This window comes from Alligator mississippiensis, chromosome 10, assembly GCF_030867095.1.
Source record: "Alligator mississippiensis isolate rAllMis1 chromosome 10, rAllMis1, whole genome shotgun sequence".
In the NCBI taxonomy this organism is placed as follows: domain Eukaryota; kingdom Metazoa; phylum Chordata; order Crocodylia; family Alligatoridae; genus Alligator; species Alligator mississippiensis.
In genome coordinates, this window is record NC_081833.1 from 16537054 (window position 1) to 16676065 (window position 139012).

The window sequence follows — 139012 nt, forward strand, 5'->3', positions numbered from 1 at the left end:
CCCCACTGCCCACACCCTTCCAGGTCGAGACCGACCCATCTACCACGACTCTTTGGGTGCGACCCTCTAGCCAATTCGCCACCCACCGGATTGTGCAGTCATCCACATCACAGCCTCTTAATTTGTTCACCAGTATGGGGTGGGATACCGTATCGAAGGCCTTCCTGAAGTCCAAGTATACGACATCCACCCCTCCTCCTGTGTCCAGGCGTTTCGTAACCTGGTCATAGAAAGAGACTAGGTTGGTCAGGCACGATCTGCCCGCCACAAACCCATGCTGGTTTCCCCTCAGCATAATTTGTCCTGCTGGGCTCTCACAAATGTGAGCCTTGATAATTTTTTCAAATACTTTACCAAGGATGGAGGTGAGACTGACCGGCCTATAGTTGCCCGGGTCCTCCTTCCTCCCCTTTTTGAAAATGGGGACCACGTTAGCCCTTTTCCAGTCCTCCGGGACTTGGCCCGTGTGCCACGAGCATTCGAATATTCCCGCCAGTGGCTCTGCAATGACGTCGGCCAGTGCCTTCAGCACCCTCGGATGGAGCTCATCCGGGCCTGCCGACTTAAAGGCATCCAGTTCTTCCAAGTGACTCTGCACCACCTCAGGATTTACGTATGGAAGTCTGGCGCCTTGCTGCTGCCTCTCTACAACCCCAGTGAGAGACTTGTCATGCCCCTCACTTAGGAACACTGAGGCAAAGAACTGGTTGAGGAGTTCAGCCTTGTCCCCCCTATCTGTCACTAATTGCTTCTGCCCATTTAGCAGAGGTCCTATTCCTCCCTGGGCTTTCCTTTTACTCCCTATATATCTAAAAAACAATTTCTTGTTGTCCTTTACTTGGGTTGCCATCCTCAGCTCCATGGTAGCTTTGGCCCGCCTAACTGCCTCCCTACAAGCACGAGCAGAGGAGGTATATTCATCTTTAGTGATCTCTCCCTGTTTCCACTTTTTATGTGCTCCCCTTTTGGCCCTTAGGCTGCCCTGGATTTCTCTGGTCAGCCATGGAAGCCTCCTGGCCCCTTTCCCTCTTTTGCCTCCCTCAGGGATCGTCTTGCTTTGTGCCCAAAGGATCGTTTCCTTTAGGCACAGCCACCCTTCTTGGGCACCCATCCCTTCAAAACTCCTACTCTGCAGTGCGTCCTTGACTAATCGCCTGAGTGCAATGAGATCAGCTTTCCTAAAGTCTAGCACTTTCACCCTACTAGTTACCTTACCCACTCGCCGTCTTATGTTGAATTCTATCATAAGGTGATCACTGTCTCCCAGATAGCTACCGATTTGGAGGTCCCCTATCATGTCATCTCCCGTTGCCAATACCAGATCCAGTATGGCATTCCCCCTAGTGGGACCACGCACCTCCTGTGTCAGGTGGAGGTCCTGTACACAAGTTAGAAACCTGCGTGAGCGATGGGACCTTGCTGTCTGCGTCTCCCAGCAGATGTCCGGGTAGTTTAGGTCCCCCATGACTACCGCCTCTTTAGCTTTTATGGTCTCCGAGAGTTGCCTCAGGAGCCCCGCATCTATTTCTTCCCCTTGGTGTGGGGGTCTGTAACAGACCCCTACCACCAAATCCCTTTCTCCTTGCCCCCCATGTAGCCTAACCCACAATCCTTCTACTTCCTCAGCCTCGGATTCTGTCTTGATGAGGGTTGATGTATATTGCTCACTGACATAAAGTGCAACCCCCCCCCTTTCTTCCCCGACCTGTCCTTTCTATACAATCTATAGCCCTCAATATGTACCGCCCAGTCATGGGATGAATCCCACCAGGTCTCTGTTAGCCCCACTAAGTCATAGGTGTTTAGTGCAAGCAGGAGCGCTAGTTCATCCTGCTTGTTCCCCATGCTCCTAGCATTAGTATATAGGCACTTGAGCCCTGCGACTGGCGCCTTTGCTGCCCCCCCGCTCCCAGTCCCATGGGGCTCATTGTTTCTTACCTTCTTGTTCCTTACCTGTTCTGTTGTGCTGGCCTCCCCATGGCTTTCAGGTTCCCAATGTTCTCCTTCTTCAGGCTGGGCTGTCCTTGTGGGTGCCACATGGTTTGGTGGTCCACAGCTTCCCCTGCCCTCGTACTCCCCTCCCCCCGACAAGCCTAGTTTAAAGCCCGCCGGAGGAGATCCGCCAACCTAGAAGAAAACACACGCTTACCTTTGGGGGACAGGTGAAGCCCATCCCAGCTGAGCATGTCCCTCGTCGTGATGTGCGGGTCATGGTCCAGGAAGCCGAAGCCTGCCTCGAGACACCACTGCCGAAGCCGCCAGTTGGTCTCTCTGATGCAGTTCTCCTGCCGTCTTCCTCGTCCGGTCACTGGTAGGATGGAAGAGAAAACCACCTGGGCACCGAACTCCTTCAGCATGTTGCCCAGAGCACTGTAGTCTGCCATCAGGTGATCGGAGGTTCTCTTGGCCGCATCATTAGTACCCACATGGACTAGGACCATGGGGTAGTAATCGGTGGGCTTGATCCTGGCCTGGATTACCTCCGTCACATCCCGAATCTTTGATCCTGTTTCACTGCAGATGGTTACCTTCCAGTCACCGTCTCCTGTGCCATGGATGCACTGTAAATCCACTCTGTGAACAGGAGGGATGATGCCTTACGTACCTGAGCTGCCTGGTGTTCACTGACACCTGCACAGACACCAGCTCAAGTGATCCTTGAATGATCTCCACATCCATCTGGCTCCTCTGTGAGCCCCACAGTCGCCCCCACCTCTCCAGGCTTCCCTTTGCGGCCAGCTTCCAGCAAGTGCTGATGACCTGCTTCTGCTCAGTGCTGCTCTGAGTCCCTGAGCCAGTGGGAAGGCCCTCGGGTGTCAGTCACTGCGCTGAGTTGTATGCAGTGAGGCACTGCAGGGCTGTGTAGCCTTCAGGGACAGGTGGACTAGGAAAGTGTGTAGCGGTGGCTGTGAACGCGAGGTCTGTCTTTGCTCTCCATGCTCAGAACATGCAGAGCAACGTGGTGAGGAGAGAAACCTGCTATCAGCAGCGCCCAGTATGTACCAGGGGAAGGCATGAAAGAGAGGGCAAGAGAGAGGGCACCAGTGCTCCAGGCACAGGACTGGGGGCTGCGAGCGCTGCCATTTCTGGTCCGATCCCCTCCTGGCTTCTCCTGCAAGCAGTTGGAGGAGTGCCCTTCCTTTCCTGCCTCCCAGGAGTAACTGGAGCACTAATCAACTCAGGCCTGTGCAGTGCTGTGAGGTGACAGGCTCCTGGGTAATGGTTGAGTGGCACGTGCAGGCAGGAAAGCTGCAGGTATGAAGTGATATGGGCACGGGGGGTTGTGGGTGACATCGTACCTGACTCCCTGCAGCTGACACGTGGCCCATCCTTCTCCGTGCCCAGAGGGGCTCAAGGCATGCCAAGGTAAAATGGCATCCTGGAAGGGTCAACTGACTTTATGGCTGCTTGTCATCTCCCTGCTTCCAATTAATCTCTTCAAGTTCCACTATTTAAACTGTCCTTTCTGCTGCAACTTTGCTTTCTCTTAGCCATTCCTAGTAATGTCTCTCTTCTATGTCATAGCTCTGCAGACCTTTTAGTAGCTCTAGCTAAAAACCTTAACTCAGGTGTGGTAGTATTAATTTAACTGCAGAAATGAGTTTTTCCAGGGAAACAGACACTGCAGGCAGCTATGTCAGTATGTACGTGGAAAGGGAACCAGTAAGAAGAAGGGAAAATATTGGGGTAAACTCCCTGCTGAAGAAACCTCCCTGGGGAAACAGTGGGGAATGACGTGAGAATAAACCCCAAGCCCTCTTCGTTTGAAGGGCCAAGATCAATCATTCCCAGGGAGCACCCGAGCAGTAGGTGAGCTCCAGGAGGAGCGGGTCCTAGGCCATGGATGGAATCTAGACCAGTTGGGCCTCCTTAGGCAAACAGGTCTTGGCTGGGACCCTCTGACTCTCTCTTAACCCCGCAGAGCTGAGATCGGCCCCTTCATACAAATCTGTCCCTTGTCACTGGCTGTTGCTCTCACCTCAGCCCCCATCACAGACACTCCTTTGCACATATAAAAGAAAGTGCAAGGGAAAAGTCAAACCTATCTCACAGAGGAAATGCCTCCAGGGGCTCAGACTTTCAGTGCACAGAGCTGGTTCCCCAGGGCAGAGGCATATTGTATGGTTTCCATTTGGGGCTCCTGAGCTTGGGATGAAAACGGGACATCTGTTGGGGAAGCAAAGCTCCCAGCCTGCAGACTGCTCTACCCAGCAGCTTGTGCTATGATAGCCCAGTCCCTCAGCTATGGTCTGTATTGTGGAAGGGCTTCCCTCGCCGGAATGAGTTGGTGCTACAATGAGAATTTGAACCTGATTCTCCAATCTGCTCAGGCATTTGGAAATGCAGCCCCATACAGACAGGGGCTGGGGTATGTTCAGACCTGGCCCCTTCTGACTGTCCCAAACAGCCACTACAGTCAGCAGGGTGCAGCTGCTGCCAGCATGGCTGGCATTGCAGGGTGCTGTTCTCCTTTGCATTAGCTGGGGTCTCCAGCAACTATTTCCAGCACTGCTGGAGGCAACATGTGCTCTTACACTTGCCTTGATGAAGATTAACACAGCCTGAGATTGGTAAACTTTCTCTCCATACAAACTCTCCTTGTGGTACCAACACCAACCCCCCGCATGCCCCTTTCTCCAAGTGCGGAAACCACTCTGTATGTCTGGGAGCTGCTCTTGCTCTTTTATTCTGCACAAGAACAAAAATATAACACAACCTCTTTACAATTTCCTGTTGCAAGAGATCGAGCATCTCCTGCTCTTTCTCACCTTGCCCAGGCCTTGGCCCTTGTTTGTCTGGGCCCAGACATGCTCGTTCTCAGGGGTGAGGGCAGGGGAGCTTTGCTGGGTTAGGAGGCAGATGCTGCCCCATCCTGCAGGCCATGGGGGAGAGCCTTAGGGGAAGAGCGAGCTGTGGCTGCTGCCTTCCAGCGGCAGAGCCCAGGTGTCCTCCAGAGCAGAGGGCCGTGCCACTGGGGGAGCTGGAAGTGCTGAGGGGAAGGAGGGAGATCTAAAGGTGAAGCTGGGAGGAGGATGGTGCTTGTCCTGTGTGGAAGGCTGGCTGAGAGATGAGTGTCTGGCCATGGCTGGTACCCTGGGGGTGGGATGTCCTCATTTGGTGGCTTCCTGTGGTGCGGTGACAGGTTAGGGAGAAGTTGCATGTAACATTCAGACCACATTAAATCTGTGGAAAGCTGGTGAAAGGTAGGACTTGCTGTGAGCAGTCTCATGTTAAGGATTAATATTGGTTGGTGCCTGGATGCCTTCGCTTAACACTTACGGGCTGTGAACAGGGGCATAGGTAGGAGCCAGTACACCTCCTGGGCTCTCTCCTTGCTCTTTGGGAGACAGACAGGGGCTGGGAGCAGTGCATCCTGGGATGCTGGAGAAGTGCAAATTGCTTGTTTTTCTCCTTGGAGCAGAAATTACCCTATCATGAGCCAGGGAATACAGACCAGAGTTAACTGTTGCCTGAAGTGTTTTAACTTTGAGATTCTCCAGGGGCACTTAGTGGGACTGGGTGAGCTTTAACATGCAGATGCTCGTGTTTTAAGTTCCATTAATGTTTTTTAAGTGTAACTTCACCCTCAGAGTGGTGACACGGAGGCAAGTGGGGGCTGTGAGCCCAGTTTCTTCTAGTAAGAGGAGCGAAGGGAGATCCCAGGGCTCTAAAGCATCCTGCCCTGTACAGTGCTCTGGGTATGCAGGTGAGATTGTTTCTGTGGGGAGGATACAGGCCATGGTACCAGTTTGCCAAGAAGGATGCCTGGGAAGTGACATGGGAAACCTTTTGTCCCACAGCTGAGCTGATAACACAGCTTTACAGAGGAAGGGATGAGAAAAGCTCCCTATGTAACCTGGTGCTTCATACATTTGCACAAAGAGTGATTGCCTTTTTTATCCCAGGCGGTCCTGGCAGTGCTGATCCTGACTCTGCCCCAGGGTTGGAGGGTGCGGGGGGAGGGAGTGGAGGGGTGGGGTCCACTATGCGTGTGTAGTGCCCTGCCTGGAAGCTGCCCCTCACACAGCCTCAGGGATCAGTAATATCAAAGGTTCGCCCCGAGGACAAGAAATTTGTGAAATACCATGACCATGATGTTGGCAGGGGAAATACACTGACCGAGGTAATACACTTAAAATGGCATTGTGTAGTGGAGGATTTCACCCTTATCTGCTTGCGGACAGGACTCCCTACGAAAGCCTCATAGTTAGTGTCCCACTGGCCAGCTGCCAGTGGGAGGATATCAGCTACATGGTGACTTTATGGAAATGGGAGACTCCTCCCTACCTTGCTCTTTTGGCCATACGGCTGAGGGTGAGCAAAACTTGGTGGCATCCGAACCCCGCACTCATGGGTTTGGGCCTGCACGTAGGATACCTGCCAAAGGATTTGGAAGCATATGAAGCCCCAGGTGGGGGTGAAGGATGTTTGCCAGTAGTAGGCCCACATTTGGTTCTTGAATGACTCACAGATTTGGAATTTATTTGGCTGATCTGACTTGGAACTTGAATATTTTTCCTTAAAAAAAAAAAAAATTGTGTCTCACTTCCCCATTGCCCTGTGTCACTGTGATGAGTGCTGCTGTCACTATCCCCTACCTGGCAGTGATAATCAGCCTTGCCCTGGGCTTGGACTCCTGTGATGGTCAACATAGCCATGTCTCCAGAGCTGGCCCCAGAGAACTGTTAAGGACATTGGAGCATCTCTCTTTAACCTTGTACGTCCCAAACTTGGGGGCGCTGCCAGGTTTCAGCTGGTACCAGTACACATAGTATTTGTCACAATTTTTTCCTCTGCACGTGAGTTGAGCAATTTGTCCTGGAGACACTGACTATCTATTGGTTGTTATTATCTGTTGTTATTATTTACTATTAACTCTTTAATACTGCATTAGCTGCTTTATCGCATTTATCTTTCTTTTAACTGTTGTGTGTGTGTAAGCCAAACAGTCCAGTGGCTGATACCCTCACAGTGTCCAGCTGGCCTGTGACACCCACATCTGGCAGTAATGAAATGCCTCATCCTAGGCTTCAACTCCAGCAATGGGCAACATAGCTGTGTTACTGGAGTTGAAACCCAAGAATAGGTCAGGGATGTTGGAGGGTCTGCATATAGCATCAGGTATAATGAGCATGAGGGCCCTGTAAGGCTGCTACTGGTACACTGACTCTGCACTCTTTTGATATCTGTGCTGTTCTCAGAGGTCAGCTTAGCTTTGTCCCAGAGACATAGGCATTGATGGTGGCTGAGTCACCATGTTCTGGGCAAGGGACCCTGGGACAGGAGGGAAAACATTGGAAATAATCAAATGTGAGTAAATGTACGGAGAGACAATACACATTGCAGCCACAGCAGGCTGGAGAAAGGCAAACCTCTGTCAAGGAAGTTACTTAGAAAAGGCCCTTTCTCCCCATGCTTGTGTGGTGACCAGAATGGGGAGGAGAGGGGCGCAGGCCATGGTGGGAATCCAGATCAGCTTGACTTCCTGAACCAAATGGTCTTTGAGTCCTTCTTAACCCCCCGCAGGCATTTCCTCTAAGACTAAAAGTTTGTTCACATGCTGAGAGGACAGGGCTGAGTCTGTGTAATGGTGGGTGACACTGGGAAGGTGGTAAGGGGTCAGCTAGGAGAGGGGCAACTCCGCAGGTCTACAATGTCCTAACTCTGGACACTTGAGGAGGGATGTCACTGAGGCTGTGGCTGGAGCTGCCGCCATCCTTCCTCTCTCTGTCCCTGGAGGCTGCAATTCCTGCCAGTCTGTGCAGGGTCTGTGTCCAACAGGAGGGAGGTGAGGGCTGGGATGGGGGGACACGGGTTCTCAGAAGGTGAGATGGGAGCCAGGAAGTCATTGGTCCCTTCTCTCCATGAAAGGTCAGAGAATGAGGAGGGAGAAGGGTAGAGAGTACAGGGGCTCCATGGGGGAAAGCAAGGGAAGAGCTCTCTACATCCCACTCAGACAGGGTGATTGGAGGACCCCGGCAATGGTCAGGTAGCCAGTGTTACTGGACGTGTCTTTGGAGCCAGAGAAATGAGCGGGCACCCTGGAGCCCTGGTGCTTGCTGGAATCAGTGTAGTATCTCAGCAGGTACCGAGGGGGGGTCCCAGCTGGTCCCACTGCTCATGGCGCAGAAGAGTTTCACAGTGTTTCCTGGGGACACTGACTCTGCGGGTGGCTGGGTGAGCGCAGGCTGTGAGCTGGCACCTGGAAAACAACATACAGACACCTGTCACATCCGCCCAGTGCTCCCCTCCTGCTGGTCCTGTGCTTGGGGCCCTGGCTTCAGCAGCCACTTCTCTGTGTAATTATCCCTCTCCCCACTCTCACCTGTGCACCACGTCCCCAGCAGGACAAGGAGGGGAGCCCACAGCATGGCGAGGAGATCACCAGCCCTTGCAGGAGAGAAGGGACAAACCCACTGAAAATGCCCTCCCATGCCTGTGTCTTATATAGGCAGTGGGGGGAAGTGGAGGGGAGGGAGCAGTGAAGTGGGGCCTTGTTGCTAATGTGCTCCTGTCTGATTGGCCTCTGTGGGTACAAGGGAAGAGCCACGAGCAAGCAGGGATCAGTCCACAAGAAAGGATCTCACTTCGTAAAGACCCACTGTATAAGGAAAGGACGCTGTTCTTCACTCTGTCCTGGGTGCTGCCCACTCCTCAGCCAGGCCATGCAGAGGGCCCCATCCAGAAGGAGGGAGGTGGGTGGTGGGGACACAGGTCTTCTCTGAAGGTGAGAAGGGAGGCAGGGCAGTTATGCTCCATTGTCCCCATGGATGGAGTGGAGGAAGAGGATGGCAGGGACAACCCCCACCACCCACATACTCATCTCAAAGTCAAGCTCATCCCTCAGAATTAGTGCCTCGAAGGACTCAGACACTCAGTGAATGGAGTTTGTTCCCCTGGGCAGAGGCTGGTCATATGGTTTTCACTTGGGGCATCAGTGCAAGGTGCTGTCCTGGCATCCTCTGGCCCCTAGCCTCTGACTGGACACAGGGGAGGGGCCACCTACAAGTAGGGATCAGTCTGCAAGAAAAGGTCTCACTGTACAAGGACCCCTGCTCCGTGACACTTGACAGGGACCAGCAGCACCCAGTCGGGTCCTACAGTTACTGCAGCTTGGATTGACTGTGGCAGTCTGATCTCACAGGGCCTCACTTTGCTCTTGGCAGGTGGAAACTCAGCCGGCCTTTCCTGCTGTAAGGGACATGGGGATTTCTGCAGCCAGTCCCTCTCCTGGGTCCTCTGTTCCTGGGGATGTGACAGCAGCTGCAGCCAGGAAGCAGGGGCAGTGTCACTGGAGGCTACAACTGGAACTGACACCCTTGTCTTTGGCTTTGTCCTGGGCCTGTCCCTCCTACTCTTAGAGAGTTGCCTCAGCAGCCCACGTCCAGGCTGCTGACATGGTGACACCTGACACCTAACAGAGAACCTCAGACTGAAGATTGCGTCCTGGCCAGATGTACTTTTCCTCTGATGACAGTCCTAGGATTTGGTAGATCTATAGAACTGCTTGACTGTTCTTATTGCTTTTTTCTGTTATTATTGTGTATCAATAAATTGCCTATTACCTAAGGGGAGGTCATGAAAGGCAGGTAGTAAGTGTCCCTGCAGCTAGATGTGTCCTGGTTTGGTTTTACTGCTGTTCCCTGGAGGGAAGCCGGGGTGGGTGGGGGAGCAGGGAACTGCTAACCGCTTTGACCTCTGGGGCTTTCATGGCACAACAGGGCCATGCACAGCATTGCTGAGGCCTGGTGCCATTGGCACAAGCAGCAGGGCTGGGCCAGGTCACCTTGAGGAGGAAACTTGGGGATCGGGTGCCAGCCTGGCTGCCTCTCCCTTCTCACATGCTGCCAGGTTTTGGGGGGGGTGGGGGGCTTCTCACTCATCCTATCCCTGTCACACAGCTTGGTCCTATATGCCTGCTCTGGAGATGGAGGGGGAGGAAGGGCAGCGTGTCTGACTGCAGCACTGGGAACCACGGCAGACAAGGAACAGGAGCCATGTCAGGAGTGTTGCTCCTCTAACTCAGCCAGTCCCAGCCCCTCACCAAGACAGCACAGACAGCAGGACTGGATTTGGGCCTGTGATCTGCCAGCTGACATGCGGCTGCCTCCAGAACAGGTGGGACAGGTGTGGGACAGGGCTGTCCTGGAGGGGCTGTGTTATGACCAGGAGCCCCTCCGTGGGGTCAATGATCAAACCATCATGCCGAGGGGGCTGGCCCTGTCTACGTGCCTTGTGCTAATCCTGAGCTTTCCCCCAGGGTTTGTCACCAGTGGGTGCTTCAGGTATGGAACAAGCCAGATGTGGGGGTTGCAGGGATGTTATAGCTGAATCCCTGCAGCCCACACATGGCACAATGTCCTCTCTGCTCTGTCCAGGTGTCAGGACAGCCCCAGCTGCACAACACAGGAAAGGGCTCTGCCCGTAGGAGCTAACCTCAGCACCAGCCTGGCTGGTCTGTCCGAGACACTGAACAGCGCCCACCTTCCCTTTCCCCTACACCGCAGCCTGACACCGCCCTGTACAGCCTGCGGTGTGGCCTGCTCCCACCCGTGTCACATCGGGGCCCAGCTCTTCCTGCTGCTCTCACCAACTGAGGGCTGCTGCCCTTCTTCTGTGCCAAGTTCTGGCTTCTCACATGTGACAGCTGAAATCATGTCTGTGTGATAAAGATGCTTGCTGAAGGCTCTATGAAGATTAGACCAAGCGTTTTTCTGTATTTATTTAGATATTAAACTATATGTTGTTGCTAAAAGCCTAATTAAAGTTTAAGATGTAGTGAGGCCTTTTATAAAGTAAGGTCTAGGAAATTTAGCAAAGCCTTGAAGTAGTAAGTCCCTGTAGTGTAGTTAAAATTACCTTATCAAAGGAATGCAAGGCTTGTACTGCTATTGGTCAGTCTAAGAACAGTTCAAGTAAAAAGAATCTGAGTGGTTGTACATTATCAGTACCACTCAGAAGCCATAAATTAGGTACAATATCTAGAAACCATTCAGAAGGAAGATACAGCTCTGTAAAAAGGATTAGTTAGCTGTTGCCTAGATCAGTGAACCCATAGACCTCGAGGAACCCAAGAACTGAATTCCAGGGTCCTTCCCAGTACCCCTTGGACAGCGCTGATCAGGGATGCCTGACTTGGTTGAACTTTGTAGAAAGAAAAACAAGCTGTACAGCAAGCATCAGAGAGGACTGCTGATAAGTTGCCGACAAAAGCTGTTTTAGTCTGTCATTGTTTGTCTTGTTACTACGCATAGTTGTGATTTTGTTACGTCAGTAAACCTTTCTTACCTTTCTACCCCTGACCATACTTTCAATCCTGAAACCTCTGCAGGTGGCTGGGACACTCACAGTCCTGTCCCCGCTGCTGTGAGGCTGCTGTGCTGGGTCCTGCACAGATGCCTGCGAGGCCCACAGGCCATGGGTATGGAGGGCTGGGAAAAAGGAAGCACGTCTCCTGGCTTTTGTGAGCCTGACCTCCAGGAGACTTCGCCAGTACTGGAGGTCTCACTTCTGGTCCATGTGGAGGCCAGGTCCACTGAGAGGCAGGGAGTGGGCTCGTGGGTGAAGTGATAATAGGCAGAGAGTTGGTCTTCCTGTGGAAACCGGGAGAGCCCTGGAGAGCAGTGTTCAGCCATGTCTGGCTCTCAGGTGAGGAGCATCTGCGTGCACAGGGGTCCACAGAAGAGGGGTGAGCACCACACGCTTAGACATGGCCAAGTGGGAGTGGGAGTGTATCAGGTTTGCTCCTATAGTAGGAATAGGGAGGTGGTCCCGTGTCTTCCAGGGTCGCTCACGTGAGAGCTCTCAGGGCCGTGAGGGGAGGTTGTTCCCAGGGGTGACTGTGGAGAAGTCCTGCATCCTGCTTGGCCTCGCAGCAGCTATAGGACGGGCCTGAACAGCTATTTCACTCTCTCCATGGAGAACACCCTCACTCACATGAGAAGGAATGGTTTAACACCTCTGCAGGGGCAGGAAGAAGTTTGTGTCTCACTTCCCCATTGCCCTATGTCATCGTAAAACTCAGAGAGTAATAATGAGTCTCGTCCTGGGCTTGGACTCCAGTGATGGTCAGCGTTGCTGTCCTACCAGAGCTGGCCCCAGAGAATCAGTCAGGGACATCAGAGGCTCTCTCTTGATCCTTGTATATAACAAGTTGGGGGACGCTGCCAGGTTTCTGCTGGTACCAGTGCGCATACTTCTTGTTAAGCTTCTCTCCATTGCACGTGATGTGAGCAGTTTGTCCTGGAGACACAGACAGTGCAGGGGATGTACTCGGCAAGGGAATCTGAAAGGAGGAGGGAAAACACTGGGAGCAACTCCTAGCTGGAGAAAGCTCCATGGGGAAGGGAGGTGAAATTACTCCAAATCCCTTTGGCTTGAAAGGCTTAGATCAGGCCTTTCTGAGGAGCACCTGAGCAGTACGTAAGCACCACGACGGGAGGCATTCAGAGTTTGGTTTTTGGGTAAGCGCAGTGAGGCAGGTGGCTCAGCATAGGAGCATCCCCTACTTTCCCGCCACACTGCTCTGAGTGCATGCACACCCCATGCATCCCTGCATACCCTGCAGATGGGGGTGGGAGCAAGACTAGGCCTAGAAACCATTCTGTATCAGTTGTTTTCATGCAGGTCTCCCAGCAGTATTGCAACTGGGGGTTAAGTTCTGTGCTCCTCCTGCAGGACTGCAGCTCTCTGCTGGATCTGCTCCTCTGATTTGCCCTGGTGTCAGCCCATGTATTTGAAATGTAGCTGGGCTGGGGGCCAGTTCGCTTCCTGCTTCCTGCACACTGTTGGGAAACAAGTTATTGATGATGAGCACTGAGCAGATTGCATTGGACTCCTTGTCTTGATCTCCAAAGCACAGAGCCTTTAAGTTGCTCAGGCTGAGGGGAAATAATGTATCACAATTAAATACATTGATGACACTGAGTAAAGAGCAGAGGAGAAGCTAAGCAGAGAGTACAAAGCTTGTAGGTTACTGGGTCATTAAGGACAACGCCACAGCTGAGCTGCACTATGGAGTAGGGGGCTTGCAATCATTGATCCCTTTGATGTAGACACTGCTAAGACTGGAAGGGAAAAGATGGGAGGACTCTGAACTCTGGGCTAAGGATATTTCTGTTTTCTCTGGAGACCATATGAGAAGCATGAGCAAGTGAAATGCACTGCTGGTTTCTTGGTGAAACCCTAGTAGGATGGGAGGTGCTCAGTTTTTGGAAGAGAAATATTGAGATCTCTGCATGATGTAGTTTCACCGACTTCAGGACAGCTCTGCCAGTATCTGCTGAGCCTGGACCTGGCCCTCAGTTTAGTGAAGTAGCTGAAGGCCTGGCTCTCAGACCAGAGTAAATATAAATAGTAAGTGTGGCCTTTGGCAGCAGGAGGGTTGTATTTCCCTTCCCCGTTGCACTGTAGCACTGTGGAAAGTGCTGCTGTCCCACACTTGGCAGTAATGAACAGCTTCATCCTGGGCTTGGACTCCAGTGATGGGCAGCATAGCCATGTTACCAGAGTTGAAACCCAAAGATGTCAGAGGGTCTGCCTATAGCATCTAATATAATGTGGAAAAGAAATAGAAAAGCCCCATTTTTCACCATGGGGGTGGGGGGTAGGTGAGATGGGAGCCAGGATGGGTCGTATTTTCCATCTGTTCATGAAAGGGCAGAGGATGAGCTAGGGGGAAGAGCAGGGAGCAGAGGGACTCAGTGGGGGCTTGGAGGGGTGGGGGGTGGAAGGGGAGAGCTGGCTACCTCTTCCCGGAGAGAGCAGTTGGTAGGCCACCAGTTTTCCCCCACAGAGGGAGATGTTACATTTCACCACGTTTGCACAAGTGATTGCTGCCCTTGGTACGGCTCCTTGCTGGCTCCCACAGAGCCCCGGCTGAGGGAGGGCAGAGGAGGTTTTTGTCTCACTTCCCCTGTGGCTGTGTCACTGTGACAAGCATCACTGTGCCACACAGTACAGTAATAGTCAGCCTCGTCCTCTGCGAGGACCCCAGTGATAGTCAGGTAGCCGGTGTTACTGGACGTGTCTTTGGAGCCAGAGAAGCGAGCGGGGACCCCGGAGCCCTGGTGCTTGTCAGAATTGGACTTGTATCTCAGCAGGTACCGAGTGGGGGTCCCAGGTTTCTGCTGGTACCAGTACACACTGTAGCCACTGATGCTGGTCCCACTGCTCATGGTGCAGGAGAGTTTCACAGTGTTTCCTGGGGACACTGACTCTGCGGGCGGCTGGGTGAGCGCAGGCTGTGAGCTGGCACCTGGAAAACAACATGCAGACCCCTGTCACATCCGCCCAGGGCTCCCCTCCCGCTGGTCCTGTGCTTGGGGCCCTGACTTCAGCAGCCACATCTCTGTGTAATTATCCCAATCCCCACTCTCACCTGTGCACCACGTCCCCAGCAGGACAAGGAGGGGAGCCCACAGCATGGCGAGGAGTTTGCCGTCCCTTGCAGGAGAGAGAAGGAGAAACCCACTGAAAATGCCCTCCCATGCCTGCCTCTTATATAGGCAGTGGAGGGAAGTGGAGGGGATGGGAGCAATGAAGCGGGGCCTTGTTGCTAATGTGCTCCTGTCTGATTGGCCCCTGTGGGCACAGGGGCGGAGCCACATGCAAGGGGGATCAGTCTGCAAGAAAACATCTCATTGTACAAAGCCCCATGTTCGGTCCCACTCAACGGGGACCAGCAGCACCCAGTCGGGTCCTCCAGTCACTGCAGCTTGGATTGACTGTGGCAGTCTGAGCTCACAGGGCCTGACTTCCAGCACATGCTGCTTTTTCTCCTGGCAGGTGGACACTCAACCGGCCTTTCCTGCTCCAAGGGACATGGGGATTTCTGCAGCCAGCCCCTCTCCTGGGCCCTCTGCTCCTGGGGATGTGAAAGAGAGCTGCAGCCAGGGAGCAGGGGCAGTGTCACCAGGGGCTGCAACTGGAGCTGTCACCCTTCTCTCTCCTCTGTCCTGGGGGGTTATGTTCCCCTCCTCCCCATGAAAGGAGTTGAGGATGAGGAGGGCAAAGAACCCCCCACCCCCAAACCTTTCAGGTTCCAGGAAAAGGAGGGAAAAGCTGCCTCGGCTCTACCCAGAGAGGGTGGTGGCAGGTAACAGGCCATTCCCCTGCAGAGGGAGAAGTCACGTGCACAGAGTTGCCGCATGTGACGTGCTCCCGCGCAGGCCCATCGCTGCTGTCTGCGCAGCTCCCTCCAGGCTCTGAGGGCAGAGGAGGGTTTGGATTTCCTTCCCTGTGGCTGCCACTGACAAGTGCTCTTGTGCCATATAGCACAGCAATAATCAGCCTCGTCCTCTGCAAGGCTCTCAGTGATGGTCAGGTAGCTGGCATTATTGGATGTGTCTTTGGAAGAAGAGATGGGAGTGGAGATGCCAGAGCCCTGGTCTTTGCTGGACTCTGAGAAGTAATTTAGGTGCCATTGTTGCACCGTTAATTTGCTCCACGTACAGGAGGAATGATGCCGTATGGACCTGAGTTGCTTGGTGTTCACTGACACCTGCGCAGACACCAGCTCAAGTGATCTTTGAATGTTCTCCACATCCATCTGGCTCTTTTGTGAGTCCCATAGTCACCCCCACCTCCCCAGGCTTCCCTTTTTGGCCAGTTTCCAGTCAGTGCAGATGATCTACTTCTGCTCAGCGCTGCTCTGAGTACCCGAGCAGGTGGGAAGGTCCGTGGTTGTCAGCCACTGCCCTGGGTTGTGCAGTGAGGCACCGCAGGGCTGCGTAGCCTTCAGGGACAGGTGGACTCCTCTCTCCTCCTCTGTCTGTCACACAGCTCAGCCCAGTCCAGCTGCTCTGGAGATGGAGGGGGAGGGAGGGCAGCGTGTCTGACTGCAGCACTGGGAACCACGGCAGGACAAGGAGCAAGAGCCATGACAGGAGTGTCGCTCCCCTAACTCTGCCAGTCCCAGCCCCTCCCCCAGACAGCCCAGACAGCAGGACTGGACTCAGGCCGGGGATCTGCAGGCTGACATGCGACTGCCCCCAGGGGACCTGTGCACAGGGGGACAGTGCCTGGCATTAGGCCACAGGAGTCCCCTGTTCACACCCTGCGTGGGACAGGGCTGTTGTGGGGTCTGTGTTGTGACCAGGGAGCTCCTCTGTGGGGTGAAGGCTCATACCGTAATGCCATGGGTGACGGCCCTGGCTACGTGCCTTGTGCTAATCCTGAGCTTTCCCCCTGGGGTCTGTCACTAGTGGGTACTGGCACCAGCACCTTGTTGGCAGTTGAGCCTCATGCTCTCAGGGGAATATTTGGTATCAAGTGTTTCCTTTTCAGAGCAAGAAGTTGCTGTCCCATTTCCCCATTGTCTGTGTCACTGCGATGAGTGCTGCTGTCTTCAAATAACACTGGGCACTGACAGTCTTGGACTCCCGTGATGGTCAGTGTGGCCGTGGTAGCAGAGCTAGCCCCAAACTGGTCAGAGGGTCTCTCCTTATCCTTGCACATCAGAAACTTGGGGATGCTGCCAGGTTTCTGCTGGGCCAGGGCACATAGTATTTCTCAAACTTTTCTCCTCTTCACGTGAGCTGAGCAGTTTGCTCAGACAGGCTATGGACAGAGCAGTGAGCTCTGGCTGGAGGATTTTCACACCACATCCTACTGGAGCTCAGACCCCAGCTGTTTTTTTCCCTGGCAGAGCTTAACCCCAAACCTTGTTGCCCACAAGGAAACTCCATCGCTGGTAGCCGACTACCCGGGGCTGTGTTGGGAGCTGGAGCTGGCTGGAGGGTAGGTAGCAAGCCTCTCAGCATCTAAGTGCAGTCAAAAGGCCCCTCCAGTGGGCAAAAAGGGGCATTACAATCAAAACCTGCTTTTCAAACCTGCTCAGCCATTTGGAAAATGGACCATGTCTACACCACGGCTGAGATTTGGTTGCTCCTGGCTGTCCCAAACAGCTGTTGGGATCAGCAGTGAACAGCTGCTGCCATTATCCCTGTCACTGTGGTGCTGTGCATTGCTGGGCTCCCTAAGTCACATCCCACGTCCTGCACAGTACTGGTTGGGGTGACACAGGCTCTTGCACTGGCCTGGACAAGGATTAGCAGAATCTGAGATGAGCAAACCACCCCTCCCAGGAGGCAGCTGCACTGCAACATCTCCTTTTGATACCAGCAACGCCGCCTTCCTCCCCCGCTCCCTAACACCAGAATTAAGTGCTTGCTGAGCATGTCTACATGGGCTATGAATGCAAAAAGGCTTCCTACGCAGTATGTTACTGTGTGTCGCAGAGCACTGAGGTGCCCTGCTCCTAGAGAAGGGAAACTGCCAGGGAAAGGGCCGTCGAAGGGAATAAGGATCCCAGCTGTGGGTTGCTGGGGCAACCAGGGAAGGTCAGCTGACTGGAAGGGGCAGGGCCTGGCCCTTATAAAGCCCAGGGACTGAGGCCAGGCTAGCAGTTCAGTGCCAGCAGCCAGAGAGACTGGAGCTCCCAAGGCAAAGGTGTGAGAAGGAGCCTGACTGTAGGTCCAGCTTAAGCTGAGTAAGGAGCTCTGGGACGTTGGAGCAATGTTGTTATAGCCAGGTGGCTTATGGTTAAGTTGTAGCCAAGAGGCTTGTGTTTTGCTTTGTTGTTATTTATTACACCGGTGGTTTGGGTGAAGCTATTAGGGGTTGGAGGAGGTCTCATAGGGGACCCACAGCAGCATGGGGGCCCTAGCGCCAGTAAGGAGCTCCCAAGGCACAGGTGCGAGAGGGAGCCTGACTGCTTAAGCTGAGTAAGGATGGAAGCTCTGGGACGTTGGAGCAATGTTGTTATTGTCGGAGATCAGAGCAGCGCCGGCAGCTGCTTGCTGAACCCCCACCACTGAAGCAATAAAACTTTCACCTGACAAGTGGGTAGTGATGGATGGGGTGAAATTAACCAGGCACAGACGCGTGTTGGTTACAGGAGATAGTGACATGCGACGCAGGCTGAGTCTTTGTTCCGTTGCATTTTTTCCGGTTATAGCGATTATAATCAAGCGTATGGTTTCAGGTTACAGCTAACGATACAGTGATTACGATCAAGCGTACAGATGTGGCGCCGGGAACGAGCTATGGTGCCTGCAGGGCTTTGATACGTCAATATTTATGCTGACAGGAAGCTATTGACAGCTGATCAGACTGTCAGTTTACTCTGATTATGATCTTAGGTTTCTCCTTAGAGATTCCCGCAGAGGTCTCCGACTTAGGCGGAATTTATTAAACTATTTATAGACAGAGGTAACTAACGGAGGTGTCCAATGATGGACTGCTACATGGAATCTTTAATTATCTGGCAAGCAGCAGTTCTTTGTCCTCTCAGGTTGCTATCAGGTTACAAGGTAGTGGGTCAGGTTTCCTGTCCGTTACGTGTGAGGGGTCTGAGCTTGCTTCTTGACCAATTGCAGGGATTTATGACAGGGCTATCCTCTTTTACTCTGAACAATCATAAATTTATGCCCACGTCACTAGCAAGAAACGAAACTTAGGCATGATTTAAGTTTCTTGCTTGGATTTTTTTCAGGAACTTCTAGACAGAGATTTCTTTAACCCTTAATTGACTGCTGTGTGCATCTCTTGCTAGTGGCATGGGCACTGATTAATTTGGTTGTGACAGTTTTATAGCCAGGTGGCTTATGGTTAAGTTGTAGCCAAGAGGCTTGTGTTTTGCTTTGTTGTTATTTATTACACCGGTGGTTTGGGTGAAGCTATTAGGGGTTGCAGGAGGCCTCATAGGGGACCCACAGCAGCATGGTGGCCCTAGCACCAGTAAGGGCATGGCGTATGGGGTGCATAGATCCCAGCTCCAGAGAGGGGGCACTATTGAGAAGCCCCAGTGTGGGCATGGCGAGCCCCTGAGGAAGGGTGTAGCGCTGCAGAAGGCCCCTGTGAGGAAGGGGACAGCAGTGTGGTGAGCCCCGGAGGAAGGGGACAGCAGTGTGGTGAGCCCTGGAGGAAGGGCGGCTTTATCAAGAAGGCCTGTGAGACGGGCGGCATTCCTGAGAAGGCCCTGCAGGACCACAGAGAGCCCCAGAGAAGGGGGCGGCAGTGCTGAGAAGGCCCCAGAGAAGAGGGCGATTGTATTTGACAGACCAACGTCCATTCCAACTGCGAGGCTTGGGGCGTGGTATAAGGGGCGGTGGGAGCTACGCATAGCCCATAAGGCTAGGGTGTCCCAAAGCAGCCGTTTGCAGGACAAGACCCACGAGGGGTCCGGGAGTCTACAGGACCAGAAGTTACAACGGACCGTGTCCAAGAGGACGTGAGGCAGCCTCCCTAATAATATATATATTAGAACATCAAAGACATGGAGAGTGAGAATCGGAGGGTGCCCTTGGGCCGACTTGGCACGGAGGAAGGGGCCTTAAGGAGATCACGGCCCTCCTGGAAGACCCTGCCCGTGACACTGTGCAGTAAGCACCCCCTGCTCTTGTCCCCTGCAGCAGCCAGGTGTAGCCCCAGATTCCCTTGGGATATTACTGTGGGGGCTAGCAGGGAGCACAGGGCTGGGTCTCAGGTGCGTGGAGCCAGGAGACATCTGCCAGCTGCAGCAAGAATGGTCTCCTTGCCCCATACACATCACACCCTGGGTGAGGAGACAGCACTCCCAGGCCCCTGCACATGGAGACAATAACCATACCCAGCGGGGCTTCCCTGCCAAGATGGGGGCTGGCCCAGAGCTGTCCTGCCTCTGGGACAGCTCCCAGGTAGTCCAGGGCTGGGTGGGGACTTCTGTGAAGAGCCTGGGGCTGGCCAGGAGCTGTCTCACTTCTGGGGCAGCTCCCAGGCAGCTTTGAGCTGAGGGAGGGCAGAGGAGGTTTTTGCCTTACTTCCTCCTGTGGCTGTGTCACTGTGACAAGCATCACTGTGCCACACAGCACAGTAATAGTCAGCCTCGTCCTCTGCGAGGACCCTGGTGATGGTCAGGTAGCCGGTGTTACTGGATGTGTCTTTGGAGCCAGAGAAGCGAGCGGGGACCCCGGAGCCCTGGTGCTTCTCAGAATCTGACTTGTAATACAGCAGGTACCGGGGCGGGGTCCCAGGTTTCTGCTGGTACCAGTACACACTGTAGCCACTGATGCTGGTCCGACTGCTCACGGCGCAGTTGAGTTTCACAGTGTTTTCAAGGGACACTGACTCTGCGGGCGGCTGAGTGAGAACAGACTGTGATCTGGCACCTGGAAAACAACATGCAGACACCCATCATATCCGCCCAGGGCTCCCCTCCTGCTGGTCCTGTGCTTGGGCCCTGGCTTCAGTTTACTTTCACTTCTCTGTGTAATAATCCATCTTCCCACTCTCACCTGTGCACCAGGTCCCCAGCAGGACAAGGAGGGGAGCCCACAGCATGGTGAGGAGATCACCAGCACTTGCAGGAGAGAAGGGACACACACACTGAAAATGCCCTCCCATGCCTGCGTCTTATATAGGCAGTGGGGGGAAGTGGAAGGGAGGAGAGCAGTGAAGTGGGGCCTTGTTGCTAATGTGCTCCTTTCTGATTGGTCCTTGTGGACACAGGGGAGGAACCACGTTCATGCAGGGATCAGTCCACAAGAAAGCATCTCACTGCATAAAGACTCACTGTATAAGGAAAGGACGCCCTTCTTCACTCTGTCCTGGGCGCTGCGCACTCCTCAGCCAGGCCGTGCAGAGGCCCATCCAGAAGGAAGGAGGTGGGTGGGGGGGACACAGGTCTTCTCTGAAGGTGAGAAGAGAGCCAGGAGAGTCATGCTCACTTGTCCCCATGAAAGGAGTGGAGGATGAGGATGGCAGGGACAACGCCCCACCCCCCACAAACAAAACAACACAAAAACTCGTCTCAAAATCAAGCTCATCCCACAGAGTTCGTGTCTCGAAGGACTCAGACACTCAGTGTCTGGAGTTTGTTTCCCATGGGCAGAGGCTGGTGATATGGTTTTCACTTGGGGCTGCAGTGCAAGGTGCTGTCGTGGCAGGCCCTGGCCCCAGCCTTTAGGGCCAGGAGGAGACAACAACACTGGCTGCAGACTGCCCAGAGCTGGAGCTGGATCTGGAGCTGACTGAAAGGCAGGTAGTAAGTGTCCCAGCAGCTAGATGTATCCTGGTCCACTTTTACTGCTCTTCCCTGCAGGCGGGAGCCAGGCAGGCAGGGGGAGGGGCCGGGGCTGCAGGAAGAGGGACAGATCTTCTCTTTCTGCCCCATGTACCTCTTCCTGCCCAGCTACAGCATGTGGTGGGAGAAACTTCCCTAAGGTTCATTGTCTAGCTGTAATCTGATTGACAGACAACGCGGGTAAAGAAAGACAGCTGTTTATTTGCTCGAGCAAAGACCATAAAGCCAGCAAAAGGCAAAATGGCCCCCCCTCAAGGGTGAGGCGATCTTTTATACTTATTACAACAAGGCAAGACTACATGGTTAACAAAAAGCAATACTTGGGCGGTGCTTTACAAATCTTTGTAACAGCATATTTCTATTAAGCTGAACTAGCACTTTTTAAAAGCTAAAAGTTAAGTAACAGTAACATTATAATATGTTAGCAAAACCTTACACAGTAGTAGATACTTCTCAAGGACACAACCACTGCACCCAGAGCAATGGTTTCCCTGTCTTATCTTACTTCTTGCTGTAGCTGATTTTTCAGCACACAGACACAGATCCACTTTTTAACTCAGAAAATGCTTAATACAGTTAAAATGATTACATGACACAAGCAAAGGCTTAGCTATCATTCTGCCTTGTGGTCAGCTGCATTGCTAGGCCACAGGTCATGCCTTGTATTCAGCTGTAAAGCTAATACTTCTTAATAATCCAAATTATTGTAAACCTAACAGTATGCTATCAGAAACCTATTCTATTTCAGGGTGATAACAAACCTGCGCACTACAGCAGCTGCAGGGCTGTGTCTTCCTGGAGTCCATGCTTGGGATGGAAACAGGATGGCTACTGGGGGAGCAAAGATCTCCAGCTGCCAGGCTGCCCTGTGCCACCAGTCTGTACCCTGACACCACAGGCTCAACTCCTGTCTTACAGGGCCAGGCCTGCCCCATGCTCAGGGATAGCCTTGGCATTGCTATAATTATTGCAGCCTGGTTCTCAATATTGCTGATCCATTTGCCAAAGCAGCCCCTCCTCAACAGGGGCTGAGCATGGTGCAGCTCTGGCCCCTTCTGACTGTCCCAAATGCTCAGTGTCTGATGCAAGGCTTGTGGTGGGCAGGGGCAGCTGGTGGCGGAGGAGGCTGCTGGCAGAGCAGTAGCAGGGGGGCTTCAGTTGTCCCCTGAGCCCTGCACGAGGGAGACCACCTTGGCTGCTAAGTGCTATGACCTCTGGGGCTTTCCTGGCACAACAGGGCCACGTGCAGCACTGCTGAGGTGTGGTGCCCGGTGCACAAGCAGCAGGGCTGGGCCGGGTCACCTAGAGGAGGAAACTTGGGGATCGCGTGCCAGCCTGACTGCTTCTCCCTTCTCACCGTGTGCAGGTTCTGGGCAGGGGAGCCTCACTCTTCCTCTGCCTGTCACGTAGCTGGGTCCAATATGCCTGCTCTGGAGATGGAAGGAAAGGGAGGGCAGCGTGTCCAACTGCAGCACTGGAAACCACGGCAGGACAAGGAAGAGGAGCCCTATCAGGAGTGTCGCTCCCCTAACTCAGCCAGGCCCAGCCCCTCACCCAGACAGCACAGACAGCAGGACTGGACTTGGGCCTGGGATCTGCCAGCTGACATGTGGTTGCCTCCAGGGAAGCTGGGCACAGGGGGAGGGCACCTGGCACTAGGTTGCAGAAGGGCCCCTGTTCACACCCTGCGAGGGACAGGGCTGTTGTGGGGGGCTGTGCTGTGACCAGGGAGCCCCTCTGTGTGGTGAAGGCTCACACCATCATGCCATAGGTGATGGCCCTTGCTACGTGCCCTGCGCTAATCCTGAGTTTTCCCTATGGTCTGTCATCAGAGGGTGCTTACACAGCTGCCTTGTTGACAGCTGCAACTTGTACTCTCAGGGGAATATTTGGTATCAAGTGTTTCCTCTTCAGAACGAGAAGCTTCTGTCCCATTTCCCCATTGTCTGTGTCACTGTGACGAGTGCTGCTGCCTTCGAACAACACCTGGCAGTAACAGTCCACCTCGTCCTGGGCTTGAACTTTTGTGAGATTTTCACATAGTATTTCTCAACCTTTTCTACTGTGCACATTAGCTGAGCAGTTTGCTCAGACGTGCTGTGCGCAGGGCAGTGTGCTCTGTTTTCCATGGCAGAGCTTAATCCCAAACTTTAGGGCCCACAAGGAGACCCTAGTGCTGATTGCAGACTACCTGGGGCTGGGTTGGAAGCTGGAGCTGGAGATGGCTGGAGGGTAGATAACAAGTGTCCCAGCAGGTGGGTGGAATGAAAGTCCCCCCTCCCAGTAGAAAAAGTGTCACTGTAACCACAGCCTGCTTCTCAAACCTTCTCAGCCATTTGGCAATTTGGCCATGTTTAAACTGGGACTGTGATTTGTGCCACTCTGGCCCCTCCTGATTGTCCCAAATAACTGCTGGGATCAGCTCTGAACAACTGCTGCCAGTATCCCTCTCACTGTGCTGTTGAGTAATGCTCGGCTTCCCCAGTCATTTTCTCATTCACACTGCTAGTGAGGGCAATACGGGCACTTGCACTGGCCTGGACAGGGATTAGTGCAATCTATGGTGAGCAAACCACTGTCCCAGTAGGCAGCTGCACTGCTGCCTCTCTTTGTGATGCCCTGTGGCTCCCTGACACTAGTATTGACTTCTTGCTGGGTATGTCTACCCATGCTATTAATGCAATAGTGGCTTACTGTACAGTAAGCCTTCCCTGGGAGCATATCTACATGCGCTCCCTGCTCTGTTCCCCTCCAGCAGGTGGGGGAAGCTCAGCAGGGAGTGCTAGCCCAGGGCCTGGCAAGGAGGATGGGGCCAGATCCTAGGTGCATGGAGCCAGGAGAGCTCTGTGGGCTGTAGTAACATCTGTGTCCTTGCCCAGAACGCAACTGAAGGGGACCTGATGTGCAGGAAGCCAGGTGACAGCTGCTGCCCATTTGGGCTTCGCCACCTATCTGGGGCCTGGCCTGGAGCAGTCCTGCCTCTGGGACAGCTCCCAATCAATCCCCAGCTGGGCACAAATTTCTCTGAGCAGCTGGGGCGTGGCCATGAGCTGGAAAAGCTACCTTCCTGGCCCCCAGCTCTAGTGCCATAAGGTCCCATCTTAGGTTCTCACGTGAGCATGGAAGAGCTGTTTTTCTTCCTTCCCTGCCCCAAGGAGCGTTGGGAGCACTCATTAGTTTGGTGTGTTGAGGTGGCACACTCCTGTGTAATGGGTCTGTGTGACATGTGGGTGAGACAGCTTCAGGTACAGAACAAGCCAGATGTGCGGGGTTGCAGGGAATGTTATAGCAGAGTCCCTGCAGCCCACACATGGGGCAACTCCACCCGGAAAAGGAGCATATGGTACAGGCTGTTCAAACCCGCCCTGGGAAGGGAAGTGTACAGGGAGAACAGCGAGGAGGACACCAAGAGGATGAGCAGCAGTGGAAGTGACAGTGACATCGACAGCAACAAGGATAGGGAATGAACTGAGAAGGGAAATCGCAAACCGGAGCCTGGACTAAGAGACTGAGTTTGGGTTAGGGAAGGGTAGAGGGTGGAAGCGTGTGGGTACATTTATTGTAATGGATATGCGGGTTTCTTAAGGTGTTTTTTAAAGAAAAGGTGCGAAGAAAGTGTATGATAGTGGATGTATATATATCACAATATCCCTCTCTGTCTCTCTATATGTATTGATAGATATACTTTAATTAAAAAAAACTCACATGGGACAACACCGGATGTGAGCAGTGAGTTGCTGGTCAACGGGTTCTTGAGCATGCAGATTGGGATAGACTCAGGGGTCCGCCAGGGCTGCCCACTCTCCCTGATCCTGTTCATCTGTGCCATTGAACGCCTGGCCCAGTACATCAGGCATGACCTCAGGATGCACAGAGTCCAAATCCCTGGAGGAAACAAGGAAGAGACCAAGGTCCTGGCCTACATGGATGACCTGAACATCCTGTGCCGGAATAACTGTGCAGTAGAAAGAGCCCTGCGGCACACACGGGTTTACAAAGCAGCAGCAGGAGGCCAAGGTCAACATGAGCAAAAGCCGCTGCCAAGAGCACCTGTGGGCGAGCTTGGGGACCTGGAGTCCCTGGGGGTCAAGGTCCTTGAGGGGAGTTTGACCCCGAGGTGAGTGGAAGGACAGCCTGGGAGAAGAAAGGAGGCCAAGGTGAAGCAAAGATTGGGTCTGTGGCACATGTGCCACCTCTCCACGCGGGGGGTGGTGAGGCAGAGTGGTGGGGCAGGGTGGCCCCACCAGGCCATAATCACTACCAGCTGTGAGATTTTTCAAGTAACAGGGCTTCAGCTGGGAACCCGCAGAACCCAGAGAGCCACGTGCATTTTCTTCTGGGGATCCTGAATGGAGAGGGGCAAGGGAAGACCCTGTGCAAAAAGAAATGGGCTGGGGGCAGGGGGATGCCAGACATCTACCTGTTCCTGCGGGCGTGGTACACGAGCCAGATCTGCAAACTGTGTTAATATGTTTCTGGGTGAGCTCCAGTCCTACTACCAGGAATCGGTGGGAGAAGATGGAGAAGAGACAACCAACTCCACCTGGAAGGGAGACACTTGGCACAGGTTGTTCCAAGACCCCCCGCAAGAGGAGTGGCCAGGGATGACGAATAAGACAGGGACACAACCAGCGCTGGAGACAGCGGCGAGACAGCAACAGCATTAGCAGCAGCAGAAGCGACAACAACAGCAACAGTGACAAGGGCAGTGAATGAGCTGAGAATGAAACCCCAAAATGGGGACTAGGACTAAGAGACTGTAAATGAGTTAGGGAAAGGTCTGTGAATGGGTGCAGGGGAGCGCAACTGTGTTTATTGTAACGGGTGCATCGGGATTTAAATTTGGTTTAAGGTGTGTGAAGGAAAACTTATGCTAGATGCTGTAAATATATTTAACAATATTTATATAGAAATATATTATTCCAGTCTGCTGCCTGCCCCTCGCAAAACAAACCAAAGCAAAACAACTAAAAGCCAGGGGACAACACACCTGCAACACAAAATATTTTAATAAAAACAACTGCCCAAAATAACACTGCCTCTGCTGTGCCCAGGGGTCAGGACAGTCCCCAAACATAACACAGGAAAGGGCTCTGCCCGTAGGAGCTAACCTCAGCGCCAGCCTGGCTGGTCTGTCTGAGACACTGAGCAGTGCCCACCTTCCCTTTCCCTACACCACAGCCTGTCACAGCCCCGTACAGCTGCGGTGTGGCCCGCTCCCACCCGTGTCACGTCGGGGCCCAGCTCTTCCTGCTGCTCTCACTGACTGAGGGCAGCTGCCCTTCTTCTGTGCCAGGACCTGGCCCCTCACAGCCCTGTCCCCACTGCTGTGAGGCTGCTGTCCTGGCTCCTGCAGATGCCCGTGAGGCCCACAAGCCATGGGCATGGAGGGCTTGGAAAAAGGGAGCACTTCTCCTGGCTTTTGTGAGCCTGACCTCCAGGAGACTTCACCAGCACAGGAGGTCTCACTCCTGGTCCACGTGGAGGTTGGGTCCACTGAGAGGCAGGGAGCGGGCTCATGGGTGAAGTGATTATAGGCAGAGAGTTGGTCTTGCTGTGGAAACAGAAGAGCCCTGGAGAGCAGTGTTCAGCCACGTCTGGCTCTCAGGTGAGGAGCATCCGCGTGCACAGGGGTCCACAGAAGAGGGGTGAGCGCCAGACGCTTAGACACGGCCAAGCGGGGAGTGTGTGTGTATGAGGTTTGTTCCTATAGCAGGAATAGGGAAGTGGTCCTGCGTCTTCCTTGGTCAGTCATGTGACAGCTCTCAAGGCTGTGAGGGAAGGTCTCTCCCAGGGGTGACTGTGGAGAAGTCCTGCATCCTGCCTGGCCTCGCAACAGCTATAGGATGGGCCTGAACAGAAATCCTTCTGTCTCCATAGAGCCCCCACTCCCTGCCATGAGAAGGAATGGTCTGACACCTCTGCAGGGACCGCAAGAAGTTTGTGTCCCACGTCTCACATTGCCCGGTGTCACTGTGAGGAGTGTCATTGTCATCACTACTCTGACAGTAATAATCAGCCTCGTCCTGGGCTTGGACTCCAGTGATGGTCAGTGTGGCTACCAGAGCTGGCATGGGTACCAGAGCTGGCCCCAGAGAATCGGTCAGGGACATCAGAGGGTCTCTCTCTATCCTTGTATATAAGAAGTCGGGGTACGCTGCCAGGTTTCTGCTGGTACCAGTGTGCATACTCCTTGTTAAACTTCTCTCCACTGCACGTTTTGTGAGCAGTTTGTCCTGGAGACACAGACACTGCGGGCAGCTGCGTTAGCACGTACCCGGCAAGGGAACCTGAAAGAAGAAGGGAAAACACCGGGATAAGCCTCCAGCTGGATTAGGCTCCTTGGGGAAGCATTGGGGAGGTAAGGTGAGAATAAACCCCAAGACCCCTTGGCTTGAAGGCCTGAGATCAATCCTTCCTGAGGAGCACCTGAGCAGTATGTGAGCGCCACAAGGAGTGGGGCCCAGGCCATGGTGGGAATCCAGACCAGGTTGGCTTCGTTAGCTAATTGGGTGTCTCGCTGGGATCCTCTGAGCCTTTCTTATGCCCCCAGAGCAATGATCAGCCCCTTCATGCAAAACTGCCTCCTGTTACTGGCTGCTGCTTTCACCTCAACTCGCCCCACCCCCAACACTTCCCTACATATTATAGATTTATTGAGGGAAAAATCAAGGTCAGCTCGTAGAGAACAAGCCTCAAAACACACCAACTGCTCAGACCCCATGCACAGAGCAGTCCCCTCTGGCAGAGGAATTTCCTATGGTTTCCAGTGCGGGGTTGAAAGGCGAATGTTGTCCTTTGCAGGCCCTGACCCCATGGACACAAGGAGACACCAGTGCTGGCTGCAGACTGCACTGGGCTGTGATGGGTCGGAGCTGCAGCTGTCTGGGCAACAGGTAGCAGGTTTCACTGCAGCCAGGTCTGGCCCAGCTACCTCGTCATGCCCCTTCCCTGCAGGCATGTGCTGGGCACACGTTTGGAGTGGAGGAACAGCGGCAGGAGGGGCAGATCTTCTGTTTCTTCCCCTTGGGTTTACTCCTCCCCAATTACAGCTGCTGACAGGCTTGTTTTCCTTCAGCTCTGGTACTTGGGTGATGGAAACAGGACGGCTGTTGTGGGAGCAAAAAGGTCCCAGCCCAGACTGCTCTAGCCCAGGATCTCAGAGCATCAGCTCCAGGCTTTATTGAGAAACGGCTCTGCCTAGTGAAAGAAGTCGGCATTGCCAGGACAGTTGCAACCTGATTTCCTAAATGCTTGTCTCACAGAACAGTTAGCACACGCTAAACATGCCCTTGAAAATTGAGTATCCATGTGTTTGAGCAGGATAACCCCTGCCAAGTGCACATGTGTTGTATCATAGCAAAGTTAGGGGAGGGCAGAGGGTGGGAGGGTGTGGGCGCAGGGAAGTGGGTGCATTTCTTGTCACGGGGATGCAGGGTTCTTAAGGTGTTTTTTTAAAGGAAAGGTGCGATAAAAGTATATGATAGCAGATGTATATACATAACAATATCCCGATCTCTCTGTCTATATATATATATATATATATATATATATTGATAGATATATTTTTATTAAAAAAACTCCAAAAAACCCACATGGGTCAACACCGGATGAGATCAGCGAGGTGCTGGTCAACGGGTTCTTGAGCATGCAGATTTGCAATAAACTCAGGGGTCTGCCAGGGCTGCCCACTCTCCCTGATCCTGTTCATCTGCACCATTGAACACCTGGCCCAGCACATCAGGCATGAGCCTGGGATGCGCAGAATCCAAATCCCTGGAGGAAACAATGAAGAGACCAAGGTCCTGGCCTACATGGACGACCTGAACATCCTGTGCCAGAATAACTGTGCAGTAGAAAGAGCCCTGCGGTACACACGGGTTTACAAAGCAGCAGCAGGAGGCCAAGCTCAACATGAGCAAAAGCACTTGCCAAGAGCACCTGTGGACGAGCTTGGGGACCTGGAGTCCCTGGGGGTCAAGATCCTCCGGGTGGAGTTTGACCCCGAGGTGAGTGGAAGGAGAGTCTGGGAGAAGAAAGGAGGCCAAGGTGAAGCAAAGATTGGGTCTGTGGCACACATGCCACCTCTCCACACGGGGGAGTGGGGGCAGGGTGGCACGTGGCGCTCATGAACATGGTGCTACCAGCACTTCTGTACACTGCACTGATCTTCTCCGTTGCAAAGGGTATCACTCAGAGACTCCAGAGAGCCTTTTGTGTTTTCTTCTGGGGATCCCAAATGGAGAAGGTGGCAAGGAAGACCCTGTACATAAAGAAATGGACTGGGGACAGGGGGATACCAGACATCTACCTGTTCCTGCAGTCATGGTATACAAGCCAGATCTGCAAACTGGTGACTGGGTCAGAGACTAAAACAGCCTGTCTCATCAAGTATTTTGAAGGTTACCACCGGACATGGTGTGGGGTGTACGCAGCAACCAACAGGAGATGGTATACCGTGGAGCACTCCTTGTTCTACAGGGTCCTGAACGAGTTCTGGAGTGAGTCCAGGCTACAGAAGGAAAGCCCAGCGACCATGTTCAACCACAGGGAGATACAGAAGGCACTCAGACACAGAGACCGGCTATTGACTGTAGAGACACTTTGAGGGACAAGGGGCTAGCCCCAGCTGCCCCAGGGGCCCAGGCCGTGGTGGGAATCCAGAGCAGCTCAGCTTCCTCATGCAAACAGGTCTCTGGCTGGACCCCCTGAGCCTCTCTTAACCCCCCAGAGCTGAGATCAGCCCCTTCATGCAAATCTGCCCCTGTCACTGGCTGCTGCTCTCACCTCACCCCCACCCACCCTCAGCTTGTGCCTGACACCAGGGGCTCAGCTCCAGCCTGGATAGAGGAAAGATCCACCCAGGGCTGGATTGACCCCTTAGTGGGGGGTCCTAGGGAAACAAACTGGTGGGCCCTTGACTGTCCGAGACCTCCCTCCCCTAATTGGCACTGCTGCCCCCTGGAAGCCGGGCTTGGAGCGGATGCTAGGAACCAGCTGACAAAGGGAGGTGGACAGGACCATCCCTACCGCAGCCAGCACAGAGGGAAGGACAGGATAGGCCCCGCCCCTGCCCCCAGCTGAGGGCCCTAGACATATGCCTAGGTAGTCTATGCATTTCTTGTGCCCTGCCTCCACCCGGCAGAAGGACGTGGTATTGCCATTATAACTGAAGCTTGATTTCCCAAGGGCCAGGATCCCTGCACATTGAGCACATGTTAAACGCCTTTAGACTGCAAATCTCCACACATTCAAGCAGGAGAACCCATGCTAAGAGCACTCACATCACATCATAGAACAGATCCACCTTTTCCAACCAGGAGCATCTCCACATTATACTAATTAAGGTGAAATGAACTGAGGTGTGATGGCTCCACAGAGATAAAGAAGAGGAAGGGCAGGCACAGGGCTAAGTAGAGTGCTAACTGCCCATTTCAGCAAGTCCAGCTTCCTCTACATGTGCAAGGGCTGCCGAGCACTAGCAGCCTGGGCTCTAAGGCAGTGCGGCTCAGCTTGGGTACTTTGCAGAAAGAGGTCAGGAAAGAGAAGCTGCTGAGACACCTACTGCTCTGAGTGTATGCTGTCCCCTGCGTCCCTGTGTTCCCTGTTGATGGCAGCGGGAGCAAGAGCAGGCATAGAAACCATTCTCTATCCAGGTGTTTTCATGCAAGCCTCCTGGGAGGATTGCAATGGGGGTGCTGTTCTGTGCCTGTCATGCAGGACCCCAGATCTCTGCTGGATCTGCTGCTCTAATGTGGCTCTGTGTGTGACCCTGGCATGAAACCATGTATTTCGGAGCTAGCCGGGCTGGCAGGCAGTTCGTTTCCTGCCTTAATGCATGCTGTGCTTGGAAGGCAAGTGTCTGATGATGAGCAGATTGTACTGGACTCCTTGTCTTGAGCTCCAACCCACAAGGAACAAGAGCCATGTCAGGAGTGTTGCTCCCAGCCCCGTCCCCAGACAGCCCAGACAGCAGGACTGGAGTCGGGCTGGGGATCTGCAGGCTGACATGCGACTGCCCCCAGGGGAGCTGGGCAAAGGGGGACAGTGCCTGGCATTAGGCCACAGGAGTCCCCTGTTCACACCCTGCGCGGGGCAGGGCTGTTGTGGAGGGCTGTGCTGTGACCAGGGAGCCCCTCTGTGGGGTGAAGGCTCACACCGTAATGCCATGGGTGACAGCCCTGGCTACGTGCCTTGTGCTAATCCTGAGCTTTCCCCCTGGGGTCTGTCACTAGTGGGTACTGGCACCGGCACCTTGTTGGCAGTTGAGCCTTGTACTCTCAGGGGAATATTTGGTATCAAGTGTTTCTTTTTCAGAACAAGAAGTTGCTGTCCCATTTCCCCATTGTCTGTGTCACTGCGATGAGTGCTGCTGTCTTCAAATAACACTGGGCACTGACAGTCTTGGACTCCCGTGATGGTCAGTGTGGCCGTGGTAGCAGAGCTAGCCCCAAACTGGTCAGAGGGTCTCTCCTTATCCTTGCACATCAGAAACTTGGGGATGCTGCCAGGTTTCTGCTGGGCCAGGGCACATAGTATTTCTCAAACTTTTCTGCTCTGCACGTGAGCTGACCAGTTTGCTCGGACATGCTGCAGACAGAGCAGTGAGCTCTGGCTGGAGGAGTTTCACACCACATCCTATTGGAGCTCAGACCCCAGCTGTTTTCCTTGGCAGAGCTTGACCCCAACTCTTGCTGCCCACAAGGAAACTCCATCACTGGTAGGCAACTACCTGGGGCTGTGGTGGGAGCTGGAGCTGGCTGGAAGCGTCTCAGCAGCTAAGTGCAGTCAAAAGGCCCCTCCAGTGGGAAAAAGGGGCATTACAATCAAAACCTGCTTTTCAAACCTGTTCAGCCATTTGGAAATTTGACCATGTCTACACCAGGGCTGAGATTTGTGCAGCTCTGGCTGCTCCTGACTGTCCCAAACAGCTGTTGGGATCAGCAGTGAACAGCTGCTGCCAGTATCCCTGTCACTGTGGTGCTGTGCATTGCTGGGCTCCCTAAGTCACATCCCACGTCCTGCACAGTACTGGTTGGGGTGACACAGGCTCTTGCACTGGCCTGGACAAGGATTAGCAGAATCTGAGATGAGCAAACCACCCCTCCTAGAAGGCAGCTGCACTGCAACATCTCCGTGTGATACCAGCAATGCCCCCCTCCTCCCCCACTCCCTAACTCCAGATTGAGCTTCTTGCTGGGCATGTCTACATGGGCTATGAATGCAAAAAGGCTGCCTGGACAGTAGTTTACTATGCAGTAAGCATTCCCTAGGAGCATGCCTACATGCACTCCCTGCTCTTGTCCCCTGCAGCAGCCAGGGGTAGCCCCAGACTCCCTCGGGATATTAGTGTGGGGGCTGGCAGGGAGCACAGGGCTGGCCAGGCACTGTCTCACTTCTGGCGCAGCTCCCAGCCAGCTCTGGGCTGGGTGGGGATTTCTCTAAGGAACTGGGGACTGGCCTTGAGCTGGGAACATTTACCGCAGACCTAGCGCTGGTTGGTCCCCTCTTAGGTTCCCATGTGAGCAGCGAGGAGCAGTGTCTCTTCCTTCTCCACCTCCCAGGAGTGCAGGGAGCACTCATCCGCTTGGTGCTTTGAGGTGACATGCTCCTGTGCAATGGTTCAGTGTATTGTGCAGGTGAGATTATTCCGGTACAGAACAAGTCAGATGTGGGGGTTGCAGGAATGTTATACCTGAGTCCCTGCAGCCCACACATGGCACAATATCCTCTTTGCTCTGCCCAGGCATCAGGGCAGCCCTGGCTGCGCAAGACAGGAAATGGCTCTGTCAGTAGGAGCTAACGTCATGCCAGCCTGGTTGGTCTGTCCAAGACAGTCAACAATGCGCACCTTCCCTTTCCCCAACACCACAGCCTGTCACAGCCCCGTACAGTCTGCGGTGTGGCCCGCTTCCACCCAGGGCCAGTTTGACACTTTAGTGGGTCCCAGGCAAATAACTTGTGGGCCCCCAGCTGGACGAGACCCCTCCCCAAAGTGGTGCTGCCACCCATAGAGTGCAGGTTTGGAGCTGATGCTAGGAAGCAGCTGGCAGAGGGGAGGGGAAGGGAAGGGAAAGGAGGTGGACAGGGCCATTTGCGACACAGCCTGCACAGAGGGAAGGACCAGAGCCCTGGGAGCTCAGGGCCCTAGACATATGCCTAGTTTGTCTACCCCTTATTCAGGCCCTGCCTCCACCTGGTGAAAGGACTTGGCATTGTTATTATAACTGAAGCCTGATTTCCAAAGGGCCACGATGCCTGAACACTCAGCATGCGTTAAACACCTTTAGACTGTGAACATCCACACGGTCAAGCAGGATAATCCATGCTAGGAGTGCTCACATCACATTGTAGAACAGATCTGCCTTTTCCAGCAAGGAGCATCTCTACATTGTACTGCGTAACATGCGATGAACTGAGGAGTGACATGGAGGTAAACTGAGGTTTATCTCCACAGAGATAAAAAGAGCAAGGGCACTCACAGGGTTAAGCAGAGTGCTAACTGCCCATTTCAGTGAATCCTGCTGCCTCTGCATGTGCAAGGGCTGTTGAGCACTAAGGGTCTGGGATCTAGGGCAGCACGGCCCAGCCTGGGTGCTTGGCACAAAGTGGTCCAGGAAGGGAAGCCGCTGTGACACGTGCAGTTTTGAGTGCATGCATGCCCTGTGCACCATGCTCTGAGTGCACACACCCCTTGTGTTCCCTGCAGATGGCAGCGGGAGCAAGAGCAAGCTGAGAAACCGTTCTGTACCCAGGTGTTTTCATGCAGGTCTCCCTGGAGGGTTGCGACTGGGGCTGTTGTTCTGTGCCTGTTCTGCAGGACGCCAGATCTCTGCTGGATCTGCTGCTCTAATCTGGCTCTGTGTGTGGCCCTGGCATGAAACCATGTATTTCAGAGCTATCCGGGCTGGAGGCAGTTTGCATCCTGCCTTAATGCATGCTGTGCTGGGGAAGCAAGGGTCTGGTGCTGAGCAGATTATATTGGACTCCTCATCTTGAGCTCCAACCCACAGAGCGTTCAAGGTGATTCAGACTGAGGGGAAATAATACATAACTATTAAATATATTGATGACATGAGTATAGTGCAGAGGAGAAGCTAAACAGAGTGAACAAGTTTTGTAGGTTATTGAAACATAAAGGACAATCCCACAGCTGAGCTGTACTATGGAGTATGGCGTTTGCACTCATTGAGCTTTGCAACCTAGACACTGCTAAGACTGGAAGGGAAAAGGTGGGAGGACTCTGAACTCTGGGCTGGGGACATTTCTGCTGCCTCTGGTGACCATATGGGAAGCATTTGCCAGTGAAAGGCACAGTTGTTTTTGTGGAAGATCAATAGTGAAATCTCTGGGTAATATATTTTGACTGACTTGAGGGGAGCTCTCCAGTTTCTACTAACCAAGGACTTGTCCCTTAGTTTAGTGAAGTGGCTGGAGGCCTGGCTCTCAGACCACTGTAAACAGAAATTGTAAGGGTGGGGTATGACAGCAGAAGGGTTGGGTCTCACGTCCCCATTGCACAGTGCCTGTGTGGAAAGTGCTGCTGCCGCACATCTGGTGGTATTGAAATGCCTCATCCTGGGCTTGGACTCCAGCAATGGGCAGCGTAGCTGTGTTACTGGAGTTGAAACCCAAGACTTGGTCAGGGATGCTGGAGGGTCTGCGCATAGCATCAGATATAATGAGCATGAGGGCCCTGTAAGGCTCCTACTGGTACACTGACTCTGCACTCGTTCGATATCTCTGTTGTCCGCAGAGGAGGCCAGTTTAGCTTTGTCCTAGAGACGTAGACACTGATGGTGGCTAAATCACCATGTTCTGGAAAGGGACTCTGGCAGGCCAGTAGGGGGTGCTTCTGCATTGAGCCACCCACCTCACTGCGCCCGACTACCTTCCAGGCTCCGAGTGCCTCCCTGGGGTGCCTCACATCTGGCCGACCCCTTCCTGGAGCACACCCGCTAGCCTGGGGTTCCACTGCTACCACCCAGGGCTCTGGGCTAATTCTGGCTCTGCGCACCCTGGGAAACACAGGCCTAGTAGCCCTCAAGGGGATTTGATTCACTTCAAGAACTTGGGATGTTTCCCTCAGTCAAAAGCACAAGTAGTGGTCTCCCTTAGTCAGCCGAACCAAAGGGATCCCAAGGCATAATTTAGACCCACTCCCAATAAGTCTCCGACAAATAGGTACAAAGGAGAAATGTATTGGTTACAGAGGGTAGGGTTAGAATAGGGTACAGGGTAGAGCAATATCAGAGAAATCCCATAGAGGAAACTCCCCTGGCTGGTGAGTGCTCTAATCAGAGCTGAGGGCAGAGAGGAAAGTCTCTGCTGCCCCCACATCTCTCTCTGTCCTGGCTCCACATATTAAAAGTAAAGCCAGGGTCTTGCAGGCATTTCCTCCAAGACTAACAGTTTGTTCACATGCTGAGAAGACAGGGCTGCGGCTGTGTAATGGTGGGTGACACTGGTAAGGTGGTAAGGAGTCAGGTAGGAGAGGGGTAGCTCTGCAGCTCTACAATGTCCTGACTCTGGACACTTAAGGAGGGATGTCACCAAGGCTGCGTCTGGAGCTGCCGCCCTCCTTCCTCCCGCTGTCCCTGGAGTCTGCAACTCCTGCCAGTCTGTGCAGGGTATGCGTGCAGTGGGGCAGAGGCAAGAGCTGGCATGGGGGGACAGGGGTTCTCACTAGGGTAGATGGGAACCAGGAAGTCGTTGGTCCCTTCTCTCCACAGAAGAGCAGAGAATGAGGAGGGAGAAGGACAGAGAGCAGAGGGGCTCCATGAGGGAAAACACGGGAAGAGCTCCCTACATCCCACTCAGACAGGGTGGTTGGCAGAGAACCATTCTCTCCCCTGCAGAGGCAGACGTTACACTTCATGGTGTGTTTGCACAGGTGATTGCTGCCCTTGGTACGGCTCCTTGCTGGCTCCAACAGAGACCTGGCTGAGGAAGGGCAGAGGAGGTTTTTGTCTCACTTCCCCTGTGGCTGTGTCACTGTGACAAGCATCACTGTGCCACACAGCACAGTAATAGTCAGCCTCGTCCTCTGCGAGGACCCCGGCGATGGTCAGGTAGCCGGTGTTACTGGACGTGTCTTTGGAGCCAGAGAAGCGAGCGGGGACCTCGGAGCCCTGGTGCTTGTCAGAATCGGACTTGTATCTCAGCAGGTACCGAGGGGGGGTCCCAGGTTTCTGCTGGTACCAGTTCACATAGTAGCCACTGATGCTGGTCCCACTGCTCATGGTGCAGGAGAGTTTCACAGTGTTTCCAAGGGACACTGACTCGGCGGGCGGCTGAGTGAGTGCAGGCTGTGAGTTGGTACCTGGAAAACAACATGCAGACCCCTGTCACATCCGCCCAGGGCTCCCCTCCTGCTGGTCCTGTGCTTGGGGAACTGGCTTCACCACCCACTTCTCTGTAATTATCCCTCTCCCCACTGTCACCTGTGCACCACATCCCCAGCAGGACAAGGAGGGGACCCCACAGCATGGTGAGGAGATTGCCGGCCCTTGCAGGAGAGAGAGGGACAAACCTACTGAAAATGCCCTCCCATGCCTGCATCTTATATAGGCAATGTGGGGGGAAGTGGAGGGGAGGGGAGCAGTGAAGTGGGGCCTTGTTGCTAATGTGCTCCTGTCTGATTGGTCCCTTTGGGCACAGGGGAGGAGCCACGTGCATGCAGGGATCAGCCCACAAGAAAGGATCTCACTGCATAAAGTCTCACTGTATAAGGAGAGGACGCCCATCTTCACTCTGTCCTGGGCGCTGCCCACTCCTCAGCTAGGCCATGCAGGGGGCCCATCCAGAAGGAGGGAGGTGGGTGGGGGGGACACGGGTCTTCTCTGAAGGTGAGAAGGGAGCCAGGGAAGTTATGCTCCATTGTCCCCATGAAAGGAGTGCAGGATGAGGATGGCAGGGACAATCCCCACCACCCACATACTCCTCTCAAAGTCAAGCTCATCCCACAGAGTTAGTGCCTCAAAGGACTCAGACACTCGGTGCATGGAGTTTTTTTCCCATGGGCAGAGGCTGGTCATATGGTTTTCACTTGGGCTTCAATGCAAGGTGCTGTCCTGGCAGCCTCTGGCCCCCAGTCTCTGACTGGATGCAGGGGAGGAGCCACATGCAAGTAGGGATAAGTCTGCAAGAAAAGGTCTCGCTGTACAAGGACCCCTGTTCGGTGACACTTGACAGGGACCAGCAGCGCCCAGTCGGGTCCTACAGTTACTGCAGCTTGGATTGACTGTGGGAGTCTGAGCTCGCAGGGCCTCATTTCTAGCCCATGTTGCCTTTTCTCCTGGCAGGTGGAAACTCGACTGGCCTTTCCTGTTGCAAGGGACATGGGGATTTGTGCAGCCAGCCCCTCTCCTGGTGATGTGAAATGCAGCTGCAGCCAGGGAGCAGGGGCAGCGTAACCAGAGGTTGCAACTGGAGCTGATACGCCTTCTCCTTGGCTGTATCCTGGGTGCTGCCCACTTTTTTTCAGGCTTTGCAAAGTGCCCCATCCAGAAGGAGGGAGGTGCGTGTGTGGGACACAGGTCTTTTCAGAAGGTGTGAAGGGAGCTTAGGGGAGTTATGTTATCTTCTTCCCATGAAAGCAGTAGAGGATGAGGAGGGCAAAGAACCACTCACATCCCCAAACCTAACAGAGAGAGCATTGAGGGAGAGTGGAGGAAAAGGAGGGAAGAGCTGCTTCCACTCTACTGGGAGAGGGTGACAGGTAACAGGTCATTCCCTTGCAGAGGGAGAAGTCACGCACACAGACATGTTCCTGCATGTGATGTGTTCCTGCACAGGCCCATCGCCGCTGTTGGCGCAGCTCCCTCCAGGCTCTGGGGGCAGAGGAGGGGTTGGTCTCGCTTCCCTGTGGCTGCCACTGACAAGTGCTCTTGTGCCATGTGTGGCAGAAATGCCACCGTCTGTGTCTGTCTCCAGAAATCTGTCTCTGGCAGCCTGAGAGGCGGGTGTTGAATTTCTCAGGGCGGGGGATCTTCCCCCCTGTCTACATGACAAAAGCTTGGTGGCTTGGATGTGGATTCTCTGGTCACCTGGGGAGGGGGAGGGGGAGGGAAAAGCCCCGCTCACAGGCCCAGGTAGACAGTGATGCTTTTTAAATTGGTTGGCTAGTGGCCAGCACTGGCAGCTTCAATTGGACTGGGCTGCTGAGGTCAGAAAGGTTATTTAAAGGCCCAGTCCAGGAAGAAGGCAGCCATTAGCCATGCGGTCATCCAGGTGAATCTGAAACTGGGAGAGGAGCTTCACCATCTGAAACAGGCTCTCTCCTCATAACCACATGCTCAAAGAGTGACCTGCCTCTGGAGGAAAACTTCAACCACCTCTGGATGATGTGTGTGAGTAAGCTACTTGAGATCAGACTAGATATTTAGCTTACAGTAACTCAGATGCGTGATGAAAAGGCTACCTCAGCCATACTGGTTTGCTCTATGTGATTCCTCTGATATTCCTATGATACTGCTCTACCTTTTACCCTGTTTTCACCCTACCCCCTGTAATCAATAAAGTTCTCCTTGTGACCGGTGTGGGAGACTTATTGAGGGGTGGGTCTAAATTATGCCTAGGAATTCCCTTAGATCTGTGGACTAAGGGAGACTTTCCTGTTAAGCCCCTGCCTTGGGGAAGTGCCCCAAATGCCTGTATTGGGTCTAGTACCAAGTGGATGATCAGGCCTGTGTTTTCCAAGGTGTGCAGAGCCAGAATTGAGTCTAGAGCCTTGGATGGTGGCAGCAGGAACCCCAGGCTAGCGGGTGTGCTCCAGGGAAGGGGTCGGCCAGACGTGAAGCACCTCAGAGAGGGCACTCGGAGCCTGGAAGGTGGTCGGGTGCAGTGAGGTGGGCGGCTCAACGTAGGAGCGCCCCCGACTGGCCCGCCACACGTGGTGGGAGTCGTGGGATCCGAATACCCTGCTGTATTGGAGGCATAATTTGGGGTAAGGAATAGAGTTACTGAAATCCCTTGAGCAAACAATTTATAATTTGGTATCTGGTCGACTGGATAGTGTAGATAGTCTGGATGGCAGACGAGTATGTCCGGATGACCGTGCCTGAACTGAAAGAACTGGCAAAAGAGAGAGCCCTTCAGGTGAAGAAAGGGTAAAGAAGGAAGAGCTGGTTAAACTCTTGTGCACTAGCGAGTCAGAACAAGCATCGGCTTCACACTTGACAACTCCTGAGACCGACCCAGGAGCACACTCCCGCTCGTCAAGCCCAGAGGCCACCGGGAGATCACCCTCTGAGGGGGAGTGGCAGAGACTCCATGAGCTGGAGTTAAAAAGGCTGCAGCTGGAGGAGAAAAAGCTGGAAGCCCAGCACGAGAAGGAACAACGACAGCTAGAAGTGAAAAGGATGGAGCTGGAAGCCCAGCGTGAGAGGGAACAATGACAACTGGAGGCCCAGCATGAGGGGGAACAGTGACAGCTGGAGGAGAAGCGGATGGAGATGGAGGCAAAAAAGCTGGAGCTGGAGGAGAAAAAGCTGGAGGCTCAGCTCCGTCTGCAGCCCAACGGAGGAAACGCGAACACTCCGCAAGTGTCCGGGGAACACCCCAAACTGGACGTCTCGGCCTTCGCTCGCTACCGAGATGATCCTGCAGTGTTCCTAAGCAACTTTGAAAGACAAGCCCAGCGGTGCAAGGTGCCGGAGGAAAAGATCATGATGCACTTGTCTGCTCTGGTAGAAGGTGACATGGTGGTGGTCCTGAACAGCCTACCCTCAGACGCAGCTGATGACTATAATGCCTTTAAAGCTGCAGTGTCTAAAAGGTTAAAGTTAGGACCGGACTATTTTCAGAAGAAATTCCGGAATATGCACCCACAACCTGGGACGTCATTGACTGATTATGTGGCCCTGTTGGAGGACACATACATTAAATGGTTAGCCGAAGCCAAGGCTGACACTTTAGAAAAGGCATGCCATCTCCTGGTGCTGGAACAATTCTATTTTTGGTGTCCGAGAGAGGTGAAGACCTTGGTCAGGGACAGGGACCCCAAAAATGCTCACGAGGCCACTGAAATTGCAGACTGACTGTTGCTAAATCATGAGAAGCCTCCCTACTCCGGGAAGGAACAAAAAGGGTTCCAAAGAGGGGGGAAGGGAGGTCCAGGTCAAAAAGGGGAAAGAGGGCCACCTCCTGCAGAGCGCAAGGCAGCCCCAGATTCGGAGAAACCACCCAATTCGGTAAAGAGGGGGTGCTATAACTGCGGGGAGCAGGGCCACATCAAGCCCAACTACCCAAAGCTAAGCAATAGACCCAGGCCTGTCAGGCGTGCAACAGCCGTGAGCAGTGAGGGGGAAGGCTGGAGCCACTCTGAGAGGAGTGTCTGTTGCTACAGGATCACAAACTCAGAGGAGGTGATGGTCCCCCACCAGACCATGATAACGGTAAAGGAGAGGACCCTTGTGGGGGAACTAGACTTGGGGTCCAGTGTGACATTAATCAATGCCAACCTTGTCTTGCCTGCAGACATAATCCTGGGGAAGACCCTTACTATTCACGAGGTGGGGCCCCTACCTCTTACGGTACTGGTAATCCATGCACCCATCGTGTGGAACGACTGTGCAACGTACCTGGAAATGGGGGTACTGGAAGGGGCTCTGGTCCCCATCCTGGTGGGATGGGATCTTATGGGGCAGGAATCCCAGCTCCAGAGGTGGGAACAGACCCAAAAGCCAAAGCCCTGCCCTGTTCATGCGGTGACTTGTCTGCAGAGCAGAAATGCTAAAGTGAGGGGGTTAGAAAATCCCCAGGAGACAGCCACACCATTGGCCACAGTGGAAGGGACCCCTGCAGACGGTGATTGCACGCTGGTCCCGGAAGCAACTAGCAACCCCGAGGGTGGGTTAAGTGACAGTCCCAGGGAGGGGTGTATTCCGTCAGTGGCAGAGGAAGGTGAGGCTATCAGGGAGGAGACCCAGAAAGTCCCTGAGGGTGAGAGTGCACTTCCTGCAGGAGAACCTGAACTCCCTGCTGATTGCCTAGCTGGGCAAGAGGAGTTAAAGCGGGAAGTTCTGGAGGACCCCAGCTTGGAGGGACTCCGGCAGATGGCTCAGGAGCAAGAGACTGAGTTCACTCCAGACAAAAGGGAACAGGTGGTCTGGGATGAGGGGCTTCTCTATCGGTTGTGGGTACCGAAGAACCATGCCGGGACCTGGGAGCCCCAGCGCCAGCTCATAATACCCCGGAAATACAGACAGCAATTGCTCTCCATGGCTCACGATTTACCGTGTGCTGGTCCCATGGACCAGGAACGGACACGCCAGCGGTTGCAGGTGAACTTTTTTTGGCCCAGAATTGCCCAGAATGTGACGGACTACTGCAAATCTTGCGAGACATGCCAGCGAACAGGTAAAAGTGGGGACAGGAGAAGGGCTCCCCTGCAGCCCCTCCCTATCATCGACCAACCCTTCCACAGGGTGGCAGTAGACATTGTGGGACCGCTGAAGGATAAGACTTGTAGAGGAAAGAAATACATACTGACTCTAGTGGATTATACAACGCGGTACCCGGAGGCAGTTGCCTTGACCTCCCTTCAGGCACCCGTGGTTGCTGACACCCTAATCAAGGTCTTCTGTCAGCTGAGTTTCCCCTCCGAGATCCTGACTGACCGGGGTGGGAACTTCATGGCGGAGGTGATGAAGTGCCTGTGGGAGGAACACCTTAAGGCAACAGCCTACCACCCTCAGACAAATGGGCTGGTGGAAAGGTTCAATGGGACCTTGAAAGGGATGCTAAAGGCCTATGTGGACTCCAACCCCAATGACTGGGATGAGAAACTGCCACATCTGATCTTTGCCTACCGGGAGGTGCCCCAGGAGTCCACTGGGTTCTTGCCCTTTGAGTTGATGTTCGGGAGGCGAGTTCGAGGTCCTCTCGATTTGGTGAGAGAGGAGTGGGAAGGGAAGATCCCTTCCACAAAAACCTCAGTGGTGTAGTATGTGCTTAACTTCCGTCAGAAACTGACTGACATGATGATAGTGGTACGGGACTCCCTGGGACAGGCCCAGGAGAAGCAAAGGTCCTGGTATATGAGAAGGCCCGCTTAAGTACCTTTGAGCGGGGTGATAATGTGATGGTTTTCCTGCCACTAAAAACAGACAAGCTGCAAGCCGCTTAGGAAGGTCCTCATGCTATCCTGGACAGACTGGATGATGTGACCTATGTAGTGGCTATTAGGGATAGAAAACCTAAGACAGTTCATGTGAACATGCTTAAACCCTACTATGACAGAAAGGAAATGGTATTCTGGGTTCCCTCCATTGAGGGAACACCGGAGGACCCAGAGGAGCCAGTCATGTATGGTGACTGGGATGGCGAAGCAGGGATCGAGGAACTCCGCCTGCCGGACCATCTGCCCTCCCAGGACAAGGACCAGCAGCTCGCAGCACTCAAGGACTTTGAGACAGTGTTCTCCCATAAACCAGGTAAAACGGACCTGGCAGTACACTCGATAGAGATGGGCAGCCATTGCCCTATATACTCCCGATATTACCCAGTTAATGAGAAGGTGAGGCAAGAAATAAAATGGGAGATCACAGAGATGGAAGAGTTGGGGGTAATCCGGCCTTCAATGAGTCCCTGGGCCAGTCCGGTGGTACTCGTCCGGAAGCAGGATAGGACCATCTGGTTCTGCGTGGACTACCGGAAGCTGAATGCCATTACCACCCCTGATGCGTAACCTATGCCCAGGATGGACACATTGCTGGATCGCCTGGGCCCAGCCAAGGTCATCTCTACTCTGGATCTGTCTAAAGGATTTTGGCAGATGGCACTGGACCCGGATGCCATAGCCAAGTCTGCCTTTACCGCACCTATAGGGCTATATGAGTTCACAGTTTTACCTTTCGGTACGCACAACTCTCCCGCCTCTTTCCAGAGACTGATTAATAATCTGCTGCAAGGATGTGAGCAGTTTGCCATGGCTTACATTGATGACATCGCCATCTTCAGTCAGGATTTCGAGTCGCACCTGATTCACCTGACCACGGTGTTAAGTAAGATCAAGCAAGCTGGTCTTAGTGTGAAAGCCAAAAAGTGCCAGTGGGCACTATCTGAGGTAGTCTACTTGAGTCATCGTGTGGGTGGAGGTCATATTGCTCCCTTGTGGGACAAGATTGAGGCCATCAAAGACTGGCCGCCTCCACAGACCAAGAAGCAAGTCACAGCCTTCCTTGGCCTGGCAGGTTACTACTGTAGATTTGTCCTGGGGTTTGGAGCAACCGCAGCACCGCTGCACGAGCTGACCAAGAAGGGCAGCCCAGACCCGGTGGTCTGGAAGCAGGGGTGCCAGGAAGCATTCAACACCCTCAAAGCTGCCCTGGTCAAACAACCGATCCTGAAGGCACTGTTCCATGATAAACCCTTCTATGTGGCAACGGATGCCTCTGACGTAGGACTGGGAGCTGTACTCTTACAGGAGCACCAAGAGACACGGCACCCTATGGTGTACCTCAGCCGGAAGTTAATCCCTCGGGAGCGGAACCTGTCCTCCATCGAGAAGGAGTGCTTGGCCATTGTCTGGGCACTGAACAAGCTGAAGCCATATTTGTGGGGACAACAGTTCACCGTCCTGTCGGACCATGCCCCACTGCAATGGTTGCAGACTGTGCAAAACACTAATTCCAAGCTGCAGCGATGGGCCTGGCAGCTTCAAGAGTTCAACTTCACTGTTGAGCACATCAAGGGAAGCCAGAATGTGATAGCGGATGCCTTGTCACGAAAGGAGTCTGGGTAGTGGGTCCTTGGACTCAGGACTAGTGAAGAGATCACTAGTGTAAGACTGCCCATCAGTTTTTATGGTTTCTGTATGTTATTGCTATAACTCGTTCCATGTCTCAGGTTTTCTTTTTTTTTCCTCTTCTTCTGGCATCCCGTAGGAACTCCCTGACCTGACACGCCCAGACCCACGGCCCTGAGAGGCCCCGTGTCCGAGCTCTTAAAGGAGGGGGGGGAAGTGTGGCAGAAAGGCCACCGTCTGTGTCCCTCTCCAGAGATCTGTCTCTGCCAGCCTGAGCAGAGAGGCTGGTGTTGAGTTCCTCAGGGCGGGGATCTCCCTCCCTTGTCCACATGAGAAACGTCTGGTGCCTCGGAGGCGGATGCTCTGGTCACCTGGGGAGGTGGGGGGGAAGCCCCACTCACTGGCCCAGGTAGCCAGCGAGGCTTTTTTAGATTGGTTGGCTTGCGGCCAGCACTGGCAGCTTTGATTGGACTGGGCGGCTGAGGTCAGAGAGGTTATTTAAAGGCCAGGGCCAGGAAGAAGAGAGCCATTAGCCATCAGCCATGCGGTCATCCAGGTGAATCTGAAACTGTCTCTCTCCTCATAACCTCATGCTCAGAGTGACCTGCCCCAGAGGAAAACTCCAACCACCTCTGGATGATGTGTGTGAGTAAGCTACTCGAGATCAGACTAGATATTTAGCTTACAACTCAGATGCGTGTTTAAACGGCTACCTCAGCCATTCTAGTTTGCTCTATGGGATTCCTCTGATATTCCTCTGATATTTCCATGATACTGCTCTACCTTTTACCCTGTTTCCGCCCTGCCCCCTGTAATCAATAAAGTTCTCCTTGTGACCGGTGTGGGAGACTTATTGAGGGGTGGGTCTAAATTATGCTGAGGAGGCCCCGTAGGTCTGTGGATTAAGGGAGGCTTCCCTAATAAGCCCCTGACTTGCGGAAGTGCCCCAAGTGCCTGTATTGGGTCTAGTACCAAGTGGACAATCAGGCCTGAGCTTTCCAAGGTGCGCAGAGCCAGAATTGAGTCCAGAGCCTTGGATGGTGGCAGCGGGAACCCCAGGCTAGTGGGTGTGCTCCAGGGAAGGGGTCGGCCGGACGTAAGGCACCCCAGGGAGGGCACTCGGATCCTGGAAGGTGGTCAGGCGCAGTGAGGTGGGCGGCTCAATGCAGGAGCGCACCCGACTGGCCCGCCACAGTGAGCACCACAAGCTTAGATGTGGCCAAGTGGGAGTGGGAGTGTATCAGGTTTGCTCCTATAGTAGGAATAGGGAGGTGGTCCCGTGTCTCCCAGGGTCGCTCATGTGAGAGCTCTCAGGGCCGTGAAGGGAGGTTGTTCCCAGGGGTGACTGTGGAGAAGTCCTGCATCCTGCCTGGCCTCGCAGCAGCTATAGGACGGGCCTGAACAGCTATTTCACTCTCTCCATGGAGAACACCCTCACTCGCATGAGAAGAAATGGTCTGACACCTCTGCAGGGGCAGGAAGAAGTTTGTGTCTCACTTCCCCATTGCCCTATGTCATTGTAAACTCAGACAGTAATAATGAGTCTCGTCCTGGGCTTGGACTCCAGTGATGGTCAGCGTTGCTGTCCTACCAGAGCTGGCCCCAGAGAATCAGTCAGGGACATCAGAGGCTCTCTCTTGATCCTTGTATATAACAAGTTGGGGGACGCTGCCAGGTTTCTGCTGGTACCAGTGCGCATACTTCTTGTTAAGCTTCTCTCCATTGCACGTGATGTGAGCAGTTTGTCCTGGAGACACAGACAGTGCAGGGGATGTACTCGGCAAGGGAATCTGAAAGGAGGAGGGAAAACACTGGGAGCAACTCCTAGCTGGAGAAAGCTCCATGGGGAAGGGAGGTGATATTACCCCCAAATCCCTTTGGCTTGAAAGGCTTAGATCAGGCCTTTCTGAGGAGCACCTGAGCAGTACGTAAGCACCACAAGGGGAGGCATTCGGAGCTTGGTTTTTGGGTAAGCGCAGTGAGGCAGGTGGCTCAGCACAGGAGCATCCCCTGCTTTCCTGCCACGCTGCTCTGAGTGCATGCACACCCCATGCATCCCTGCGTACCCTGCAGATGGGGGTGGGAGCAAGACTAGGCCTAGAAACCATTCTGTATCCAGTTGTTTTCATGCAGGTCTCCCAGCGGTATTGCAACTGGGGGTTAAGTTCTGTGCTTCTCCTGCAGGACTGCAGCTCTCTGCTGGATCTGCTCCTCTGATTTGCCCTGGTGTCAGCCCATGTATTTGAAATGTAGCTGGGCTGGGGGCCAGTTCGCTTCCTGCTTCCTGCACACTGTTGGGAAACAAGTTATTGATGATGAGCACTGAGCAGATTGCATTGGACTCCTTGTCTTGATCTCCAAAGCACAGAGCCTTTAAGTTGCTCAGGCTGAGGGGAAATAATGTATCACAATTAAATACATTGATGACACTGAGTAAAGAGCAGAGGAGAAGCTAAGCAGAGAGTACACAGCTTGTAGGTTACTGGGTCATTAAGGACAATGCCACAGCTGAGCTGCACTATGGAGTAGGGGGCTTGCAATCATTGATCCCTTTGATGTTGACACTGCTAAGACTGGAAGGGAAAAGATGGGAGGACTCTGGGCTAAGGATATTTCTGCTTTCTCTGGAGACCATATGAGAAGCATGAGCAAGTGAAATGCACTGCTGGTTTCTTGGTGAAACCCTAGTAGGATGGGAGGCGCTCAGTTTTTGGAAGAGAAATATTGAGATCTCTGCATGATGTAGTTTCACCGACTTCAGGACAGCTCTGCCAGTATCTGCTGAGCCTGGACCTGGCCCTCAGTTTAGTGAAGTAGCTGAAGGCCTGGCTCTCAGACCAGAGTAAATATAAATAGTAAGTGTGGCCTTTGGCAGCAGGAGGGTTGCATTTCCCTTCCCCGTTGCACTGTAGCACTGTGGAAAGTGCTGCTGTCCCACACTTGGCAGTAATGAACAGCTTCATCCTGGGCTTGGACTCCAGTGATGGGCAGCGTAGCCATGTTACCAGACTTGAAACCCAAAGATGCCAGAGGGTCTGCCTATAGCATCTAATATAATGTGGAAAAGAAATAGAAAGGCCCCATTTTTCACCATGGGGGTGGGGGGTAGGTGAGATGGGAGCAAGGATGGGTCGTATTTTCCATCTGTTCGTGAAAGGGCAGAGGATGAGCTAGGGGGAAGAGCAGGGAGCAGAGGGACTTAGTGGGGGCTTGGAGGGGCGGGGGGTGGAAGGGGAGAGCTGGCTACCTCTTCCCGGAGAGAGCAGTTGGTAGGCCACCAGTTTTCCCCCACAGAGGGAGATGTTACATTTCACCACGTTTGCACAAGTGATTGCTGCCCTTGGTACGGCTCCTTGCTGGCTCCAACAGAGCCCCGGCTGAGGGAGGGCAGAGGAGGTTTTTGTCTCACTTCCCCTGTGGCTGTGTCACTGTGACAAGCATCACTGTGCCACACAGTACAGTAATAGTCAGCCTCGTCCTCTGCGAGGACCCCAGTGATAGTCAGGTAGCCGGTGTTACTGGACGTGTCTTTGGAGCCAGAGAAGCGAGCGGGGACCCCGGAGCCCTGGTGCTTGCTGGAATCTGAGGAGTAATACAGCAGGTACCGAGTGGGGGTCCCAGGTTTCTGCTGGTACCAGTACACACTGTAGCCACTGATGCTGGTCCCACTGCTCATGGTGCAGGAGAGTTTCACAGTGTTTCCTGGGGACACTGACTCTGCGGGCGGCTGGGTGAGCGCAGGCTGTGAGCTGGCACCTGGAAAACAACATGCAGACCCCTGTCACATCCGCCCAGGGCTACCCTCCTGCTGGTCCTGTGCTTGGGGCCCTGACTTCAGCAGCCATATCTCTGTGTAATTATCCCAATCCCCACTCTCACCTGTGCACCACGTCCCCAGCAGGACAAGGAGGGGAGCCCACAGCATGGTGAGGAGTTTGCCGTCCCTTGCAGGAGAGAGAGGGAGAAACCCACTGAAAATGCCCTCCCATGCCTGCGTCTTATATAGGCAGTGGAGGGAAGTGGAGGGGATGGGAGCAATGAAGCGGGGCCTTGTTGCTAATGTGCTCCAGTCTGATTGGCCCCTGTGGGCACAGGGGCGGAGCCACATGCAAGGGGGATCAGTCTGCAAGAAAACATCTCACTGTACAAAGCCCCATGTTCGGTCCCACTCAACGGGGACCAGCAGCACCCAGTCGGGTCCTCCAGTCACTGCAGCTTGGATTGACTGGGGCAGTCTGAGCTCACAGGGCCTCACTTCCAGCACATGCTGCTTTTTCTCCTGGCAGGTGGACACTCGACCGGCCTTTCCTGCTCCAAGGGACATGGGGATTTCTGCAGCCAGCCCCTCTCCTTGGCCCTCTGCTCCTGGGGATGTGAAAGGGAGCTGCAGCCAGGGAGCAGGGGCAGTGTCACCAGGGGCTGCAACTGGAGCTGTCACCCTTCTCTCTCCTCTGTCCTGGGGGGTTATGTTCCCCTCCTCCCCATGAAAGGAGTGGAGGATGAGGAGGGCAAAGAACCCCCCACCCCCAAACCTTTCAGGTTCCAGGAAAAGGAGGGAAGAGCTGCCTCGGCTCTACCCAGAGAGGGTGGTGGCAGGTAACAGGCCATTCCCCTGCAGAGGGAGAAGTCACGTGCACAGCGTTGCCGCATGTGACGTGCTCCCGCACAGGCCCATCGCTGCTGTCTGCGCAGCTCCCTCCAGGCTCTGAGGGCAGAAGAGGGTTTGGATTTCCTTCCCTGTGGCTGCCACTGACAAGTGCTCTTGTGCCATGTAGCACAGCAATAATCAACCTCGTCCTCTGCAAGGCTCTCAGTGATGGTCAGGTAGCTGGCATTATTGGATGTGTCTTTGGAAAAAGAGATGGGAGTGGAGATGCCAGAGCCCTGGTCTTTGCTGGACTCTGAGAAGTAATTTAGGTGCCATTGTTGCACCGTTAATTTGCTCCACGTACAGGAGGGATGATGCCATATGGACCCGAGTTGCTTGGTGTTCAGTGACACCTGCGCAGACACCAGCTCAAGTGATCTTTGAATGTTCTCCACATCCATCTGGCTCTTTTGTGAGCCCCATAGTCACCCCCACCTCCCCAGGCTTCCCTTTTTGGCCAGTTTCCAGTCAGTGCAGATGATCTACTTCTGCTCAGCGCTGCTCTGAGTACCCGAGCAGGTGGGAAGGTCCATGGTTGTCAGCCACTGCCCTGGGTTGTGCAGTGAGGCACCGCAGGGCTGCGTAGCCTTCAGGGACAGGTGGACTCCTCTCTCCTCCTCTGTCTGTCACACAGCTCAGCCCAGTCCAGCTGCTCTGGAGATGGAGGGGGAGGGAGGGCAGCGTGTCTGACTGCAGCACTGGGAACCACGGCAGGACAAGGAGCAAGAGCCATGACAGGAGTGTCGCTCCCCTAACTCTGCCAGTCCCAGCCCCTCCCCCAGACAGCCCAGACAGCAGGACTGGACTCAGGCCGGGGATCTGCAGGCTGACATGTGGCTGCCCCCAGGGGACCTGTGCACAGGGGGACAGTGCCTGGCATTAGGCCACAGAAGTCCCCTGTTCACACCCTGCGTGGGACAGGGCTGTTGTGGGGGGCTGTGTTGTGACCAGGGAGCTCCTCTGTGGGGTGAAGGCTCACACCGTAATGTCATGGGTGACGGCCCTGGCTAGGTGCCTTGTGCTAATCCTGAGCTTTCCGCCGGGGTCTGTCACTAGTGGGTACTGGCACCAGCACCTTGTTGGCAGTTGAGCCTCGTACTCTCAGGGGAATATTTGGTATCAAGTGTTTCCTTTTCAGAGCAAGAAGTTGCTGTCCCATTTCCCCATTGTCTGTGTCACTGCGATGAGTGCTGCTGTCTTCAAATAACACTGGGCACTGACAGTCTTGGACTCCCGTGATGGTCAGTGTGGCCGTGGTAGCAGAGCTAGCCCCAAACTGGTCAGAGGGTCTCTCCTTATCCTTGCACATCAGAAACTTGGGGATGCTGCCAGGTTTCTGCTGGGCCAGGGCACATAGTATTTCTCAAACTTTTCTCCTCTTCACGTGAGCTGAGCAGTTTGCTCAGACAGGCTATGGACAGAGCAGTGAGCTCTGGCTGGAGGATTTTCACACCACATCCTACTGGAGCTCAGACCCCAGCTGTTTTCCTTGGCAGAGCTTAACCCCAACTCTTGTTGCCCACAAGGAAACTCCAGCGCTGGTAGCCGACTACCCGGGGCTGTGTTGGGAGCTGGAGCTGGCTGGAGGGTAGGTAGCAAGCCTCTCAGCATCTAAGTGCAGTCAAAAGGCCCCTCCAGTGGGCAAAAGGGGCATTACAATCAAAACCTGCTTTTCAAACCTGCTCAGCCATTTGGAAAATGGACCATGTCTACACCAGGGCTGAGATTTGGTTGCTCCTGGCTGTCCCAAACAGCTGTTGGGATCAGCAGTGAACAGCTGCTGCCATTATCCCTGTCACTGTGGTGCTGTGCATTGCTGGGCTCCCTAAGTCACATCCCACATCCTGCACAGTACTGGTTGGGGTGACACAGGCTCTTGCACTGGCCTGGACAAGGATTAGCAGCATCTGAGATGAGCAAACCACCCCTCCCAGGAGGCAGCTGCACTGCAACATCTCCGTGTGATACCAGCAACGCCGCCCTTCTCCCCCGCTCCCTAACACCAGAATTAAGTGCTTGCTGGGCATGTCTACATGGGCTATGAATGCAAAAAGACTTCCTACGCAGTATGTTACTGTGTGTCGCAGAGCACTGAGGTGCTCTGCTCCTAGAGAAGGGAAACTGCCAGGGAAAGGGCTGTGCAGGGAATAAGGAGCCCAGCTGTGGGTTGCTGGGGCAACCAGGGAAGGTCAGCTGACTGGAAGGGGCAGGGCCTGGCCCTTATAAAGCCCAGGGACTGAGGCCAGGCTAGCAGTTTAGTGCCAGCAGCCAGAGAGACTGGAGCTCCCAAGGCAAAGGTGTGAGAAGGAGCCTGACTGTAGGTCCAGCTTAAGCTGAGTAAGGAGCTCTGGGACGTTGGAGCAATGTTGTTATAGCCAGGTGGCTTATGGTTAAGTTGTAGCCAAGAGGCTTGTGTTTTGCTTTGTTGTTATTTATTACACCGGTGGTTTGGGTGAAGCTATTAGAGGTTGGAGAAGGCCTCATAGGGGACCCACAGCAGCATGGGGGCCCTAGCACCAGTAAGGGCACGGCGTATGGGGTGCATAGACCCCAGCTCCAGAGAGGGGGCACTATTGAGAAGCCCCAGTGTGGGCATGGTGAGCCCCTGAGGAAGGGCGTAGCACTGCAGAAGGCCCCTGTGAGGAAGGGGATGGCAGTGTGGTGAGCCCCGGAGGAAGGGGACAGCAGTGCGGTGAACCCTGGAGGAAGGGTGGCTTTACCAAGAAAGCCTGTGAGACGGGCAGCATTCCTGAGAAGGCCCTGTGGGACCACAGAGAGCCCCAGAGAAGGGGGCGGCAGTGCCGAGAAGGCCCCAGAGAGAGGGTGATTGTATTTGACAGACCAACGTCCATTCCAACTGCGAGGCTTGGGGCGTGGTATAAGAGGCGGTGGGAGCCACGCATAGCCCATAAGGCTAGGGTGCCCCGAAGCAGCCGTTTGCAGGACAAGACCCATGAGGGGTCCGGAACTCTACAGGACCAGAGGTTACAATGGACCGTGTCCAAGAAGACGTGAGGCAGCCTCCCCAACATATATTAGAACATCAAAGACATGGCGGGTGAGAATCAGAGGGTGCCCTTGGGCCGACTAGCACGGAGGAAGGGACCTTAAGGAGGTCACGGCCCTCCTGGAGGACCCCGCCCGTGACACTGTGTAGGAAGCACCCCCTGCTCTTGTCCCCTGCAGCAGCCAGGTGTAGCCCCAGACTCCCTTGGGATATTACTGTGGGGGCTAGCAGGGAGCACAGGGCTGGGTCTCAGGTGCGTGGAGCCAGGAGACATCTGCCAGCTGCAGCAAGAATGGTCTCCTTGCCCCATACACATCACACCCTGGGTGAGGAGACAGCACTTCCAGGCCTCTGCACATGGAGACAATAACCATACCCAGCGGGGCTTCCCTGCCAAGATGGGGGCCTGGCCCAGAGCTGTCCAGGGCTGGGTGGGGACTTCTGTGAAGAGCCTGGGGCTGGCCAGGAGCTGTCTCACTTCTGGGGCAGCTCCCAGCCAGCTCTGGGCTGGGTGGGGACCTCTCTGAGCAACTAGGGACTAGCCCTGAGCTGGGAACGTTGCCTGCAGACCTAGCGCTGGTTGTTCCCCTCTTAGGTTCCCATGTGAGCAGCGAGGAGCAGTGTCTCTTCCTTCTCGACCTCCAGGGAGTGCCGGGAGCACTCATCTGCTTGGTGCTTTGAGGTGACATGCTCCTGTGCAATGGCTCAGTGTAATATGCGGGTGAGATTATTCACGTGTGGGACAAGCCAGATGTGGGGGTTGCAGGGGATGTTATAGCTGAGTCCCTGAAGCCCACGCATGGCACAATGTCCTCTTTGCTCTGCCCAGGCATCAGGGCAGCCCTGGCTGCGCAATACAGGAAACGGCTCTGCCTGTAGGAGCTAACCTCAGCACCAGCCTGGCTGGTCTGTCCGAGACACTGAACAGCGCCCACCTTCCCTGTCTCCTACACCACAGCTTGTCAGAGCCCTGCACAACCTGCAGTGTGGCCCTCTCCCACTCGGGGCTGGATTGACCCTTTAGTGCAGGGTTGGGCAAAATGCAGCCCATGGGCCAAGTGCAGCCTGCCAGGCCATTCTATCCGGCCCATGGGGCCCTTTAAATATATATATATATATATATATATATATATATATATATATATATATTTTGCAGCCTGCCCTGGCTGCCTCTCGTGTGCCCCTCGATGGCTTGCCAAAACTTGGTAAGCGGCCCTCCACCCAAAATAATTGCCCGCCCCTGCTTTAGTGGGTCCTCGGCAAACAACTTGTGGGCCCTGGGCTGGTTGAGACCCCCTCCCCAAAGTGGTGCTGCCACCCATAGGGTGCGGGGCTTGGAGCTGATGCTAGGAAGCAGCTGGCAGAAGGGAAGGGAAGGGAAGGGAAGGGAAAGGAGGTGGAGAGGGCCATTTGCAACAGAGCCCATACAGAGGGAAGGACCAGACCCCCAGGAGCTCAGGGCCCTAGGTTGTGTGTGTGTTATTTGGGCCCTGCCTCCACCTGGTGGAAGGACATGGCATTGCTATTATAACTGAAGCCTGATTTCCCAAGGGCCAGGACTCCTGCACACTTAGCATGCGTTAAACACCTTTAGAGTGTGAATATCCACACGGTCAAGCAGGATAATCCATGCTAGGAGTGCTCACATCACATCGTAGAACAGATCCACCTTTTCCAGCAAGCGGCATCTCTTCATTGTACTGAGTTACGTGTCCTGAACTGAGGTTTGATGGCTCTAGAGAGAGAAAAAGAGCAAGGGCACTCGCAGGGTTGAGCAGAGTGCTAACTCCCCATTTCAGTGAATCCTGCTGCCTCTGCATGTGCAAGGGCTGCTGAGCACTAAGGGCCCGGGCTCTAGGGCAGCACGGCCCAGCCTGGGTGCTTGGCACAAAGTGGTCCAGGAAGGGAAGCCGCTGTGACACCTGCTGTTTGGAGTGCATGCACGCCCTGTGCACCATGCTGTGAGTGCACGCACCCCTTGTGTTCCCTGCAGGTGGCAGCGGGAGCAAGAGCAGGCCAAGAAACTGTTCTGTACCCAGGTGTTTTCATGCAACTGGAGGTGTTGTTCTGTGCCTGTTTTGAGGGACCCGAGATCTCTGCTGGATCTGCTGCTCTAATCTGGCTGTGTGTGTGACCCTGGCACGAAACCATGTATTTCAGAGCTAGCTGGGCTGGGAGCAGTTTGCATCCTGCCTCAATGCACTGTGCTGGGGATGCTGAGCAGATTATATTGGCCTCCTCATCTTGAGCTCCAACCTACAGAGCGTTCAAGGTGATTCAGACTGAGGGGAAATAATATATGAAAAGTAAATACACTGATGACACCAAGTAAAGTGCAGAGGAGAAGCTAAGCAGAGCAAACAAAGTTTGTAGGTTATTGAATCATAAAGCACAATCCCACAACTGAGATGTGCTATGCAGAAGGGGGCTTGCATTCACTGAGCCTTGCAATGTAGACACTGCTAAGACTGGAAGGGAAGAGTTGGGAGGACTCTGAACTCTGGGCTGAGGATATTTCTTCTGCCTCTGGTGACCATATGAGCAGTATCACCAGTCTAAGGCACTGCTGTTCCTTGGTGAAACCCTAGGAGGAAGTGGTGGGCTCAGTTCTTGGAAGATCAACAGTGAGATCTGTGTGTGATGTAGTTTGTCTGACATCAGGGCTGCTCTCCAGGGACCCGTCCCTCAGCTTGGAAAAGTGGATGGGGGCCTGGCTTTCAGACCACTTGAAATGTAAATAGTAAGGGCATTCTTTGACAGCAGGAGGGTTGCATCTCACTGTGCCCCTGTGGTAAGTGCTGCAGTCCCACACCTGGCAGTAAGGAGAAACCTCATCCTGGGCTTGGATTCCAGCGATGGACAGCGTAGCCATGTTACTGGAGTCAAAACCCAAAACATAGTCAGAAAGTCTGTCTGTATCATCAGATATAATGAACAAGACAGCAATGCGAAGTCTGTGTTGGTACCGGTGTACACTCTAGGTTGTTGCCAGAGGAGGTCAGTTTAGTTTTGTCCTAGAGTCAGACACTGAACGTGGCTGAATCACCATATTCTGGGCAAGAGACTTTGGAATAGGAGGAGAAAACATTGGAAAAATCAAATGTGAGGGAGTGTACCGAGAGACAACGCACGTTGCAGCTAGAGGAGGCAGAGAAAAGAGAACTTCTATTAAGGAAAACACTTAGGGCTTTTTACAGGTGAAAGCGCTGCGGTGCCAAGCACTTTGAAAAGTGCTCGGCGCTGCGAGGCATGCAGTTGTATAAGCAGAGAATTGCATGTCAGTGGGAAGAAAATGGTGGCAGTGGCCTTTTGAACAAAAACGCGCGGCACAGTAATAGTCAGCCTTGTCCTCTGCGAGGACCCCGGCAATGGTCAGGTAGCCGGTGTTACTGGACATGTCCTTGGAGCCAGAGAAGCGAGCGGGGGGCCCCAGAGCCCTGGTCTTTGTCTGCCTCTCAGTTGTAATACAGTAGGTACTGGGGGGTTGGTGCAGCCCCAGTTTCTGCTGGTACCAGTACACAGTGTAGCCACTGATGTTGGTCCCACTGCTCATGGTGCACGAGAATTTCACCACTTTTCTTGCAGCTCCTGCTCTCCACTCCTTGGAGCCATGAGGAGCCAACAACAGTGGTTGCAGACTGCCTGGGGCTAGGTTGAATGCTGGAGATGGAGACGGCTGGGATGCAGAAAGCAGGTGTCACTGCAGACGGGTCTGGCACGGCCCCTCCCTGTACCCTTCCTTGCAGGGGGACCCTGGGTGCAGGGTCAGTGAAGAAGAGGTTGTTTTTATAACAAAAAATAAACCATGACCTGCTGGCAGAGCAGTAGAGTTAGGTGGTCCTTTGTTTCTTTGATTCTCTTTCTCACATGAGAGCTCTCCGGGCTGTGAGGGAAGGTCATTCCCAGGGTTGACAGCAGGAAGGTTGCATCTCACTGTGCCCCTGTGGTAAGTGCTGCAGTCCCACACCTGGCAGTAAGGAGAAACCTCATTCTGGGCTTGGATTACAGCAATGGACAGCGTAGCCATGTTACTGGAGTCGAAACCCAAAACATAGTCAGTTCTACCGTGGAGAAATCCTGCACCCCACTTGGCCTTACAGGAACTGTAGGATGGCATTGAACAGCAATCCCTCTGTCTCCATAGAGCCACCACTCAGTGGCATGAGAACGAATATACTGATGCATCCACAGGGACAGCCAGAAGTTTGTGCCTCACTTCCCCATTGCCCTGTGGCACTGTGCAGAGTGCCACTTTCACCACTCTGACAGTAATAATCAGCCTCATCCTCTGCTTGGACTCCAGTGATGGTCAGTGTTAGTGTGGTACCTGAGCTGGCTGCAGAGAATCGGTCAGGGACATCGGAGGGCCTTTCTGTATCCTTGTACATCACAAGCTTGGGGACGCTGCCAGGTTTGTGCTGGTACCAGTGTGCATAGTTCTTTGTAAGCATTTCTCCACTGCATGTGATCTGAGCAGTTTGTCCTGGAGACACAGACACTATGGGCGGCTGTACCAGCACGTGCTCAGCAAGGGATCCTGAAAGAAATGAAGACACTGGAATAAATGCACAGCTGGAGAAAGCTCCAGGGGGAAGTGAGGTGAGAATAACCTCTCAGTCCCCTTGGCTTGAAAGGCTGAGATCAGTGCTGCCTGAGGAGCTCCTGAGCAGTATGTGAGCACCACGAGGAGCAGGGCCCAGGCCATGGTGGGAATCCAGACCAGCTCAGCTTCCTCAGGCAAACCCAGTCCCTGGCTGGGAACCTCTGAGTCGCAATTAAACCCCCAGAGCTGAGATCAGCCCCTTCATGCAAATCTGCCCCCCTCTCACTCGCTGCTGCTCTCTCCTCCCCCTCCCCCGACCCAAAACTTTCCTACATATAATTGAATTAGGGAGGGAAACATGATGTTCATCTCACAGACAGAGTTCTTTGAAAGGCAGCAGCTGCAGAGTTGACTGCTGCACTTGAGATGGAAATAGGGGGGTGGTTGGGGAAGCAAAGACCCCAGCCTGGAGACTGCTTTGCCCCAGCACCTTGTGCCTGACACCAGGGGCTCAGGTCCAGCCAGATAGAGGCAGGATCCACCTGGCTGAAGGACCTGGCATTGCCGTGTGAACTGAAGGCTGATTTCCCAAGGGCCTGGCTCTGTGCACCCTTACCCAGCGTTAAATACCTTTGGAGTATGAATGTCCATATGTTCAAGCAGGATATCCCATGCTAGGAGCACTCACATCACATCGCAGAATAGGTCTGTCCTTTCCAGCAAGTAGCATCTCCGCGTTGTGCTGAGTAACGAGTGCTGAGCTAAGGTCTAACTGCTCCACAGAAATAAAAAGAGCAAGGGCAGTCGCCAGGCTAAGCAAAGTGCTAGCTGCTCATTTCAGCACATCCTGCTGCTTCTGCAGGCGCGATGGCTGCTGAGCGCTAGCAGCCTGGGCACTCGGGCAGCGCAGCCCAGCCTGGGTGCTTGGCACAAAGTGCTCAGAGAAGAGAAGCCGCTGTGGCACCGTGCATGCAATCCCCTTTCAGCCTTACACTCCCTGCAGGTAGCAGCGGGAGCAAGAGCAGGCCTAGAAATTGGTTCCTCTCCTGTTGTTTCCATGGGTGTCTCCTGGGAGGACTGCGACTGGGGGTTGTTTGTGACAAGCAACTTGTCCGTTACTTTAGTGAAGTGGATGGAGGCCTGGCTCTCAGACCGCTGTGAACATAAATTGTAAGGGTGGGGTATGACAGCAGAAGGGTTGGGTCTGATGTCCCCATTGCACAGTGCCAGTGTGGAAAGTGCTGCTGCCCCACATCTGGCAAATGCCTCATCCTGGGCCTGGAGGTCAGCAATGGGCAGCGTAGCTGTGTAACTGGAGTTGAAACCCATATAGGCTCCTACTGGTACACTGACTCTGCACTCTTTCAATAGCTCTTGTATCAGAGGAGGCCAGTTTAGCTTTGTCCTAGAGACACAGACACTCATGGTGGCTAAGTCACCATGTTCTGAGCAAGGGACCCTGGGACAAGAGGGGAAAACATTGGGCATAATCAAATGTGAGTAAATGTAGAGAGAGAACACACATTGCAGGAAGAGCAGGCTGGAGAAAGGCAAACCTCTGTCAAGGAAGTTACTTAGAAAAGGCCCTTCCTCACCATGCCAGTGTGGTGACCAGAACGGGGACGAGAGGGGCTCAGGTCATGGTGGGATCCAGATCAGCTTGACTTCCTGAACCAAATGGTCTTTGAGTTCTACTTAAACCTCTGGAGATGAGAATGGACCCTTCGTGCAGATCTGGCTCCTGCTTCCTGGCCACTCTCAGAGAAAGTTAAGGACATGGGAAAGAACTGTTTTCTTTTCCATGTGCAAATAAAACCCGGTCCAGTCTCAGGGACAAAGTGACCCAAAAGGCTGCATCTACTTAGTCCATCCGTGCACAGAGAAGGCTCCTCTGGGGCCAAGAGACTCAAGTGTCGTTCCCCTAAGGCCTCAGTGCAGGTGTAGGTCATTGTCATGGTCATCACCCTGCCCCCAAACCTTGGTGAGTGCTCTAATCAGAGCTGAGGGCAGAGAGGAAAGTCTCTGCTGCCCCCACATCTCTCTCTGTCCTGGCTCCTCATCTTAAAAGTAAAGCCAGGGTCTCGCCGGCATTTCTTCCGAGACTAACAGTTTGTTCACATGCTGAGGGGACAGGGTTGCGGCTGTGTAATGGTGGGTGACACTGGGAAGGTGGTAAGGAGTCAGGTAGGAGAGGGGTAGCTCCGCAGCTCAGGACAATGTCCTGACTCTGGACACCTGAGGAGGGATGTCACTGAGGCTGTGGCTGGAGCTGCCGCCATCCTTCCTTCCTCTGTCCCTGGGGGCTGCAACTCCTGCCAGTCTGTGCATGGTCTGTGTCCACAGGGGAGAGACAAGGGTTGGTCCCTTCTCTCCACAAAAGAGCAGAGAATGAGGAGGGAGAAGGGCAGAGAGCAGAGGGGCTCCATGGGGGAAAGCAAGGGAAGAGCTTCCTACATCCTACTCAGACAGGGTGGTTGGCAGAGAACCAGTCTCTCCCCTTCAGAGGCAGACCTTACACTTCATGGCGTGTTTGCACAGGCGATTGCTGCCCTTGGTACGGCTCCTTGCTGGCTCCCACACAGCCCCGGCTGAGGGAGGGCAGAGGAGGTTTTTGCCTTACTTCCTCCTGTGGCTGTGTCACTGTGACAAGCATCACTGTGCCACACAGCACAGTAATAGTCAGCCTCGTCCTCTGCGAGGACCCTGGTGATGGTCAGGTAGCCGGTGTTACTGGATGTGTCTTTGGAGCCAGAGAAGCGAGCGGGGACCCCGGAGCCCTGGTGCTTGTCAGAATTGGACTTGTAATACAGCAGGTACCGGGGCGGGGTCCCAGGTTTCTGCTGGTACCAGTACACATAGTAGCCACTGATGCTGGTCCCACTGCTCATGGCGCAGGAGAGTTTCACAGTGTTTCCTGGGGACACTGACTCTGCGGGCGGCTGAGTGAGAACAGACTGTGATCTGGCACCTGGAAAACAACATGCAGACCCCTGTCACATCCGCCCAGGGCTCCCCTCCTGCTGGTCCTGTGCTTGGGCCCTGGCTTCAGTTTACTTTCACTTCTCTGTTTAATAATCCATCTTCCCACTCTCACCTGTGCACCAGGTCCCCAGCAGGACAAGGAGGGGAGCCCACAGCATGGTGACGAGATCACCAGCCCTTGCAGAAGAGAAGGGGCACACCCACTGAAAATGCCCTCCCATGCCTGCCTCTTATATAGGCAGTGGGGGGGAAGTGGAGGGGATGGGAGCAATGAGGGGCCTTGTTGCTAATGTGCTTCTGTCTGATTGGTCCCTGTGGGCATAGGGGCGGAGCCACATGCAAGGGGGATCAGCCTGCAAGAAAAGGTCTCACTGTACAAAGCCCCACGTTCGGTCCCACTCAACGGGGACCAGCAGCGCCCAGTCGGGTCCTCCAGTTACTGCAGCTTGGATTGACTGGGGCAGTTTGAGTTCGCAGGGCCTCACTTCCAGCACATGCTGCCTTTGCTCCTGGCAGGTGGAAACTCGACTGGCCTTTCCTGCTGCAAGGGACATGGGGATTTCTGCAGCCAGCCCCTCTCCTGGGCCCTCTGCTCCTGGGGATGTGAAAGGGAGCTGCAGCCAGGGAGCAGGGGCAGTGTCACCAGAGGCTGCAACTGGAGCTGTCACCCTTCTCTCTCCTCTGTCCTGGGGGGTTATGTTCCCCTCCTCCCCATGAAAGGAGTGGAGGATGAGGAGGGCAAAGAACTCCCCACCCCCAAACCTTTCAGGTTCCAGGAAAAGGAGGGAAGAGCTGCCTCGGCTCTACCCAGAGAGGGTGGTGCAGGTAACAGGCCATTCCCCTGCAGAGGGAGAAGTCACGTGCACAGCGTTGCCACATGTGACGTGCTCCCGCGCAGGCCCATCGCTGCTGTCTGCGCAGCTCCCTCCAGGCTCTGAGGGCAGAGGAGGGTTTGGATTTCTTTCCCTGTGGTTGCCACTGACAAGTGCTCTTGTGCCATGTAGCACAGCAATAATCAGCCTCGTCCTCTGCAAGGCTCTCAGTGATGGTCAGATAGCTGGCATTATTGGATGTGTCTTTGGAAGCAGAGACGGGAGTGGAGATGCCAGAGCCCTGGTCTTTGCTGGACTCTGAGAAGTAATTTAGGAGGTACCGAGGGTGATTCCCAGGTTTCTGCTGCTACCTGCATAAAGAGGAGCCACTGATGCTGTTCCCACTGCTTACTGAGTAGGAGAGTTTCACGGTGTTTCCTGAGGACAGTGATACTCATTGAGTGGTGTCTGAGCAGTGGCTGATTGAGCAGTGACTGTTTGCTGGCACCTGGAAAACAACATGGCAGATACCTTTCATGATGGCCTGGTGCTCCCCTCATACAGGCACTGTGCCTGGCCTCTGCCATGCTGAGGCGATTGCAGGCCCTTGGAAGAAAGAGAGGAATGAACACATTTAAAATCCCCTCCTGCACTTGCCTCTCGTATAGGAGGAGTCTCACTTTTCAGGTGTCCCCATTCTTTCCCAGTCTGAAAGGGACCAGTCCGTGTCCTGAAGTCACTGCAGCTTGATGTTGTACGGCCGACAACTCTCTGTTGTGGGAGCAAAACAGCTGAACACTTCTGTTTCACTGCAGCTTGTTACCTGCCAGTCCCCTTCTCTTGTGCCATGGTTACACCGCTAATTTGCTCCACGTACAGGAGGGATGATGCCATATGGACCCGAGTTGCTTGGTGTTCAGTGACACCTGTGCAGACACCAGCTCAAGTGATCTTTGAATGTTCTCCACATCCATCTGGCTCTTTTGTGAGCCCCATAGTCACCCCCAACTCCCCAGGCTTCCCATTTTGGCCAGCTTCCAGTCAGTGCTGACAATCTGCTTCTGCTCAGCGCTGCTCTGAGTACCCGAGCAGGTGGGAAGGCCCTCGGGTGTCAGCCACTGCCCTGGGTTGTGCAGTGAGGCACCGTGGGGGTGCGTAGCCTTCAGGGACAGGTGGACTAGGAAGGCTCCTCTCTCCTCCTCTGTCTGTCACACAGCTCAGTCCAGTCCAGCTTCTCTGGAGATGGAGGGGGAGGGAGGGCAGCGTGTCTGACTGCAGCACTGGGAACCACGGCAGGACAAGGAGCAAGAGCCATGTCAGGAGTGTCGCTCCCCTAACTCTGCCAGTCCCAGCCCCGCCCCCAGACAGCACAGACCGCCCAGACAGCAGGACTGGAGTCGGGCTGGGGATCTGCAGGCTGACATGCGACTGCCCCCAGGGGAGCTGGGCACAGGGGGACAGTGCCTGGCATTAGGCCACAGGAGTCCCCTGTTCACACCCTGCGCGGGGCAGGGCTGTTGTGGGGGGCTGTGCTGTGACCAGGGAGCCCCTCTGTGGGGTGAAGGCTCACACCGTAATGCCATGGGTGACGGCCCTGGCTACGTGCCTTGTGCTAATCCTGAGCTTTCCGCCGGGGTCTGTCACTAGTGGGTACTAACACCGGCACCTTGTTGGCAGTTGAGCCTCATACTCTCAGGGGAATATTTGGTATCAAGTGTTTCCTTTTCAGAACAAGACATTTCTGTCCCATTTCCCCATTGTCTGTGTCACTGCGATGAGTGCTGCTGTCTTCAAATAACACTGGGCAGTGACAGTCGGCCTGGCTCTGGGCTTGGGCTCTGGTGATGGTCAGTGTTCCCTGCCCAGCTGGGGGCTGGCCCAGAGCTGTCCTGCCTCTGGGACAGCTCCCAACCAGTCCGTGGCTGGGTGGGGACTTCTGTGAAGAGCCTGGGGCTGGCCAGGACCTGTCTCACTTCTGGGGCAGCTCCCAGCCAGCTCTGGGCTGGGTGGGGATTTCTCTGAGCAACTAGGGACTGGCCCTGGGCTGCAAACATTGCCCCCAGACCTAGCGCTGGTTGTTCCCCTCTTAGGTGGCCATGTGAGCAGTGAGGAGCAGTGCCTCTTCCTTCCCCACCTCCCAAGAGTGTGGAGCACTCCTCCGCTTGGTGCTTTGAGGTGACACACTCCTGTGCAATGTCTCGGTGTGCTGTGCGGGTGAGACAGCTTCAGGTATGGGACAAGCCAGATGTGGGAGTTGCAGGGGATGTTATAGCTGAGTCTCTGCAGCCCGCACATGACATAACACACTCTCGGCTCCGTCCAAGAAAGAGCTCTGCCCATTGGAACTAACTTCAGCGCCAGCCAGACTGGTATGTCCCAGACAATGGACAGTGCCCACCTTCCCTTTCTTCTACACCGAAGTCTGTCACAGCCCCGCATGGCCTGCGGTGTGGCCTGCTCCCACCGGTGTCACATCAGGGCCCAGCTCTTCCTGCTGCTCTCACTGACTGAGGACTGCTGCCCTTCTGTGTTAGGACCTGGCTCCTCACAGCCCTGTCCCCACTGCCGTGAGGCTGCTGTGCTGGCTCCTGCACAGATGCCTGCGAGGCCCACAGGCCATGGGCATGGAGGGCTGGGACAAAGGGAGCACTTCTGGCTTCTAGTGCAGGTGAAGCCATTACAGGAAGAGAGTTGGTCTCCGTGTGGAAACAGAAGAGCCCTGGAGAGCAGTGTTCAGCCACGTCTGGCTCTCAGGTGAGGAGCATCTGCGTGCACAGGGGTCCACAGAGGAGGGGTGAGCGCCACACGCTTAGACACAGCCAAGTGCGGAGTGTGTGTGTATCAGGTTTGCTCCTATAACAGGAATAGGGAGGTGGTCCTGGGTCTCCCAGGTTCACTCAGGTGAGAGCTCTCAGGACTGTGAAGGAAGGTCGCTCCCAGGGGTGACTGTGGAGAAGTCCTGCATCCCGCCTGGCCTCGCAGCAGCTATAGGATGGGCCTGAACAGAAATCCCTCTGTCTCCATAGAGCCATCACTCCCTGTCATGGGAAGAAATGGTCTGACACCTCCACAGGGACCGCAAGAAGTTTGTGTCTCACTTCCCCATTGCCCGGTGTCACTGTGAGGAGTGTTACTGTCATCACTACTCAGACAGTAATAATCAGCCTCGTCCTGGGCTTGGACTCCAGCGATGGTCAGTGTGGCTGTGATACCAGAGCTGGCCCCAGAGAATCGGTCAGGGACATCAGAGGGTCTCTCTGTATCCTTGTATATAAGAAGTCGGGGGACGCTGCCAGGTTTCTGCTGGTACCAGTGCGCATACTTCTTGTTAAGCTTCTCTCCACTGCACGTGATGTGAGCAGTTTGTCCTGGAGACACAGACACTGCGGGCGGCTGCGTCAGCACGTACTCGGCAAGGGAACCTGGAAGAAGGAGGGAAAACACGGGGATAAAGTCCTAGATGGAAAAAGCTACATGGGGAAGTGAGGTAAGAATAACCCCCAAATCCCCTTTGGCTCAAAAGGCTGAGATCAGTCCTTCCCGAGGAGCACCTGAACAGTACGTGAGCACCACGAGGAGCGCGGCCCAGGCCATGGTGGGAATCCAGACCAGCTCGGCTTCCTCAGGCAAACCGGTCTGTGTTTGGGACCCCTTGAGTCTCTCTTAACCCCTGGGGCTGAGATCAGCCCCCTCATGCAAATCTCCCCCTGTCACTGGCTGCTGCTCTCACCTCACCCCCACCCCCCTTCCCTGCATATAATAGAATTAACGAGGGGAAAATCAAGCCCATTGCACAGAGGAAGTGCCTTAAAGCCACAAGGCACTGGGTTGGTGTCCCCTCAGCTCCTGTACTTGGGATGGAGGAAGGAGGGCAACTGGAGGAGCAAAACCCACTGCCTGGAGACTGCTCTGCCCCAGCAGCTTGTGCCTGACATTAGGGGTCGGCTCAGGCCTTAACAGAGAAAGGCTCCACCCAGGGCCAGATTGAGCTTCAGTGGGTCCTAGGCAAACAACTTGTGGGCCCTGGGCTGGTTGAGACCCCCTCCCCAAAGTGGTGCTGCCACCCATAGGGTGCGGGGCTTGGGGCTGATGCTAGGAAGCAGCTGGCAGAGGGGAAGGGAAGGGAAGGGAAAGGAGGTGGACAGGGCCATTCGTGACAGAGCCCATACAAAGGTAAGGACCAGACCCCCTGGAGCTCAGGGCCTAGGCATATGCCTACTTTGTCTACATGTTATTCAGGCCCTGCCTCCACCTGGTGGAAGGACTTGGCATTGCTATTATACCTGAAGCCTGATTTCCCAAGGGCCACAACACCTACATACTTAGCATGAGTTAAACACCTTTAGACTGTGAACATCCACAGGGTCAAGCAGCATAATCCATGCTAGGAGTGCTCACATCACATCGCAGAACAGATCCACCTTTTCCAGCAAGGAGCATCTCCACACTGTACTGCGTAACGTGGGATGAACTGAGGTGCGACGGCTCCACAGAGATAAAAAGAGCAAGGGCACTCACAGGGTTAAGCGGAGTGCTAACTGCCCATTTCAGTGAATCTTGCTGCCTGTGCACGTGCAAGGGCTGCTGAGCACTAAGGGCCCGGGCTCTAGGGCAGCACGGCCCAGCCTGGGTGCCTGGCACAAAGTGGTCCGGGAAGGGAAGCCGCTGTGACACCTGCTGTTTGGAGCGCATGCACGCCCTGTGCACCATGGTCTGAGTGCACGCACCCCTTGTGTTCCCTGCAGATGGCAACGGGAGCAAGAGCAAGCTGAGAAACTGTTCTGTACCTGGGTGTTTTCATGCAGGTCTCCCTGGAGGGTTGCGACTGGGGGTGTTGTTCTGTGCCTGTTCTGCAGGACCCCAGATCTCTGCTGGATCTGCTGCTCTAATTTGGCTCTGTGTGTGACCCTGACATGAAACAACATATTGCTGAGGTAGCTGGCTGGGGGAGTCGCATCCTGCCTTAAAGCACACTGTGCTGGGGAAGCAAGGGTCTGATGCTGAGCCGATTATATTGGACTCCTCATCTTGAGCTCGCACCTACAGAGTGAGTGTTCAAGGTGATTCGGACTGAAAGGAAAGAACACATAACTATTAAATATATTGATGACACTGAGTATAGTGCAGAGGAGAAGCTAAGCAGAGTGAACAAGTTTTGTAGGTTATTGAATTATAAAGAACAATCCCACAGCTGAGCTGTACTATGGAGTATGGCGTTTGCACTCATTTGAGCTTTGCAACCTAGACACTGCTAAGACTGGAAGGGAAAAGGTGGGAGGACTCTGAACTCTGGGCTGGGAACATTTCTGCTGCCTCTGGTGACCATATGGGAAGCAGCCGGTCAGAGGCACTATGAGAAGCATTTGCCAGTGAAAGGCACAGTTGGTTTCATGGAAGATCAATAGTGAAATGTCTGGGTGATATATTTGGAATGACTAGGGGGGAGCTCTCCAGTATTTACTAACCAAAGGCTAGTCCCTTAGTATATTAGAGTGGATGGAGGCCTGGCTCTCGGACCACTGTAAAAATAAATTGTAAGGATCGGGTATGACAGGAGAAGGGTTGGGTCCCACGTCCCCGTTGCACAGTGCCATTGTGGAAAGTGCTGCTGTCCCATATCTGGCAGTAATGAAATACCTCATCCTGGGCTTGGAGTCCAGCAATAGGCAGCGTAGCTGTGTTACTGGAGTTGAAACCCAAGACTTGGTCAGGGATGCTGGAGTGTCAGCGTATAGTATCAGATATAATGAGCATGAGGGCTCTGTAAGACTTCATGGCGTGTTTCCACAGGCACTTGCTGCCCTTGGTACGGCTCCTTGCTGGCTTCCTTAGAGCCCTGGCTGAGGGAGGGCAGAGGAGGTTTTTGTCTCACTTCCCCCTGTGGCTGTGTCACTGTGACAAGCATTATTTTGCCACACAGCACAGTAATAGTCAGCCTCGTCCTCTGCGAGGACCCCGGCGATGGTCAGGTAGCCAGTGTTACTGGACATGTCTTTGGAGCCAGAGAAGCGAGCGGGGACCCCGGAGCCCTGGTACTTGTCAGAATCCGACTTGTAATACAGCAGCTGCCGAGGGGGGGTCCCAGGTTTCTGCTGGTACCAGTACACATAGTAGACACTGATGCTGTTCCCACTGCTCACGGCGCAGGAGAGTTTCACAGTGTTTCCTGGGGACGCTGACTCTGCGGGCGGCTGAGTGAGCAGAGATTGTGATCTGGCACCTGGAAAACAACATGCAGACCCCTGTCACATCTGCCCAGTGCTCCCCTCCTGCTGGTCCTGTGCTTGGGGAACTGGCTTCAGCAGCCACTTCTTTTTGTAATAATCCCTCTCCCCACTCTCACCTGCGCACCACGTCCCCAGCAGGACAAGGAGGGGAGCCCACAGCATGGCGAGGAGATCACCAGCCCTTGCAAGAGAGAGAGGGACAAACCCACTGAAAATGTCTTCCCATTCCTGCCTCTTATATAGTCAGTGTGGGAAAGTGGAGGGGATGGGAGCAATGAAGTGGGGCCTTGTTGCTAATGTGCTCCTGTTTGATTGGCCCCTGTGGGCACAAGGGAGGAGCCATATGCATGCAGGGATCAGTCTGCAAGAAAGGATCTCACTGCATAAAGACCCACTGTATAAGGAGAGGACGCCCTTGGTCACTCTGTCCTGGGCGCTGCCCACTCCTCAGCCAGGCCATGCAGAGGGCCCATCCAGAAGGAGGGAGGTTGGTGGGGGGACACAGGTCTTCTCTTAAGGTGAGAAGGGAGCCAGGGAAGTTATGCCCCCTTGTCCCCATGGATGAAGTGGAGGATGAGGATGGCAGAGACAACCCCCCACCACCCGTATATTCATCTCAAAGTCAAGCTCATCCCAAAGAGTTAGTGCCTCAAAGGACTCAGACACTCAGTGCATGGAGTTTGTTCCCATGGGCAGGGGATGGTCATATGGTTTTCACTTGGGCTTCAATGCAAGGTGCTGTCCTGACATCCTCTGGCCCCTAGCCTCTGACTGGAAACAGGGACATGGGGATTTGTGCAGCCAGCCCCTCTCCTAGGCCCTCTGCTCCTGGGCATGTGAAAGGCAGCTGCAACCAGGGAGCGGGGGCAATGTCACCAGAGGCTGCAACTGGACCTGATACGCCTTCTCCTTGGCTCTGTCCTGGGTGCTGCCCACTCTTCACGCTTTGCAGAGTGCCCCATCCAGAAGGCGGGAGGTGCGTGTGTGGGACACAGGTCTTTTCAGAAGGTGTGACGGGAGCTAGGGGAGATATGTTATTTTCTTCCCATGAAAGGAGTAGAGGATGAGGAGGGCAAAGAACCACTCACATCCCCAAACCTGACAGAGAGAGCATTGAGGGAAAGCGGAGGAAAAAGAGGGAAGAGCTGCCTCTGCTCTACTGAGAGAGGGTGACAGGTAACAGGTCATTCCCTTGCAGAGGAAGAAGTCACACACACAGACGTGTTTCTGCATGTGATGTGTTCCTGCTGTCGGCACAGCTCCCTCCAGGCTCTGAGGGCAGAGGAGGGGTTGGTCTGACTTCCCTGTGGCTGGCACTGACAAGTGCTCTTGTGCCATGTAGCACAGCAATAATCTGCCTTGTCGTCTGCAAGGTCCTAAGTGATGGTCAGCTGGTGTTATTGGACGTGTCTTTGGAAGCAGAGAAGGGAGTGGAGATCCCATAGTCCTGGTCTTTGCTGGACTCTGTGGAGTAATTCAGGAGGTACCGAGGGAGATTCCCTGGTTTCTGCTGTTACCTGGGTACAGAGTAGCCACTGATGCTGTTTCCATTTCTCACTGTGCAGGAGAGTTTCACTGAAGATGGCTGAATCACCATGTTCTGTCCATGGGGCCTTGGAACAGGAGGGGAAAACATTGGGAAAAATCAAACATGAGTAAATGTACAGAGAGAGAACACACATTGCAGCCATAGCAGGCTGGAAAAAGGAAACCCTTTATTGAGGAAAGTTAGGAAAGCGCCTTTTTTCATTATGCCAGCATGGTACTGTGGAAATAAGTTTAACCAGGCCTCTTACTTGACTAAGAGGAGAGAGAAAGAGAGAGAAAGAGAAGAGAAAAAGATGCTGATGCTGATGCTATGTGCTTCAAAATGTTCTAAGATAAGAAAAAACCTTCATGCCTTGTTTTGTCTTGATATATTAAGCTCTGTGTGCAGATGTTCACCTGCTCCTTTCCCTCAAACCAGAAGCTGATAACTGTTCCCAAAACACAGTGTTTTGGCTGTGAGGTCTTTCTGAAGCTAGGAGTGGAAACCTTGTGCAGCTGCCCTGAGGACGCCAGACTTGTTCTGAGTGCTCTTCGAAAGCAAATGTGCAAGGTGGAAACTCTTTGACTGAAGGAGATCAGGGTTGTGTGATGAATTTTCCCTATCCCCACTCTCATGAATGAGCCATGTCTAACAGTGAGTAACTGCATTGCGCGCTGGTGCTGTGAATCTTGTCTTTGGACGTTAACCACAGCATTCCTGTGCCACTAGCAAATCTCACAACCTGACCAGACACCCTCAATAAGCCTCTCCTGTGTGAAACACCTGTGTGAGTTGAGCTTAAAGACATGGGGAGCGGAGGGTCTAAAGATGTACTGGCTCTGACTAAATGGACTCCAGCACTGTACATGTACACACACTATGGCCATAAAAGTTGTAAGTTTCCAGACAAATAGAATCGGTATACCAGAGATGATTCTAATTGCAGTTTCCCCTGGAGGGAACATTTGATTGAAGTAAAATCCTTCATCTCCGAGGAGCCCTTGAGTCAAGAGGCAGTAAAACGCCATAGACTCAGTGGAACACGTTTTTTGATTGGTGTGCAGAAGCTTCCAAAAGACGTCAAGAATCTCAAGTTCGGAGCCTTAAGGACTCCCAAGAAAAACTAAAATTGCAGATAAAGGAATTAAAACAGAAAAATGCACCAATAGGGTATCCCCCATCAACAGCATCATCATCACCAACACAACTTTATCCACAGTTGACTGAGAATAAATCTGTAGAAGACATAATTGATTTTTTTAGTGTGCCACCCCCATACCAGTCCCAGGCACAATCTGAACCCGAGGAAGTTCAAAATAACCAAATAGATTCTTCCTGCGAAATCAGCCCACCCCATCAGGAAACCATCACTCAACAACCATCGCCTGCCCCTGGGGCATGCCCGTGGCCACTGGAGATATGGCATCTGTCTCCTGAAGCCTCGACCTCCTGTTATTTAAGGTCTGGCACCCAATATGGTCCAGTCCCACCTTTAAAAATGAAAAAGACTCATTTTATGCCTTTACACCAACTCCCAGGGCAGTGTCCAAATGGGGAAATTACAGTTACAGTCCATGCCCCCTGGACCCTAGGAGATCTCCTAAACCTTGTTAAGTAGTTCCCCAATATCAGGGAAGAACCCCAGAATTTTAGAGAGGAATTGGAAACTGTTATCAATTGTTATGAGCCAACATGGGTGGATTTAAACCAATTAATGAGAAGTGTTCTGCCCTCCGAGGTCCGTAACCACCTCATCACACAGGCTAATTGGCCTCCTCAAGACCCCGGAATGGTAAGTCGCTTAGTAAGTGCCCGAGAATGCCTTCTTGAGGCCGTGCTTAAAATCTGCCCCAGGAAAACTGACTGGGCCAAAATAAATAACTGTAAGCAAAACAAAGGAGAATCCCCAGCAGACTACATGGATCGCTTGAAACTCGTATTTGAAAGACATACTGGCATTGAAAATGCAGCTGAAACTGCCCCAGAAGCAGTTGCCGCCGCTTTTGTCCAAAGACTTCTTTCTGAAGTCCAGGAACAGCTGTGTACAATTGCTGTAGGTTGGCAAACTAAGACGCTTACAGAATTAGTCACCATTGCTAATCACTGTACAGCCTGCCAAGAAAGGAAAAAGGAATCCACGGAAACTAAGCTAATGTCTTTACAAATACAAACTTTAGGCAGAGGTAGAAGCCGAGGTTTCTATCAAGGACAATTCAGAGGCAGGGGACTTGGTCGTGGGATGGGACGAGGAGAATTTCAGTCCCAAAATAATGACAGTTGTTATTACTGTGGCCAACCAGGACACTGGAAGGCTCAATGTCCTCACTGGCCTGGCAAGCCGGGGATGACGTTTAACCAGCCACCACCTCCCCTCACTCAATTTTTCTTCCCGAATCAAGGAGCCTCCTGTTAGGACAGCCTGAGGAATGATAACATCATCACAGCCCCGTTTCTCTCACTTAATCAAGAGGATCCCTTCATTTCCTGTTTAATGATTGGAGAATGACTGCTTTCTTCTTCCAGGATAGAAGCTATTCTTAAAATCCCTAGACCAACTACTATGTCCCAAATGCATACTTTCCTAGCCATGGCTGGCTACTGCCACCAGTGGATACTTGGCTATGCCTCTATAGTCAAGCCACTGCAAAACCTGACTCTTGTTAATACCCCTGAGCCTTTGCCCTGGACTTCAGAAGCCAAAGCCACTTTTTCCTCTATTAAACAAGCTCTGTCGCAAGCTCCTGCTCAAGGCCTTCCCGATTATACTAAACCCTTTATTTTTTTTTGTCATGAAAAAGATGGATTTGCACTTGCTGTGCTCACTCAAGCACATGGAGACAAACACCATCCCATTGCTTATTATATCTCTCCTCTTGACCCAGTTGCAGCCGGACTTCCTCCATGTCTTCATGCTGTAGCTGCAGCTGCTATTACTGTTGAACTGTCCTGTACCCTTGTATTAGCTTCTCCCCTTACTGTTGCTGTCCCACGCGCTGTAGCAGCCCTTTTACTAAAAACTAAAACTCAACACCTTTCAAATGCTTGATTGACTAAGTATGAAATTTTGCTTTGTTCTGCTGGAAATATTACTTTAACTAGATGCCCTGTTTTAAACTCTGCCTCCTTGTTGCCTACTCCTTCAGATGTAGGAGCTGTTTTGCACATGGGAATGCTCTGGCAGACTCCGCTGCCAAAGCTGCGGCTATTTCCACTCCTCAGGCTACACCTGTGTTTTTGTCTATCTCGACTAACCAGTGTCCATTGGCAAGTTTTCATGACATTGCCCTCCTCTAAGATCAGGCTCCAGAACCAGAAAAATATATGTGGAGACTGGCTGGGTGTTTGTTACACCCTGACCATTTGTGGCACTCCCTGGATGGCCACCTGGTTGCCCCAATGGTCCTTCTTCCCTATCTTGCTCGCATACACCACGGCATAGCACACGTGAACAAAGGGGGGATGATCAAAGCTATTAAGCTTGATTGGTTTGCTCCAACTTTTCCATCTGTGGCTCAATAATTCTGTTATACTTGCCCTATTTGTCAAGCCCATAATGTGGGAAAACCTGTAAAAACAAAAAAAGCAGCACATCCCCCACCTTGGGGGCCGTTTGTAAATTTACAAATAGATTTTATTCAAATGCAGAAATGTTGTTCTTATGAATATGTTCTTGTTACTGTATGTATGTTTTCTGGATGGGTAGAAGCTTACCCATGTGCAAAAGCTGATACCACCACTGTGAGCAAAAAGTTGCTCAGAGACTTTATTCCAAGGTTTGGTATTCCTTTATCCATAAACTCCAGTAGAGGAACTCATTTTACTGGGCAGATAATGAAAGAAGTCTGCAAAGTCCTGCAAATCCAGCAGAACTTTCATTGTCCATACTATCCACAGGCCTCGGGCCAAGTGGAATGCCGAAATGGCATTTAAAAAAATAAACTGGCCAAAATTTATGCTGAGACTCACTTGAAATGGCCAGATGCACTTCCCATAGCCCTTATGAGTATTGGATCTACTGTCAATCAAAAGACTGGACTTAGCTGACATGAAATCCTGATGGGAAGACCCATGAGGCTCCCCGCCTCACCACCTGTTGCCTCCCATTTTGTGATATACATTTACTTGATGATACTATTTTAGACTACTGTACAGCACTAATGAAGTGTGTTAAGGCTCTTCATTCCCAGGTACAAACAGCTCTCCCCAAGGAACCAGATGAGCCGTGCCAATCCATCCTGCCTGGTGACTGGGTCCGTGTAAAAGTCCATCAATGGAAGTCATCACTGGAATCCCGCTGGAAAGGCCCATTCCAGGTACTCCTGACAACCAACACTGCAATAAAGTGTCAAGGACTCCAACCGTGGATCCATGCTTCACACACTAAGAAAACATCAGCTCCGTTAGACCTAGAGTTTCCTCCATATCAACCTTGTAATCAGCCTCCACAGACTGGTAGTGAGCCTGGCACCTGTCAACAGGAGAGCTCAAGACCAGTAGTGAGCCAAGTGCCTACTGGCGGAGAGGATTTGCCACTACAGAGCAAAGAGGATTTATCACTACAGAATGAAGAAAATGTACCTCAATGACACCATTATGGCCTTCGGGAAAGGAAAAAGGCCTCTACTTAGTTCTTGGTTCCTGAGGTGGGGTTGGTTAGTTGTGACTTGGGTACTTCTTAGTCTTTCCTCTTGGATCATCTTATATGGACTTAAAGACTCACCAGCTAAAAGAAACTTTGTAAATCAGACTAGACTTCAAAACAGGTCAAAAAGATCACTCCCACACTGGCATGCTCACCAAAACACTTTTCTTCAACTGTCTTATCAATATGCAAAGGATTTAAATGTTTCTAAATGTTGAGTATGTTCCCACTTGCCTCCTAGTACAATGACAGGGGTGCCCATGATTGCTTTATTCCTTAATTGGACCGACTTTTGTGATATGTATGACCCACAGCACAACTATAGTGAGTGCCAAGGATTTTGGTCAAATCAGACCTTTTCCCAACGTCTTCCTCCCTCTTCTGATCCTGCTCCATTTCCACGTATCCAGTTAGCCAGAAAAGTTCCCAGACTTTTGTGTTATAAATATAATGGTATCAGATGGGTAGGAACTAGGACCTGTAATTATACTATTGATTGTTCTTCAATGAACAATAATGTGCGCCTTGAAATTAAGGGATACGGAAAGATAACATTTAACTGTTCAGCATGGGCACCATCTATCATTTTAAATAGTACTCATGCTCAAAACAGGAAATGGGTGGCATATAATAGAACTTATTATATTTGCAGAGATCGTGCATATTTTTGGTTGCCTGGCAACTGGTCAGGATCATGTTATATTGGATCTATTACACCAGCTATTGGACATCTGTCTTCCCTTCCTTCCAGAGCAGTTAGGGAAAAAAGGGAAATCACTGAAGAAGAATGATTTGGTGCTATAATGTTTCCTATGTATGGTGTGGCCAGGACCATTAAAGAAATAAGATTGTTAGCTAACATATTAGAACAAGTAAGTAATGATACTGCAGATTCTTTAGACCAACTGTCCTGAGAGATGTGAACCATGGTTTTGCAAAATCACATGGCTCTAGACTTCACGTTAGCCAGTAAGGAGGAGTCTGTGCTTTAATAGGTAAAGAATGTTGTACTTAAATTCCTGATAACTCAGAAGAAATTCAGTATTTGACTGCACATATTCGGAAAGAAACAGCCAAATTGCACAAGTCAGACAGTTGGAATTTAAGTTCTTGGTTCAGCTCCATCTTTAGTTCCTTGGGCTCTACAGTTATTCATGGTCTGTTAATACAGTTTGTTACTTTTTTTGGAGTATGCCTAGTACTTATGCTAATACAATGCTGCTTAAGTTGTTCTGCTAAGCAAATGCAAAATAGCTTGTTAACCTCTGTGCAAAGTAATAAAGTGTATAATATGTATGTTAAACTAATGGAAGGTAAAGAAAGAAAAATTAGAAGTTAAAAGGCTCATGATAATAAATATGTAATATGTTGGGCCAAAAAGGCCCAAAAGGGGGGAATGTGGAAATAAGTTTAACCGGGCCTTGTACTTGACTAAGAGGAAAGACAAAGAGAGAGAAAGAGAAGAGAAAAAAGATGCTGATGCTGATGCTATGTGTTTCAAAATGTTCTAAGATAAGAAAAAACCTTCATGCCTTGTTTTGTCTTGGTATATTAAGCTCTGTGTGCAGATGTTCACCTCCTCCTTTCCCTCGAACCAGAAGCTGATAATTGTTCCTAAAACACAGTGGTTTTGCTGAAGAAGTAAACTGCTTATGTGTGACAAACAAATGATCAACTTCTTTCTGTTTCTTTCAAGGTTGGTTTGTCTGAACCCTGCATCTTTTCTCGCTGTTTAAAGTATAAATATGCTTGTAAACTTGTAGAGGTCAGAGTTCCTTTGAGACCCCTCCTTGCGATCACTTGTATAGCTCTAAATAAACCTAGATGGCTCTGCCAATTCTGAAACAACCACAACACGAAGTTTGATTTCTTCCACAGTACATAACCAGGATGAGGAGGAGAGTGATAGCTTAGAAAATGGTATTTAAAGGTTTGTTTTTTGGGAATTAACTTATATCTATCTACCTATCTATCTATTAGAATCTAATCAATTTCTAAGAGTCTGGGTCACACAGTCACATGGTTTCACACAGCCCTGGAAGAGACAGGCTTTCTAACACAATGCCAACCAGGACATATAGTCTGGAAAACAGAGGGAGCAGGGACCACACTTCCCATAACATGAGATAAGGTGGCACTAGCTACCAAGTCCCCAGAGCTGGGAAGCCCTGAGTCCTGGTTTTGGGGGAACAGACCAAATTAGGAGAAATCCTGGGAAAACCAAATTAATGTGTGTGCATGCGATAAGCTACATGGACATTTAACAACCAACCACCTATGGCCATGGATCAAAAGCCATGAGGAGGGAAGGAAGGACTTTGGAGCAGCAAAGGGTTCCTTCCCATCTCTCTTTCCCATCCCCACCTGCCAGGAAGGACTCCCAAGGCCACCAGCCCATCTCATCCACCCCACAGGGGGCGGGGTGTGGGCCTCAGCATCCCACCGCCAGGCTGCCAACATGGTGACACCTGACACCTAACAGAGAACCTCACAATGAAGACTGAGTCCTGGCCAGATGTCCTTTGATAACAGTCCTAGGATTTAGTGGATCTATAGAATTGCTTGACTGTTCTTGCTTTTTTCTGTTATTATTGTGTATCAATAAATTGCCTATTACCAAAGGGAGAGGTCATGAAAGGCAAGTAGTAAGTGTCCCTGCAGCTAGATGTGTCCTGGTCTGGTTTTACTGCTCTTCCCTGGATGGAAGCGGTGGGGGGGGGGAGGGGGAAGCAGGGAACTGCTAACTGCTCTGACCTCTGGGGGTTTCATGGCACAACAGGGCCATGCGCAGCATTGCTGAGTCCTGGTGCCATTGGCACAAGCAGCAGGGCTGGGCAAGGTCACCTTGAGGAGTAAACTTGGGGATCAGGTGCCAGACTGGCTGCCTCTCCCTTCTCACATGCTGCCAGGTTTTGGGGAGGGGGGGCTCCTCACTCATCCTATCCCTGTCACACAGCTCGGTCCAATATGCCTGTTGTGGAGATGGAGGGGGAGGGAGGGCAGCGTGTCTGACTGCAGCACTGGGAACCACGGCAGACAAGGAACAGGAGCCATGTCAGATTTCATAGACATTAGGGCTGGAAGGGACCTCGGAAGATCATCGAGTCCAGCCCCCCGCCCAAAGGGCAGGAAGTCAGCTGGGGTCATAGGATCCCAGCAAGATAAGCATCCAGTTTCGTCTTGAAGGTGTTCAGTGAAGGCGCTTGAACAACCTCCGGTGGCAGGCTGTTCCAGACCTTGGGGGCTCGGACAGTAAAGAAATTCTTCCTTATGTCCAGCCTGAAATGGTCTTGTAGTAGTTTGTGACCATTCGACCTCGTCATCACTTGGGGCGCTCTGGTGAACAAATGTTCCCCCAGATACTGGTGGTCACCCCTGATAAACTTGTAGGTGGCCATCAGATCACCCCTGAGCCTGCGCTTTTCCAGGCTAAAGAGCCCCAGGGCTCTCAGCCTGTCATCGTAGGGTCTGCTTCCCTGACCTCTGATCATGCACGTGGCTCTTCTCTGGACTCTCTCAAGCTTCTCCACATCCTTTTTGTATTGTGGAGCCCAGAACTGGATGCAGTACTCCAGCTGCGGCCTCACTAAGGCCGAGTACAAGGGGAGAATGGCATCCCGGGATTTGCTTGAGAAGCATCTATGGATGCAAGCCAGCATTTTGGTCACTTTAATAGCCGCAGCATCGCACTGCAGGCTCATGTTCATCTTGTGGTCAGTGATGACCCCCAAGTCTCTTTCTTCCATAGTGCTAGCCAACATAGCACTGCCGAGCCTATAAGGATGCTGCGGGTTTTTCCTCCCCAGGTGGAGAACCTTGCATTTATCAGCGTTGAACACCATCAGATTCTCATCCGCCCACTTGCTGAGCCTGTCCAGGTCAGCCTGGATCAGCCGCTTGTCTTCTGGTGTGGATGCTTTGCCCCAAAGTTTGCTGTCATCGGCGAACTTGGCCAGTCCACTTCTGACTCCAGTGTCCACATCATTAATGAAGATGTTGAACAGTATGGGTCCAAGGACAGAGCCTTGGGGGACCCCACTGGTCACAGGACACCACGATGAGTGACTTCCATCAATTACTACCTCTGGGTCCGACCACAGAGCCAGTTTTCCAGCCAGTGGATCGTGGAGGACCCAAGGCGACAATTGACCAGTTTCTCCAAGAGGTGATCATGGGAAACCAGATCGAAGGCTTTTTTGAAGTCAAGATATATGACATCAATCTCTTCTCCCTTGTCCAGGTGATAGGTCACCTGGTCGTAGAAGGAAATGAAATTGGTCAAGCAAGACCTACCCGCAACAAACCCGTGCTGGCTATCCCTTAAGATGTTGGCGTCGGCCAGTCCATTAAGGATGGCCTCTTTAATAAACTTTTCTAAGATCTTCCCTAGGATAGAAGTCAGGCTGATGGGCCTATAGTTGGCCGGATCCACTTTCCTCCCTTTTTTGAAGATAGGCATCCCATTGGCCTTCTTCCAGTCTTCGGGCACTACACCAGAGCGTGTCGCTCCCCTAACTCAGCCAGTCCCAGCCCCTCACCAAGTCAGCACAGACGGCAGGACTGGACTTGGGCCTGGGATCTGCCAGCTGACATGCAGCTGTGGGACAGGTGGGACAGGTGCGGGACAGGGCTGTCCCGGGGGGCTGTGTCATGACCAGGGAGCCCCTCTGTGGGGTGAATGCTCACACCATCATGCCGGGGGGGCTGGCCCTGTCTACATGCCTCGTGCTAATCCTGAGCTTTCCCCTGGGGTTTGTCACCAGTGGGTGCTGCAGGTATGGAACAAGCCAGATGTGGGTGTTGCAGGGATGTTATAGCTGAGTGTCTGCAGCCCACACATGGCACAATGTCCGCTCTGCTCTGTGCAGGGGTCAGGGCAGCCCCAGCTGCACAACACAGGAAAGGGCTCTGCCTGTAGGAGCTAACCTCAGCGCCAGCCTGGCTGGTCTGTCCGAGACACTGAACAGCGCCCATCTTCCCTTTCCTTACACCGCACCCAGACACAGCCCTGTACAGCTGCGGTGTGGCCCGCTTCCACCCGTGTCACATCAGGGCCCAGCTCTTCCAGCTGCTTTCACTGACTGAGGGCAGCTGCCCTTCTTCTGTGCCAGGACCTGGCTCCTCACAGCCCTGTCCCCACTGCCGTGAGGCTGCTGTCCTGCCTCCTGCACAGATGCCAGCAAGGCCCACAGGCCATGGGCATGGAGGGCTTGGAAAAAGGAAGCACTTCTTCTGGCTTTTGTGAGCTTGACCTCCAGGAGACTTCACCAGCACTGGAGGTCTTGCTCCTGGTCCACATGGAGGTTCAGTCCACTGAGAGGCAGGGAGTGGGCTCATGGGTGAAGTGATTATAGGCAGAGAGTTGGTCTCCCTGTAGAAACCAGGAGAGCTCTGGAGAGCAGTGTTCAGCCACGTCTGGCTCTCAGGTGAGGAGCGTCCGTGTGAACAGGGGTCCACAGAGGAGGGGTGAGCGCCACATGCTTAGACACGGCCAAGCGGGGAGTGTGTGTGTATGAGGTTTGCTCCTATAGCAGGAATAGGGAGGTGGTCCCGTGTCTCCCAGGGTCACTCATGTGACAGCTCTGAGGGCTGTGAGGGAAGGTCGCTCCCAGGGGTGACTGTGGAGATGTCCTGCATCTCGCCTGGCCTCACAGCAGCTATAGGATTGGCCTGAAAAGAAATCCCTCTGTCTCCATAGAGCCCCCACTCCCTGTCATGAGAAGGAATGGTCTGACACCTCCACAGGGACCGCAAGAAGTTTGTGTCTCACTTCCCCATTGCCCGGTGTCACCGTGAGGAGTGTCACTGTCATCACTACTCAGACAGTAATAATCAGCCTCGTCCAGGGCTTGGACTCCAGCGATGGTCAGCGTGGCTGTGGTACCAGAGCTGGCCCCAGAGAATCGGTCAGGGACATCGGAGGGTCTCTCTGTATCCTTGTATATAAGAAGTCGGGGGATGCTGCCAGGTTTCTGCTGGTACCAGTGCGCATACCTCTTGTTAAGCTTCTCTCCACTGCACGTGATGTGAGCAGTTTGTCCTGGAGACACAGACACTGCGGGCGGCTGCGTCAGCACGTACTCGGCAAGGGAACCTGAAAGAAGGAGGGAAAACATGGGGATAAAGTCCTACATGGAAAAAGCTCCATGGGGAAGTGAGGTGAGAATAACCCCCAAGTCCCCTTTGGCTCGAAAGGCTGAGATCAGTCCTTCCTGAGGAGCACCTGAACAGTACGTGAGCACCACGAGGAGCGCGGCCCAGGCCATGGTGGGAATCCAGACCAGCTCGGCTTCCTCAGGCAAACCGGTCTGTGTTTGGGACCCCTTGAGTCTCTCTTAACCCCTGGGGCTGAGATCAGCCCCCTCATGCAAATCTCCCCCTGTCACTGGCTGCTGCTCTCACCTCACCCCCACCCCCCTTCCCTGCATATAATAGAATTAACGAGGGAAAAATCAAGCTCATTTCACAGAGGAAGTGCCTTAAAGCCACAAGGCACTGGGCTGGTGTCCCCTCAGCTCCTGTACTTGGGATGGAGGAAGGAGGGCAACTGGAGGAGCAAAACCCTCTGCCTGGAGACTGCTCTGCCCCAGCAGCTTGTGCCTGACATCAGGGGCTCAGCTCAGGCCTTAATAGAGAAAGGCTCCACCCAGGGCCAGATTGAGCTTCAGTGGGTCCTAGGCAAACAACTTGTGGGCCCTGGGCTGGTTGAGACCCCCTCCCCAAAGTGGTGCTGCAACCCATAGGGTGCGGGGCTTGGAGCTGATGCTAGGAAGCAGCTGGCAGAGGGGAAGGGAAGGGAAGGGAAAGGAGGTGGACAGGGCCATTCGCGACACAGCTGCACAGAAGGAAGAACCAGACCCCCTGGAGCTCAGGGCCTAGGCATATGCCTAGTTTGTCTACATGTTATTTGGGCCCTGCCTCCACCTGGTGAAAGGACTTGGTATTGCTATTATAACTGAAGCCTGATTTCCCAAGGGCCAGGACTCCTGCATACTTATCATGCATTAAACATCTTTAGACTGTGAACATCCACAGGGTCAAGCAGGATAATCCATGCTAGGAGTGCTCACATCACATTGCAGGACAGATCCACCTTTTCCAGCAAAGAGCATCTCCACACTGTACTGCGTAACGTGGGATGAACTGAGGTGCGACGGCTCCACAGAGATAAAAAGAGCAAGGGCACTCACAGGGTTAAGCGGAGTGCTAACTGCCCATTTCAGTGAATCTTGCTGCCTGTGCACGTGCAAGGGCTGCTGAGCACTAAGGGCCCGGGCTCTAGGGCAGCATGGCCCAGCCTGGGTGCCTGGCACAAAGTGGTCCGGGAAGGGAAGCTGCTGTGACACCTGCTGTTTGGAGCGCATGCACGCCCTGTGCACCATGGTCTGAGTGCACGCACCCCTTGTGTTCCCTGCAGATGGCAGCGGGAGCAAGAGCAAGCTGAGAAACCGTTCTGTACCCGGGTGTTTTCATGCAGATCTCCCTGGAGGGTTGCGACTGGGGGTGTTGTTCTGTGCCTGTTCTGCAGGACCCCAGATCTCTGCTGGATCTGCTGCTCTAATTTGGCTCTGTGTGTGACCCTGGCATGAAACCATGTATTTCGGAGCTGGCCGGGCTGAGGGCAGTTTGCATCCTGCTTTAATGCATGCTGTGCTGGGGAAGCAAGGGTCTGATGCTGAGCAGATTATATTGGACTCCTCATCTTGAGCTCCAACCCACGGAGCTTTCAAGGTGATTCAGACTGAGGGGAAATAACACATAACTATTAAATATATTGATGACACTGAGTACAGTGCAGAGGAGAAGCTAAGCAGAGTGAATGATGTTTGTAGGTTATTGAATCATAAAGGACAATCCCACAGCTGAGCTGTACTATGGAGTATGGCGTTTGTACTTACTGAGCTTTGCAACCTAGACACTGCTAAGACTGGAAGGGAAAAGGTGGGAGGACTCTGAACTCTGGGCTGGGGACATTTCTTCTGCCTTTGGTGACCATATGAGAAGCATTTGCCAGTGAAAGGCACTGTTGGTTTCGTGGAAGATCAATAGTGAGATCTCTGGGTAATATATTTTGACTGACTTGAGGGGAGCTCTTCAGTATCTATAAACCAAAAACTTGTCTCTTGGTATAGTAAAGTGGATGGAGGCCTGGCTCTCAGACCACTGTAAACAGAAATTGTAAGGGTGGGGTATGACAGCAGAAGGGTTGGGTCCCACATCCCCATTGCACAGTGCCTGTGTGGAAAATGCTGCTGTCGCACATCTGGCAGTAATGAAATGCCTCATCCTGGGCTTGGAGTCCAGCAATGGGCAGCGTAGCTGTGTTACTGGAGTTGAAACCCATGACTCGGTCAGGGATGCTGGAACATCTGAGTATAGCATCAGATATAATGAGTATGAGGGCCCTGTAAGGCTGCTATTGGTACACCAGTCTCTCCCATGAGAGGCAGATGGCGTGTTTGCACAGGCACTTGCTGTTCTTGGTACGGCTCCTTGCTGGCTACAACAGAGCCCCGGCTGAGGGAAGTCACAGGAGGTTTTTTTCTCACTTCCCCTGTGGCTGTGTCACTGTAACAAGCACTACTGTGCCACACAGCACAGCAATAGTCAGCCTCGTCCTCTGCGAGGACACCGGTGATTGTCAGGTAGCCGGTGTTACTGAACGTATCTTTGGATGCAGAGAAGCGAGCGGGGACACCAGAGCCCTGGTGCTTGTCAGCATTTGACTTGTAATACAGCAGGTACCGAGGGGGGTCCCAGGTTTCTGCTGGTACCAGTACACAGTGTAGCCACTGATGCTGGTCCCACTGCTTATGGAGCAGGAGAATTTCACAGTGTTCCCTGGGGACACTGACTCTGCGGGCGGCTGAGTGAGCAGAGACTGTGATCTGGCACCTGGAAAACAACATACAGACACCTGTCACATCTGCCCAGTGCTCCTGTAGTCCGCAGGTTTGTCATTGCCCTGAAATAGAATAGTTTTCTGAAAGCATACTGTTAGGTTTACAATAATTTGGATTTTTAAGAAGTATTAGCTTTACAGCTGAATACAAGGCATGACCTGTGGCCTAGTAATGCAGCTGACCACAAGGCAGAATGATAGCTAGGCCTTTGCTTGTGTCAAGTAATCATTTTAACTGCAACAAGCATTTTCTGAGTTAAAAAGTGAATCTGTGTCTGTGTGCTAAAAAAAATCAGCTACAGCTAAAAGTAAGATAAGACAGAGAAACCATTGTTTGAGCTTACTGGTTGTGTCCTTGAGAAATATCTTCTACTGTGTAAGGTTTTGCTAACATAATGTTACTGTTACTTAACTTTTAGCTTTTAAAAAAGTGCTAGTTCAGCTTAATAGAAATATGCTGTTACAAAGATTTATAGAGCACCGCCCCAAGTATTGCTTTTTGTTAACCATATAGTCTTGCCTTGTTGTAATAAGTATAAAAGATCGCCTCACCCTTGAGGGGGGGCCATTTTGCCTTTTGCTGGCTTTATGGTCTTTGCTCGAGCAAATAAACAGCTGTCTTTCTTTACCCGCGTTGTCTGTCAATCAAATTACAGCTAGACAATGGACCTTAGGGAGGTTTCTCCCACCACACTCCCATCCTGCTGGTCCTGTGCTTGGGCCCTGGTTTCAGCAGCCACTTCTCTGTGTAATTATCCTTCTCCCCACTCTCACCTGTGCACCACGTCCCCAGCAGGACAAGGAGGGGAGCCCACAGCATGGTGAGGAGATCACCAGCACTTGCAGGAGAGAGAGGGACAAACCCACTGAAAATGCCCTCCTGTGCTTGCGTCTTATATAGGCAGTGAGGGGAAGTGGAGAGGAGGAGAGCAGTGAAGTGGGGCCTTGTTGCTTATGTGCTCCTGTGTGATTGGTCCCTGTGGACACAGGGGAGGAGCCACGTGCAAGGGGTGGTCAGTCCACAAGAAAGGATCCCCCTGCATAAAGACCCACTGCATAAGGAGAGGATGCCCTACTTCAATCTGTCCTGCGCGCTGCCCACTCCTCAGCCAGGCCATGCACAGGCCCCATCCAGAATGAGGGAGATGGGTATGGGGGACACAGGTCTTCTCTGACGGTGAGAAGGGAGCCAGGAAAGTTATGCTCCGTTGTCCCCATGAATGGAGTGGAGGATGAGGATGGCAGGGAGAATGCCCACCACTCCCATACTCATCTCAAAGTCAAGCTCATCCCACAGAGTTCATGCCTCAAAGGACTCAGACACTCAGTGCATGGAGTTTATTCCCATGGGCAGAGGCTGGTTATAAGGTTTTCACTTGGGGCTTCAATGTATGGTGCTGTCCTGACATCCTCTGGCCCCAGCCTCTGACTGGTCCCAGGGGAGGAGCCACATGCAAGTAGGGATCAGTCTGCAAGAAAAGGTCTCGCTGTACAAGGACCCCCATTCGGTGAGACTTGACAGGGACCAGGAGTGCCCAGTGGTGTCCTACAGTTCCTGCAGCTTGCATTGACTGTGGGAGTCTGAGCTCGCAGGACCTCATTTCTAGCCCATGTTGCTTTTTCTTCTGGCAGGTGGAAACTTGACCGGCCTTTCCTGCTGCAAGGGACATGGGGATTTGTGCAGGCAGCCCCTCTCCTAGGCCCTCTGCTCCTGGGCATGTGAAAGGCAGCTGCAGCCAGGGAGCGGGGGCAGTGTCACCAGAGGCTGCAACTGGACATGATACGCCTTCTCCTTGGCTTGGTCCTGGGTGCTGCCCACTCTTCATCCAGGCTTTGCAAAGTGCCCCATGCAGAAGGAGGGAGGTACATGTGTGGGACACAGGTCTTTTCAGAAGGGGTGAAGGGAGCTAGGGAAGTTATGTTATCTCCTCCCCATGAAAGGAGTAGAGGATGAGGAGGGCAAAGAACCACTCACATCTCCAAGCCTGACAGAGAGAGCATTGAAGCAGAGTGGAAGAAGGGAAAAGCTGCTTCCACTCTACTGAGAGAGGGTGACCGGTAACAGGTCATTGCCTTGCAGAGGGAGTGTTCCTGCACCAGCCCATCGCTGCTGTTGGCCCAGGTCCCTCCAGGCTCTGAGGGCAGAGGAGGGGTTGGTCTCACTTCCCTGTGGATGCCACTGACAAGTGCTCTTCTGCCACGTAGCACAGCAATAATCAGGCTTGAACTCTGGAAGGTCCTAAGTGATGGTCAGCTGGTGTTATTGGACGTGTCTTTGGAAGCAGAGAAGGGAGTAGAGATCCCAGAGTCCTGGTCTTTGCTGGACTCTGAGAAGTAATTCAGGAAGTACGGAGGGAGATTCCCCGGTTTCTGCTGTTACCTGTGTACAGAGTAGCCACTGATGCGGTTCCCATGTCTCACTGTGCAGGAGAGTTTCACTGAAGGTGGCAGAATCACCATGTTCTGGCACAGGGGCCTTGGAACAGGAGGGGAAAACTTTGGGAAAAATCAAACATGAGTAAATGTACAGAGAGAGAACACACAGTGCAGCCAGAGCAGGCTGGAGAAAGGAAACCCTCTATTGAGGAGGACAGTTAGGAAAGCCCTCTTCTTCATCATGCCAGCATGGTACATAAGCAGGATGAGGAGGACAGTGATAGCTTAGAAAATGGTATTTAAAGGTTTGTTTTTTGGGAATTAACGTCTATCTATCTATCTATCTATCTATCTATCTATCTATCTATCTATCTATCTATCTATCTATCTATCTATCTATCTATCTATCTATTAGAATGTTTCAGGATGGGCAACAGGGTCTAATTGATTTCTAAGAGTCTGGGTCACACAGTCACATGGTTTCACACAGCCCTGGAGGAAACAGGCTGTCTAACACAATGCCAACCAGGACATATAGTCTGGAAAACAGAGGGAGCAGGGACCACACTTCCCATAACATGAGATAAGGTGGCACTAGCTACCAAGTCCCCAGAGCTGGGAAGCCCTGAGTCCTGGTTTTGGGGGAACAGACCAAATTAGGAGAAATCCTGGGAAAACCAAATTAATGTGTGTGCATGTGATAAGCTACATGGACATTTAAAAACCAACTACCTATGGCCATGGATCAAAAGTCATGAGGAGGGAAGGAAGGACTTTGGAGCAGCAAATAGATCCTTCCCATGTCTCTTCCCCATCCCCAACTGCCAAGAAAGGCTCCCAAGGCCACCAGCCCATCTCATCCACCCCACTGGAGGCAGGGTGTGGGCCTCAGCATCCCACCTCCAGGCTGCTGACATGGTGACACCTGACACTTAACAGAGAACCTCACAATGAAGACTGCGTCCTGGCCAGATGTACTTTTACTCTGATGACAGTCCTAGGATTTAGTGGATCTATAGAATTGCTTGACTGTTCTTATTGCTTTTTTCTGTTATCATTGTAGATCAATAAATTGCCTATTACCAAAGGGAGAGGTCAAGAAAGGCAGGTAGTAAGTGTCCCTGCAGCTAGATGTGTCCTGGTCTGGTTTTACTGCTCTTCCCTGGAGGGAAGCGGTGGGGGGGGGGGGAGCAGGGAACTGCTAGCTGCTATGACCTCTGGGGGTTTCATGGCACAACAGGGCCATGCACAGCATTGATGAGGCCTGGTGCCATTGGCACAAGCAGCAGGGCTGGGCAAGGTCACCTTGAGGAGGAAACTTGGGGACTGGGTGCCAGGCTGGCTGCCTCTCCCTTCTCACATGCTGCCAGGTTTTGGAGCGGGGAGGCTCACTCATCCTATCCGTCACACAGCTTGGTCCTATATGCCTGCTGTGGAGATGGAGGGGGAGGGAGGGCAGCATGTCTGACTGCAGCACTGGGAACCACGGCAGACAAGGAACAAGAGCCATGTCAGGAGTGTCGCTCCCCTAACTCAGCCAGTCCCAGCCTCTCACCAAGACAGCACAGACGGCAGGACTGGACTTGGGCCTGGGATCTGCCAGCTGACATGCGGCTGCCTCCAGGACAGGTGGGACAGGTGCGGGACAGGGCTGTCCCGGGGGGCTGTGTCATGACTAGGGAGCCCCTCTGTGGGGTGAATGCTCACACCATCATGCTGGGGGGGGCTGGCCCTGTCTACATGCCTCGTGCTAATCCTGAGCTTTCCCCCGGGGTTTGTCACCAGTGGGTGCTGCAGGTATGGAACAAGCCAGATGTGGGGGTTGCAGGGATGTTATAGCTGAGTGTCTGCAGCCCACACATGGCACAATGTCCGCTCTGCTCTGTGCAGGGGTCAGGGCAGCCCCAGCTGCACAACACAGGAAAGGGCTCTGCCTGTAGGAGCTAACCTCAGCGCCAGCCTGGCTGGTCTGTCCGAGACACTGAACAGCGCCCATCTTCCCTTTCCTTACACCGCACCCAGACACAGCCCTGTACAGCTGCGGTGTGGCCCGCTTCCACCCGTGTCACGTCGGGGCCCAGCTCTTCCAGCTGCTTTCACTGACTGAGGGCAGCTGCCCTTCTTCTGTGCCAGGACCTGGCTCCTCACAGCCCTGTCCCCACTGCTGTGAGGCTGCTGTTCTGGCTCCTGCACAGATGCCTGCAAGGCCCACAGGCCATGGGCATGGAGGGCTTAGAAAAAGGAAGCACTTCTCCTGGCTTTTGTGAGCCTGACCTTCAGGAGCCTTCACCAGCACTGGAGGTCTCACTCCTGGTCCACGTGGAGGTTGGGTCCACTGAGAGGCAGGGAGTGGGCTCATGGGTGAAGTGATTATAGGCAGAGAGTTGGTCTCCCTGTGGAAACCAGGAGAACTCTGGAGAGCAGTGTTCAGCCACGTCTGGCTCTCAGGTGAGGAGCATCCACGTGCACAGGGGTCCACAGAAGAGGGGTGAGCGTCACATGCTTAGACACGGCCAAGTGGGGAGCATGCGTGTATGAGGTTTGTTCCTATAGCAGGAATAGAGAGGTGGTCCCGTGTCTCCCAGGGTCACTCATGTGACAGCTCTCAGGGCCCTGAGGAAAGGTTGCTCCCAGGGGTGACTGTGGAGAAGTCCTGCATCCTGCCTGGGCTCGCAGCAGCTACAGGATGGGAATGAACAGAAATCCTTCTGTCTCCATAGAGCCCCCACTCCCTGCCATGAGAAGGAATGGTCTGACACCTCCACAGGGACCACAAGAAGTTTGTGTCCCACGTCTCACATTGCCCTGTGCCACTGTGAGGAGTGCCACTGTCATCACTACTCTGACAATAATAATCAGCATCGTCCTGGGCTTGGACTCCAGTGATGGTCAGCGTGCCTGTGGTACCGGAGCTGGCCCCACAGAATCGGTCAGGGACATCGGAGGGTCTCTCTTTATCCTTGTATATTAGAAGTTGGGGACGCTGCCAGGTTTCTGCTGGTACCAGTGTGCATACTTCTTGTTAAACTTCTCTCCACTGCACGTGATGTGAGCAGTTTGTCCTGGAGACACAGACACTGCAGGCGGCTGCGTTAGCACGTTCCCGGCAAGGGAACCTGAAAGAAGAAGGGAAAACACCGGGATAAGCCTCCAGCTGGATTAGGCTCCTTGGGGAAGCAGTGGGGAGGCAAGGTGAGAATAAATCCCAAGACCCCTTGGCTTGAAGGGCTGAGATCAATCCTTCCCGAGGAGCACCTGAGCAGTATGTGAGCACCACGAGGAGTGGGACCCAGGCCATGGTGGGAATCCAGATTAGGATGGCTTTGTCAGCTAATTGGGTGTCTCGCTGGGATCCTCTGAGCCTTTCTTATGCCCCCAGAGCAATGATCAGCCCCTTCATGCAAAACTGCCTCCTGTCACTGGCTAGTGCTCTCACCTCACCTGGCTCCCCCTCTCCTCCCCCACAACACTTCCCTGCATATTATAGATTTATTGAGGGAAAAATCAAGGTCAGCTCACAGAGAATAAGCCTCAAAGCGCACCAACTGCTCAGACCCCATGCACAGAGCAGTCCCCTCTGGCAGAGGAATTTCCTATGGTTTCCAGTGCGGGGTTGAAAGGCGAATGTTGTCCTTTGCAGGCCCTGACCCCATGGACACAAGGAGACACCAGTGCTGGCTGCAGACTGCACAGGGCTGTGATGGGTCGGAGCTGCAGCTGTCTGGGCAACAGGTAGCAGGTTTCACTGCAGCCAGGTGTGGCCCAGCCACCTTCTCATGCCCCTTCCCTGCAGGCATGAGCTGGGCACATGTTTAGTGGAAGCAGCAGTGGCAGGAGGGGCAGATCTTCTGTTTTTCCCCCCTGGGTCTACTCCTCCCCAATTACAGCTGCTGACAGGTCTATTTTCCCTCAGCTCTGGTACTTGGGGGATGGAAACAGGATGGCTGTTGTGGGAGCAAAAAGGTCCCAGCCCAGACTGCTCTAGCCCAGGATCTCAGAGCATCAGCTCCAGGCTTTATTGAGAAACGGCTCTGCCTAGTGAAAGAAGTCGGCATTGCCAGGACAGTTGCAACCTGATTTCCTAAATGCTTGTCTCACAGAACGATTAGCACATGTTAAACATGCCCTTGAAACTTGAGTATCCATGTGTTTGAGCAGGATAACCCCTGCCAAGTGCACATGTGTTGTATCATAGCAAAGTTATGCCTTTTCCAGCAAGTAGCAGATGCAGATGCTGTGAAGTTACACGGTGAATGTCCAAATGCTCCATGGGGATAATATGAGCGATTGTAGCCCTAGGACTGAGATGGCGGGTCCTGGCCACAGGACCACATGGGAATCTCAGCCTGGCTCCAGTGTGGTCTCAGGGATGAAACAGGGCATCAGATGAATTTTGGGTCCCAGCCCCAGAGCTGCACTGGGGCTATTTTGAGATTTCAGTGCAGTCCCAGGGCTAAGATCAAAAAGCAGCTGTTTCTTGGTCCCAGACTCGGGGCCACGCAGGAATCTCCACTTAGGTCCAGTGCAGGGCACCGGTGGGATTGACACAATGACTGGGTGAGAGAACCTGGGCCAGGAGGAGAACAGATGTGGATGAGAAGCTTCCTTGGTCTGTGCAGGCAATGCAGGGATGTGGAGAAATGAAAATGGCCCTGGGTTAAGAGACTGAAATCTCTCTCTGCCCCAGCCTTGTGCTAGAGAGGTAGTTGACTAATGCAAGGAGAAGAGGAGCCCAGGCTGTATAAATTCCTGTGGTCACTGAAAGATGAAAGGTCGGCTGAGTTTCCACCTGCTGGAAAGAAACGCAGCAAGCGCCAGAGCCAGAAGGTAGGTCTCTGGGCTCAGTATAACTAAGAGTGGATGCCCAGTGCACTTTCCCATCAGTGGGGGCTCGCATCCCTGCCCCCCAGTCTAAGTCTCACTATGGTTCTGTTCAACTCCCTCAACTCTCAGTCCTGCTCCTGCTCCTTCCATGTCGTCTTCCTTAGCTCTTAGTAGGTCACGGCGAGTTTTAGGGGCAGCTTTTTAGTAGGCCTGCCTGGCTGAAGTTAAAATGGGGATTGCATGCTCAGTGGGCCTGGGAAATGGCTGGTATTGGGCATGTTCTGGCAGGGTTGTGATAGTGTGATTGATCATGCTGCTGAGTGGGAGTGGAGATGGGGCTGCTGCCAAAAGGCAGAGGGGTGCTGCCAGTCTCCTTCCCTGCCCTGGGTTCTGGGAAGCATCTTTCACTGATGAGGAGGAGGACAGTCACTGTAGGCCAACCTCTGGCTGTGCCTTGGCATCATTGAACCTTGTGGCAGAGACTGTGGGGCTGGTAGTGAGGCAACTCACCCAGTGCTGTGCATCTGAGCTCTGGTCCTTGCCTTGCTTGTCACAGCTGTACAGACAGAAAATGTCCACGAGCAACCCCGGCCTGGTTCAGCTGCCTTCTGCTGCCTCAGAACAGCAGGCACCAAAACCCCTCTGTGCTGAAACTACTGCATCTTCTGTGAGTGCACTATGCTGATGCCTGGACCCTGGAGTGATGCTGGTGCTGGACCCAGGAGGGAGCTCACAGCCGGACCCTGCCTCAGCAGAGCAGCTACCTGCTTGCAAGGCTACAGGAGAGGCTGATCCCTGCTCCTACCCTCACACAGACCCCTCCACATCAGTTCCCACCCTCCCTGCAGCTCCACTGACATCAGTCCTGTTTGTCAGGGAGTCAGTCACACTGGGCCTCACTCTCTGGGCTCTGATGTCACTCTACTGGGAGCTGAGGTTTGAGGAGAGGGCTTAGTTTGGCCAAAGACTTTTCTATCCTCTCAGGTGTGAAGTCACAAACTCTGTTCCCCCCATCTCACACCTGCTTGGAGACTTTTCCCCCCAACTCACACCTCCTGGGGGAATGGATCAGCTTGTAATTGCAGAGGGTTTGGAGGTTCCTATTGCAGCAGAGCGAACATATTTCAGGGGATAAAGGTAGACCTGCTGTAAGGGACCAAGCAGGCATTCATTTTGGGTGACACCTCAGTGGTCCCCCATTGAGGCTCACACAAAGCACTCAGATTCCCAACAGAAGAACAACAGGGAAAGTGCTGCTGATGCCATCCAGCCCAATGCAATCACAGTGCCCCCTGCCCACCCTCTCCTGGGGGGGCTGAGTGGCACTTACTGTCCTTCCTCCTCTCTCTCTCTCTCTCTCTCTCTCTCTCTTTCTCAGCTATAAATATCTGCCCAGAGGAGTTTTCCATCTATTTAATCCTCTGTGAAATCCTATGAAATATGAACTTTCATTTCTACCCAGGAGAATTTTCACAATCTTTTCTGCAATGCCTGAGGAAAGGTATTTGTACCCGAAAGCTTGCAATTAAAGTAATTTTTTTGCAAAAATCTTGTTGGTCTAATAAAAGATGTTATCTCTGCTATGAGTCCTGATTGCCTGTCCCAGCTCCATGGTTTCATGCAGGGCTCCTACTCCTGGAACATTCCCGTTAAAAATGAGCTCCCTCACACCTTCCTTCCAAGAGGAGTCAGTCTTCCCAGGGAAGCTGCAACCGCTGGGAGGAAGGGAGGAGACCTCTGTTAAAGATGGGAGGAGACAGGAGCTTGTCTCCCTGTGGAAGGACTGCTTCAGAAAGCAGAGTCCCGCTGTGGATGGTACCAAAGGTGAGGTGTCCTCATTTAGTGGGGCACCCAGTGTGGTGACAGATGAGAGTGGGGGCACCCAGCTGGGTGGGGGCTCTGACAGGAGCAAGAGAAGAGCCCAGGGCTCTGAACCATCCTGCTCTGCACAGTGTCCTGGGTGTTAGGTGAGACTGTCTCTGTGGGGAGGGGACGGGCTGTGATTGCAGCATGCCTGGAGGGATCCCTGGGAAGTGGCATGTGAAACCTGCTTCCCCACAGCTGAGCTGGCCAGTCATAGCATCACAGAAACAACAGGAGATCTGTATCTCACTTCCCCATTGCATCATGTCACTGTGTAAAGAGCTGCTTTCGCTATCCCATGCTACACAGTAATAATCAGTCTCGTCCCCAGCTTGGACTCCAGTGATGGTCAATGTGACTGTGTCACCAGAGTTGGCACCAGAGAATCGGTCAGGCATGCTGGAGGGTCTCTTGTTATTCCCATATATAACAAGTCGTGGGGTGCTGCCAGGATTTTCCTTGTACCAGCTCACATTTTTGCCACCTATGTTGTTCCCGGAGCAGGTGAGCTGAGCGGTTTGTCCTAAAGACACTGACACTGATGATGGCTGAGTAACCACATACTGGGCAAGGGAACCTGAAAGAAGAGGAGAAAATATTGGAATAAAGTTATTGTAAATCCCGTTAGTATAATTTACTGTACTATGCACAGCGCAGGGATGTGGGGAAGTGAAAATGGCCCTGGGCAGGGAGACCGTGAGATCTCCTTGTCCCTTCATAGTACCGGTGCAATAACTGAGGGCTATGAGGAGAAGTGGGGCCCAGGCCATGTTGGGGATCCAGACCAGCTTGGCTTCCACAGGCAAGTGGGTCTCTGTCTGGGACTTCATGAGTCTCTTAAATTCCCTCTGTTCAGATTGGCCCCTTCATGCAAATTTGTCCCCTGCTCACTGACAGCTGCTGCTTTCCCTGCCCCAAGAGCACAGGGCCTCAGGGGTGGTCTTGGCTGCAGAAATTCCTGTGGTCATTACGGCAGAAAGGCAGGTGGATTTGCCTGAAGGAAATGCAGTGAGTGTCAGGAACCAAGGGCGCTCTGAGCTCAGTGCCCCCAAGAGTGGATGCCCAGAGCAGTCCCTGACAGTGGGGACTCCCACACCTTCTCCACCTGGGGCCCAAATGTCACTATTGCTCAGCTCAGCACCTGCAACCCCAATCCAGCTCCTGCTCTTGCCGCAACATCCTGGGCTAGGAAGAAGGAATCACTGTGGGGGTCGGGAAGAGCAGTCATGGTAGGTGCAAGCGGTAGACTGAGAGGCGGGAGGGGGGGTTTTGAGTGCCATTAGGTCTTCTCCTCTCTCCCAATACAGGTTTGGGGTTTGGGTGGTGCCCCCTGCCCTGTCCCACAGCTCTCTAGGTTGAACTGCTCTGGAGACCATGGGGCAGGGATCCACAGCAGGATAGTGAGTGGGAACACAGTTAGGAGTGCCAGTCCCCTTCAGCCCAGCCCACAACAACCCATCACAGCGCCAGCACTCAGTCTGCAATGGGGGTTAGTCCATTCCTTTGCCTGCCCCACAATGAAGTGTAAGGAACCTGCTGCCAAACTGTGCTAGTCCTGAGACTGCCCGGGTGTGGGTCATGGTGATGACAGGAATTTTTAGTCCACTGGACAACTCCCCTGCCTAAGTTATTATAGTTGCTGTTTGAATACATAACATCTTATACTGTGCATGTGTAGTAGTCAGTTTAGTTAAGATTATTCTAGCAACAGTGGGCTCTTGCCCTTTGCTGACATAAGTGACCCAGTTTTGCTGTGGAGCATGCGTAGTGGCGAGTGGTGAGTGGTGAGTGCAAGGTTTTCATGGACATTTCATAGATTTCATAGATGTTTGGGCTGGAAGGGACCTTGGAAGATCATCGAGTCCAGCCCCTGCCCAAGGGGCAGGAAGTCAGCTGGGGTCATAGGATCCCAGCAAGAAACACATCCAGGTTTCTCTTGAAGGCATTCAATGTAGGTGCTTGAACCACCACTGGCGGCAGTCTATTCTGGACCTTGGGGGCTCGGACAGCAAAGAAATTCTTCCTTATGTCCAGTCTGAAACGGTCTTGCAGGAGTTTATAACCATTCAACCTTGTCATCCCTTGGGACTCTCTGGTGAACAATCGTTTCCCCAGGTATTGGTGCGCACCCCTGATAAACTTATAGGTGGCCATCAGATCACCCCTGAGCCTGCGCTTTTCCAGGCTAAAGAGCCCCATAGCTCTCAGCCTGTTGTCATAAGGTCTGTTTTCCTGACCTCTGATCACGTGCGTGGCTCTTCTCCGGACTCTCTCAAGCTTCTCCACATCCTTTCTGAATTGTGGAGCCCAAAACTGGATGCAGTACTGCAGCTGTGGCCTCACCAAGGCCGAGTACAACAGGAGAATGACATCCCTGGATTTGCTTGAGAAGCATCTATGGACGCAAGGTGTGGGACTGTGTGCAATAGTGTGGTGGCATGTGCACAGGCATAGATTGGACAGGACGTGGTCCGAGTGAGTGTTTCATACAAAGTTGGATGATAGGAATTGTTGCACACTGCATGAGGCAAGTGGGAATTTGATTGGACTGTATGTGGTTTCAGTGTGGGCTTGATACAAAACTTGATGGTGACCAGGCCGGAGCGTGAAGTGATTGGATGAGTAAGATGGGGTGATTTGGGGTATAAGAGCCTGAGTTATCTTGTGTGTTGAAGAAGGAGGGGGATTCTGCTCCAGAGAGAGGGGCTCTGATCTGTGAGTTGCACTGATGCTGTTGCTATCCTGGATGGAAATGACGTGAGCTCTTAGAGAATCGAACTTGGACAAGGTTTTCTCTAATTGAGCCCTCGGTAATTTATCTGCATATATTTCTAGAGCTGCAGGAATCATAGATGTGGTAAAGTATCACCCTGACCCTGATATTGGGACAGAGGACTTAGCATCTGCTTTCTGCTGGGGAAGCTAAGGATCTGGGAGGCAGGAGGGGTAGTATGTATTGTGAAGTATTTACCTGTGTGGTTCAATGTGCCTATAAAAAGGTTTGGTGTATGTAATCTGTGTAATAATAGACCATTTAACAGAGAAGAGGCTGTTTTGCATGAGAGAGGGAGTATGAATTTGTGAATCTGTGGGCCAGGATTGTGAAGCAACTCCAGCTTGTTATCTGTGTGTTCCCACCTTGAACGTTACTGTGTGATTCTGGTACATGTTAATATAACTTTTTTTTACTCTTCTATCCTGTTTCATAACTTATATTCTATTATATCTAACAATATACTTACATTTGGCTTAATACATTCCTGTGCATGTGTTTATTTTGTGCTCTTATACACAGACTCTCACATAAAGCCCAGCAGATATCCAGCCTAAGCTTTAACTTTTAGGTTACCTGGCTAAACATTACGGCTCTTGACCACTCCTTCTCCTCAGCATTTTAATTAGTTGCCTGCCTACTCCAATATAAATTCATTTGTGAACTCTAGTTAAAGTATTGATGAGTTAACAATGGTGGGTGCACAGTGCCCTCCAGCGGTCACTGCTCCATCCTCCACCAGGAGGTTTCTGACCCAGCTGGAGGTGCTGACGGCAGAGTTACGACAGAACATCCTGGCGGGTGTTGCCCGTATTGGAGACCTCCTGGACTATGACAGGCGGGAGTGGGTGGACCCTGCTGTGGTGCATGGGTCTACCCATGACATGTACAACCTGTCGTCTGGTCCGGGAGGTGAAATCTGCCCTACCTCCTGATGTCCTTGCCTTTATTGACCAAGTCCTGCATGGCAGCGGTCCCCTCCCCACTGTGTCCTCCAGCCCACCAGAGTTTGTCATGGGTCCGGCGCCTCACCCAGCCTCATGGCGCTCCCCACACCACTACCTGAGCCAGCTGGAGGACACCAGACCAGTCCACTTTTCCACTGTCCATCGCTGCCAACTGTACACACTCATGCACCACACTGTCTATCATGCTGCCCTCGCGTCTCGCCCAGACAACAAGTGGTGGGACTTGCTTGGCGAGGGTGTGGCTGGGGCACCCCGGTGGCTGAGTCTGTACTCCACCCTCATCCCACGAACCACTGAAGCCTTCAGCTGGCAGCTCCTCCATGGAGCCATCGCCACGGGCATGTATGTGGTGAGCTTCATGGAAACCCTGGTCTCCTGCCCCTTCTGCGGGCAGAGGGAGACCCTGGTGCACATGGCCCTTGAGCGTGCCAGGCTGCAGCCTCTCCACCTCCACCTCCAGAACTTCCTCTTGAGGTTCTGCTTGAATTTCACCCCCCACCTTTTTGTTTTTGGTCACCCCGTCTGTGGCCCCACCAAGTCCTGGAACCTCCTTGTCAAGCTCCTCCTGGCCCTGGCCAAGTGGGCCCTGTACTTGGCCAGGAAGGAGGCTCTGGCTGGGAAGGTGCCTGGAGACCGTGAGGCCACTTTCCTCTCACTTGTCCATGCACATTGCCAGGCAGAGCACCAGTGGGTGGCATCCACTGGGTCCTTTGATGCCTTTGAGGACTGGTGGGTGCAGCCCAGGGGGCTCTGCTTGGTGTCCCCCTCAGGTGCACTTATTTTCACATTTTGACCCTTTGACCCACACAACACTCCTATCCTGTTTTTTTCATTAGATGTCTCAAGAATTTTGTTGTACAGTCATCCATCCAGTGGCCACATACAATAGGGACTATTAGTTAGTATAATTGGGTTATACAAATAGGAGGTTTATGACCCCTGGGCAGCAATTAATAGTGCAGCAGAGTCATTTCCCTTGATCCCATGGTCCCAGCACAAGACAATATTCCGGGATGTCCATGACACCAGCCTGTCGAATACTCAAGGCAAGGCCTGCTGGGAGTTCAGCCTGTTGCAGCTGCCATGCTGAGAACAAATCAAATCTAGAGGAGGACATTGTAAGCATATGGCCATGCGATTCCCACAGGCAAGAAACAGGGGTGGCTTCACGCACATTCACAGCTCCTGGAGGCTCATCTATAGCAGATCCTGTCCAAGGGAAGAAATTAAGCCCTTCAACCCCAATACATAACAAAACGAAGAGCAGGATGTTTGTAGGGAATAGGCTTGTTGGAGGCATTAGTACTTTGGGCACAGTCTTAAAGCACTGCTATCACCACCTGTGAATGCAGTTAGGAAGAACAGGCCTATAGGTTTAGGTTTGAAGGGCACGTCCAAGGGAGCAAAGTGAAAGCCATAGGCCATTGCATTGCCTTTGCAGGATTCACCTCCATGTGTGCAGCATACAGGGATCTTCACCCACCTTTCTCAGAGCAGAATGAACTTGAACCTCATGGACATCAGCCCTATGTTTCCATGAAGGCCTAGTTTAGGGACCCTACAGTCTCAGGTAGCAGGTCCACCCCCCCCCCCCACCCGACTATTCTAGCTGTTCTTAAAGCCCCTGAGAGCTAGAAATTATTTATCTGAATGAACATGGAGAGTCTCATCTTCTCCAGGGACTCCACATGGTGGGACTGTGGGCAGGAGAATGTAGGCAGTGCCCATGTCCTTGTCCCATTCAGATCTCTTTACACAGCATGAGGAGGTTGAACGAAATGGGAGAAACAAATACTTGTCTGTTAAGGGCAAAGACCAAACCTGGTAGCAAGTGCAGAGCCTGCTGAAAACGGCCTGGGAGTGGACTGGCAGGGGAGATTTTTGTCTCACTGAACTGCTGTGTTGAGCATTGTTATGAAACACTTCACAGTAATAAACAGCCTCATCCTCTGCCAGGGCCCCAGCGATGGTTAGATATGCAGCATTCCTGGATGTGTCTTCGGAGCCAGAGAATCGAGTGGGGAGCCCGGAGCTGGGGAACTTTTGAGACTCTGACTTGTATGTCAGCTGGTATCGAGGAGGGGTCCCAGGTTTCTGCTGGTACCAGTGTGTAAAAGAGTCACTGATGCTGTCCTCACTGCTCATGGTGTAGGAAAGTTTCACTGTGTTTCCTGGGGACACCGACTCTGAGGGAGGCTGCGTGAGCAGAGACTGTGATCTGGCACCTGACAAAAAACCCAAGATGTAGAAGCCTGTTACTCCCAAACTGTGCATTGCCAATAGCTGTGGACAGGGATGGGATTGGCTTCACTTGCCATTTTAATATATAAGCCAGTCCCCCTGTCTCACCTGTGTACCAGGTCCCTAGCAGCATGATGAGTGGAGCCCAGAGCATGGTGAGGAGATTTCAAGCTCTTGCAACTAAAACAGCCAAATCCCCTGAGGATACCCCACTGTATCTGCCCCTTATAATGATTCTCCTGGGTGAGGAACACCAAGCTCCACCTTCAGGCTCTTCAGCTCTTGCACGATTGATCTCTGAAATTGCGTAGACACATCCTGTAAGAATGATCAAGGGCCCTCCCTATCAGAGGAAAGCTCCTGGTGGAGCCAGAGGCACAGGTCTTGTGAGGATGACTGGAAAGGGTTAACTGTGAAAGACACCCTGCTTTCACCCTGCAACTACTCTTGCACGCAGCTGTTGAGAGGCTTCATTAGCTGCTGTTGTCACTGGGCTTGGGGGCTCCTATTTGGGTGCTAGGTATTAATTTGCAGGATCCCCAGCACTGGGAAATTAAGTGGATGCTCACTGGAGTGAATGCCCCTCTGTCAGATGCACACAGCACTCTCGTTCCCCAATGGAAATGTAACCAGCAGGCTCTTTCGACATCTCCAATCCAGCCAAACCCAGCACATCCACAGCACCTCCTTCTCTGTGGATCTGGGTGGCACTAACTGCCCTTTGCTCTCTCTCTTATCACTCAAAGAGCTTGGCCAAAGTCTGGAGAACTCCTGTCTCTGGAAGTTTCCTCTAGAGATGAGCTCTTCTACGTTCCCCTGCTAAGAAGTGGGTGCTTTTGTCTTTCCTGCTCCTCTTGGCCTTGGGTTGGTCCCACTAGTCTCGCTGGGAGGCTATAACTAAGAGGATGGTGGAGATTCCCTGATGAAGGTGTCAGGAGAACAAAGCGTGGCTCCTCGGGGAAGGGCTGACTCAGAAAGCAGTGTCCAGCCATGGCTGGTCCCCAGGGGAACCAGGTCCTCAGACAGAGGCACCCATGCGGTGACAGTTCAGAGCAACGACACCGAGCTGAGTCCAGTGTCTCCCACAGAGAAAAACAAGGGGACATCCCAGGAATCTGAGCCCTGTGCAGCTCCTGGATCCCAACTTGCCAGGAAGGATCCCTTGGGAGTGACATGGGAAAAAGTGCTTCTCCACAGCTGAGCTGGGTCCTCAGAGTATCACAGAGTGAGGGTTGGTAAAGGTCCCCTGTGGCAATGGGACGTTTTTCCCCTGAGCTTGGACTCCAGCGATGGTCAACGTGGCCGTGTTTCCGGAGTTGGCACCAGAGAATCGGTCAGGGATGCCGGAGGGTCTCTTGCTATACTTATATATAATGAATAGAGGGGCACTGCCAGGTTTCTGCTGGTACCAGTGCACATACTTGTCACTAATGCTGTTCCCGGAGCAGGTGAGCCAAGTGGTTTCTCCAGGAGACGCAGACACTGAAGGCAGCTGCGTCAGCACGTACTGGGCAAGGGAACCTGAAAGAGGAGAAAAGGTGGGGATGGAAAGCTTCATTAGTCTGCGCAGGCAGTGCAGGGATGTGGAGAAATGAAAATGGCCCTGGGTTAAGAGACTGTGAAATCTCTACCTCCCCCCCGTCTTGTACCAGAGGAATAGGTGACCAGTGCAAGGAGAAGCAGGGCCCAGGCCATGGTGGGAATCCAGACCAATTTGGTTTCCTCAGGCAAATGGATCCCTGTCTGGGACACTCCAAATCTCTCTTAAACCCTCCATATCTAAGATCAGCCCTTTCATGCAAATCTGCCCCCTGCTCACTGGCTGTTGCTGCCTTTCAATTCCCCAAGAGCAGAGACCACAGGACAGCACCTGGATGCATAAATTCCCGTGGCCATTGCAGGAGGAAAGGGGAGATGATTGTCTATCTGACAGGGGTCAATGCAGTGAATGCTGGAGGTGGGGACCCCATGGGCTCAGTCAGCCAAGTGCAGTGCCCAGAGCAGTACCTCAAGCTTGAGGACTTGCAGGCCTTCCCCACCAGGGCCACAGGTTTTACTCTCCAGCCCCAGCTCCAGGCCTGAGCCACCTTCTGGGCTTGTAAGAAGGAATCCCAGAGGGGCATCGGGTAGAGCAGCAGTGGCGTGTGGATGCTGTGGGCTGGGGTGGAGCAGGAGCTCAGTGCACAGTGAGTGTCAGGGGATGGTCAGTGCTTGGACTGTGATGGCTGTAGTGGAGCTGGGGCACTTAGTGATAGATGGGGTTGCTGGCAGGGCAGTAGCAGGAGACCTGCAGTTGCCCTTCCTTCCCCCTGCTTGAGGAGAACCTCACCGACTGATGAGGAGTTGCTCGTTGCCGTGAGTGGTGAGGCCTTCAGGGCACAAGGCTGCCATTTCCTACACCATTAAGGACTAGTGCTTTTAGCAGGGGGAGTGGGGTTGGGAGCCACGAGGAGTATATGGGGTGTCGGGAACCAGTGCATATTCCCATTCTTCCAAACAGGTTTAGGCTGTACCCCTTGCCTCAGGCCATAGAGCAGCAGTGGCCGGCAAAGGGCCCAGGACCTTCTAGAGAAAGAAAGAAAGAAAGAAAGAAAGAAAGAAAGAAAGAAAGAAAGAAAGACTTTGACTTTTAAGAGACCTTTATTCCCCGGAGGGTGATGACTCGGAGCCAGTCAAAAGCATGTACAAGGACGCCCGAAGCTCTGGGCCTCATGGACAAGGCCTGGGCTCGTGGCCTGCAAGGCCTGCCCGTACACTCTAGACAAAAAAAAAAACAACCAACACAACGAACATAAGGACTATTTACAGTATTTACAGTTCTGCCAGCAGGGACACCCATGGAGGCCTCCGGGGTCGACCCGCACGAGCAAAAGTCCAGGGCCTCGGCCCGCTCGACGCGTCTCTGCGGCTTGAGCAGCCGGTGGCATCACAGAACGAGGATCAGGCGTCCCGCCTCGACCCGGCACAGCACCCCCTCGAGGGCCCAGCGCTCCTCAAAGGCGGGCACCGTCCGCCGGAGGACAGCGTGCTCAAACTCGAGCGAGAGGCGGGCCCGCACCAGCAGGCGGAAGAGCTGCAGGGCGTCAACCATCCCGGTGCCGCTGAGCTGGTTTCGCCGGCTCTTCAGGGTGGCCATCTTGGCCTGGCCCAGCAGGAAGTTGGCCAGGCTGACCGTGGCCCGCTCGGCCGCCCGGTACGGAAAGGAGTGGACGTAAGCGTCTTCGGAGAGGTCTCGGCCCAGTACCCGAAGCAGTGCGCCCAGGGCGGCAAAGAGAGGCTGCAGCCGGGGGCAGTCGAGGAAGGCGTGGAAAATGTCCTCGTCCAGCACCCCCGGGCAGAAGGGGCAGGCCGCCGAGGCCGCTGGGTCCAAGTGACGCACAAAGGTGCCGGTGGCCAGGATGCCGTGCACGAGCCGCCACTGCAGGTCGCCGGTCTTCTTGGCGATGGGCGCCTTATACAGCGTGCGCCACGCCGGGGTCCCGGGCCGCGCCAGGCGCCGCCGCCACGCGGTGTCAGGGCGGCCGGCCAGCACCTGGGCGTGCCGGGTGCGCACCACCCACATGTAGAGGCCCTTGCGGGGCAGGGTGCCAAAAGGGCAGCCCGTATTGCTGCTGGGGGGCACCGGGAGCCTGAGCAGCGTGTTGGGCCGCTCGGCCAGCTCGCCGGGTACCGCTGGGATGACGGGTAGCGGTGGGAAGGCGTCTTCTGCGGCGTCTGCGGCGGGGAGGGGCCGGCGAGTCTGGAGATGGGCTTCCAGGGCGGTCGCTGCCTCCGTCGGGAGGGCGGCCCTAACGGCCCGCAGAAGCCGCCCCGCGGTGCGGACGGAGCGCATGGCCAGCCGGGCAGCCAGGGCCTCGGGTGACAGCCAGTCCGACCGAGCGGGGTCCAGGAGGTGCTCCAGGCGGGTGGAGCGCGCCTCGACGAGAGCTGCCGTGAGGCTGGCGGAGGCCAGGCTCGGCACGACACGGTGCAGGGCCGGGTTGTGGACCAAGGGCTCTCGAAGGAGCTGCGGGAACCGCAGGTGCCTGGCCTGGGGACAGAGATGGAAGGCCGCCCGCCAGGCCCGCACCACGCTGCGGTAGAACGGGGGAAGGACCGCCCCGTTCAGGAAGGTGAGGTCCAGTTGAAACAGCTCCCGGTCAAAGCCGAGGCCCCCCACTCGCCGCAGGAATCGGCACGCCAGCTGTCGCCACGGGAGGTGGCCTTCGGTGTACAGGAGCCGCTGGAGGGCCTGCAGCCGATAGGCGGCCACCCTGCTGGCCAGATCGATCAGGCCCTGGCCCCCCTCGCCGGTGGGCAGGTAGAGGGCAGCTCGTGGGAGCCAGTGGCGTCCGTCCCACAGGAAATCCACCAGGAGCCGCTGCAGTCGCTCCAGTAGCTCCGGCGGAGGGTCCAGCACCGCGCAGCGGTGCCACAGGGTGGCCGCCGCCAGGTTATTGATGACGAGGACGCGCCCCCGGTAGGAAAGGCTGGGCAGGCGCCAGCGCCACCGCTGCAGGCGGGCCTCCACTCCCTCCTCGAGGCCGTCCCAGTTGCGCGCCATGAAGGTCGTCGGCCCCAGGAACACGCCCAAGACCTTGAGGCCCTCGCGGCGCCAGGCGAGGCCCCCCGGCAAGTCCGGCGGAGGCCTGCCAGTCCATGCGCCAAGCAGCAGAGTGTCACTCTTGCCCCAGTTGATGCGGGCGGAGGAGGCGCGCTCGTAGGCCCGCTGGCAATCTGCCAGAGCCCGCACGTCTTCCCGGGTGGCGAGGAAGACGGTGACGTCGTCCGCGTAGGCCGACAGCCGGAGACGAGGGCCAGCGGACGGGCCCGTGGCCGATGGCAGGGCCACCCCACTCAGGCGGCGGCGCAGCGCGTGTAACAGCGGCTCGATGGCCAGGGCGTAGAGCATGCCCGACAGCGGACAGCCCTGGCGAATGCCCCTGCGCGCGGGGAACGGAGCGCAAAGCACCCCGTTCACCTTGAGCAGGCTGGAAATGTCCCGGTACAAGACCCGGAGGGCCCCGGTGAAGAGGGGCCCAAAGCCAAAGGCCTCCAGCGTGCGGAAGAGGTAGGCGTGGCCCACGCGGTCAAAGGCCTTCTCCTGGTCGAGAGAGAGGAGGCCGACGTCGAGGCCAAAGAGCTCGCTAGCCGTGAGCAGGTCCCGCAGCAGGAACAGGTTGTCTTGTATGGTCCTGCCCGGCACGCAGTAGCTCTGCTCGGGCCCCGTGAGAGAGGCCATGACCGCGCGGAGGCGGGTGGCCAGCGCTTTGGCCAAAATCTTGTAGTCCGCGCACAGCAGGGAGACCGGCCGCCAGTTCTTCATGTAGCCCAGGTCTCCCTTCTTGGGCAGCAGGGTCAGCACCGCTCGGCGGCAGCTGATCGGCAAGACCTTGTCGGCGAGGCTCTCCTGGAAAACGCGCAGGAGGCTGGGGCCGAGGAGAGGCCAGAAGGTCTTGTAGAACTCGGCAGGCAGCCCGTCGAGGCCCGGGGCTTTGCCGGAGGCGAGGCCGGCCGTGGCGGCCGCCAGCTCTTCCAGGGACAAGTCCCGCTCCAGCTCGCCGGCCTCCAGGGCATCGAGACGCGGTAGGCCCTCGTGGAGTTCCCGCGTGGCCTCGGGGCACGACGGCTCGGCCGCGAACAGGTCGCGATAGAAGGCGACGGCACGTTCGCGGACTTCGCCCGGCTCTGTAATGACCCGGCCCTCAGGAGTCTTGAGATGGTCCAAGACTTTGCTCGCTGCCCGCCGCCGCTCCAGGTCGAAAAAGAAGCGGGTCGGGGCGTCGGTTTCCACCAGCTCCTGGCAGCGGGCGCGGATCCTCGCGCCGCGGGCCGCGCTCTCCGCCAAGTCGCGCAGGCATTTCCTGCGGAGCCGGAGGCTCTCGCTCAGTGCCGCGTCGCTGCCGGCGGCCAGCAGAGCAGCCTCGAGCTCCGCCACGTCCTCCTCCAACTCCCGGATACGGCGGCGCGTCTCGTTCGCGGCCAGCTGGGTGTACTGCTGGCAGAAGGCTCGGGTCTGGACCTTGCCCACGTCCCACCACAGCTTCCAGGAGGAGTGGCTCGGTCTCGCAGCCTCCCACCTCTGCCAAAAGTGGGCAAAGCAGTCCCGGAAATAAGAGTCCTGGAGCAGACTAACGTTCAAACACCAATACGGTGCCCGTGCACAGGCTCTCCCCGGCAGGCTCAGTTCGCTGAAGGCCAGGCCATGATCTGATAGACCCGAGGGAGCGATGCGGCTGCTGCGCAGGAGTGGCAGGTGGTGCCTGGTGATATAAAGGCGGTCGAGGCGAGCCATGGTGAGACCGCCGGCACTCGTCTTGGCCCAGGTGTACTGGCGCGCATCGGGATGCAGGGCTCGCCAGACATCCACGAGGTCTGCCCCCTCCAGGGCAGCTTGCAGCTTGCGAGCGGAGGGCAGGTGGGGCTCAGGCCCTGTGCGGTCGAGGCGCGGGGCAGTGGTGCAATTGAAATCGCCCCCGAGGAGGAGCAGGTCATCATCCTCGCTAGCGTCGCGCAGGAGGGCAGCCAAGCTCTCAAAGAAAGCGACCCTCTCCTGGCCGTCGGAGGGCGCGTAGATGTTGACGAGCAGCAGACGGTGTTGCGCGAGGGTGACGCGGACGGTCAGCAGGCGGCCGGGGACGACCTCCCGCGGCACCGCCGCGTCAAGCTGCAGCTGCGGCGATAAGAGTGTCGCGACCCCCGCGCGGAGGTTGGTGCCGTGGCTCAGGAACACCTGTCCTCGCCAGGCAGCCCGCCAGGCCGCCTGGTTGAACCTGTCAGAGTGGGTCTCTTGTAGGAAGGCGATGGCCAGCCTCTTCTGCCGCAGGAGCTCCAGGACGGCCTCGCGCTTCACCGCGTCTCGACAGCCGTTGACGTTGAAGGTGCCAATGGTTGTGGCTGCCATGGGGGTGGGTGTGGGAGAGGAGGAGCAAAGCAGAGTGCGGGTGGAAGAGCGAGCACCCAAGAGCAGAGCAAGGCAATACAGACAGGTCAGGGAAGGCCTACCGTGCCCTACTCTAGTCGAGGGACCCGCCCAGGCCCCACTCCACTCTCACCCTCTGGGCAAGCTTGTCCAGACGGTAGGCCATCTGACGTGTGCCCCGATCTTGCTTCATGAGCTTGACTGCCGCCCTGGCAGCCTTGACAAACACTTTGGGGTCCGCACACCACTGGGTGATGTGCCCCGCTACATTTTTCTGCCCCTTGGTTAGCTTCAGCAAGGACAGGAGTCCCCCATAGTCAGGAGAGACCCAGGGGGGCTCCGCCAGCTTGGGGTGGATGTTGCCCACGGAAGAGCGGCGAGGCCGCACCCCCGGCGGGAGCTCGCCCGCAACTGCAGCGTCGACCCCCTCGATGTCCAAGCACATCAGCCGCCTCTCGTCGTCCGAGTCGAGGACCGGCTCCGTGAGGACATTCCCTGTCTTCTTGGGGGGGGAGGGGCCATCCCGCTCACGACGTCTCTTGCGAGACTCCGAGAGCTGGATCTCCATCTCGCTAACGTCCCCATCTGCTCCGGTAGGCTGGGGCGTGACCAAAGGGGCAGCGGGCTCTCCCGCCACCCCCGGGGCCAGGCCACCGGAAGAGAGACATTCGCCACTATCCCTGCTGCCGCCTGACTCCGGAGGCTGGGGGACAGGCGAGGGGAGGGGGACCCCTGAAGGCCCCTCCCCCCCACCCGCTAAGTCTGCCTCGTCGGTGGCTACATCCGACGGGGAGGGTGGTGTGGCGGCCGGAACGGGGTCCGGCTCTGTAGTGGGGGGGTCCTCGGCACTGGCCGAGGAGGGGTCTGTCAGGGATGGGGTGTCCTGAGAGGCCCCCCTCATCTCCCTCTCTTTTTCGGGTGGTAGGGAGGATGCCCGAGCCCCATCATCCGATGAGGCTCCAGCACCGCAGTCCCCGGCCACCCCAGCCACTTCGGCCGGGGCAGGCAGGGGGCAAGGGGAGGCGTCCGCCTCTCCACCCGGTGGGGCTGCCGCACCGAGGGCAGGGGGCGCCACAGACGGGGGAGGGGGCGGCGGGGCCATGGTAGCAGCACCAGCCCCTCGGCTGGACGATGGCTTCCCGCTGGAGACCCCGGTCCCCTGAGATGGAACGGAGGGGGAAGGAGGTCGGGAGGAAGAGCTCCCAGCCTCCCTGGGCCTGCCGCATGCCCCAGAGGTCGACGCGCCGTCTTTCGGCGCTGCCGCTGGCGGCGATGGTCCGGCCGCCTTGCTCCGAGGGCACTGTGCGGCCAGGTGGGAGGAGCCCCCGCACTTGAAGCACGTGGTCTCTCCCACAGACAGATAGATAATAAACCGCCGCCCCTCGAGCGTGAGGCTCAGGGAGCGAGGCAGCGACTGGGGGCCCTCCTTGAGGAGCATGAAGACCTGCCTCCGAAAGGACAGGACGTGCTTGCCCTGAGGGTTCTTGTTTCCCATCGGCAGGCGGCGAAAAGGACTCGCAGGAACCCCATAGGCCTCGAGTCCCCTGGCCAGCTCCCGATTGGAAACGTGCGGTGGGACGTTGGAAATCACCACCCTCACTGCCTGAGTCTCTAGGGGCGTGACGGGGTAGTGGATGCCCGCAATGTCCAGGCCCTCCGCACACACCCTGTCAACCAAGGCGGGCTTGCTCAAATAGATCATCGGGACCGTGTTCACGCGCCCCGCGTAGCGGATGGTACGCCATCCCAGGAGGGCGGCCAGAGCCTCCACGCAAGCCTCGAGCCCCACATGGAGAGGGGCATGAACCCTCAGGCCATGAGACAGTGGGAGGTCCTGAGAGACATCCTCATGCCAGCTGCCAGGCGTAGGAGCCGCCATTCCTCGCCAGGACAGGGTTAAACTGCGAAGCGCAGCAAAAAAAAAAAAAAAAAAAAAAAAAAAAAAAAAAAAAAAAAAAAAAAAAAAAAAAAAAAAAAAAAAAAAAAGCCTCAGGCTGACAGGGGGGACTGGGACTGGGAGGGGGCTGAAAACGCCCCAAAATCGGCCTGAGGGGGGGCAGAGCAACCCCGCAGGGGCTCAGGGCAAGCCCCAAGGCAAGGGGAGATGGCAGGGACCAAGGGAAGGGGCCCTGGGGGAGGGAGGCAGCAGAAATCAAAGGGACAACTCAGGCGGGGGTGGGGGAGGGGCAGAGGCAAACGAGGCTGCCAGAGCCCAGGGGAAAAAGGCTCAGAAAGTGGGGGGAAGGGGCAGGGAGGGGGTCCCCAGGGACAGGGTGGGGAGAGGCAAGGGTTTTTTTGGGGGGGGGGACAGGAAAAGGGGGACAGGGAGTGCGAGGCAACGAGCTGAAAGCACCTGAGCTGGAGGAGCTTAGAAGGGCTTCAGCTGTCGGCGGCCATCTTGAAAGAAAGAAAGAAAGAAAGAAAGAAAGAAAGAAAGAAAGAAAGAAAGAAAGAAAGAAAGAAAGAAAGAAAGAAAGAAAGAAAGAAAGAAAGAAAGAAAGAAAGGGACATGGAAGAGGGGGCAGCAGGTCACAGTGGCAGAGTCTCTGGGGCTGCCACTTCCAAGCAAATCCAAGATCTGGACACCCAAGAAAAAAGAAACAGAGAAGGTGCTGATAATGCCATCCAGAGCACCCAGAACACCTCCTTCCTGGGTCAGGTTGGGAATAACTGCCCTTGGCCTCTCTCTCCTCAATATAAGAGATTGTCCAGGTCCTGTGTCTTCACTTCCAGGAAGTGACCTGTGAACCCCACTTCTCCACACCATCACAGTGCAGGGGATGGTGAAAGCACCTGTGACAACAGTATGTTTGTGTCTCACTTCCACATTGCCCTGTATCACTGTGAGCCTGAGAACTGCTGCTATCCCACACCTGGCAGTAATAGTCAGCCTCATCCTGAGCTTGGACTCCAGTGATGGTCAATGTGGCCGTGTTGCCAGAGTTGGCACCAGAGAATCGGTCAGGGATGCCAGAGGGTCTGCTATCATCAGCATATATAATGAGTAGAGGGGCAGTGCCAGGTTTCTGCTGGTACCACTGCACACTCTTGCTACCAATGTTGTTCCCAGAGCAGGTGAGCCGAGCAGTTTGTCCTGGAGATGCAGACACTGAAGGCGGCTGTGTCACCACGTACTGGGCAAGGGAACCTGAAAGAGGAGAAAAGGTGGGGATGAAAAGCTTCATTAGTCTGCGCAGCTAGTGCTGGATGTGGAGAAATGAAAATGGCCCTGGGTTAAGAGACTGTGAAATCTCCCCGCACCCCAGCCGAGTACCAGAGAAATAGGTGACCAGTGCGAGGAAGAGTGGGGTCCAGGCCATGGTGGGCATCCAGGCCAGCTCGGCTTCCTCAGGTAAACAGGTCTGTGTTTGGGACCATCCACGTCTCTCTTAAACCCCCTGATCTGAGATCAGCCCCTTCATGCAAATCTGCCCCTGTTCCCTGCCTGCTACCACCTTTCATTTCCCTCTGAGCAGAGACCTCAGGACAGCACCTGGCTGCATCAATATCCGTGGCCATTGCAGGAGGAAAGGCAGGTCAAGTTTCCATCTGCAAGGGTTAAAGCAGCGAGTGCTGGAGGTGGGGACCCCATGGGCCCAGTCAGACAAGCGTGGATGCCCAGAACAGTTCATCAGCCTTGAGGAATCACAGGCCTTCCCCACGTGGCCCCAAGTCTCACTCTGGCTCTGCTCAGCGCCATCCCCAGCCCCAATCCTGAGCCCCTTTCCTGGGCTTAGGAGAAGAAATCCTGCTGGGCCCTGAAGAGCTGTGTGGTGTGTGGATGCTGTGGGCTGGGTGTGGGGCAGTCCTGAGTGTCCAGCCAGGGGGTGGTCAGCGTTTGGGCTGTGATGGCTGTGCTGGGACTGGGGGTGGCTGGCGGCAGATGCAGCTGCTGGCTGAGCAGTAGCAGGGGAGCTTTGGTCGCCCTCCTTGCCCCCTGCTCAAGGCAGACCCCCACTGACTGCTAAGGACTTGGCTCACTGCTATGACCACTGGGGCCTGGAGGCACAAATCAGCTGGGCCCCAGCACTGCTAAAGACTGGGGCTCTTGCCAAAGGCCATCGGGCTGGGAGCTGTGAGGAGGATGTGGGGTGTCTGGGACCAAGAAGGGTTCCCCTCTCCCCCATCCTTCCAAATAGGTCTGGGCTGTGCCCCTTGCGCCATCCCACAGGGCAGCACTGGTCAGCAAAGAGCCCAGGACCCTCCAAAGCAGGAAGGGAAGCAGACTTGAAGAAGGGCTAGCAGAAGTCAGAGTAGGTTGAGGCTCCGGGAAAACTTGGGCAGTGTCCAGAAATCAGGCCTGGACTCTGGCCTGGGATCAGTTGACTTGGACTTGGCTTTCCCCAGAAAAGCTGGGGGTGGGCTGATAGCACCTGGCAGTAGCCTGCACAAGGAGCCCGATGTTCACAGCCTGCACTGGACAGGACTGCCCTGAGGGACTGCACTAGGCACAGAGCATCCTTCTCATACTGGGATCTTTGCACCATTGCCCGAGTGTGATTGTGCTGTTCCTCTCTTGCAGCCCTGGCCTCGTGCCCTGTGCTGCTCCTGTGGTCCCTGTGTGCTGTGGGTCACAGTGGATGCCCAGTGTCCTTCAGTGCCCACTGGCACAGCTGTCAGGACTGCCCAGAGGTACAAGTAACAGTGCTGCCAAGTCATGTCCTCTCATCCAGATGTTCTGCATCTGGACATAATTCTTTTCACAGGGACTGGGATGTCTATGCCAGCAGCCTGACTGGCACTCAGGGGCAAGGCTTGCCAAGGCTTCAGACTGTTACAGCAACCATGCTGCAGAGAGGTCCCTTCCGACCCTAACATCTATGAATCTATGAATCTATGAATACTCTCTGGGTTCTACCACGGATCCAGTTACCTAACCACCAGCCACCAAAGTAGCTGAGGCCACATTTTCGCAATTCTTTCATGAGGACTTCATGGGATACAAGGTCAAAGGCCTTTCTAAAGTCCAGTTATATGACGTCAAGCCGTGGGCTGGAAGGTCAGATGCCAGCAGTGCTTTCCCTCTCGTCCCACGTAGCTGTGGAGTTTGAGCCAGGCCCTTGCCCCACCCCACACTGTGACATGGTCCCCCCCCCCCCCCAACTTTCCCTGCTCTGAAGAGCGAGGGGCAAGGTGCCAGGTCAGAGCACTGGGATCCATGGCAGAACAGTGAGTGGGAGCAATGTTAGGAGTGCCAGCTCTCTCCCAGACCAGCCCAAGACAGCCCTCTCCAGCACCTGCACCCACCCTGCAACAGGGATAAATCCATGCCTTCACCCACGTTGAATCTGCTGCTTCCAGATGTGCACCAGGCCAAACCATTGGGCTGCTGGCTGGCAAAGTACTCAGGAGCCTCCATAGCAAGAAACAGACGAGGATGAGTGGGTGGGTAGGGAAGGGATGGGTAGCAGAAGATGCCATACACATATTCTCTGGGCAAAACATCCAGGCAGCAGGATAGGTCTTTCACCTGCTGCAGTGGCTGGCAAAGTACTCAGGACCCTCTAAAGCAGGAAGAGAAGCAGGATCAAGGGGTGGGGGAAGCAGTAGATGCCATGCACATATTCTCTGAGCAGAGCATCCGGGCCTCAGGACTGGTCTGTGACCTGGAATCTGCAGGCCAGGATGTGCCTGCATCCAGGCAGAGTTGGGGATGATATGAGTTCATTCAACACTAAGCTGCAAGAGGAGCCCCCCAGTTTCCCCTTGTGCAGGACAGGGCTGTCCCCAGGGCCTGTGCTACAACCTCTGAGAGTGAGAAAGTCACCCTGTTGTGTGAAGGGTGATGGCATTGTTCCCAGGCAGCCCTGTTCTGTGGCTTGTGCTAATCAGGAGATGCTGTCCCCATGTCTGTCACAGTGGGTGCACAGTGCCCTCCAGTGCTCACTGCTAGGGCTGCCACCAGGACACCTCTGACTCCCCACAGCTGCAAGTAACAGCACTGCGATGCCCTTTCCCCTGCTCCAGTTCTGGAGCAGAACTGAGGTGGGGTGAGCAGGGCAGCAGCCCTGGCATCACTTTTGTGTGGCGAGGACCAACAGTAGGCACTGTCACCATTAGCAGCAGGAGCTGGCATTGCTTCATGCTTTGCAGCGGCCCTAGGCCTGGAGCTGCTCTGCTGTACCTTCCTGCCATCTGCTCCATGTCAGGACACTATTTGTCTTGGAGTGACCAATGTGTTTGTGCCACCAGCCTGTCTGGATCTCAGGCTTAGGCCTGGGAGGAGTTCGGGCAGTTGAAGCTGCCATGCTGAGGACAAGCAAAATCTATAACTGGCACATTGTCAGTGTGTTGCTGTGTGACTCCAAGGGTATAATGCAGGGAACTGGGTCGGGGGAGGAGGGAGCTTCATTCATCCAGTCCCTACTGTTGTGGTCTCATTCATAGTTAGGCTCTGAAAGCGAAAAAGGAAGATCCAGGGAATAATAGACAGGATAGCCGCACCTCAGTGGCTGGAGAAGTCATGGAGCAGGTCCTCGGGGAATGCATTTCTAAGGATTTGGAGGAGTAGAAGGTGATTAGGAACAGCCAGCAATGACTCACCAAGGGCCAGATAAAGGGCCTCTGCCCTGTCCTACCAAATAGGTGTGAGCTGGGCCACTTATCCCACCCCACAAGGCAGCTCTGGGCAGCAAAGGGCCCAGGACCCTGAGTAGCAGGAAGGGAAGGAGGGTTGAAGAAGGGGCAGCAGAAGTCACAGTGGCTGCCGCCGCCTTTCATTTCCTCAAAAGCAGATGCCACAGGACAGCACCTGGCTAAATAAATTAAAATGGACATTGCAGGAGGAAAGGGCAGATGAGTCTCCATCTGTGGGAGTCAGTGCAGCCTATGCTGGAAGCGGGGACCTCCTGGTCTTAGTCACCCAAGTGTGAATGCCCAGAGCAGTTCCTCAACCTGGAGGACTTGCAGACCTTCCCCACCTGAACCCTAAGTCTCAGTCTGGTTCTGTCCAGCCCCATCCCCAGGACTGAGCCCCTTCCTGGGCTTTCATGGATTCATAGCTGTTAGGGCCGGAAGGGACTTCAATAGATCATCAAGTCCGAGCCCCTGCGTAGGCAGGAAAGAGTGCTGGGTTCAGATTACCCCAGCCAGATGCCTATCTAGCCTCCTCTTGAAGACCCCCAGGGTAGGGGAGAGCACTGCCTCCCTTGGGAGCCCATTCCAGATTTTGGCCACTCGAACTGTGAAGAAGTTCTTCCTAATGTCCAGTCTAAATTGCTTGTGAGAAGGAATCCCAGGGGACACTGGGAAGAGAAGCCATGGTGTGTAGACATGGTAGGCTGGGGTGGAGCAGGTCCTGGGTGCGCAGCGAATGCCAGGGGATGGTCAACGCTTGGACTATGATGGCTGTAGAGGGGCTGGGTCACTTGATGGCGGATGGGGTGCTGGCAGGCTGGTAGCAGAGGAGATTCAGCGAAAAGTCACTTTAGATCTCTGCACGTTCAGTACATTCGTGTATCTCACAGTGAGTCCCCAGAGGGGCTGAAACTCAGAGTCAAGTCACCAAGGCTCCTTGAAGTGTAAATATATTTGCATGAAGAGATGGAGAAAAATCTCCCCTTGCACACCTGAGCAGTATGTGAGCAGAGCGAGAAGGAGCGGGGCCCAGGCCATGGTGGGAATCCCGACCAGCTCCACGTCCTGAGGCAGCAGGGTCTCTGGCTGGGACCCTCTGACTCTTTCTTAAACCTGCTGAACTGAAGAACAGCCCCTTCAGGCATATCTGCTTCCTCCTAATTTGCTGCCGGTGTCTTCAACCTCCCCTTCCTCTTGTGCAGGGAGAGTCACGCTGCAGAGCACCTTTCTGTGCACGTCCCTATAGCTGCCGGGACAGGAGAGCGTTGTCCCCGCACCAGAGACAACAGGGCTAATCCTAGCGAGGAGCCCTCAGGCCTGCTCTCTCACTCGGTTCACGGGGCGCAGAATCCCAGTTTGTCTCACTGGGGATGACAAACCGGGCTGAAGGGCTTTGTCATGGCCCTGATCCACAAACCTTTGCCACTAGTTTCCAATAAGTTCAGTCCCAGAGGGGAGCTTGGGCCCATTCTGGTTAAGTATTGATGCCTGGGGAAGGTCTGGACAGTGGCCGGGGCCCTGTGTGGAAGGGATGCTGGGTCCCCAGATGTGGCCCAGCTGGCTCATCTGTGTGGGGAGATAGCAGGGCCAAAGGTGCTGGTAGAGGATATGGGGGGGAGCAGGGGGGGCGGGTGTGCAGCTTCTAACCATTCCTCTGCTCTTTGAGATCAGAAGCTCTAGGGGTGGAGGGTGAAAAGCCTGCTGGTCATGGGGGATTGGGCCTGGGAGTGACAGGGACCCCCCTGCACTGTGGGCACACTGCCATGTTATGCAGAGGCCCCAGCACCAGGAAGGGCTCACCTGAAACAAGCACCCATGTCATGAGTTTTGCCTGCCTGTGGCCAGAGATGCAGGGCCCCAGAACCTAGACTCCCCTTGCACCTATCTTCTAGAAACCTGGCAGGCTTTGTGGCCATAGCGAGAGCTACCACCCCTGCAGTTTTCACCCTGCTGTTGCCTAACACAAACACACATGACATGAGGTTTGCTCTCAGGACTTTGAGGTGCAGTTTCCCAGAAAACCCTGAATCTTATGACCTTGAAACTTAGCACACTTCATGCACTCAGCAGAAGCTACCACCCCTGCATGTTTCTGGGTATGGAGCAGATTCCAGTTTTCCAGTTTCTCATAAAGCCCTGGCTGGGCAGAGCAGAGGAGGTTTTTGTCTCACTTCCCCTCTCACTATATCACTGTGACTAGCACTACTGTGCCACACAGCGCAGTAATAGTCAGCCTGATCCTCCGCAAGGGCACCGGCGATGGTCAGGTAGGCGGTGTTACTGGACGTGTCTTTGGAGCCAGAGAAGCGAGCGGGGACCCCGGAGCCCTGGTGCTTCTCAGAATCTGACTTGTAATACAGCAGGTACCGAGGGGGGGTCCCAGGTTTCTGCTGGTACCAGCGCACATTGTAGCCACTGATGCTGGTCCCACTGCTCATGGTGCAGTAGAGTTTCACAGTGTTTCCTGGGGACACTGACTCTGCGGGTGGCTGCGTCACCACAGACTGGGAGCTGGAACCTGGAAAACATGGTAGAAACCTGTTACAGCCTGCTTACATGTCTGTCATGCCTGGAAACAGTGTGGGCATTGGCTTTAGCAGTAAGTTGAAAGCATGTTTAACCCTTCCTCTGTTCTCACCTGTGCACCACACCCCCAGCAGCACGACAACGAGGGGAGCGCAGAGCATGGTGAGGAGATATCTGGTTCTTTTCTCTGAGGATGCCCCGCGGTATCTGCCTCTTATAATGATCTCCCTCTCCCCGCCCCGTCCCCACCCCCCAGTAGAGGAACAATAAAACTCCTCCTTCCTGCTAATCTGTTCTCCTCTGACTGGTCCCTGATATTAGGCTAGGTCCGCCTCCTATAGCACAAGAAGGTTTCTTCCTCATAGGTGCTAGTGACAGCTAGAGGTGGGGTTTGCTGCCTGTTGCCACTTTGAGGGCTTTTTTGGAGTTGTCTGGAGCAATCCTATGGCTTCCTGTTTTGGCTTCACATAACCCAGCTATGCCTGCAGGTCTATGGGTTGTCTACACGCTGAGCAAACTCAGCTCAGTGCTTTTTGGGCACAAGCAAAGTGGAATGCGGTCACTCCGCATAGGAACTGGTAAGCAAGGCTGAGGCAGGGAAAGGAGGCAGAGTGCAGGGATTGTGCTTTGGGGAAAGAAAGTTGTGCCAGGTTGGGCCCACAGGCAGGGGAGCTGCTCTGTGGGAGGCATGTGCTAGGATGATTGCCAGGTGACTGCTCTGATCCTCATTCATGGAACAGGCTGTTTGGGCTTGCTACAGGTTCATGGGTTCAGGCCACTGGGGAAGGTGCAGAAGGAACCATCCTGATTTCACTGGTAATGAGTTTCTTGTTCATGAAGATAGCACTTAGGTAGCACTCTGGGCCCCAGGACAGAGTAGCCATGAAGGCCTTCAAGCCCCTTTCATGCATGCCAGAATGCCCCTGGGCAGTGAGAAAAACCAATGATTGCCACTTGGGTAGCAATATATATTTGTGCCACTCTCAGACTTACTGATCCCCAGAGAATGAAAGCAGAGAGTGGCGACATCACTGGAGATGTTCCAGAAGAGGATAGATAAGCACTGACCAGGGAGTTGTTGACGAGTTGTAGTGCTCCGCATGTGCATGGGGTTGAATATGACGATGCTCGTGGTCCCTACCAATCCTGGCATTGGGTTCCTTACCCTCTGTGTTTACTTTAGAAGTTGGGATGTGGTAGCTTGCTCTACCCGGGACTACCCCTCTCTTGGAGACAGGCTGTCACAGCATGTTGCAAGGAAGCTGCACTCTGTGCCGTTGGTGTGGGCAGGGCCCCTTCCTGCTGCCACTGCAGGGACAGTGCACCCGGGCCAGCAGCAGTCAATGGGCAGCACTGAAATGCCGTGGGGAGAGCAACGGTGCTTGTCTTTCCCCAGGCAGGTGACCAAGCAGAGCACCATGACCAGCCATCTATTTGGGGAAAGGCAGGGAGGGGTCTGAGCTGCAGCTTTTCCCTTTCACCTGCTCATTCAAGTCAGGGAAGCTCCAAGGAGGGAGGGCAAGGAGCTTTGTTGTCATTGGGAGTTTGGGCCTGGGAGTGTCCATGCACCGCCATCTCACGTGGGGTCCCTGGCCCCTTTTCAGAGGAATTGGCTAAAGCTCTCCCATGGGATTCCCCAAAGAAGCAGCCTCAGAGGACCCCTTGCAGCCAGTGCTAGCATGGCCTCACAAGGACAAGCCTCTGGCTCCTCTCAGTCCCTGTCTTCTCTGCAGACCCATAGTGCACCCACCACTGGGAGCCCCTTCTTTATGGTCAGTTGCTGGGAAGGAAGGAGGATGGTTTCTTTAGAAGAAGAGGGTTACTGGAATGCCGATGTCCTGATCAGCACAGTGGACTCTGTTGCAAAAACACAGCCTTTACTCTATCATTTCCATGCCCTGTGACTGTGAAATCTCCTCCCACACCAGCCTAATACTAGAGAAATTGGTGACCAGTGTGAAGAGGAACAAGGCCCAGGCCATGGTGGCTTGAACGATACGTGCCCCCGGGAGCTGGGGAGGCACGGCTGCGCTGGCAGTGGCAGGAGCATGGCTCCTGCCAGCGCTATTTGCAGTGGGTGGTGGCAAGCGCCAACCAAGTGTCAGCAACCACCCAAAGCCAACACCGGCAGCATCAGAGGAGACCAGTGGGGATTGCGGACCACCTGCAGACACTGCTCTTTGTATCAGCAGTGGGGTGGCGAGCGGTGCCTTGTTGTACGGGGTGCACCACCATGCTCAGGGGGTGCACAAGCAGCGACATGAAGCCCCTACACATCACCCCTGCATGGTGGGAATGCAGATCAGCTTCCCCAGGCAAGCAGGTCTGTGGCTAGGATCCTCCATATCTCTCTCAACCTCCCAGATCCGAGATATACCCCTTCATGGAAATCTGTTCCTGCTCACTTGCCATCATTCACCCCAGCAGAGGCACCCCAGCCCCCGTGCACAGGATATAATGGGGGTGGAACCAGCGAGGGACACAACAAGCAGATCTTGCTGAAGGGGCCACGTTGGTGATGCCCCCAAACAACACAGCCCTTCAGGGCCCTTGTAACTGGTAATCTGCAGAGTGAGACAGGAGCAGATCCACCACACTGCCATGTCCTAGCTGTAGCTAAAGCCCCTGAGAGGTAGGGGCAATTTCTCTTAATGAGAACTGAGCATTTTTCCTTTTGCTGGGACACCAGTTGGTGGGGCCATGGGTAGGAGAAGTGTCCTCATCCCATTCAGATCCCGTCTGACCACATGAGGATGTAGAGAGAACTAGGAACAAGAAACCTTTGTGTGGTGTTTAAGGGCACAGACCAAACCTCACAGCAGATGCAGACCCTGACAGAAAACAGCTTTGGGAAGTTTTTGTCTCACTTTTCCAGTGGACTGATGTGCTGTGTTTAGCATTGTTGTACCACATGCCACAGTAATAACAGTCTTGTCCTCTGTGAGGACCCCTGAGATGTTTAGAGAGCAGGTGTTCCTGGACAGCTCCTTGGATCTGGAGAAGCGAGCGGGGAGCCCGTGGGCCCGGTGCTTGTCTGAATCCGATGTGTGTCTCAGGAGGTACCGCGGGGGAGAGCTAGGTTTCTGCTGGTACCAGTACACTCTGTAGCCACTGCTGCTGCTCCCACTGTGGATACAGCAGTCGAGGTTCACGGTGTTTCCTGGGTGCACCGACATGGAGGGTGGCTGAGTCAGCAGAGACTGTGACCTGGAGCCTGGAAAATGAAAGGGTAGAAACCTGTCACACTCACCCGGGATGGTCCTTAGGGATGTGGCGTGAGCATTGGCCTTATCTGCCACTTTAATGCAAACTTATAATGGTCTCCCATATTCATTTGTGCACCAGGTGCCCAGCAGCACCACAAAGGGAGCCCAGAGCATGGTGAGGAGATTTCAGGCCCCTGGGAGGAAAACAACCAGATCCAATCAGGATCCCCTTCAGTATCTACTCTTTATAAAGATCCTTATGGGTGAGGAACAGCCCATCTCTGCCTTCAAGGTCACCTGCTTTTGTCTCTTTGGTCTCTGAGGCAACGTGGATGTGGACACATGCAATAAGAATTGCCTTCAGCCCCATCCGGGGGAAGCTGTTGGCTTAGCCAGGGGCTCAGGCGTTGTTTGCATGACTGGGAAGGGGTTAATTGCTGTAGCAGCCCAGTATCTTAGGAGACCAGGAGAAACAGAACGGGGTGAGTAGAACAAACCGCTTTATGCTTGGAACAAAATAAGACTGCATGGGGATGTGCTTCGTTTAAAACAAAGGCCTGGTGTTTGGGACACAACCCAATGTCAGCGGGATGCATTTATGGGCAGTGAGGTACATGTATCCTCAGTATCCAACAGTGCATGTCTGGTTTGGAGATAATTAAATCACATCCTGATGAGAAGGAAGAACGTAGAACTGCTAAATCAATGTAAGAAAAATATTGGAAGTGCTAACGTGACATCACCTGCCCTGCTATCCATCAAAATGGATGTCTAGCAGAGATTACTGGCCATTCTGGTTGTGGCGGGCCAGTAGGGGGAGCTCTTGCATTGAGCCTTGCACCTCACTACGCCCGTCCACCTTCTGGACTGCATGTGTCTCTCCAGGGGCGCCTAAGCCCTGGCAGACCCCTTTTCGAGCCCTATCGCAGAATCCAGGGATAACGTCTGCTGCCACCATCCCGAGAAGGGACTGTCTGGGTCCTGTGTCCTCAGGAAAACACAGGCCTAATCGTCCCACGGTAACCAACCGAATACAAGAACTTGGGGCACGTCCCCAAGTCGGGGGCCAAAAAGGATAGTCTCTCTTAGTCCACAGACACATGGGGTCTCCTAGGCATAATTAAACCCACCCCTCAATAAGTCTCCTGCACCAGTCACAAAGGAGAACTTTATTGGTTACAGAGGGTAGGGTTAGAATAGGATACAGGGTAGAGCAAGATCAGAGAAATCCCATCGAGCAAACTCCTGTGGCTGGGGTAGCCTTTGATCTCGCATCTGAGTTACTGCAAGCTATATATCTAGTTGGATCTCAGGTAGCTTACTCACAAGTACCATCCAGAGGCTGTTGGAGATTTCCTCTGGAGGCAAGCAGTTCCTTGATCATGAGTTTTGAGAGAGAGAGCAAGTTTCAGATGGTACAGCTCTTCTTTATTCGTGAGTATCCCTCATGGCTGCTGCCCCCTCCTCCCAGGCAGTCCTTAACATATATAGCCCTTGTGACCTAATTTACCAGGTCCAGTGGAGGCCAGCACCCGGTGTCTGTGAGCCAACTAATTTGAAATACATCACTAGTTGCCGGGCAGACTCTAGCCCACCAGGAAGAAAGCCCCTCACCCAGGTATGCAATACTAGTCGCATAGGCAGAGATGGAGCAGGTTTCCCCCCTCCCTCAGGAATGTATCCAGCTCAGGTTACCTAAAGAGGTAGGGTAAGGATGTGTCTCTCTGCTGGGCCCATCCTTATCACATTGTCACGGAGCAGAGACTTTGGGGAGAGGCAAAGGAGGCTTTTGGACACACTGGTAACAAACTCAGGCTGAAATGTATTTGAGGAGGAGGTGCAGGCAGCAAGAATGGTCCTGCTCCTTCATTGTTACTATGTGACTAGTCTCTGCATTGTTGGGGCTGCTTTTTTAGGATGACTGGGAAGGGGCTAAATGCTGTAGCACCCCAATAACCTAACAGACCAGGATGAACAGCACAGGGTGAGTGGAACAAACTCCTTGTGCTTGATACAAAATAAGATCACATGGGAGTGAGCTTAGTTTAAAATCAAGGCCTAGTGTTTGGGACAGAACCCGATGGCACCGGGTTGCATTTGTGGGCAGTGAGGGACATGTATCATCAGTATCCAATAGTGAACACGTGGTTTTGACATGATTAAATCACATCCTGATGAGAAGGCAGCATGTAAAAATGCTGAATTCATGTAAAAATATATCGGCAGTACTAAACTCAACATAACCTTCCCTGGCAGCCATCAAAACGGATGTCTAGCAGAGATTACTGGCCATTCTGGTAACAAACTCAAGCTGAAATGTATTGGAAGAGGTTGTGCAGGCTGCAGCAAAGGCCCAGCTCCCTTATTTTAACTATGTGATTAGTCTCTGCATTGTTGGGGCTGGAGCAGGGCTGCGCAGAGTAGGTGTATGGGTATCGGTGAGCAGCAGAGATGTCAGTCCCTCTCCAACGAACAATACAGACTACCTTGCTGCTGCAGTCCAGTGGTAGCAAGGGGGAAGCAGGTTCCCCAGTGGGGCCCTCAGGCAGTGGTGGGTGCAGAAGGTGCCAAGTGGGGGCACAGCAGGAATGTGATTACATGAGTAGCCCATTGCTGTGCGTCCCATCAGTGGCTATAATGTAGCAGAAAGCCCCCTTTTCCTCTTGCCTGCATTTGCTCTCCCCTCTTCGGATATGTTTCTCTTTTTCTACCTTTTCTTCCTTCCTCTCTCTTTCACTTTAAGATAAGGAATTGTGTTTTAAAAATTTGTATGTGTGCATTTCGTATCTCCCCTTATATTTTGGTATTTTTATCTATTTGTGTGCCATGGCATTTGTAGCTTATATTTTATACTCCTCACCTTTCAACTTTCAACTGAATGTATTTAGTTTCATAAGTAAGTTATACATTGTAACAATGTTAACAAGGGCAGGAATCAAACTGCCCTTCCCTGTATCAGACTGGCCCCTGAAAGAGCGAGTGAATCAGTGATTGAATGCGTAACACACTGTAGCAGCAGGCAGCAATTAACACCTGGAAGCTGCAGATCAGGGGAAGAACTCAATAGAAGACAATGTAACAACAGGGAAATCTCTAAACGTCACTGATCAAGGTCTAGAAGCCCTGGTCTGAGTTAATCAATGCCAGGGACCAACTTTTGGGCTGAATATCTCTAGATCGACCACTCCTAGAGCCCTATTCAAAATTCATCAACGGACTCCCAAACCAGCACGTACATGCGGACGACCCCTGGGGCAGATGACAGATGCCATCCAGTAGCCACCGAGGGGGGGGGGAGGGGAAGTCCCACAAGGGTCAATGACCCCTGGATTGGGCAAACCTGAAAACTGGGGAGTCACAAAAGTCTGCCAAGGACAGATAAAAGGCAGTGAAAAGTGACCCTCAGTGGCGCCCTCTTCATCTCCAACTCGACCAGACCTGTCCAGCCAGAAGGACCAGCCGGCGACCCCCTTCTGGAAGATAACACCACGCTGAAAGAAGCTTCAACGACAGACTCCAGCGCTTGTAGGATAGGTATACCTGACTCTGTAGCCTGCTACTGTGTGTGTGTATGTGTGTGCATGTGTGCATGTGTGTGTGTGTGGGGACCAGCCCCAAGGTTTATGATTACAGTGTTTCAATCTGCCTAATAAAGTAGAATTTTAAGGATCCCGAGTTGGACATTTGTAGTCAACAATAGGACAAGTGCAGCCCCTGCCTCACACTGCCCCCATCTCCAGACCATGAAGCTCCTGCCAGTCTCCAGATCATACTACGTCCGGCCATAGGAAGAGGAGAGATGGATGGTGTCCCACTGCCAGCAGCACTAGCCTGAACCAAGGGCAGAGGAGGAGTGAGGAGCACAGGCCAGGGACAAAGACCATGAGACAGGAGTCCCCACCCTTCTGGAGCCTCAGCTGAGCTGGCCTCTCACAGCTTCACAGAGCAAGGGAAGGAAAAGGTGCCCTGTGACAGCAGGAGGTTTCTATCTCACTTCTCCATTGCCCTGTGTCACTGGGAGACACACCACCACCTGCTGCCACACAATAATAATCAGCTTCATCCTGGGCTTGAACTCCAGTGATGGTCAATGTGGCCGTGTTGCCGGAGTTGGCACCAGAGAATCGGTCAGGGATGCCGGAGGGTCTCTTGCTATCACCATATATAATGAGTAGAGGGGCACTGCCAGGTTTCTGCTGGTACCAGTGCACACTCTTGCTACCAATGTTGTTCCCAGAGCAGGTGAGACGAGCAGTTTGTCCTGGAGACACAGACACTGAAGGCGGCTGTGTCACCACGTACTGGGCAAGGGAACCTGAAAGAGAAGAAAAGGTGGGGATGGAAAGCTTCATTAGTCTGTGCAGGCAGCACAGGAATGTGGAGAAATGAAAATGGCCCTGGGTTAAGAGACTGTGAAATCTCCCCGCACCCCAGCCGAGTACCAGAGAAATAGGTGACCAGTGCGAGGAAGAGCGGGGTCCAGGCCATGGTGGGAATCCAGGCCAGCTCGGCTTCCTCAGGTAAACAGGTCTGTCTTTGAGACCGTCCATGTCTCTCTTAAACCCCCTGATCTGAGATCAGCCCCTTCATGCAAATTTGCCCCTGCTCCCTGCCTGCTGCCACCTTTCATTTCCCTCTGAGCAGAGACCACAGGACAGCACCTGGCTGCATCAATTCCCGTGCCTATTGCAGGAGGAAAGGCAGGTCAAGTTTCCATCTGCCAGGGGTTAAAGCAGCGAGTGCTGGAGGTGGGGACCCCATGGGCCCAGTCAGACAAGCGTGGATGCCCAGAGCACAGTGGGTTGAGGCTCCAGGGAAACTTGGGCAGTGTCCAGAAATCAGACCTGGGCTCTGGCTTAGGATCAATTGACCTGCACTTGCCTGTCTGCAGAAGAGCTGGGGGTGGGCTGACAGCATTTGGCGGTAGCCTACACAAAGAGCCCGATGTTCACAGCCTGCGCTTGACAGGACTGCCCTGAGGGACCGCACTAGGCACAGAGCATCCCTCTCATAATGGGATCTTTGCACCATTGCCCGAGTGTGACTGTGCTGTTTCTCTCTTGCAGCCCTGGCCTCGTGCCCTGTGCTATTCCTGTGGCTCCTGTGTGCTGTGGGTCGCAGTGGATGCCCAGCACCCTCCAGTGCCCACTGCCACAGATGTCAGGACTGCCCAGAGGTACAAGTAACAGTGCTGCCAAGTCATGTCCTCTCATCCAGCTGTTCTGCATCTGGACGTAATTCTTTTTGCAGGGACTGGGATGCCTGTGGCAGCAGCCTGACTGGCACTCAAGGGCAAGGCCTGCCAAGGCTTCAGCCTGTTACAGCAACCATGCTGCAGACAGCCCAAATTTAGAGCTGGGATATTACCAGGCACCATGTGACTCAGATTGTAATAGGTGGCCTCTCTTGTCTTTCCTGCTCTTGTTGGCCGTATTCAGGTCTTGACCTGTGAGTGCCCAGATACCCACATGGCTTTCAGGGGCAGGGAGGGCTCAGTGACCTCTGCTGTGTGCCAGAAGATGCTGCTGAAACCCGCTGGCCGTGGGGGAGGAAGCTGGGGAAGGGCGCCTGCATACTGCTGCCTTTGTGCATTTGGCCACAGCAGGGGTCAGGGCTACCAGGAAACTCTAATTGTTGCAGGGAAGGGAGGATACCACTATTCAAGCTGTGAGGACATGGGAGCTTGTGTCCCAGCACAAGTGCTGGTTCAGAGAGCAGAGTCAAGCTGTGACAGAGGAGAGTGGTGATGGAGCTGAGTGGAGCAGCGAGTTTGACTTCCTCCAGTGAAAGGAGTGAGGAGAGGCCCCAGGGCTCTGAACCATCCTGCCCTGCACAATGCGCACAGCACCACGGTGAGACTGTTGCTGTGGGAGGAGCGGGGCGGTGTTTGCATTGTGTCTGGGAGGATAACTGGGAAATGATGTGGGAAATTCACTTCCTCACAGGTGAGCTGGCTCCTCAGAGTATCCCAGAGTGAAGGAAGGTAAAGGATCCCTCTGACAATGAGAGTTTTGTGTCTAACTTCACCGGTGCACTGCATCACTGTGCAGAGAGCCACTGTCGCTATCCCATACTGCATAGTAATAATCAGCCTCGCCCTGAGCTTGAACTCCAGTGATGGTCAATGTTGTCATGTTTTTCATAGTCCTTTTAGTTCTTAGGGGCTGGAAGGAACCTTACAGATCATCAGGTCCATCCCTGTTGCACTTGGGCAGGAAAGACTGCTGGGATCAGATGACCCCAGCATGAGGGGCATGAAGATGCTTTTTGAAGATCGCCAAGGTGGGTGACTGGACGACCCCTGTGGGGAGCCTTTTCCAAACCCTTGGTACTCAACTTGTAAAGAAGTTTTTCCTTATGTCTAGCTTGAAGCAATTCTCAGCCAGTTTGTGCCCTTTATTTCTTGTCCTTCCCTAGGGTTCCTTAGTGAGCAGATGTTCCCCCAGGCCCTGATGTACACCCTTTATATACTTATAGGCTGCCACCAAGTCCCTCTAAGACTTCTCTTCTCCACGCTGCACAGTCCCAAGTCACTCAGCCACTCCTCATATCATCTTGTCTCTAGGCCTTTAATCATGTGCGTGGCCCTCCTTTGGACTCTCTCGAACTTCTCCACATCCTTCTTGAAGTGCAGAGCCTAGAACTGGACGCAGTACTCCAGCTGCGGTCTCACCAAGGCCAAATAGAGAGGGCGGATGACATGCTTAGCCTTGCTTGAGATGCCTCGGTAGATGCATGCCCGTGTTTGATTAGCTGTGCCAGCTATGGCATCGCATTCATGGGTCATGTTGATTTTGTTGTCTATCATGACACCCAGGTCCTGTGCCGATGTGATGCTAGCAAGCGTAGCAATGCTGAGCCTGTAAGTGTGTTGTGCAACAAAGCCTTGTTAGCTATTCTTCAGACTACTGCCATCTGCTAGCCTGTCTGTACTGGATGCTTTGATCATTTTCTCCAGAGTTGGCACCAGAGAATTGGTCAAGCATGCCAGAGGGTCTACAGCTTTCATTACATATAATGAGTAGGGGGGCAGTGCCGGGTTTCTGCTGGCACCACTGCACGTTCTTGTGATCAATGTTGTTCCTGGAGCAGGTGAGCTGAGCATTTTGTACTGGACACACAGACACCGAAGGTGGTTGAGTCACCATGTACTGGGCAAAAGAATCAGAAAGAGGAGGAGAAAAGATAGAGATGAAAAGCTTCCTGGGTCAGTGCAGGCAGCACAGAGAGGCTGAGAAATGAAAATGGGCTGGGGTTAAGAAAGTGTGAAATCTTCCCCCGCCCCAGCCTAGTACCAGAGAAATAGGTGACCAGTGCAAGGAGCAGTGGTGCCCAGGCCATGGTGCAAATCCAGCCCAGCTTGGCTTCCTCAGGCAAATGGGTCCCTGGCAGGGACCTTCCCCACCGGGGCCCCAAGTCTTACACTGGCTCTGCTCAGCCCCAGCCTCAGGCCTGGACCCATCACCTTTGCTTGGAAGAAGGAACCCCAGTGGCCCTTGGGCAGAGGGATAGTGATGTTTGGATGCTGTTGGAGCCGGGGCTGGGTGCCATGTGGGTGCCAGGAGTGATCAGTGTTTGGGTGTGACAGCTATAATGGGGCTGGGGAAAATGATGGTGGATGGAGCTGCTGGAAGGGCAGTAGCAGGGGAGCTTCAGTTGCCCTCCCTGCCGCTTGCTCGGGGAGAACTGCAGTGGCTGCCGAGGAGCCGACTCGTCCTTATGAGTGGTGAGGCCTTCAGGGCACAAGGTCTCCATTTCTTGCACCATTACAGACTGGTGCTTTTGGCAGAGGGAGTGAGGCTGGGAGCCATGAGGAATATATGGGGTGTCTGGAGCCAGTGCATATTCCCATTCTTCCAAACAGGTTTAGGCTGTGCCCCTTGCCTCAGGCCACAGAGCAGCAGTGGCCTGGAAAGGGCCCAGGACCTTCCAGAGAAGGAAAGAAAGCAGCATGATCCCGGGTTCCCAGTTTTAGAGCCAGAGAATCGGTCAGAGATGCCAGAGGCTGTCTTAGTATTTTCATATATAATGAACAGGGGGCACTGCCTGGTTTGTGCTGGTACCAGTGCATGTAGCTGCCAGGCCCAGAGCAGGCGAGCTGAGCAGTTTGACCTGGAGACACAGACACTGCGGGTGGAAGAGGGGGCCGCAGAAATCCCAGTGGCAGAGACTTTGGGGCAGCCACTATCAAGCAAATGTATGATGCTTGGAAACTTTGCCGTCCAAAAAAAGAAACAGGGAAGGTACTGCTGATGCCATCCAGAGCCCCCATAACACCTCCCTCCCCTGGTTTGGGTCTGCAGTAACTGCCCCATGTCCACTGTCTCTTCAGTCCAAAGAGACTGTCCAGGTCCTGTGTCTTCATTTCCAGGAAGCGCCCTATGAAACCCACTTGTCGGCAGCATCACAGTGCAGGGGATGGTGACAGTTCCTGTGACGAGAGGATGTTTGTGTCTCACTTCCACACTGCCCTGTGTCACTGTGCGGCAGAGCAATGCTGCTGTCCCACGCCTGGCAGTAATATTCAGCCTCGTCCTGGGCTTGGACTCCAGTGACGGTCAATGTGGCCGTGTTGCCAGAGTTGGCACCAGAGAATCGGTCAGGGATGCCGGAGGGTCTCTTGCTATCATTATATATAATGAGTAGAGGGGCACTGCCAGGTTTCTGCTGGTACCACTGCACATTCTTGCCACCAATGTTGTTCCCGGAGCAGGTGAGCCGAGCAGTTTGTCCTGGAGACACAGACACTGAAGGCGGCTGCGTCACCACGTACTGGGCAAGGGAACCTGAAGGAGGAGGAGAAAAGAAGGAGATGAACAGCTGTGTTAGTTTCTGCACGCTGTGCAGGAAGTGGAGAATTGAAAATGGCCCTGGGTTGAGAGACTGTGAAATCTTCCCCCACCCCAGGTTAGTACCAGAGAAATAGGTGAGCAGTGCGAGGAGGAGCGTGGCCCAGGCCATGGTGGGAATCCAGACCAGCTCGGCTTCCTCTGGCAAACCGGTCCTTAGATGGGACCCTCCATGTCTCTCTTAAACCCTCAGATCTGAGATCAGCCCCTTCATGCAAATCTGCCCCTGCTCACTGGCTGCTGCTGCCTTGTACTTCTCCAATAGCACAGGGACCAGGGCAGAGTCTGGCAGCATTCATTCCCATAGTCCTTGCACGAAGACAGGCTGGTTTCAGTTAAGTCTGCTGAAAGGTGACACTTCGATCTCCCCAAGTGTGGATGCCCAGAGCACCCCTTTTCACCAGGCACTCACACACCTTCCCCACCTGGGGCCACATCTCACTCAGGTTCTTCTCAGCCGGAGCCCAGTCCAGCTCCAGCTCCTCCCCCAGCCTCCTGGGTAGCGAGCAGGAGTCCAGGAGGGTGTTGGGACCAGCAGTTTTGGAAGGTACAAGCGGTGGCTGGAAGGTCAGATGCCAGCACCGCTTTCCCACCCCTCCCACGTAGTTGTGGAGTTTGAGCCAGGCCCTTGCCACAGCCCACACTGTCACACGGCCCTTCTTACTTTCCCTGCTCTGGAGAGTGAGGGGCAAGGGGTCAGGTCAAGGCACTGGGATCCACGGCACACCAGTGAGTGCGAGCAATGTTAGGAGTGCCAGCCCTCTCCTAGACCAGCCCAGGGCAGCCCTCTCCGGCACGTGCACTCACCCTGCAGCAGAAATAAATTCATACCTTTGGCCATGTTGAACCTGCTGTTTCCAGATGGGCACCAGGCTAAGACACTGGGCTGCTGGATGGGAAATACTCAGGAGCCTCCGCAGCAAGGAAAGGAGGAGGATGAGTGGGTGGGTAGGGAAGGGATGGGTAGCGGAAGGTACTATGCCCGCATTCTCTGGGTAAAACATCCAGGCAACAGGACAGGTCTTTCACCTGGTGGAGAGGCAAAGTACTCAGGACCCTCCAAAGCAGGAAGAGAAGCAGGATCAAGGGGTGAGGGAAGCAGAAGATGCCATGCACATATTCTTTGAGCAGGCCACACAGGCAGCAGGACTGGTCTGTGACCTGGAGTCTGCAGGCCAGGATGTGTCTGCATCCAGGCAGAGCTGGGGATGATACGAGTGTATTCAGCACAAAGGTAAAAGAGGAGGCCCCCAGTTCCTCCTTGTGCAGGACAGGGCTGTCCCCAGGGCCTGTGCTACAACCATGGCCTCCCTCTGTGAGTGGGAAAGTCACCCTGTTGTGTGAAGTATGATGGCACTATTTCCTCGTGCTCTGTGATAACCGTCCCGTGCCCTGTGCTATAACCAGGAGATGCTAACCCCGTGTCTGTGACAGTGGGTGCACAGTGCCCTCCAGTGCTCACTGCTAGGGCTGCCACCAGCATGAGTCTGACTCCCCACAGCTGCAAGTAACAGCGCTGCGATGCCCTTTCACCTGCTCCAGCTCAGGAGCAGAACTGAGGTGGGGTGAGCAGGGCAGCAACCCTGGCATCACTTTTGTGTGGCGAGGACCAACAATAGGCATCTTCACAACCAGTAGTGGGAGTGGGTGTTGCTTCATACTTTGCAGTGGCCCTATGCCTGGAGCGCCCTGCTGTACCTTCCTGCCATCTGCTCCATGTCAGGACATTATTTGTCTTGGAGTGACTGACGTGTTTGTGCCACCAGCCTGTCTGAACCTGAGAGGGGTTCAGACCGTTGCAGCTGCCATGCTGAGGACAAGCAAATTCTAGAGCTGGCACACTGTCAACATACACCTGTGTGACTCCAAAGGTACAATGCAGGCAACTGGGTCGGGGGTGAGGGGGAGCTTCATTCATGCAGTCAGTCACTACTTTTGCGGTCCCATTCATAATTAGGCTACGAAAGGAAAAAAGGAGGATCCAGGGAATAATAGACAGGTCAGCTGCACCTCAGTGGCTGAAGAAGTCATGGAGTGGGTCCTCGGGGAATGCATTTCTATGCAGTTGGAGGAGAAGGTGATTAGGAACAGTCAGCATGGACTCACCATGGCCTGATAAAGGGCCTCTGCCCTGTCCTGCCAAATAGGTGTGAGCTGGGCCACTTGTCCCACCCCACAAGGCAGCACAGGGCAGCAAAGGGCCCAGGACCCTGCGGAGCAGGAAGGGAAGGAGGGTTGAAGAGGGGAGAGCAGCAGTCACAGTGGGTGGAGACTCTGGGGCAGCCTGTGCAGCATCCAGACAGCAGTGCTGGAGTCTGGCCTGGGACCTGCCGATCGGGACATGCGTGTCCCCAGGAGAGCTGGGGATGGGCTGAGACCACCTGGTGCTGGACTGCAGGAGAAGCCTGATGTTCACAGCCTGCACTGGACAGGCCTGTGCTGAGGGACTGCACTAGCACAGAGCAGGGGGCTGAGCTGTTTGTCCTGGAGAGAGAGCCACTGCTAGCAGCTGAGTCACCACACACTGAGCAAGGGAACGTAGGGCAGGAGGAGAAAAGATGGGGATGAAAAACTTTGTGGGTCTGTGCAGGCAGGTCACAGGTGTGGAAAAATGAAAACAGCCCCTAGTTAAAAGACTGAAGTCTCCCTGCGCCCAGCCTAGTACCAGCGAAATAGGTGAGCAGTGCAAGGAGGAGTGGGGCCCAGGCCAGTTCGGCTTCCTCAGACAAATGAATGCCTGACTGGGACCCTCTAAGTCTCTCTTGAACTGCCCAGTATGGGATTGGCCGCTTCATGCAAATCTGCCCCTGCTCAATGGCTGCTGCCACGTTTCATTTCCTCAAGAGCAGAGGCCACAGGACTGAACCTGGCTGCATAACTTCCTGTGGCCATTGCCAGAGGACAGGACAGATGATTTTCCATCTGTGGGGGTCAGTGCAGCCGATGCTGGAGGCGGGGACCTCCTGGTCTCCGTCAACCAAGTGTGGATGCCCGGAGCAGTTACTCAACTTGGAGGACGCGCAGACCTTCCCCACCTGAACCCTAGGTCTCAGCCTGGCTCTGCCCAGCTCCATCTCCAGGCCTGAGCCCCCTCCTGGCCTTGTAAGAAGGAATCCCAGGGAGTGTTGGGAAGAGCAGCCGTGGTGTGTAGATGCGGTGGACTGGAGTGGAGCAGGGGCTGGGTGTGCAGTGAGTGCCAGGGTCAATGCTTGGACTGTGATGGCTGTAGAGGGGCTGGGACACTTGGTGGCAGATGGGGTGCTGGCAGGGTGGTAGCAAAGGAGATTCAGCCAAAAGTCACTTTAGATATCTGCACATTCAGTACATTCATGTATCTCACAGTGAGTCCCCGGAGGGGCTGAAACTCTGAGTCAAGTCACCAAGGCTCCTTCTACTCTGGCAATCCTAGCAAGACATCCTGCGTGTGGCAGTCGAGTGGGTTCCCGGCGCCCTCTATAGATCGAGGCTGCAGCTGACAAGAGAATCAGAAATCTCTCCTCCAGCTCAGCTGGTTACTCAAGAAGCAAGTGTAAAACCTTCCCTGTGGTTTATTTGTCACTTCTCCATGGCACTGTGTCACTGTGATGGTGACCACTGCTGCTAACCCACATGCTGCAGTAACAGTCAGCCTCATCCTGGGCCTGGACACCAGTGATGGTCAACGTGGCCGTGTTTCCAGATTTGGAGCCAGAGAATCGGTCAGAGATGCCGGAGGGTCTCTTAGTATCATCATATATAATGCGTAGGGGAGCACTGCCAGGTTTCTGCTGGTACCAGTGGACATAGCTGCCAGTCCCAGAGCAGGTGAGCCGAGCAGTTTGTCCTGGAGACACAGACACTGAGGGTGGCTGCGTCACCATGTTCTGGGCAAACAAACCTAGAAAAGGAGCAGAAAGCACAGGGATTAAGACAATACTTAATCACTGCATTGACAGATAAGTAAGACCAGGCAGCCAGGGCAGAGGCAGGGAGAAGTGGACATATGTTTGCATGAAGTGGTTGAGAAAAATCTCCCCTTGCACACCTGAGCAGTATGTGAGCAGAGTGAGAAGGAGCGGGGCCCAGGCCATGGTGGGAATCCCGATCAGCTCCACGTGCTGAGGCAGCAGGGTCTCTGGCTGGCACCCTCTGACTCTTTCTTAAACCTGCTGAACTGAAGAACAGCCCTTCAGGCAAATCTGCTTCCTCCTAATTTGCTGCCGGTGTTTTGAACCTCCCCTTCCTCTTGTGCAGGGAGAGTCACGCTGCAGAGCACCTTTCTGTGCACGTCCCTATAGCTGCTGGGACAGGAGAGCGTTGTCCCTGCACCACGGAGACAACAGGGCTAATCCCAGCAAGGAGCCCCCAGGCCTGCTCTCTCCCTCGGTTCCTGGGGCGCAGAATTCCAGATTGTCCCGCTGGGGACGACAAACCGGGCTGAGGGGCTTTGTCATGGCCCCGATCCACAATCCTTTGCCATCAGTTTCCAATAAGCTCAGTCCCCGAGGGAAGCCTGGGCCCGTTCTTGTTAAATATTGATGCCTGGGGAAGGTCTGGACAGTGGCTGGGGCCCTGTGTGGAAGGGACGCTGGGTCCCCAGATGTGGCCCCGCTGCCTCAGCTGTGGGGGGAGACAGCAGGGCCAAAGGTGCCGCTAAGAGGGTACGGGGCGGTGGGGGGTGCAGCTTGTACCATTCCTCTGCTCTTTGAGATCAGAAGCTCTAGGGATGGAGGGTGAGGAGCCTGCTGGTCATGGGGGTCTGGGCCTGGGAGTGTCAGGGACCCTGTACACGGCCATCTCATGCGGGGTCCCTGGGGCAGAGCAGAGTGCGCTCGCAAGGAGGTGGGCAGAGCAGGGGCTGTGGAGCGGGACCTCGGCAAGGGCAGGGGAGAGAGCGACAGCACTTCTTCCTCCCCCTCCCCTTTGTGCTTGGGCCCCACTCTGGAGATGAAGGGGCAGAGGAAAGATGGGAGGGCCCTGTAGGAGTCAACACCAGTGCAGACAGCTACTCGCTGCCTGTCTAGGAACGGTTAGGGTGCAAGAAGCCCCATGGCCCACAGGGTCCCTGTCCCAGGAGCTGCTTGGTCCCCCGAGGCTCCCACCATGCGAGCAGCGTCAGGGACCTGTGCACGGCCGGCTCCTAGTGCTCAGTGTCACCCATGCAGGGATGATGGGGCCCGTTCCCCGCTGTGCACTCATTTCTGCAGTTCATGCCGTTCCTCATGTGGCGGGCTCTCTGCAGGCACGGCTTGGAGAAGGACACTTCAGATTGATGGAACATTTCCACCAATCAGGTAAGAGGTGGGAGGGGTTTGCCCCGCCCCTGCTCGGAGGTGGGAGGATGCGAGGAGCCTCTGGACCTGATTGAAGACTGCGCTTTGCAGGTTCGGCGGACTTCAGGGCGGGGTCTCCGGTGTAAATGAGAGCCCAGCACGGTCCTTCCTCTAGGCCTGAGGCATGGGCACTTACCCGAATGTCCTCTCTAGGGCCAACTTCCTCCAGCTTAGAGAGCTTTATATGTATATTTCTATCTATATCTGTAATGATAACTATCTTAAAGAGTTTTATACGTATATATGTTGTAGTCCTGTGTGAGGCTTCGGACAGAGCTCTGCATCCAGAGAAGCTTCAGACACTTTGGGGTCCGAAGCAGCACATCCGGGTCGAAGCGCTGCCTCGTTAGGCTTCCTGAAGCAGTTCGGAGCTTCCAAAGAGCTTCGGAGTCACATTGGAGATCCGGCCATAGTGTATAATGGGGAAATAATAAAATATCCATAACTTTGGATGAAATTTTGAGGGGTGGTAGACTCTGCGGAGAGGATGAAGCCTGCCAAGTTTCAAGAAGATTGGTGCAGGGGTTTGGGGGGAACCGCACCCCTAATTCTTGAAAGCAAAACTCATGTCACATCTAGGCGTTACAACATAGCGGGGTGAAAACTGAAGTTGGCTTCAGTTCTGGTGATGAGGTTAGGTGCTTGTTTGAAAGTACAAACCACTTTTCAGAGCTGGGCCTATGAGCTGCACTTCATCAGCCTCCTAGGTAGTAGGTAGAGAAAATCATGGACTCCCGAGGGTGAAGGGGAACATGTGCACTGGCAGCCCCAAAACCCATGATCACTGGACGCAGTTGCTGGTGAACAAAGTCAGGAAGGACAATGTGTAGTGGCGAGGGGATGTGGAAGAGGGGGATTCACTTTCCCATGCCAGCACTCCCAGCACCAGCACCAGCCAGTTTCCTGCCAGGGGAGGGAGGCCTGGTGGGACTGCTGGTGGCACGGCAGCCCTTTAAATACCGGGACCAACGATCCCCTGGTGAAAGGCAAGGATTAGGCGCCATAACCTCCAGCTAACGCGCACACACACAAAGTCCTGGCTGGCAAACGCCCAGACTTGTCACGCCTTTGATAGACCTGACGCTTGCTGGTTGCAGTGTAGTTGTGAGACTCCTGGTGAGCTCAGTTTAGCTGCCCAGGATGCCATCTTTAGGGTTGAAAACCCCTGTGTCAGGCTGAGGAAGTACCTGCAGTCAGTCCTGGATGGAAGGACTAGTAAAGAAGCCAGAGGCTGCCTGGCCCGCATTGCAGGCAAGAAAGCCAGTCAGTGAAAATGGAAATGGAGACATCGGCGGGGAGGGACAGGCTGGGGTAGGGGGCAGTGGAGAAAGGGGGATGTAGCAGCGCAGGTAAAAGTGCAGCGGTCCCTGGGCTGTCAGGTGTCCGGCCGGTTGCAGCGAGCCAGAACTCCACTGTGTAGATTGAGTCCATGAGTTTGTGGGGGACGAGGCCTCACGGGGGCACACTGCCGTGTTGTGCAGAGGCCACAGCAGCAGGAAGGGCTCACCTGAACACACACACAGTCCCACAAGCACCCATGTCATGAGTTTTGCCTGCCTGTGGCCAGAGGTGCAGGGCCCCAGAACCCAGACCCCCGTGCACCTACCTCCTTGACAGCTGGCAGGCTTTGTGGCCTCAGCAGGGGCTACCAGCCCTGCAGTTTTCATGCCCCTGTGCCTGAACACACACAGTGTCACCTATGTCATGAGTTCTGCTTGTCAGCAGCTTGAGGTTCAGTTTCCCAGAAACCACTGCACCAATCACCTTGAAACTTGGCAGGCTTTGTAGGCTAGCAAGGGCTACCATCCCTGCAGTTTTCACCCTGCTGTTGCCTAACACACACGTGACATGATTTTTGCTCTCACGAATTTGAGGTGCAGTTTCCCAGAAATCCTTGAACCGATGAACTTGAGAGGGCTAACAGCCCTGCATGTTATACCTTTGGCCGAATCTCCGAATCTCTCCAAATCGGCTCCAAATCTTTTCCAAATTGATTTGGAAAAACGATTCGAATCTCCAAATCGAATTGGCTGAATCCAAATTTGAATAGTTGCCTATTTGCACAGGTCTAAGTCAGTCCAGATGTTGTTGGGGGATGACACACCCCCATCTTCCCGGCGGTCCAGCGAGTATAGGGGCCAGCAGAGCAGTAGGTCCATATTTGAGAGGCATTGGGAAGTTGACGTCTCCCAGAGCTCTTGTTCCAGGTTGGCTTTCCCTCACAGGCCTCTTCACAAGTATAAGGGTTGAAGATACACTGGGGCTTGGGCCCTGGGTAGTGGGCTGGCCACTTTGGGACCCCATCTCATCTTAAGCCACTCCACAGGGCTTCAGTCCCCTGCAATGAACCGTGTGCTAGAGTTCAGGGTATGGAGCAGATTCCAGTTTTCCAGTTCCTCACAAAGCCCTGGCTGGGCAGAGCAGAGGAGGTTTTTGTCTCTCTTCCCCTCTCACTATATTACTGTGACAGGCACTAATGTGCCACACAGCACAGTAATAGTCAGCCTCGTCCTCTGCAAGGGCACCGGCGATGGTCAGGTAGCCGGTGTTACTGGACGTGTCTTTGGAGCCAGAGAAGCGAGCGGGGACCCCAAAGACCTGGTGCTTGTCAGAATCGGACTTGTATCTCAGTAGGTGCCGAGCGGGGGTCCCAGGTTTCTGCTGAAACCAGTTCATGTAGTAGCCACTGATGCTGGTCCCACTGCTCATGGCGCAGGAGAGTTTCACAGTGTTTCCTGGGGACACTGACTCTGCAGGCGGGTGCGTCACCACAGACTGGGAGCTGGAACCTGGAAAACATGGTAAAAACCTGTTACAGCCTGCTTACATGTCTGTCATGCCTGGAAACAGTGTGGGCATTGGCTTTAGCAGTAACTTGAAAGCATGCTTAACCCTTCCTCTGTTCTCACCTGTGCACCACACCCCCAGGAGCACGACAACGAGGGGAGCCCAGAGCATGGTGAGGAGATATCTGGTTCTTTTTCCTGAGGATGCCCCGCAGTATCTGCCCCTTATAATGATCTCCCTCTCTCCGCCCCGTCCCCACCCTCCAGTAAAGGAATGATAAAACTCCTCCTTCCTGCTAATCTGTTCTCCTCTGACTGGTCCCTGATATTAGGCTAGGTCCGCCTCCTATAGCACAAGAAGGTTTCTTCCTCATTGGTGCTAGTGACAGCTAGAGGTGGGGTTTGCTGCCTGTTGCCACTCTGACGGCTTTTTTGGAGTTGTCTGGAGCAATCCTATGGCTTCCTCTTTAGGCTTCACATAACCCAGCTATACCTGCAGGTCTATGGGTTGTCTACATGCTGAGCAAACTCAGCTCAGTGCTTTTTGGGCACAAGCAAAGTGGAATGCGGTCACTCCGCATAGGAACTGGTAAGCAAGGCTGAGGCAGGGAAAGGAGGCAGAGTGCAGGGATTGTGCTTTGGGGAAAGAAAGTTGTGCCAGGTTGGGCCCACCGGCAGGGGAGCTGCTCTGTGGAAGGCATGTGCTAGGATGATTGCCAGGTGACTGCTCTGATCCCCATGTACGCAACAGGCTGTTTGGGTTTGCTACAGGGTCATGGGTTCAGGCCATTGGGGAAGGTGCAGAAGGAACCATCCTAATTTCACTGGTAATGAGTTTCTTGTTGTTGAAGATAACACTTACGTAGCACTCTGGGCCCCAGGACAGAGTAGCCATGAAGGCCTTCAAGCCCCTTTCATGCATGGCAGAATGCCCCTGGGCAGTGAGAAAAACCAATGATTGCCCCTTGGGTAGCAATATATATTTGTGCCACTCTCAGACTTACTGATCCCCAGAGAATGAAAGCAGAGAGTGGCGACATCACTGGAGATGTTCCAGAAGAGGATAGATAAGCACTGACCAGGGAGTTGTTGACGAGTTGTAGTGCTCCGCACGTGCATGGGGTTGAATATGATGATGCTCGTGGTCCCTACCAATCCTGGCATTTGATTCTTTACCCTCTGTGTTTGGCTGGGAGGTTGGGATGTGGTAGCTTGCTCTACCCGGGACTACCCCTCTCTTGGAGACAGGCTGTCACAGCATGTTGCAAGGAAGCTGCACTCTGTGCCATTGGTGTGGGCAGGGCCGCTTCCTGCTGCCACTGCAGGGACAGTGCACTCGGGCCAGCAGCAGTCAATGGGCAGCACTGAAATGCTGTGGGGAGAGCAATGGTGCTTGTCTTTCCCCAGGCAGGTGACCAAGCAGAGCACCATGACCAGCCATCTGTTTGGGGAAAGGCAGGGAGGGGTCTGAGCTGCAGCTTTTCCCTTTCACCTGCTCATTCAAGTCAGGGAAGCTCCAAGGAGAGAGGGCGAGGAGCCTGGTTGTCATTGGGAGTTTGGGCCTGGGAGTGTCCAGGGAGTCCCATGCACCGCCACCTCACGTGGGGACCCCGGCCCCTTTTCAGAGGAATTGGCTAAAGCTCTCCCATGGGATTCCCCAAAGAAGCAGGCTCAGAGGCCCCCTTGCAGCCAGTGCTAGCGTGGCCTCACAAGGACAAGCCTCTGGCTCCTCTCAGTCCCTGGCTTCTCTGCAGACCCACAGCACCCCCACCACTGGGAGCCCCTTCTTTATGGTCAGTTGCTGGGAAGGAAGGAGGATGGTTTCTTTAGAAGAACAGGGTTACTGGAATGCCGATGTCCTGATCAGCACAGTGGACTCTGTTGCAAAACACACAGCCTTTACTCTATCATTTCCATGCCCTGTGACTGTGAAATCTCCTCCCACACCAGCCTAGTACTAGAGAAATTGGTGACCAGTGTGAAGCGGAACAAGGCCCAGGCCATGGTGGCATGAACGATGTGTGCCCCCGGGAGCTGGGGAGGCACGGCTGCGATGGCAGTGGCAGGAGCCTGGCTCTCCCACAGACATTGCCAGCGCTGTTTGTAGTGGGTGGTGGCAAGCGCCGACCAAGTGTCAGCAACCTCCCACAGTCAACAACAGCAGCATCAGCGGTGGCCAGTGGGGATTGCGGTTTGCCTGCAGACACCGCTCTTGGTATCAGCAGCGGGGTGGTGAGCGGTGCCTTGTTGTACGGGTGCACCACCACGCTCAGGGGGTGCACGTGCAGCCACATGCACCCCCTACGTGTCACCCCTGCATGGTGGGAATGCAGATCAGCTTGGATTCCCCAGGCAAGCAGGTCTGTGGCTAGGATCCTCCATGTCTCTCTTAACCCCCCAGATCTGAGATATGCCCCTTCATGGAAATGTGTTCCTGCTCACTTGCCATCATCCACCCCAACAGAGGCACCCCAGCCCACATGCACAGGATATGATGGAACCAGCGAGGGACACATCAAGCAGATCTTGCTGAAGAGGCCACGTTGGTGATGGCCTCAAACAACACAGCCCTTCAGGGCCCTTGTAACTGGTACTTTGCAGAGCCAGACAGGAGCAGACCCACCATGCTGCCATGGTCTAGCTGTTGCCCCTGAGAGCTAGGGGCAATTTCTCTTAATGAGAACGGAGAGTTTTTCCTTGCGCTGGGACAGCAGGTGTTGGGACCATGGGTAGGAGAAGTGTCCTCGTCCCATTCAGATCCCGTCCCACTACATGAGGAGGTAGAGAGAACTAGAAACAAAAAACCTTTGTGTGGGGTTTAAGGGCACAGGCCAAACCTCGCAGCAGATGCAGACCCCGACAGAAAACAGCTTTGGGAGGTTTTTGTCTCACTTCTCCAGTGGACTGATGTCTGTGTTTAGCATTGTTGTACCACATGCCACAGTAATAACAGCCTCGTCCTCTGTGAGGACCCCCGAGATGGTTAGAGAGCAGGTGTTCCTGGACAGGGCCTTGGATCCGGAGAAGCGAGCGGGAAGCCCATGGGCCCGGTGCTTGTCTGAATCCGATGTGTGTCTCAGGAGGTACCACAGGGGAGGGCCAGATTTCTGCTGGTACCAGTACACTCTGTAGCCACTGCTGCTGCTCCCACTGTGGATAGAGCAGTCGAGGTTCACGGTGTTTCCTGGGTGCACCGACACGGAGGGCGGCTGAGTCAGTAGAGACTGTGACCTGGAGCCTGGAAAGTGAAAGGGTAGAAACCTGTCACACTCACCTGGGATGGTCCTTAGGGATGTGGAGTGAGCATTGGCCTTATCTGCCACTTTAATGCAAACTTATAATGGTCTCCCATATTCACCTGTGCACCAGGTGCCCAGCAGCACCACAAAGGGAGCCCAGAGCATGGTGAGGAGATTTCAGGCCCCTGGGAGGAAAACAACCAGATCCATGGAGGATCCCCTTCAGTATCTGCTCTTTATAAAGATCCTTGTGGGTAAGGAACAGCCAATCTCTGCCTTCAGGGTGACCTGCTCTTGTCCAATTGGTCTCTGAGACAATGTGGACGTGGACACATCGAATAAGAATTGCCTTCAGCCCCATCAGGGGAAAACTGTTGGCTTAGCCAGGGGCTCAGGCGTTGTTTGCATGACTGGGAAGGGGTTAATTGCTGTAGCACCCCAATAACTTCGGAGACCAGGACAAACAGAGTGGGGTGAGTAGAACAAGCCACTTTATGCTTGGAACAAAGTAAGACTGCATGGTGATGTGCTTCGTTTAAAACAAAGGCCTGGTGTTTGGGACACAACCCAATGGCAGCGGGATGCATCTATGGACAGTGAGGTACATGTATCCTCAGTATCCAGTAGTGCATGTCTGACTTGGAGATGTTTAAATCACATCCTGATGAGAAGGAAGAATGTAGAACTGCTGAATCATTGAAAAAAAATACTGGAAGTGTTAACGCAACATCACCTGCCCTGCTATCCATCAAAATGGATGTCTAGCAGAGATCACTGGCCATTCTGGTAACAAACTCATGCTGAAATGTATTGGAGGAGGTTGTGCAAGCTGCAAGAAAGGCCCACCTCCCTCATTGTAACTATGTGATTAGTCTCTGCATTGTTGGGGCTGGAGCAGAGCTGAACACGGTAGGTGCACGGTCATAGGTGAGCAGCAGAGATGTCAGCCTCTCCCAAACCAGCAGCGCACACTGCCCTCTTGCTGCAGCCCAGTGGTAGCAAGGGGGAAGCAGGTTCCCCAGTGGGGCCCTCAGGCAGTGGTGGGTGGAGAAGGTGCCAAGTGGGGGCACAGCAGGAATGTGATTACATGAGTAGCCCATCACTGTGCGTCCCATCAGTGGCTATAGGACAAGTGCATCCCCTGCCTCACACTGCCCTCATCTCTAGATCATGAAGCTCCTGCCAGTCTCCAGATCATTCTAGGTTTGGCCGCAGGAAGAGGAGAAATGGATGGTGTCCCACTGCCAGCAGCACTAGACTGAACCACAGGCAGAGATGGAGTGAGGCGCACAGGTGAGGGACAAAGACTGTGAGACAGGAGCCCCTACAGTCCTGGGACCATGTCCTGCACTGGTCTTGGCCAGCTCATGTGAACTCCCTTTGTCACCCTGACATAAAAAAATGACTCCAGTATTGAAAAACCAAGTTGAAAATAATGGGTAGGTGATATTGTGGCTCTGTCTCTCTCAGAGAAACACAGACTTCTGCTTCCCCAAGAGACAAGCAAGCAGTAGGTGCACACAGCACTCTCGTTCCCCAATGGAAATGTAACCAGCAGGCTCTTTCGACATCTCCAATCCAGCCAAACCCAGCACATCCACAGCACCTCCTTCTCTGTGGATCTGGGTGGCACTAACTGCCCTTTGCTCTCTCTCTTATCACTCAAAGAGCTTGGCCAAAGTCTGGAGAACTCCTGTCTCTGGAAGTTTCACTCTAGAGATGAGCTCTTCTACGTTCCCCTGCTAAGAAGTGGGTGCCTTTGTCTTTCCTGCTCCTCTTGGCCTTGGGTTGGTCCCACTAGTCTCGCTGGGAGGCTATAACTAAGAGGATGGTGGAGATTCCCTGATGAAGGTGTCAGGAGAACAAAGCGTGGCTCCTCGGGGAAGGGCTGACTCAGAAAGCAGTGTCCAGCCATGGCTGGTCCCCAGGGGAACCAGGTCCTCAGACAGAGGCACCCATGCGGTGACAGTTCAGAGCAACGACACCGAGCTGAGTCCAGTGTCTCCCACAGAGAAAAACAAGGGGACATCCCAGGAATCTGAGCCCTGTGCAGCTCCTGGATCCCAACTTGCCAGGAAGGATCCCTTGGGAGTGACATGGGAAAAAGTGCTTCTCCACAGCTGAGCTGCGTCCTCAGAGTATCACAGAGTGAGGGTTGGTAAAGGCCCCCTGTGGCAATGGGACGTTTGTGTCTCACTTCCCCATTGCACTGTGACATTGTGAGCCTGAGAACTGCTGCTATCCCACACCTGGCAGTAATAATCTGCTTCGTCCTGAGCTTGGACTCCAGTGATGGTCAACGTGGCTGTGTTTCCAGAGTTGGCACCAGAGAATCGGTCAGGGATGCCAGAGGGTCTGTTGCTATCACCATATATAATGAGTAGAGGGGCAGTGCCAGGTTTCTGCTGGTACCAGTGCACACTCTTGCTACCAATGTTGTTCCCAGAGCAGGTGAGCCGAGCAGTTTGTCCTGGAGACACAGACACTGAAGGCGGCTGTGTCACCACGTACTGGGCAAGGGAACCTGAAAGAGGAGAAAAGGTGGGGATGAAAAGCTTCATTAGTCTGCGCAGCTAGTGCTGGATGTGGAGAAATGAAAATGGCCCTGGGTTAAGAGACTGTGAAATCTCCCTGCACCCCAGCCGAGTACCAGAGAAATAGGTGACCAGTGTGAGGAAGAGCGGGGTCCAGGCCATGGTGGGAATCCAGGCCAGCTCGGCTTCCTCAGGTAAACAGGTCTGTGTTTGGGACCATCCACGTCTCTCTTAAACCCCCTGATCTGAGATCAGCCCCTTCATGCAAATTTGCCCCTGCTCCCTGCCTGCTACCACCTTTCATTTCCCTCTGAGCAGAGACCTCAGGACAGCACCTGGCTGCATCAATATCCGTGGCCATTGCAGGAGGAAAGGCAGGTCAAGTTTCCATCTGCCAGGGGTTAAAGCAGTGAGTGCCGGAGGTGGGGACCCCATGGGCCCAGTCAGACAAGCGTGGATGCCCAGAGCAGTTCATCAGCCTTGAGGAATCACAGGCCTTCCCCACGTGGCCCCAAGTCTCACTCTGGCTCTGCTCAGCGCCATCCCCAGCCCCAATCCTGAGCCCCTTTCCTGGGCTTAGGAGAAGAAATCCTGCTGGGCCCTGAAGAGCTGTGTGGTGTGTGGATGCTGTGGGCTGGGTGTGGGGCAGTCCTGAGTGTCCAGCCAGGGGGTGGTCAGCGTTTGGGCTGTGATGGCTGTGCTGGGACTGGGGGTGGCTGGCGGCAGATGCAGCTGCTGGCTGAGCAGTAGCAGGGGAGCTTCGGTTGCCCTCCTTGCCCCCTGCTCGAGGCAGACCCCCACTGACTGCTAAGGACTTGGCTCACTTCTATGGCCACTTAGGCCTGGAGGCACAAGTCAGCTGGGCCCCAACACTGCTAAAGACTGGGGCTCTTGCCAAAGGCCGTTGGGCTGGGAGCTGTGAGGAAGATGTGG

At 54.0% G+C, this 139012-nt stretch overlaps 2 protein-coding genes, 1 long non-coding RNA gene, 2 pseudogenes and 11 gene segments (V, D, J or C); 1 reads left to right on the top strand and 15 right to left on the bottom strand.

Moving 5' to 3' along the window:
• Window positions 1–12929: 12929 nt before the first annotated feature.
• LOC132243527 (immunoglobulin lambda variable 5-37-like) lies at window positions 12930–14459 on the bottom strand. The segment is given in 2 exon segments: window positions 12930–14257; window positions 14381–14459. Coding segments are annotated over 2 exon segments (492 nt in total).
• A 12370-nt stretch (window positions 14460–26829) lies between these two features.
• On the bottom strand, window positions 26830–27536 carry LOC109281717 (immunoglobulin lambda variable 3-25-like; annotated as a pseudogene).
• Window positions 27537–35931: 8395 nt separating this feature from the next.
• On the bottom strand, window positions 35932–36583 carry LOC102568917 (immunoglobulin lambda variable 5-39). Its single transcript, XM_006260334.3, has 2 exons — window positions 36508–36583; window positions 35932–36386 (listed from the first exon to the last, which is right to left on the bottom strand). Exons 1-2 carry the CDS (start codon window positions 36551–36553, stop codon window positions 35932–35934), a joined length of 501 nt encoding a protein of 166 aa, XP_006260396.2. The 5' UTR covers window positions 36554–36583.
• Window positions 36584–46308: 9725 nt separating this feature from the next.
• On the bottom strand, window positions 46309–47772 carry LOC132243528 (immunoglobulin lambda variable 5-37-like). The segment is given in 2 exon segments: window positions 46309–47570; window positions 47694–47772. Coding segments are annotated over 2 exon segments (492 nt in total).
• A 2955-nt stretch (window positions 47773–50727) lies between these two features.
• On the top strand, window positions 50728–55568 carry LOC132243533 (uncharacterized). Its single transcript, XR_009455149.1, has 3 exons — window positions 50728–50799; window positions 52065–52190; window positions 55055–55568. It is a non-coding gene; the product is annotated as an uncharacterized LOC132243533 (long non-coding RNA).
• Window positions 55569–57122: 1554 nt separating this feature from the next.
• Window positions 57123–59185, bottom strand: LOC132243526 (immunoglobulin lambda variable 5-37-like). The segment is given in 2 exon segments: window positions 57123–58980; window positions 59107–59185. Coding segments are annotated over 2 exon segments (495 nt in total).
• Window positions 59186–62275: 3090 nt separating this feature from the next.
• On the bottom strand, window positions 62276–63426 carry LOC106738014 (immunoglobulin lambda variable 3-25-like). The segment is given in 3 exon segments: window positions 62276–62406; window positions 62905–63228; window positions 63358–63426. Coding segments are annotated over 3 exon segments (498 nt in total).
• Window positions 63427–65634: 2208 nt separating this feature from the next.
• On the bottom strand, window positions 65635–66195 carry LOC102563353 (immunoglobulin lambda variable 5-37). The gene is made up of 2 exons (XM_006266905.4): window positions 66150–66195; window positions 65635–66026 (listed from the first exon to the last, which is right to left on the bottom strand). Exons 1-2 carry the CDS (start codon window positions 66193–66195, stop codon window positions 65635–65637), a joined length of 438 nt encoding a protein of 145 aa, XP_006266967.3.
• Window positions 66196–71941: 5746 nt separating this feature from the next.
• Window positions 71942–78497, bottom strand: LOC132243470 (immunoglobulin lambda variable 3-25-like). The segment is given in 3 exon segments: window positions 71942–72029; window positions 77985–78297; window positions 78427–78497. Coding segments are annotated over 3 exon segments (444 nt in total).
• A 2087-nt stretch (window positions 78498–80584) lies between these two features.
• On the bottom strand, window positions 80585–81925 carry LOC106737661 (immunoglobulin lambda variable 5-37-like; annotated as a pseudogene).
• A 4523-nt stretch (window positions 81926–86448) lies between these two features.
• Window positions 86449–106371, bottom strand: LOC106738008 (immunoglobulin lambda variable 3-21-like). The segment is given in 3 exon segments: window positions 86449–86597; window positions 105873–106199; window positions 106326–106371. Coding segments are annotated over 3 exon segments (522 nt in total).
• A 4043-nt stretch (window positions 106372–110414) lies between these two features.
• On the bottom strand, window positions 110415–112314 carry LOC132243471 (immunoglobulin lambda variable 5-37-like). The segment is given in 3 exon segments: window positions 110415–110444; window positions 111811–112145; window positions 112266–112314. Coding segments are annotated over 3 exon segments (414 nt in total).
• A 2380-nt stretch (window positions 112315–114694) lies between these two features.
• On the bottom strand, window positions 114695–119871 carry LOC102577131 (immunoglobulin lambda variable 3-21-like). The segment is given in 4 exon segments: window positions 114695–114717; window positions 115062–115367; window positions 119393–119674; window positions 119802–119871. Coding segments are annotated over 4 exon segments (657 nt in total).
• Window positions 119872–123738: 3867 nt separating this feature from the next.
• On the bottom strand, window positions 123739–124320 carry LOC132243472 (immunoglobulin lambda variable 3-9-like). The segment is given in 2 exon segments: window positions 123739–124145; window positions 124275–124320. Coding segments are annotated over 2 exon segments (453 nt in total).
• Window positions 124321–127756: 3436 nt separating this feature from the next.
• On the bottom strand, window positions 127757–128278 carry LOC132243474 (immunoglobulin lambda variable 3-25-like). The segment is given in 2 exon segments: window positions 127757–128085; window positions 128233–128278. Coding segments are annotated over 2 exon segments (375 nt in total).
• Window positions 128279–131850: 3572 nt separating this feature from the next.
• LOC132243475 (immunoglobulin lambda variable 5-45-like) lies at window positions 131851–132478 on the bottom strand. The segment is given in 3 exon segments: window positions 131851–131858; window positions 131983–132309; window positions 132430–132478. Coding segments are annotated over 3 exon segments (384 nt in total).
• Between the last annotated feature and the right edge of the window lie 6534 nt (window positions 132479–139012).

What these genes read in the sequence shown, in the direction of transcription:
- LOC102568917 (XM_006260334.3), bottom strand. Translation starts at nt 36,553, where the DNA reads ATGCTGTGGGGTCCCCTCCTTGTCCTGCTGGGGATGTGGTGCACAG. An exon ending in GCTGGGGATGTGGTGCACAG is followed by an intron (nt 36,387 to 36,507) that starts GTGACAGTGGGG and finishes GTTGTTTTCCAG; the next exon opens with GTACCAACTCACAGCCTGCA.
- LOC102563353 (XM_006266905.4), bottom strand. Translation starts at nt 66,195, where the DNA reads ATGCTGTGGGCTCCCCTCCTTGTCCTGCTGGGGACGTGGTGCGCAG. An exon ending in GCTGGGGACGTGGTGCGCAG is followed by an intron (nt 66,027 to 66,149) that starts GTGAGAGTGGGG and finishes GTTGTTTTCCAG; the next exon opens with GTGCCAGATCACAATCTCTG.